Source organism: Microchirus variegatus (assembly GCF_963457635.1).
Source record: "Microchirus variegatus genome assembly, chromosome: 2".
In the NCBI taxonomy this organism is placed as follows: domain Eukaryota; kingdom Metazoa; phylum Chordata; class Actinopteri; order Pleuronectiformes; family Soleidae; genus Microchirus; species Microchirus variegatus.
The window spans coordinates 28,210,327-28,332,222 of record NC_139803.1 but is presented as its reverse complement, the minus strand read 5'-3'; the positions used below and the strand labels follow the sequence as shown (position 1 = coordinate 28,332,222).

At 41.7% G+C, this 121,896-nt stretch overlaps 5 protein-coding genes across 5 annotated transcripts; all 5 read right to left on the bottom strand.

Annotated features, from left to right (window-relative positions):
* Positions 1-2,697: 2,697 nt before the first annotated feature.
* Positions 2,698-21,271, bottom strand: gal3st4 (galactose-3-O-sulfotransferase 4; the record flags this gene model as incomplete). Its single annotated transcript, XM_083906053.1, has 4 exons — positions 2,698-3,666; positions 4,616-4,916; positions 6,531-6,647; positions 21,147-21,271. 4 exons carry the CDS (start codon positions 21,269-21,271, stop codon positions 2,698-2,700), a joined length of 1,512 nt encoding a protein of 503 aa, XP_083762179.1.
* Positions 21,272-21,309: 38 nt separating this feature from the next.
* Positions 21,310-30,556, bottom strand: LOC310944456 (trafficking protein particle complex subunit 14-like; the record flags this gene model as incomplete). Its single annotated transcript, XM_083910249.1, has 11 exons — positions 21,310-21,478; positions 22,258-22,439; positions 23,295-23,437; positions 24,011-24,183; positions 25,023-25,084; positions 25,262-25,409; positions 25,892-26,012; positions 26,853-26,939; positions 27,151-27,280; positions 28,347-28,430; positions 30,134-30,556. 11 exons carry the CDS (start codon positions 30,554-30,556, stop codon positions 21,310-21,312), a joined length of 1,722 nt encoding a protein of 573 aa, XP_083766375.1.
* A 3,584-nt stretch (positions 30,557-34,140) lies between these two features.
* zanl (zonadhesin, like) lies at positions 34,141-84,986 on the bottom strand (the record flags this gene model as incomplete). The annotated part of the gene is made up of 58 exons (XM_083906042.1): positions 34,141-34,244; positions 34,454-34,594; positions 34,843-34,962; positions 35,203-35,316; positions 35,585-35,698; positions 35,967-36,080; positions 36,276-36,389; positions 36,638-36,757; positions 36,998-37,111; positions 37,380-37,493; positions 37,684-37,797; positions 38,141-38,276; positions 38,376-38,578; positions 38,772-38,902; positions 38,999-39,160; positions 39,393-39,588; positions 39,773-39,902; positions 39,982-40,229; positions 40,332-40,476; positions 40,888-41,096; positions 41,190-41,461; positions 41,658-41,785; positions 41,875-42,033; positions 42,571-42,717; positions 42,830-42,927; positions 43,281-43,425; positions 43,555-43,763; positions 44,216-44,395; positions 44,480-44,574; positions 45,685-45,793; positions 45,949-46,126; positions 46,276-46,523; positions 71,460-71,604; positions 72,554-72,756; positions 72,878-73,047; positions 73,946-74,053; positions 74,556-74,699; positions 75,151-75,296; positions 75,688-75,812; positions 76,480-76,596; positions 76,697-76,835; positions 77,097-77,296; positions 77,779-77,920; positions 78,552-78,690; positions 79,148-79,276; positions 79,457-79,605; positions 79,995-80,239; positions 80,752-80,893; positions 81,025-81,218; positions 81,397-82,011; positions 82,122-82,200; positions 82,287-82,384; positions 82,711-82,878; positions 83,104-83,259; positions 83,343-83,427; positions 84,375-84,640; positions 84,745-84,894; positions 84,980-84,986. The coding sequence occupies 58 exons, from the start codon at positions 84,984-84,986 to the stop codon at positions 34,141-34,143; spliced, it is 9,072 nt and encodes a 3,023-aa protein (XP_083762168.1).
* Positions 84,987-96,241: 11,255 nt separating this feature from the next.
* On the bottom strand, positions 96,242-100,111 carry tmem179ba (transmembrane protein 179Ba; the record flags this gene model as incomplete). Its single annotated transcript, XM_083910661.1, has 5 exons — positions 96,242-96,682; positions 96,998-97,076; positions 97,453-97,590; positions 98,494-98,690; positions 100,013-100,111. 5 exons carry the CDS (start codon positions 100,109-100,111, stop codon positions 96,491-96,493), a joined length of 705 nt encoding a protein of 234 aa, XP_083766787.1. The 3' UTR covers positions 96,242-96,490.
* Positions 100,112-105,417: 5,306 nt separating this feature from the next.
* Positions 105,418-115,573, bottom strand: prox3 (prospero homeobox 3). The gene is made up of 7 exons (XM_083910140.1): positions 115,367-115,573; positions 113,153-113,219; positions 109,609-111,488; positions 109,394-109,495; positions 108,238-108,350; positions 107,840-107,945; positions 105,418-105,744 (listed from the first exon to the last, which is right to left on the bottom strand). Exons 3-7 carry the CDS (start codon positions 111,484-111,486, stop codon positions 105,571-105,573), a joined length of 2,373 nt encoding a protein of 790 aa, XP_083766266.1. The 5' UTR covers positions 111,487-111,488; positions 113,153-113,219; positions 115,367-115,573; the 3' UTR covers positions 105,418-105,570.
* Between the last annotated feature and the right edge of the window lie 6,323 nt (positions 115,574-121,896).

Here is a 121,896-nt window from a genome sequence, read left to right as displayed (position 1 = left end):
TCTAACTTGCACTGTATTCCTGTACAGTATGTTGCTACTGCCGGGTCCCTCGTCAAATTCCCAGATAATGTCCAAGTGAGAACTCACAGCAGGAAAGGTTGTGTATATTTACAGCAAACAGGTTCTGACTGTGTGAGAGTGTGAGTGAATGGTTGTTTGTCTCTATATGTGGCCCCGCCATGGACTGGCGAACTGTCCAGGGTGTACCCCGCCTATCAGCTGAGATAGGCACAGCACCGATGGATGGAGGTTCTGACTGTTTTTCGCTCCACAGCAGCGAGCACAAATTCTGCTTCCCTGCCACACCCCTGCTCTCCTACCGCATTTTGCAGGGGTCACATCATGCAAAGGCTGAACTTCCTCTGAGACTTTCAGAAACTTAACTTGTGAATGCTCTCTTTGTGTCTTGCATTGCACAAAGACTGCCCCCCCCCCCCCACTAGATGTGTCAAATGTCTATGTGTGAAACTCATAGTGTATTTATGTAGTTGGGTAGCTGTTGGGTCTGTTCTCAGATATCAGCCTCAGAGGATAAATACATGATAAATAAGAGGTGAATCGTCTTCAACTCAACTGAACTCAAGCAAGTCCACTCGCCTGCAACCAACTACTGAAGAGACAATGACTCAAGAGCAAAACCTGGGGCCTCATCTATGAAACTAGACAACATACTTGTTGTCACGCACACGATGGCATACACAAATGAATATCTTACTTAATGTAATCTTATGTTACACAGTGATGTAAATGGACACGCACAGCTGCTGAAGCGCGCACATACATCTCACCTAGAGAATTAAAAAGTGTTGAATATGGAGTTAAAGTACCAGGGTTCGATCTTTGCCAGAGCAGGTACTAAAAAAATGTACCAGGTACTATTGCTAAAAAAAAAAAAACTTGTCTTGTATTATTAAAAGATATTTCACAAGCTGAACAACAGAGTTATCAGCCAGTACTAACTGTACAAAATGTAACAGCCATAGGAAATTAGAGCTGTGTAGTGTGTACACACACTAACCCCAGTTTGTCCTCTAATTTAGAGCCACAGAGGCTTTTTAAACAAAGGGACTTTTTAAAACCATGGAAAAAAAAGAACTTGTCACAAAGACTCTTCAAAACATCTGAGTGACAAGAATGTCCATCCACTTCATTATATACAGTGTATCTGAGCGCAGTGGTGTAGTCTATGTGATATACTGTATATACCCAATACATAAACAGCATTGTTTGACGGGTGCAACTTTTTTTTGCAAATACAAGGTGGGGACGTCAGTTAATTTAATAAGAAAACTAGCTAAATATAATAAAATTGATGCGCACTGTTTTTGTAGGGAGTTGGGCTAGTGATCTGGCAACCCGTGCCACACTGAGTGCGTGTATCACTGTATTAATGCTAATGTAGCACTCATCTATAGCATTTTGCAATATGTAGCAAAATTAGCCAGAAGGGCTTTTTAACAGCCTGGCCCAAAAGCTACAGCCACTGAAGAGGACAATGTGTCTGCAGAAAAGATACTGCTGCAACTACACGATGCTAGCCTGATGCTAACGTCATTCCCAATGCTAATTTAAATGTACATTGGATATTTATTTTTGCCACAATGGGGGAATGATGTCTGTCAATGCAGAGAAGCAGAAGCTCATTCTTACTTTTTTACAGTATTTAAGTTTGGTGGATAGGGTTAGCTTGGTGCCGCCCTTCTCTATTGGTCAACCCACAGACACAGGATTAACTTTATCTCATGATCTTGCATTATACATGATTGAATTAGTGTGAAAATATGAAATAACTGAAAGCAACAGCAATGTAGACATATTTCGTACCCTTAGATATTACGACGTATAGGAGTCGGAGATCATGTATACATGGGTGAAATGCCAGACCGATTGCTGTCTGCAGACATGGATTGCAAGAGGAAAGACTAGGAGAGAACATTTCTTCATCTGTTTCTAGGAAGAGTGTGATCAGTTTGAAATTACCTTTAAATCTGAGGGAATATATTTTTCAATCAACACATAATTTACCTTAGTACAGTCTTTCCCAAACGTTTCACAGTCCCGTGCCCTTTCAGATAAGGGGTGAGCTCAGGTCAGCTCAGGGACTCTGTGGTTCTGCTCGAGAGGCACAAACTGGGATTATATGTAATCTTGCACTGAGAAATTTCACACATGGGCACTGAGGTCAACATGGAAGCCAGAACTCTTGAAAGTATTAACATTAAGACAAACTTAAACAGGCTTCTGTGTGTGTGTGTGTGTGTGTCTGTGTCTGTGTGTGTGTGTGTGTGCTGTCACATGACTGTGTGATAAACCTGTCAACAAAAGATCTGCTTCTTCTTTCGTCCTTTCACATTCCAGTGAGACAAAACACACAACTGCCAACTTAGCATCTTACTGCAGCCATGAGAGTATCCCAAGTTCTCAGAGGATATAGGTCAAGTCAACAAGGATTTCACTAAGAGCAGTGACATTTTATAAAAAAAAAAAAAGAAAAAAAAAAGAAAAAGGAAAAAAAGTGCAAAAGAGGATCTTTTTGTATTATTTTGTGTAAACCACACTCGGCTCAGTTTTCTAAATAATAGAACAGTAGGACGGAGACTCACCTTAAACAATCTCAACCTTCTCGTTATTTGATGGTTGTCAAAATCTAGTTGGTCTGAATTAAATGGCTTCCGTCCAAGTCTATCTCTCCTTCCTTTACTGTCCTCCACCCAACTTCTCTCCTGGTCCGCGTGAGTCTTTTCTTTTCCGAATTGAAGTCTGTTTTCCTTGCTGGACTGTCTGAGCCTGAGGGAACTGTTTAGCATCCAGCAAGTCTTTGTACTGGAGCTCCGGCATGATCATCCTAAGACAGGATGTTCTCGTGGCGTTGTCCAGCCCTGGCTGAAGCTCGTAGCCAAGAATCTTCACATGTGCGGTCTGGAATGGCCGAATGCTTTTGTCTCTGATCCGTTGTGCCTCCACGGGTTTACCGCCATCCCTGAGACAAACCCGGGCCAGATCTTCTCTCAGCATCCTGAGAAGAGCTACTTCTTGCTCCATTGCAGCGAGACCAAACCTGTGGATTTCATCCCAGAAGGTCTGGTTAAAGGCTTGGTATAAGTACCAGTCAAAGGCGTTCCACTGCTTCAGCTTATCACGCTGTTCGTCCGTTAGTGACTGACTTTCAGGTGTCTTCATTAATGAATGTCCTCCTGTAACTTTGACACCAGCCACTGCTGCAGCTTTGCTCACCCAGCTCCCACTCATCCCCCCAAACCCACTGGGCTTCTGCTGGCGAGCGTTGAGGCTAAAAGAGACAACAGCATCCAGTGGCCAGCAGAGAGCGTGTCTCAGCAGAATCATGGACTGGTCAAAATACTCGGACAACAGAACCAACTTGAAGGTCTGACGGATTATGTCCACACCATGCTGAGCGCGTTCCACAGAAAATGTTGCATTGTGATCCATGCCAAAGTCAAACCACAGCAGGTTATGGGTGAGGAAATTGTAGGTAATATTAGGGTCATAGAATTTCATCGGGTTATCGGCAAACTCTCCAAGGGTTTTGGCTTTGTGAAAGGCAGGTGCTACTGACTTGAAATAAGCAAAGGCAGACTCAGCCAGAGAGACCGGATTCCTGATGATAGAAAAATAAAACGTGTCTGCTGGCATCACCTTCTCCACCTATGAAACAGGAGAGGACAACATAAAAATGCACTCTTATGTACTAACCGTTAAAGTACTGATTTCACTTTCACTATCTGAATGAACAGTCTGCAAAACAAACTTCAGTTTCCAGTCAAAAAAAAGCAAGGTGAAGTGATGAGCACAATCTTAAGACATTGCAAACTTATGCAGGTGTAGATTTTATAAAATGAGAGGGCTGGCTGTCTTATGTGGGTTCAGTGCATCGAGTGTGCACTGCAGCACTGTGTCAGCAGTGTTGTAATGTAACAATGTACAAATACTTTGTTACTGTACTTAAGTACAACATTCAAGTATCTGTACTTTACTTTGTTATTTATATTGCGAGCAACTTTAACTCCACTAAATTTCCTAAATAAATTGTGTACTTTTACTGCACAAAATGTCCCCTAACTACCTTTGTTACTTGTTACAATCAGATAAAATCAGAAGAGTTGATAATTGTCTAATTATCTACAGTTTTGCGATTCACCCATTCACAAATCTTTCATGCCCATTCACATGCTGCAACATGGGTTTAAGTGTCTCCTTTCATTAGCTCCACACGCTGGGAACCCTGCATTACTTTCACTAGCTCTCATGCGATGGGATTTTGAATTATTCTAAAAATCATAACATTGAATATTCGAACGGCATTTTAGCTTAAAATGCCTGTCCCTTAATGATATATTGTATATCTAAACTATACTGAGAAACACAAACACATTCATTACTGCTTGTACTCAGTCTGAAAAAAGTGGTATCAGTGCAATCCAAATTCCCATCCCTTCAATTAACAGATGAACACATCTCTGTGATGCTTCTGAGTGAAGCCCTGGCTCTGCTCCAAACATGTTCTGGTTGGTCATATCAGGAATCTGTTAGCCAACTGCAAAAACAAAAAAAATCACAATAGTTTCTACTGCTCTCTCCCCTCTTCCCCACTCACCTCCGGCTTGTTGAATCTCATGTGATGAGCCATGATGTGGAACTCGACGACCCTGGGCCCCCGGTAACCTTTGACCATGGCGGCCTTGAAGGGCAGTGGATAGCCCAGCTGGTAGCGCACTGGCAGCGCAAAGTAGAGATTGCGCTCCTCTCCAACGCGGTAGAGCATGTTGAGCACAGTGCTGCTGGCTGTCTTGTGGGTCTTGAGGAACATGATGTGGGTGTGGGGCTGGCAAGAGCCCAGGGACGGCCCCTGAGCATCAGGAGATGAGAAAATGGAGTGAGCAGCTGGCTGGACACTGCTGGAGGACAGAGGGAGGAAAAGGAGACAGAGTTAACGTTACAACACTGTAGAGCAATCATTTGACCAAAAAGAAATTGATCAGTCAAACCTGGAAATGACGATGTTCTCGAATGTCTTGTTTTGTCCACAAACCAAAATGATTCAACTTCTAATGATTTCTTTGTTATGTGGAACAAAGAAACCAGAAAATATTCACATTTAAGAAGCTGATTTCTTTTATTCAGGGTTTTTATAAAATCTGAAATAGATTATAATTCTATAAAAAGATAAACAAAGCCTAAATACATAAATGAAAGATTGCTGAATTTGCAGATTGTCGGTTAGGTCAGGTTGGTTACAAATCCCTGACTTGTGCATCACTACCTCGAACCATCCCTTTAAGCCCTCATCCCTTCATAAAGTGTTGCTATAGACCTTATTTTCAGACTTTCAGTTTGGCATTTCTGATCACTAGTTATGTAGCTGTACACAGCACACATGACTTCAAGAAAAACAGGTGCTGTCAGGGGTTGCTATAAGATATGGTTTAAGTGAGAGGCTTTAATGAAACGGGAATTTCTCGATCATATGCCACAAATAAGACAGGAATGTGGATGTGAAGCGGCCTCATGACGTTTTCCTCCTCAGAGGAACAAGGAAAATCGGAAGCCTAAACTCCATGTGAGAGGCAGGAGGGAGTCAAAAAGTTTGAAGAACTCAAACCAGTTTAAAGAACTCCTGCTCCCAATGTCCCCTGAAAAGCAGAATTCACCCATCTCATTGGCCGCTTCTGCTGTACAAAATTCCTCTCTGGCTAAGTGTATATACGACTGCTCGACCTTAGCCTTAGGCTACTCAAAACACTGTCGTACATTATGCCAGCACTGTAGCTGCGCTGGAACGTTACACCAAAAAACAGAGAAGAAGACGTTGTAAACATTAGATATAATTAGGGATGCACCGATCTGCCTTTTTTCACTTCTGATCCGATGCCGATACCTGAATTTGGATATCTGCCGATACCGATACTATTCGGATATGGATGCGCTGTTTGCTTTAATATTATTATCATCATTATTGTTGATTTTATATAATTCTTTAATAAACTCCTTCATACAGGCACGCATCATATGTACGACTTTACAGACCCCTGGCTATTAACACAGCAAGTATGTTTACGATGCACTATAAGTCTGGGTCCACATACACTATAACTAGGTTCACAATGCCCTATCATCAACTTTAAGATAGCTGATTAGAGCTTAAATCAACAGTCAGACTTCGATGGGCAGGGGGACTGTGATTCAGGACTTTGAACTGTGGAGGGCAGCGTTTAGCCTCTTGGTGTACAGCCTTGGCTCCCCTCAAACACCAAACTGTCTGTGAGACAGTCCTTGTACCTGTCTCCCTTCCTAGCCTTTTGTTTCCTTGGTCGATGACTGCTTTGATTTTACTGTATGAAATGTGTCTTCTCCTCTGAGACAGTGCACTGTCTCACACTGTCTCAGACCTTCTCTGGAACAGTGGGCTTACCACTTTTCCCGGGATATCATCAAACACCACAACTTTGAACAAGGGCTATAAGAGATTTTCTTCAACACACACACACAAAAAACACAGAGAATGTATTCACCTCTTCTTGAAGATGACACCCAGTAGCTGGTCAGCAAACGCAATGGCCACGAAGAACAGCAGCGCCTTCCACATCCACCCTGGTCCGACATGACCATAAGTCAGACATCTTAATATCCTGGAGGTTGGGGGAAGAGAAGAGAGAAACGAAAGATAAATATAAAAAAAGCAACAATGATGAGGCCGTTTACTGCAGGTAGGTCTGGAAAAGCCTGGTGTTGTGGTGTGAAAATAACAACCTGACACAACAAAGAAGGTAGTGAACTTGAGGAAGCCAACAATTCAAAGGGTATTTGAGAGCTTACACCAGTGGCTTTCCGTTTATCTAGATACACAAAGAAAAACATGTACAAAAAAATCCTACGTCGGTATGATGGACAGCTCCATCATTACCTGACGTATCATCCATCCATCCATCCATTATCTACCGCTTTATCCTCCACCAGAGGGTCGCGGGGGGTGCTGTGCCTATCTCAGCAGACATTGGGTGGTAGGCGGGGTACACCCTGGACAGTTCACCAGTCCATCGCAGGGCCACATATAGAGACAAACAACCATTCACTCACACTCTCACACCTACGGTCAATTTAGAGCGACCAATTCACCTAATCCCCATATCGCATGTTTTTGGACTGTGGGAGGAAGCCGGAGAACCCGGAGAAAACCCACACACACGCGGGGAGAACATGCAAACTCCTTGCAGAAAGGCCCTTGTTCCGAAGTTGTCCCAAACGTGGCTCAAACCCAGGAACCCAGGTCTTCTTGCTGCAAAAGCAAGAGTGCTAAGCACTACACCAACCGTGGGCCCCCTGACGTATCAAACAAAGAAAACTATGGACGCGTGCCTTTGATTTGACATCAGATGCAACGGGACAATCGATATAGAGACGTTTGCGCACTGTGCCCCGGTCAGCCGCCTGCGCTTTAATGGTAGAAATGCGGCAATGCCTGCCCGACATAAATGATTAAAACAAAGTCCCAGCCGTTTCATGCAGCCATGCTATGATGACTCATCGTGCTTCTCCAATGTTCGCCCTTGTTTTGTTGACTCTGGATGCTGGAAGCTTGACTTTTTACTGTTATTAATACAGTTGATTAATTGGGATTGTCCTCGACATAACAAACTAGAAAAGCACTCCGCCAAAGCAGGTCAGCCCCCCCACAAAATAGCGAAAAAAATGGTGATAGCGTCAACGGATCACGGTCAAAATTGAATCACTTGTTCCTGGTCCCATTGCAGATGTTTCCTCCAGAAATTTCATCCAAATCCATCCGCAACTTTTTGAGTTATGTTGCTAACAGACAGACAAACAAACAAACAAACAAACTCTGGCAAAGTTATGTCTAATCATAACGTTGTATGGTCTACTTGCATGGCAGGTCAGTCACTGCCATGCAAGTAGAGGCCTGATGATGTGCTGTGACCACTAATCTGTCAAGTTTCACTGTCTGTAAAAAAAAACAATCAAATAAACTATTATTTATTCATTTGGATTTTATTGATTAATCGTTTTGGTCCATAAAATGTCAGAAAATGTAAAAAAAAAAAAAGTTGATCTTTTGTTTTTCAAACTTGAAACAACCCTTTGAAAGTGTGACAGAGCATTTAGGGCTAACACAATTACTCAACTAATTGATTATTAACCAACTATTTACAAAATTATTGATATTTGAAAATCGATTGATCAGTATGAGTGTTTTTTTTAAAGAACTAAGACAAGTTTTAAAGATTTAAGCTTCTTCAATGTGCATATTTTGTGGTTTCTTTCTTTGCTCCACACAACAACAAAATCATTAAAACTGAATCACTTTGGCTTGTGTGTAAAACATGACATTTCATAAGACATCCAAGTTACATTCCTGTTCGCATGTATCCAAGCCTGTCTAGGATCACCAATGCATAGAAATATTCTTTTGACGTTCCAGGTTGTGAATGACGATCAATGGGTTCAAACAGTAAGACAACGTAATCCAATATCACGTAGTGACCTGACGGTCAAAAAACCCAAACAATTACTCAAATGAATAGAGAAAAGAATTGTTTGTGAGTTGCAACCCTAGCCTCATAGGACCAGGTTTTGGTCCCCATGAGGACTACTGCTCCTGACAAGGTCAGTGTTCACACCTGAAAAGGTCCTAAAGAGGTAATAAATACAAGAACACACAGAAATTCTAACCCTAACATTAAAACCAAGTCTTCCATAAACATCCCTTTGAAAGTGTGACCATTCAAAATGTCCTCACTTCCTGTGGTTTATTATTATTTATAGTTTTTTGGTCCTAACAAAAATGTATGTGCAAGCACCCTCTCTTACACACACACACACACACACACATTATTGTACTTGCTGCATATTGAGAACCGGGTATAAGTGCTGTGACGACCAGCATTTCCACATTATAAATCAACACAATGACAAATATCTATTTCATGAATGACATCTATAAAGATCTACTGGGTGCAGTACTATAAGATGTCTGCAGAGCAAAAAGTGTGTGAAACACCAGGGCTGGAAAACGGGTTTTTGTGCCAAATTGAGGACCTCTGTTAAAATCAGAGTATAGCATGTTTACAACCTAAGGAAGTGATTTCAATGAAAACAAAGTGAGGACAGGCCAAAATGTCCTCACTTCGTAAAATCGACCTCACTTTGTTGTTTAAAAACCCTCACTGGTTGGTCCTCAGTATGCCACAAGTCCAAGAACACACACACACAAAGGTTTACCCAGCTATTCTTGTTAGGAAACAACTATTCATTTGGAGAGCCTAACCAACACCTTACAGCAGGGGTCTCAAACTCAAATGACCTGAGGGCCAATGTGCATCTATTGTGGTCAAGAGGGGGCCGGCCTAGAGAGCGAAAAGTGGGGGGAAAAAACAACTGTTCACAATATTGCATCATGATATCACATGTATACTTAATAATGCTATTTATGATGCAAAATGAATGTATTAATATCAAAAACAGACATTTATTTTAAATTACAAAAATAATAGTGTGGACAACCGTAATCAAGATTCGTACCAGGAGCCGTTTCGGCCACTGCCATTCTTGGCTCGGGCCCTAACAAGTGTATATATATGTGTAATTTAAAAATAATGGGATAATTATGACCAAATGTCTTATTTTTACTGTTATAATAAACATTGCTATATGTATGTATTATATATGCAGCTGTGCCTCAGCTCTACACTGTGTTTAAAAGACGGTGAGGTCGTGGGCCATGTTTTCATTATAACAGGATACTGAGAGTGTGTGTGTGTGTGGGGGGGGGGGTCGCATGTAATCGATAGGGGGGCCGCATGTGGCCCCCGGGCCGCCAGTTTGAGACCCCTGCCTTACAGGTTCTGCCGACTACTGGTCCTGAAAAACTTGTGTTTCTACCAGGCAGGTAAAAGAAAAATCAGGAACACACACACACACAGATGGACAGGCAGCAGCCAGCCAGTGTAGAGGAGGGAGCCTCTCTCCAGACCTCCACCCACACCTTCTCCTCTTTCTCTGCAGGATCACATCCCCAGCACCGCCCTTTATTCTCCACAATCACTGCATCCCTGTAGACCCCCTCCCCCCCCCCCGATTAAATATAGCCAAGCTAACAGTACCTGGCTGTCCGTCTGTAAAGCATGGCTGAATCCCGCGGTCGGCTTCGGTGTCGGTGTTGTTGTCGTGCAGCAGCAGCAGCAGTAGCGGAGAGCTTGGAGCATCTCGGAGGCTCCAGGCGCAGCTCCTCCCGCCGTCGATGCGCGGAGTAGAAGCTACAGATCAGGCCATGGAGCCGGAGCAGGCCCGCTCACAGACATGGATCCTGGCTCAGTGTGTGTGTGTGTGTGTGTGAGGGATGCTGCCGTCCGTCCCTCAACAAATCCTCTATGTGTGAGTGTGTATGCAACGTCTCCTCCTCCAGTGCTTCACCCGCTTATACCACTGTGTAGCCCGAGCGCACAGGAGAAAAAAAAATCTACAGCCACTTCCGGACACCTCCAAAATAAAACTTGACGGGGGGGAGCAGCCCCGAAAGATCATCATAACGTCAAAGAAGAAGAAAACATTTTTTTTCTTCATCTGATTAATCTAGACATTTCCATCAGAGAGAGGGACCGTTCCCTTTTTTTTTCTTCATTCGTGGCCCTAATACTCCATCGTAGAATTCTGTATTGGCCTGTATTTGATTATAAATAAAGCAAAAACAAGAAGAGCAAGAGATTGTTTACGTTTCATGTGGATAGTGCATCATGTATGTGTGATATGCATCACGTTTTTGATTGCCCTTTAAAAATTAATTGTAAGGGCAAAGTTTTTTCTATTGTGTTCACTTGTTATTAATCTATTCTTTGTACATTTAAAATCCCGACACATACAGACAACAGTGAGACACGATGAGAACAAAGAACATTTAAGGGGTGCACATGTTGTGCTTTTATTTTGAGGGTAAATTTTGTCGTGATTTCCTTTCAGACTTGGTTCACGTTTGCTGACTTGACAAATCAGATTTGCCAAATCTGACGTCACAATGATGCTGACAGAAAGGCATTCGGAGACGAGGCAGCCTGGTTCTTGCCTCCACCTCACCCCATCTGGCTACAGACAGACAGACAGACAGACAGACAGACAGATCAGTTGCATATCTTGAAATGAATATTATTTCACAACTGGCCTCCACAAGAGTATGGAGGAGGGATGTCGACATCATATTCATTAGATTGGTTTTCAGCAAACAGCAGATGAACAATGCCGGACTATTTGGATATGATATCCGTGTGTGATTTTTCTGCCATTTGTTGTGGTTTCAGTTCTATACACACTTGAGAACAAACGTTTACTGTGTATTAGATCTAAAACAATATCACCATGAGATGCCATCAAAACATCAAAACATAGATTCTATTTATCTATCCAGACCACGATTAACACAGGCATGTTGCTATGAAACCTTTCTAGCTGGTGATGTTCTTCAGAATGCCTTATTAATAATAATAACAATAATAATAATAATACATTTAATTTAAAAGCGCCTTTCAGGTCACTCAAGGACACTTTACAGACAGAATAAGTTAAAATGTGTAGTATTCATCCACATCCCTTTATAGGGACATGGCATGTGTGTCTCTCAACTGCTCCCAAATGGCACTGCAGGTTTCCCTCACAATTCTGGCCGTAGTTAAGATGCCAAGGCAAAAGCTGATGAAAAAAGTATTTTCTTTTCCCTGTCTCTTATATCGATAGGGACAATCTGACAATCTCCGGACGGTCTGCTGCGCTTCTAAGCTGCATAGCTGCAACGTGATAAACTCGGATAAACAGTGTCAGCTCTCGTGTGCGAATATGGGAAGCAGAGAGTGAAGTGAAATGCATGCAGGTTCCTGGTGTGTTAGAGAGCAGTGAGTTATTGAGCTGTTTTAACAGCTGCAGCAGGGTGAGCTTACTGAACAGCAGCAGCAGCAGAATCGGCGGCGGCCTGCAGAGGTGGAGAAACAAAAGGCAGAAGATTCTTCAACTTGTCATGATGTTAATATTTATGCTGGAATTCATTCAGCTCACAGTCAGGCGAGAGGGTGGGGTTGGTGGGAGTTTGACTGTTGGACATTTTCCCCCCTCCTACGTCACCTCTTTTGTAAATATTCGGTGAGGAGTACTGAGATCTTTGCCATGTTAAAAAAAAACACTCAATTTTCCATAAAGCAGAGTGATACCAAGAGTATAACTGCAGTTTTCACCTCTTTAGGGTTAAAATATTTATGAAACGAATCAATGTGAGAAAGTTAGAGGAGAAATAACGAGTTATGATCAGTGTTGGTATGGTACTGAGTGGTATGATCAGTAACTTTGTGACTCTACTCAAGTATCAAAATAAAGTGTATGTACTTTACTTTGTTATTTATATTTCTACCATCGCTTTTACTTTTTTCCAATACATATTCCTATCCATTAACTGTCGTCGTAACTCATTACTGCCAAATAAAATCAGAAGAACAGTTGGTAAATGGTCTGTATTTATATTACGCTTACAGTTTTATCCACACAGTGCTTTTTCCTATCACACACCTTTCATACACATTCACACTCTAGATTGCAGACGATGACCGTTCACACTGCCAGTTTGAGCCATTTTCCATTGAGTCGAATCCCTTAATTACCATATCGTCAAAAATGCCATCCTGCGTATCTATGAACTTGTGCCTGAAGCTTATAGACAGCGTTTCCGTGGGAAACTTATACAGACTTTGCGAGGGAAAAGTGTGTTTTGTTTGCCTGGTGGTGTGCAGCATGTAAGGCAGAGGGAACTGATTTTGCTCGAGGAATTTAAAAACTGCTTGCCTGAGCGTATTGTAGTGTATCTGAATGAGCAGAAAACCAAGACCTTGCATGCTCACCCACAAAACCCTGTTTGCGAAACAAGCATCCACAGATCTCCCTCGGAAGCCAGGTATTAAAGTAAACTTTAATAAGAGACATATTTTGGCTGCAGTATCACACGAATGAAAGGTTAACTATGTAGCTGGAAGGTAGATGTAGTTGATTGTGGCTGTTTGGTCTCAGTGTTGCTATTTACAGATAGAGTACATATTAGTTAACAGAGTTCAACAGACTCATCCTGACAAAGCAACATCTGTCTGACACAAAAAGGCGTTCAGATGCCCATGCTGCTTGTCTCCCTGCTGTACAGGACAAGAAAAAAAAAAAAAAAGAATGTAGTCACTCTGCTCAAACTGGTTTAGAGAGAATTAAAACTGCATTTGAAGATCACAGAAAAAGTGGTATTATAGGGGACGGTGCTCTATCCACTTCTATATGCAAAATACAAGCACTTAGCGCTCTCCTTGTCCCTCCTCTCAAGCCCTTTCTCTCCACGCCAAAAGAGTGACAATAAGTTGAAACTGTAAACCAGTGACATTGTAACCTCAGTTTACTGGCACTGTTCTAGCTTTGTATGTAAACCATCGATCAGGGTTATTTGGGTAGTTTCTGTTGTCTTAAAGATTTAAAAAAAGAGTAACCACAGTTGTTTGGCAATACATGGCTTCCCGATCTCCTCTCATGCAGGTGCAAGAACGCGCTCTCTGGTTGCTCGGCGGCTGAAGTCATTGCAGTGTGCACTGGTGCAACTTTTTTATCCAACACTAGTGTGCAGCAGGAGGCTCGTCCAGTTCTAAATTTAGATGTAAATCCTCTAATTGGTTAACCAGTGATTTTGTTAATACCAGCCTTTGAACTGGGGCCTATTCTCACTATCTTCCACATGTCTCAGTCTACCCGATTAGAAGAACAATAAAAACATAGGGCGTCATCAGTTCGGTTTGTTACAGTACAGTATGGCTTCAAACTGAGAACAGTACCTTGACCCAGAAGGTGGGGTGCAGGCTGCGCCCAATGGCCGCGTATTGTGACGTCGTACCGGTGTGACGAAAATGAACATATACCAATCGGGGACATCCAGCAGCCTTTTTTTTTTTCCTGTTTGGTTTGCGGCTGTTCATCTAGACTAGACTGTGGGTGAAACTGGACACTCGAAATTGACCGATGGAGTGAGTGAGAGAGTGGATGTTTGTCTCTGAGGTCGTGTGATGGACTGGTGACCTGTCCAGGGTGTACCCTGCCTTTTACCCTCTGTCAGCTGAGACTGGCACAGCTCCACCAACGACCCTTGTGTGGAGAAGAAAGTGGTAGAAGATGGATGAATGGATGGACTGCGGGTGTTGAGGAAACAACAGCTGTAAGGGAGTGACACATTTCTGTTGCCCCATCTGTCGTAGATGGAGCTGGGCTTGCTCCATCCTGACCACACCAGTCTACTCCAAGGGAACAGTGCCAAGACAATAAAGGTATAATTACACCTCCACCATCAAAAGGCACTCAGAAACTGGCAGGAAGAGGTCTGGCAGACCCAAAAGCCACAACATCAGAATCAGAAGACAAGTTTCTCAGAGTCAACAGCTTGCGTGATACAACCGCATAAGCAGAGGTGGAAAGTAACGAAATACATTCACTCAAGTTACTGTATTGAATGCTTTTTTTTGTGTATTTTGTGTAACTAACCCAAGTACAATTTAAAATCGGGATTTTGTATTTTACTTGAGTACGTATTGACTCAAGTATTGTACTTTGTTACTTTATAAATCCTATACGTTACTGAGTAAAAATACAAATTCAGGGGGAAAATATACACCAGAAGCAGACGAATGATGATGTGATTAGCACCAGCAGAACATAGAGGGCGCGCGCCAAAAGTGACGTAATATCCTGTGTCCCGTGAGCTCCAAAATAGTTTTGGATTTCTGACCCCTTGTCATATTTCTACCACCCTTACCCTTACAAGTAACTTTTACTTAAAGTACATTTAAAATGAACTACTTTTTACTTCTACTCGAGTAATATTTCATCAAAGTATTGGTGCTTTTACTTTAGTACAATATTTTAGTACTTTTGCCACCTCTGCGCATAAGTGATGATGATTGGCTGATGTAGAGTAAAATATCATTGTAAGCCAATCAGAGGCAGAGCTGGGCGGCTGTTGCTGACAGCACAGCCGCACACGCAATAACACGAGTAAGCGATCAGCAACAGGAATGGTGGGCTGAACTTGACAAACTGGCAACCAGGTACTATATGTTAGACTCACTTTGGCCCACTGCAACATTAAAAATAGTTGCGATTTGTGTACACTGTTTCTGTTAGTGATTTATTGTATTAAGCGTCCATTTCATTATAATATTCAGATTTATGATACATTTGAGCATTTATAACATTTCCAACACTGGTCTTGCCCATACCATGTAAAGTGCCTTGAAATAATGTATGTTATGAATCGGCATTATACAAATCCTGTACATCCTGTTCCCATTTCAAAGTAAAAGCAAATATCAGTTCCTTGAACTTTGAACGACGGCTTTGTCAAAAACCATACCTTAAAACCACAAATATCCACCACACAAGACCACACTGGAAGATATGAGGAGGGTTGAACAATAGATGTATAATAATCAGAGAAAAGTAACTTCACATGCTGTGATATTTGAAGAGAATCAATAGCAAAGATATATGGTAGCTCAGTGGTAGAGCGAGCTGTCTTCTGAAGGTTGTGGGTTAGATTCCCAGCTAATGGCTGTTGTTTCCCGGCAGCCTGTGAACGGGTATGAAAAGATGAAAAATGCGCTTTGAATGTGAGTGTGAATGAGTGATTTGCAAAACTTTGTAGTGTGGTCCCTGAGACTAGAATAACACTATATACAGTCAGTTTATATTAGATACAACTTAACCAACTGAACGTTTTAAGACATGATGATGTACCAGGACTTTGTATGAGGACATTTTTCCGTATCTGTACTTCTGTGGATTTTTAAATGACTCGCCCTGACCTACAGTATTTATCGACTGTAAAGTGGCCTCCTCCGGTGACCCAGTGGCCTGCAGGCTTATGTCAGCCCAGTCACGTTCGTTAATGCAGCAGGATCAGTCAAACAAGATTATGCCAAACTGTTGGAGTAGCCTGGACAATAAGCCACCATGGGCATGTGTTCTTGAGAATATAGCAGAGGGGTTTACATTATACTGAATACATTCAGGGATTCAAAGTAAAACATAGCTGTTGTAACACCGAACTTCTTTTTCTTTTTCTTTTTTTTTAACCAATAGCTTACTGCAGTATGTTGCTATAAAGTATACCATGCAAAAACATGTTCTGCCTTTAAAAGAATAGAGCTGCAATCATGGGGATCAAAAGCATTTGTAATGTGGGGTACACACACTAGTAGATGCCATTCAGGTATAAGTCATTAGACCCCTACTTATACTTACAGAGCAAAAACAATTGATCCAATATCTAATATTTTTTGCCATTGTAATTTATCTCTTGATTCATCATTACTATGATTTCTATGTATCTTTTGATCCATTGCTTATTGACTAATTTTGGTTATTTGGTTATTTTGTTTGGATTTTTGATTTTTCACATTTTATCAAAAATAATTACTTATTTATTTAATGGTGAGGTTCTCGCTAAGCCCCTCCAGCACTGACTCATTGTACTTAGTAATATATTATCTATTACATATATATATATATATATATATATATATATATATATATATTGCTTTTATGTGATATGCTCCTTGTTGTAATATTCTATTAAAGTGCAAACAACGAAAAAAAAAAGATTCATTAAGTTCTCATTCAAATAGCCCTTATGCATCAGCCTGTTATTAAACACACACATTTATGTCTCATCAAAGAGTGCATTTTACTTATACCTTCAAAAAGTAATGCGTTCATGACGTTTATACAGCTGAATAATATGCACCAAAAATAGATATTGATTTTGGATTTGCAGTTTGAAAGTGATTCAGCAGTATGTATAAGTGGCCCCATTAAAAAATAAACGAGTTTCCATAAAATTCTGAGACACGTCACATTTGCACAGCACCCTTCATCACTCACGTAAACAAGGAGCTCTCCTCTGACTCGCTCTCAGTCTCAAGCACCATAAACAAAGAGAAATGAGGCTACATATGAAAAGAAAACCTTATTCTAGCCTGTTCCAAATCTGATATGGGGCTATTCATATGAAGCAGCTGTAATTTCACACCCAGGCTGCGCATCAAAAGCGCGTGCGTTGAGCGACAAGTGCGTCTTCCCCAGTTGAGAAGCTGGATTAATATGAATTAACTAACATGAAAGAATTTCCCTTAAAATGCCAGTGTTATGGAAACTGAAATATTTATTTTTTTCTTTGAAAAAGTAAAAAAAAAAAACCGACATATATTAATCAAAACATGAATTTTATGCATATGTGCATATTCTTTCCTTGCAAACTAATTCATTTACAAACCAATTATGAACTCGTGAAGATACGTCATGTCATCAATTCCTTTGATTGAATCACGTCTTATACAAGTCATGGTCATTTTGAGATGAATGCAAAATAACTTACATTGTTGTGTACGTCATTGGTGGTCCTGGTCTTTGTGGATGGTGCAGCAGGTGCAGCAGGTGCAGCAGGTGCAGCAGGTGGCTGTGGTCCTGGAACAGCTCATTCATCTCATTCTCTATAGGAGCGCTCCGCCGCGTCCTTAACCCTGGTTATGTGAATGCCTCCTCCTTGTCTCCGACCTGTTCTCCCGGTAGCTCGGCTTACGAGGTGTTAATATTGACCACGCCCCATCTCCAAAAATCCCCCAATGACAATTATTCATTCATAAAATAAAAAAATCTTCATTCAATGTGATAAAATTGATAATGACCAGAGGCGATTCTAGAGTCTGTAGGGGCCCTAAGCAAATATTCCCAGGGGGCCCTTCCAACCAGTGTTCATCACCATTATGTTACAAATAATCTGACACCAACGAAAAATGTATGAGTTCAAAACATTTTTTTTCAAAATGAATGAAATAACCATGTAATTAAAAAGTATGTGAAAATATAAATGTAAAGAACAATAAAATACTGTAAATAGCTTTTTAAAAAAACCCTATATAAACTTAGATATGCATTACACTGTAAAGAACCCACATTATAAAACAATATAAATATATAGAACAATCGAATACTGTAAATAACAACATATAAATTAAGTAAAAAAAGATGCATTACACTGTAAATAATCCTCTTCATTTTCCAACTTGCAGTATGATAACTTCACACAGGTTAACGTGACGTGAGGCCCCTTTAGGGAGGTTTCCTACTGAGATGTCATTGCAAATCGCCATTGTTGTTTAAGGGGGACGGGGAGGTGGCGCCTCACTGCACATTTCAGTAAAAACAGCCCTCAGGCTCCGAGTGTCAGGGGCCCCCTATCAGCTCGGGGCCCCAAGCAGTTCCCTGCCTTGCCTGTTCACAAACTGCACCTCTGATAATGACAACGGTTATTAATGTTCTTCATTTTTAAATGCTCCTGAACCTGGTCTCTTTTCCACTCTTTTTAAATTTGATGTTTTGTTATGATTTGTCCATTCTGGGAGAGGGATCACTCATCTGTGGCTCTTCCTGAGGTTTCTGCCATTTTCTCCCTGTTTACAGTTTGTAATAATAACAATAATAATAACAATAATAATAATAATAATAGTAATAATAATGATATGACAGAGGGGCCCTATTAGACATAATTTAACCAGGGCCCCCTAAACCCTTGAATCCATCCGCGTGTGTGTTCATTCGTTTTTTTTAAATTACATATAATGGTGTTTTGGGAGCACTGAAGCGCTAGTTTTGCAAAACAGGTCCCAGAGTACGAAACTCTCAAAATGCCACTGGCGCGTTCATGTAGACATACAATACTTGACTTTGGGGGAAAGGATGACATCATGATCCCACCTCGCTCTTGAGCTTGAATTCACTGTTGCTAATCTTCGTTGTTGTTTGGAGGTTGTTTGGTCTTTTTGCTTTATGATAATGTTGATTATCTTTCTTAAGTCGCCCAGGATTTATTCATTCTGTCTCTGTGATTGCACACAGTGTAATACTAATAAATATTCAATAACAATTATTATATACACAGTACTGTGCAGCAATCTCAAGCCAACATTAGAGTTGTTGTTTTAGCAATGCTATAATGACAATAGAGGATCATTATTTATATTATTTGAATTATAGTTTAATATAAATGTAAAAAAAATTCTAAGTTAAAAATAACTTAGAATTAGTTCTAAGTTATTAGAACTAATTCTAATAACTTAGTCATTAGAATTAGTTAACTTAGTAATTAGAATTAGTTCTATAATAATCATTAGTTGCACCTCTATACACCATACCACATAATGAACTGTTTATACTGCAGCACAAGATTTAGAGTTTAACTCCAAATGGACAAATGGTCCTCACAGGTTTAAATGGCCACAGAACCTGTCCTCTAGTGCCACCCTCTGGACAAACCTGTTTACGTCTTCTGCTGACAACTTTTGTTGCGTGTCCAAGGAACTTCATGTCCACCATGATGTGCTGTCATTTTATTGTACGCAGATAAACAAACTTACATGCTTCTGTTACAGGGAATAAGTCAGCGACTTCCAGCAGATGTTTGTGAGACATCATTGAGCTCATCAAGAGCTACAGGGAAAACACTTTTGATGGGATCTTTTCCATGCCTAAGGATGTCCCACAATGGAACAGGGCTTTACATTTTTTTTACAATAATAGATTCGTAATATTACGAGAACAATAGATAATATCACTATCTAATGTATTATAATGTATACATGACGCTGCACAGAAAAACACGGGGCCGCTTGTTGTACCGAAACCAGGTTTTCCCCCCTAGATCGGTTCTAATAGACTTTTGCAAACACAGCAATCATACGCCGTTCTAGCACATTTTCTCACGCGTGTTCGTAATACATACTGTCCAAGGAGTAAGTCATTATATGCCACCAGAACACATCGTCTACTTTGGAGGTGTCTGACGCAGCAGCAGGGCATCATCATCATCATCATCATCACATTATGGCCTCATTTTCTCGGTGTAGCCTATAGTAGCTCACTCAAATGTTCATATACCGAACCAGAGAACAGCAATAAATGCCATTGCCCACTCTCACTGGTAGTAATCTATTTATATATGTATATATATATATATATTTATTTATATTTTTGTCACATTTAAGTTAATTTTAAGTAAATGTTCAGTCTCAGAGCGACTCAAAATTCACATTTCACTGTGTGTTACCGTGTAACATATACATGTGAAATAAAAAACCTTTTATCCTAGCACTAGAATGCAGTGTGAAAACCAATCAAACTAAGGCTAAGTGCAATAATGTAACATAATTGCTCTCTGAATCAGAGCAAAGTACAGCTATGAAAGCACCCTAAATCAGTCGAGCTTAAAGGTGCATTCCACTTGTGGTCAGGACTCAGAATTTCTGAGGTCAGGCGGCGTTTGTGTGTGATGGAAGCCCCCAGAAGTCGTATATCCCTCTTGGAAACTTGAAGCAAACTCACCAACTCCTGACATGAAATTATAATAAACACTGCTGCTATATTTTACCGTTTATAGCACTTCTGTCATATTTCACATTAAATTGGTTGTACACACAGTACTATTTAATTTGTAACTGCAGACATGTTACTTGCATTGTTAATAACTGGTATTGCTACAACCGTAGCTCTACTTAAACTGTGCATGGAAACATACGGAGTGTGAATAATCTGGAGCTTTTCCTGCCGTGTTCTGTCTCACAAGTTCCAGTGATTTCTACAGATATTTGTGTTCTCACAGAGCGGCCGCTTTTTTGAAAGGACCTTAAATGTTGGGACCCATAGTTTAACAGAAGAAATAGAACCAATTTAAATCACCCAGGTTCAATTTGTTACCTGACCTGATACAAGAAGCCACTCTGGGGTTTTCACATTGAAATGCCACAAGGATGTGAGCTGCCATTATTACTACTCAAAATAATAATAATAATAATAATAATAAACAATGAAAATAAAACCCTAAATCTCTGGAATGTATATCAACAAAACCACCCAGACTTTATAGAAAAATAACCCATAGAGTAAAATGAAATGTAAGACTTTTTTCTTAAAAGTACAAAAAGAAATCCAGTGAAATGATAAACCAGTGAAATGAAGACATCATCATTTGTGTCCTGCAGCATCCCTCCACCACCCGCCTCTCTCCTCACCATGTGATTCTCTTGCTCCTCGTTCCTTTAAGGCTCTGGCGGCTCGACAGACGCTCGACTGAGAGCCTCCTCTCCACGTCACCTGACAGGACAAACAGAGGGGAAGGATCAAATTTCGGACACATCACGGAGCGCTCGCGCTCATACTGTTAAAGCTGTTTTCTTACCTGCAGTGTGCCTCTTGGACTGGTTCCAGCACCAACACCTTGCACTCTCTCTTGGCTATTTTGTCCAGTGAAATGAGGGTGTGATCAGAGGGAGGGTAGAGGGATCTGCCCAGTGGAGATCCCATAGGAGGTGTGATGATACGATGCTCCATTACACTGCCTGACCTGGAACAAGCAGAGGTGGACATGATTGCCATGATCCTTGAACAATGACTCATGTGAATCACAAACTCGTTTGGGTGTGGATGAAGTCGGGTGGCACTAATATCACAACCTCACGATCTTCTACTGGAAGCTAACAGCAGTTAGCATTTGGAAAAGTGATCATTTGCAGGCTCTAGCAGGCACATTGCTGTCATATATAACATGTATCCACTGTTAGCCAAGAGCAGAAATTTTTTTGGACTTTGCGGACTTCCGGTTTTAGGATGCTGTTGCCCTCGCCAGCACTCTCGCGTGTTTTAAGGACAAAGCGGAGCTCCACGAGACAACAATTCCAGGGATTTAGCGTCTTGTGACCTCCCAAGGAGTGTGGAAGTCAACATCACGTTTTATCTCCTGTACTTAGACTGAGGAGGACCACAAAAACATGAGCGAGTCATCTTTTTTTACACTTTGCCGACTGATAGGGCCTCCAGAGTCCCAAATATAAGTATTAAAATGATTAAAAAGTTGATTTTGCATAATATGGGACATTTAAGCCAAAACAATGAACCCCACATAGCTCCTGATGGCTGGGCCGGCAGCGTTTGAATGGGTATGAAAGATGCACTTTTATTCAACTACGTATTCCTTTTAGGTACTTTTGTTTCTGGAACTAAATGGTGGAAACTTGCCTAGACAAAGGCACTGGCTGACTACAAGGTGTGAACCGAGGACATTTTTGTTGTTACCCGCTGTTCCACACACTTAACATAAAGCTAATGCACATGACTCCCTCATACCTGACGTGGTGTGATCTGGATGGCTGTTGGTGGGAGAAGCTCTGTGACCGACCAAGGCTCAGTTTCTCCTGCAGCTCCCTGGCAACAGGGCTGGATGATGGAGACTTCCTCAGAGGTGATGAAGGTGGAGGAGACGACATGGAGGCTGTGAACTGCAGCTTCAGTTTCATGTGCTGGCATAGCTGTGGAATTACAGTGGAGCAGAGGGACAGATTTGGTACAGTGAAATGCATTTTTGTATGCAGTCAATATCCTCCTGACCTGTGCTGGATGACGTGAGAGACCTGGTAGAATTATGCCAGAAAGCTTAGTTTTAGCTTGACTTATATATAGCTGTCCTGAAAGGGGACATCCCTGTCTGATGGGTTAGGGTTAGAACTGGGCTGCTAATTCTTCCACCAGGAAGCTGTAGACGGACCATTTGTTTGGACCATTATGCCGACTTCTCTAATCCGAAGAAAAAGGATGTCGGAACATATCCCATGGTGGTGAACATAGATATTATAAGTGCTCCTTCGAACCATTCATTAAGAAAAATATTGAGTTCCTGACATTAGATGAGGAATGACGGGATTATTGTTTGCAGATTTGAACTTTGCCCACCTCCCACCATTGATTAAGGGTCTGAAACTCTCCCTTACTCTGCCTCCAGAAGAGATCTTGCAAAAGTAATAATATGAACTGCATTGTTTTGTGGGAGACAGACACAGCTCAAGGATGATTAAATGATGATTAGTGGGAAAAGTAGTCGGACACTTTGATGGCTTCTGAAGGTTTTGTCTCGGAAAATGTTCAGTTGTGGTAATGCGTAGAGAGGTCTGACGGAGACCCTGCCACAGCAACACAGTCAGAGTCATAGTCTATTATCTTCATATGCTTCACTATCAGTATTATTAGACAGAGAGACTGGAGTAACCCAAAACAACTGCCAGACCCAAGCCCCAAAACAACAATCAAACAAAACTCCACTCAGAAAATAGAAAAGATGGGAAAACTCGCCCAAAACTTTCAGTCACTTCCTCTGATGTGCATAGTACCTCAAAGACTCCAGTGGTGAGGATCTGGAAGGCCACTGTAAAGGACAGAGTGGAGCCTTTCCTACACTGTCCCAAGTTGTTAAGGGGAGTCTGACACACCACTGCTGCCAACCGGGAGTCATGCTGATACCTACGACTCTGAGCTGAGGAGAGGAGAGGACCAATGGAGGGAAGAAAAGGAGATAACAAGGACAAAGAATGCAAATAAGTGTCAGCTTATTTTTTCCCTCTTTATCTATAAAATTCCTATCTGCTCCAAAAAAATGTTTCACCTTCAGTGAACACAATTTTAAGGGTTGTCTTTTTACAGCCAAACTAGATTGTACTTGTAAACAAGAATGAGGCATAAGTAAATGTTTGTCTTAATTTGAAGCACAAATATAACGTGCAAACAAACACGCACACGCACACGCACGCGCACACACACACTCACACAGGCGCGCACGCACACACACACCAAATAGTGATGTTGCTTCGCTTGTTAGTTAATCAACAGGAAGGGAGGTAGTGTTAATACTGTGTCTGGGTTTACCAATAGAAAACGGTGTGTATACCTGTGATCTACTTCTCTTCATCTTAACGGGGTATGCAGAGCGCACCATACAAACACACAATAAATCAAATGAATAGGAAAAGCAGACTTAAATTAATTACTATTGAAAAGATTCAAGTAGTCAGTGATGAGTGAGACATCTCACGTGGACTTTCCGCCTCACCTTCAGAATTCCAAATCAGACGGACACCAATAAAGTCCTGTAAGTTGTTCAGCAGAGTGTATTTAACCCAGACGTGTTGCAGGGGCCTGACGGCACTGGCACAGGAGGCTGTCATCACCAGCTGAGGACGATCCAAGCGGATGGTGGGCAGTGAATAGCAGCTAGAGATATACCTGGAGAGAGAAGGTGACTGAGTGCTAGTTTTTAAAACATCATTTACTAGGTAGAGATTTTGATTTCTCAAAAAGTGAAAGTAATTTTGCTTTGCCCTACATCGCTGCATATACATCCACACTGTTCTATTTTCATTTAAAAAGATGTAAAGTCTATTTCAGATATGCCTGCCACCCACATTAAAATTTTAGAGCCCACCCAAAAAGCAGAGACCGGTGGAAATGATGATGCAGTGAGTAGACAGCAGCTATCACAAGACTTCCACAACCACCTTTCCTCCAACTGGCAATTGTTTGGCTAAAATGTAGTAGCAATCTCTATATGAATAATAATATTTATATTGATAAAAAAAAATCAGATAGCTACGGAGCCCCGGACATAAATATGTATTAGTTCCCACAAAATAGGAAAAACATGCGCACAAAATAGTAATTTGTTCCCATGAAGTCGGTATAATGTGCGCACAAACTAATAATAATATCAGTCCTGGACAGATGGGTGAGCAAATTGAGCGCACCTCCTCTCAGGTCTCAGGTAGCGGCAGAAGGGCTAGAGCTTCACGATGGAAAGGTAAAACTTTGGTATGATTGAATTTTATTTTAGGCTGGGAATGAGCTACAAAGATATTCTGAAACACCTGGCATTTAAAATATTAGTTGTGAGAGATGTAAATTCTGCACATATTTGCTCTTGTCACGATTTATATTGCGTCACAATAGTTTGTCATCTTTAAAAAGTAAAACATGTTTAAACAAAAATATCTCTTTGTATAGTGTTACAGAGCTCAAAGCTGCAGCTAGTGTACATTTAAAAAGTTGAAGTGAAAATGAACAGTTACCTTGTGAGAGGACGTGCTGGTGCGTACCACTGCAACACAGCCACCAATGGGACTTCCAAACCCTGTCATTAATTGTAAGACGTGACTTCAGTGTGATTCAAATAATATTTTCCTTCTTTTTTTTAATTAAATAAAAAAGTACTTAAACCTTAAAGGAATTGATGGATTGAAGGAAAATTAAAATAAAATAAAAGACAACAAAATGACAGAAGCTGACAACCTCCAGCATGTCTTCTCACCTCACTGGAGTCCTCCTCTCCTTTGTCTTGTAGCTGCAGTTTAAACAGGAAGTTCTGCTCCTCCAGGGCACTGAGCATGCTTGGTAAACGTGATGATTTGTTGTCTATCCGGAAGAATGAAGCCATGGTGACCTCAGCTGACTGATGGCTTCAGAAACAAAGACAGGTTCATAAAGAAACTAAAAAAACAAACATGATCACGTCCTATTAATCCAGTTGTTACAAAATATGATGAATGACTGAAGAAAATGAGAAAGAGGTGGAAGACAACAATGGCAAAGATAAGCAACAGCAAATGCAAGCACAAGAGAGAGGTGGGATTATGACATCACTGTCATACACACAAACCAAACAAAGTGTGTTTCAGTACAGAAAGCTGATACAATAAAAAGCTTAAGATTCCCCTAGACCCTTTCCCTCTCTGTTCATCCTGCAATAATTATTATCAACAGGTTTATTGAATTAGGACAGTGTACATAAATCAACAGATCGACAAAAGCATCACTGTAAATATGCCAGAATTGGCACCATTGCAAATTACAGCTGTCGTCTCTGAAGAGTGCGCTCATGGACGGATTAAGGATTGGATTTATCTGAGACTGTACTATTATCAAGTGCAAGTGTACTTACCAGACATTGTCTACGATAAGCACTGAACCATCTGGCATCATGGGGAGGTAGGACGAGTTATAGTTCGGAAGGATCCTCACATCTCTGACACACACCACCTCGTGAGAGCTGCAGTTCACCACTGAGGAGAGGAAGAGGGACAACAGTTCTCTTCAGCTCTTTATTCAGTTATTTCAGTTCTGATGACAGTCTGGATGGGTTGATAAAGCATCATTCAAGCAGCTGTTCAATGATCCGTTATACTCCATTGATATAACAATAGGAAAAGCACATGAGATGTAAGCCATGTTTCCACAGAGTGGAATGGTTTGGTGAGTATATTTTTGTGCATTTCCATTAGGAACAGTGCCAAAATAACCAGCCCCAAACATTCCATTTTTGTACCCTTACTTTGGAGTACCAGAGTACAATGGTACGGTCAGGGTGTAGCTGGACTGGCTCCACCCGCGACAGCCAGAAAAACGTCACTGCCTTGCGATTAGTGTTTCTTCAGCGGCCACACTCTATTCTCATACAAAGCTTGACGTTTTGTTGAGACAAACAGCCACAAACTGAACAGGAAAAGAGCTGCTGGACGTCCCCCATTGTTGTCTGTTGTGACGCGTTTGACGTCATCCTTCGTTGGTGTAGTTCATCGCCCTACGTAATACTTAACTTGTTCTGTTCTCAGTCGAAAGTCAAAGACCAGAGTGCTACATTCAATGAATGGACGGACACAGACAATCAGGATTCTCTATTTTAGCTACCAAACTAGTCACAATAGTATGTATTGTTCATATGCTTCAATAGAAGGACTGTCAAATTATTAATTTTTTCATAGTTGCAAAAAGGTAATTGCGGTAAATTTCTATATTATATTTGCCATTCACAACAGTATCTTCATATGTATCGCTATATACATGTATATTTGTATAAAGATCTTTCCACCCAGCCCTAATCTGGGTGTATCCTGCAGGTGTACCTTTGAGAACAGTCAAGTGTTTTCCAGAGACAGTCAGCTGCTGACACTGGACACTGGGAGGTGGAAGAACATTCAGGGTGGTGTTGACTGTGAATGAGAAGAAGATACAAGAACACAACGGTTAAAATACATAACTGTTAAAGCCATGTCACTAGCACTGTGTTCAGTCGGTAACTGTGTTTCCATTAAACTGACTTTGTCAATGAATTCTATTGTGTTAAAATCCATTAACCTGTTAATGTTACGACAACAAACTATTCATAAGGCCAAGTGGCACTTATGTGTCGTGTTGTGATACCCTGAGCTTTGAAGGTCCTGAGGTCCTGTCTGAAGGTTTGTGTTGGTCTCCTGAGCTGCAGAAGAGTCAGGTAGCCATGTTCGCTCGCCTCCACTTTCTCTTCCTCCTGTGTCCACACAGTCACTATGACCTGACACCACAAACGAAACCGGCAGACAAACATATAACAGGATCCAACAGTTACAATGTGCTCCATTACAGTCAGGCTGTTATAGATTAGAATAAGGCCATGGTTTTCAAATTGTGGCACATGGACCTCCAGATCAGAACTAATGTTCTACACTACCTTTCAAAAGTTTGGGGTCACTTAGAAATTCTTATTTTTGAAGGAAAATCACTTTTTTTTCAATGAATATAACATTCAATGAATCGGAAATCCACTCTATACATTGTTAATGTGGTAAACGACTATTCTAGCTGCAAACGTCTGGTTTTTAATGGAATATGTACATAGGTGTATAGAGGCCCATTTCCAGTGTTCTAATGGTACATTGTGTTTGCTAATCATTAGAAAGCTATTGGATGATTAGAAAACCCTTGAAAACCCTTGTGCAATGATGTTAGCACAGCTGAAAACAGTTTTGCCGGTTCTTTGACGAAAGCAAAGTTTGAAGGGCAAAATTATTATTTTGAATAAAAATCATTATTTCTAATCTTGTCAATTGACTATATTTACTATTCATTTAGCAAAAAGTTTGATGAATAAAAGTGTAACTTTTAATGGAAAACACAAAAAATTGTACAGGTTAACCCAAACTTTTGAACGGTAGTGTAGCAGGGTATGTGATCGCTGTGGTGGCGTTGAGGAATTTTGTAGAGAATGAAACAAATAGTGACCGACTTTGCTCAGGCCATTTACATCACTGTATTTTAATGTTGGCGAAAATGGTATCATTAGTTTCAGTCCTAATATCAGTGGAAAGTTTCAGAGATGTCCTCGGGTCATCTGTCGTATAAAAAAGGGATGCTTTTGCCTTTGCTCATCTGATGAGAGGAGCTCAGCACCAAAAGCTGTCATCCTGAAAATGTCTGTGGATGAAACTCAACAATCCTGCCTACTGTGTCTTTAACAGATTACTGGAACCACACATTTATGTGCAACATTACCCAAACACAACAGTGACCATAGTAAAACACAACACAGTGATATGGTCCAACACTTTTTTGTTAGAATGCACATAAACTGTATGCCTGACCTTGGCTTTGAGTGTGTTGACTGGCAGCTTGTCCAAAGAGACTGTGAGACAGAAGATAACCTGGTCATCAGACACAGAGGCAGACTGTAGGACAACAAGAAAAGGACAAACTGTTTTTAACGTTAGCCCTTGGAGATAAGAAAATAATTATTTAGTCTCAACAGTATCCAATATAGGGCTAATGATTATTTGATTATTAATCAATGACTACATGAATAGCAAACTATTTTGAAAATCGATGAATAGATTTGCAAGTTTTCTCATTTTTCTGCTTCTTAAAAGGAAACATTTTCTTTGCTCCATTTGACAAAGAAATCCTTACAACTGATGACTTTTGTTTTATGGACAGTTTTTGAATCCAGCCCACTTCTCAGCAAGAGGTGAGGAGACCACGAGTGTCTTTCAAAGTGTCTTGAAGTGTCTGTCTCCTCTCCACCAGCAGTGGCAGCACTGGAAGACGCAGGTGAACCTGATGATGCAGTCTTATTAGGAAGATTTAAAAATTCTGAAACACCAGCTAATCTACCGTTACTTTTGGATCATCTCACTCCAGACCAAGTGTCTGAGTTAGAGGCATTTATAAAAGCATTCCCTGCCTTGTTTTCTGACACACCTACCCATGACTTCTGTAATTACATGACATTGATGTAGCCATGACATTGATTTTAGTAGTTAATAATTAATTTTCCCTGGGGATTTAACATGAATAAAAGTGGTTTGGGTGAGGGTACAACACTGCTGAATACCTTCATGCACAGCGTCCACTTAATGATACAATTAATTGCTAAATACTCTTGGTAACTTCGGCAGACACCATCTGTGAAACATCTCTGCATCTTTGGCTTACAGGAAATAGTCAGGGTGACTTATTAAAAACCAGGAAGAGACTGACTTTGCTCAGGTTTCTTATCAACTAAGTAACAAAGGTTAAATATAATTCCAGTGTATGTAGGCCAGTAATAGTCGTCACTGATAGTTGCGACTTTGTAGTTTAAAGGTTCGGTGTGTGACATACAAGAAGATTTCATGGCAGAAAAGTTCATGCATTTTCAATAAATACGTACACAGTAGAAATTTGTTAAAAATGTCATCAACTTAAGGCTACGTTTACGCTTGCACAGGTATTTTTGAGAGACTTCCCCTTTTGTGCTGTTCATTCCTATGAAGTAGCGTTAGTCCCATAATGCCTCTCAGCTATTTGATCAAGCCACCCGTGTTCCCTACTTGCTTGGCCTGTTCATGAACAGCCAAAGGCATGATGGAAGTAACACAGTAACAGCTGTTGTGACTTTTACGCTGTTATATTTAGTCTTTACTTATTTGTAATGTCTTGTGCATAATAATCGTAAATAGAGATAGTTTTTTGTTGTTGTCTCATTGATGTGCTTTTTACTCTGCTTTGTATTTTTGGTTTAAACAATTGTACAGTAATTTATAACGGTTTTTGGAAATGTGCCGAGGCGAGTAGTGCTACAGCTGGATCATGGAAAAGCACCATTAGAGAAATATGCATATAGTCTGGTCAGGAGGGGGTCAGTCAAGTGAAAACAAGAGCATATTTGTAACATTTCACAGAATTTCAATAAGAAAGTGTTTGTTTTAAGATGGCACAAGATATAGTTCACAATAAAACATATTTATGATGCAAAATGAATGTATTAAATAACAAATAACTTGATATTGATGTTTAGGGAAGTTCTCAGTTTGTTATTTTGTTACATTATTATTATTATTATTATTATTATACATTACACAATTCTCAGAACACCCTTGTTAATCCATCTTACCTTCACTGGTTCTGTCCCGTCCTGTCGTCCCTTAAAGGCCGAGCTATTTTGAATGAGAAGCGGGTCGCACTGCGTGAATGTCCGGTTGCTGGTTACAGACTCGCTGTCCCCGGGGTTCTCCTCGCTGCTGCTGCTGCAGCTCTGGAGGTCTGGCGGACACTCTTCGGCTCTCTGCTGGCGGCTCTCGGCGACACACACACTCGCCAGCGCTGACAGAGTACCCACCTGCTCCTTCCAGTGAACGTCTCGGCAGCTGTCGCGCTTGTCGGAAGCGTCCCGGAACCGCAGCACGAGCAGGAACTGGACGGTCTCCCCGAGGTAGACGTGCTTTCGCTGCGGAAGACTCGTGTACTTCGCCGGGTCCGAGAGACTCGATATTGGAGCGGCGGGGAAATACATGAAATACTCGCACGTTGATTCCATAGTCATTACAATAGCGATGTTTTCATACTTTCATCAAATAAAATAGACCGCGTGTCAGTGGCTGCGTCTACAGACGAGGTAAATTATATAGTCTCCCATTTAAATGTCGCTAATAGCATAATGAAGTCACGCTCTGGCGCTGGACATTCAAGTATCTCACCCACTTAACGCTTCACTTCCGGTACCGATAGCAACATTAACAGGACGGTTAATCGATCTCTGAATGGGACCTTTCACCAGACTTAACTAATCGACCCTCGAAGTTAAGAGCCTCCTTTTCGGGGTCGTATTGTTCCCCGACCACATACTTTTTTTTTTTTTTATCGTATTGGCATTTTTGTCCACACAGAAACAAGTGTGCTTTATGATAACTTTTGTCTTTCTTTATTTCCCATGTATTCACAGGCTTGGTACATTCTTTCTCCATTTCTGTGATTATATACATTTTAATGCGTGTAGGGTCTTCTGGTTTCATGGGGAACTTTTTCAAAATGGCAAAGAAAAAACTTTTCTTTCTGCTTTCATGTGGATATGGCCTTGTTCCTCAAATATCTTGCATAAGCAGGTGCCGATTATGTTGTGGTTCTCAGCACAGGGGGCGCATCATTACCTCAAACAACTACAATTTAAAAGACCTAAGCTGTCACTTTTAACAGGGATTCTACAGGGGCGCTAAGAGGTGCTCTGAGTTGAAAATTCAGTTCCAATTACAAATAGAACACACCAAAAGTCCCTCTATATTTACTGAAACTGAGACTTGTGTCTTATATCACCATTAGACAACTGAAAACTGTTCAAATGTCTTCGTTTGTCGCTTTGGTGTTTGAAATCCTCTGATTGGATTTACCTCAAAAGGACACAAACTTTCTGAAATGAGGAAGCACCAGACCAACAGCTCCTGTGTTTCAGTGAGCGAAAATTGCAGATTTTCTCTGTAGACTGCTGTGGGAAATGAGAGGTTTACACACTTCAGGTTCCAGTCAGAATTTCACAAAAAGCAGCCTTTAACATGTTAGACAATAAATGCCCTCATCACATTTTGTGTAAATCCTTGTCATGAAGCAAAATGTTTCTTCAAATCTGGAATCATTATGTAAACACCAGCTAAGTGTTCAGTTCCAGTATTTTTCTAACATTCTATAACTCCAATGTTGACGATGTTGGAAGTGTTCACCACTGTCATGTGTGTATATCAAAATACGATCCAAATGTGCGTTTTCATGTCAGTCTTTAGCACTGGACGTTTGGTTTGCTCAGTATGCTATACACATGTCTCTGAACTTCCAGTACGACTTTAATGGCAAAGTATTGATGATAATGTGTTTGTCCTCGAAAGCTTCAATTAAAGGACCTTTAAACCACACACGGGGTTTCACAACTTATTTAATCAACCAACACTCTACAGCCAATTCATTGCATACACAAAAGAAACATGGTCCTTTCAGCTGAGTATCTGTGTCTCTCTTGATCTCGAGGTACACCGACCTGACAGGCGTACCAGGCAAATGTGTTAACAAAAACAAACGCACAGTAAGTTCCCCCAAAACATTTAATTCCAAAAATACTTTAAATCACTTTACATTATTATATGGGTCACACACTTTCTCTGTTAATTTAACGTACACATCTGAGTAAAATTACATCGTCAAAAGCACAAACAATGAAAAAGTAACACATGGAAGAAAAAACAACAACAACTCCTTTTTCCTTCAGATTTTTTGGTTTTCTTTGGAGACCTGTTGATCGAGCTCCAGAGGAGACTGTGCATGTTCGCCTCAGTAGCAGGTGAGGACGTTCAGGCCAAGCAGTTGTTTTTTGTTTATTTCTTTATCACATATTACTCATTCTGACACTTCCTTGGTCATTTGAGTGCATGGAGTATGGAACGTCTGAAAGAGAAAAAAAAAGGATGGGCGTTAGCACTGAACAAATAATCATCAGGATGACTTCACACATGACAAAATCAGTTTTTTATTGTCTGCTTTTTATCCACACGGAACATCGCCAAACACCAGTAGTAATACAACAAAGCATGCAATCGACAGAGCACAACGTTAATGTCAATCAAAAATTCAAAGTTAAAATATTAATACAAAATAAAAGATAATATATTAAAAGGTCTAAAATGGCTGATATCTGTATTGGTACATATTCAAATTTGTGATATTGGTATCACACACGGAAAAACTGGTATTGTGCCCTCATGTGTGTGTAAATGATCATGAATTATAAACCTGTTCAGCCAGTTTAACACTTCGTACTGTTCATATATAACTGTGCGTATAATAGTGATTGTACTTACTTGTACTACTTGACTTCATGATGAGTTCTCTCTCTGCAGACTTCTTTTTTCTGTGGAGACAAAGAACCAATGTGAGAAACTCACAATTAGCCTTATTATTACTACTAATTAGGGTTCCAGCACGACTGTGCAATTATTAGTATTATTATATTTTTTATTCCGCCACATTAATCGCATTTTTGAGGGCGTGAACATACCCCAAAACTCACAGATTTTTGCAACCGCATCAATCGTGGTGAAAATGTACGTATTTGAAAGGTTCTGGGCATGGTTCCCCGTGTCCAAATTCACCCTGAACACCACAATTATCATACATGCACGATAATCGGTAGACATGTATAGAAAAAATTACATTATGACCATGATCCAAACCCAACAGGCCATTTTTGGGGCGTTTTTTTGGGGAATTTGCACCAAATTCTACAAAATCTATCTCGTATTACTATTCTTATCATTGTTGGCAGGTGCACATTGCACACGCAGGAAAGGGAGGAGGAGTGTTGTGTTAATGATTCAACTGCCGCGTCTGTATAACATAAATCTGTGACCTGGAATGAAACTGAAATTTTCTTCACCTGGTCTGCCGCCAAAACAGTTAAGAATACACACCACCCTATCCTCAAAAACTGCATGTATTGAAATACATAGTATAGCTAAGATAAGATAAGAGAGTCCTTTATACGTCCTGCAGTAGGTAAATTTTCAGCGTTACAGCAGCAAGACAGTAAAGATAAGGATAATAAATAATAATAACCATGCATTAACGAGAAAAGTACAATATAAAAAGATATTAACACTGAGACTATATATATAAAAAGTTACTGTAGGAAAAAAACGTAAAAATACAAGTTGTAAGAGAAAAAGAGCTAAAAAGTAGCGAGAGCTGCTGCAACACGGGAGGCATCGTGTTGAATACATCTACAGCAGGGGTCACCAACGTGGTGCCCGCGGGCACCTGGTAGCCCGCGGGCAGCCAATACGGTGCCCGCGGGCTCACTTCACTTCACCTCACTTGCATGTATCCTTATGATCTGTCAGTAAAATATCTTTGATATTGTTTATAAAAACTGGTAATCGTTAGGAGTAAGCACTGGAAGGAATGTGTATGCAGTTGAATGCATAATATTAATCATTTAAATGGTAAACAAACAAAAAAATATTATATGGTAGCCCTCCATATTATTTTTTACCCTTAAGGTAGCTCTCTGACTCAAAAAGGTTGGTGACCCCTGATCTACAGCTAGCATAGCATAGCATGTGGCATTGACAGCATGCAAGCAACTCACTTGGCCTTGCGTGTACAAACACATGCAACAGTGACGATGACGATGATGAGGATGACTGCGAGCGAGGACAGAACTGCGATCACGATGATCCACTTGGTTTCTGCAACGAAACACAATTCAATTACAAAAAACAATAACGTTGAACCTTAAATTTCACATGACAAAAAAATTATAAAACCTGAAGAATGCTAATGTAACACCAAGTCTGTTTCGTACTGTTTCTTGAGATTTTGATTATTTAATCTCTGACTGACTCTAATCTTTATGATTAGAGGGAGTGTAAAGTAAAGTGTGCCAGATGTGTCATACCCAGTCCTCCACCTCCCCCAGTCTTCTTTTCCTCACAGTGGGTTCCCTCGAAGCCTTCTGTACACTGACAGCTGTATGTTCTGTTCCTGTTATCGACACACGTTCCTCCGTTCACACACGGGTTACTGAGGCAGGGATTCGCTGCAACACAGCACAAACACATACACATTACTCAGGTTTCATTTTGAACCCATAACCTTAACACATCTGAGATACTGTATGTAACAGCAGTAATGGAGGTACCTTACTCTCACGCTACTTTGTGACACTAAAGAGTTACTTTGGTTGAGTTTCGGCAAAAATAACTACTCGGTTACACGTGGACAGCATATTATCGCAATAACTATTATACCACAGATAACATTGCAAAATCCCAACATATACTGTACCAATCTCTGTCTCGCAGTTGTTGCCCTCGAAGCCGTCCGCACACCGACAGCTGTATGTACTTTTGCTGCCCTTTACACACGTTCCCCCATTCTGACACGGGTTGTTGAAGCAGGGATCCACTGCAACACAACACAATCACTCAGATTTCACTTCAGCTTTCCTGACAATTGAATCGCTAATGCTGCGGTCACACAACACTCCATTCGCTGGAGTTGAATTGGCGAAAACTTCACCACTGAGTGGAATTTTAGCACTCTCTCTGAAAGACTTGAATGCTCAGAAAGTACACAAAAGTGATCCCGCAGCACAAAGCGAATATTCGCATTCCAGATGTTTGAGCAGGTCCAACGTCCCCTCACCTGTCTCGCAGTTGTTGCCCTCGAAGCCTCCTGCACACTGACAGCTGTATGTGCTGTTGCTGCCCTTTACACATGTTCCTCCATTCTGACACGGGTTTTTGAAGCAGGGATCCACTGCAACACAACACAATCATTCAGATTTCACTTCAGCTTTCCTGACAATTGAATCGCTAATGCTGCGGTCACACAGAACGCGGTGAGTCACACAACACTCCATTCGCTGGAGTTGAAATTGTTTTATTTTGGCGAAAATCTCACCACTGACTGGAATTTGGCACTTGAATGAAAGACGCGAATGCTCAGAAAGTACACAAAAGTGATCCCGCACCACAAAGGGAATATTGGCATTCCAGATGTTTGAGCAAGTCCAACGTCCCCTCACCTGTCTCACAGTTGGTGCCCTCGAAGCCTGCTTCACACTGACAGCTGTATGTGCTGTTGCTGCCCTTTACACATGTTCCTCCATTCTGACACGGGTTTTTGAAGCAGGGATCCACTGCAACACAACACAATCATTCAGATTTCACTTCAGCTTTCCTGACAATTGAATCGCTAATGCTGCGGTCACACAGAACGCGGTGAGTCACACAACACTCCATTCGCTGGAGTTGAAATTGTTTTATTTTGGCGAAAATCTCACCACTGACTGGAATTTGGCACTTGAATGAAAGACGCGAATGCTCAGAAAGTACACAAAAGTGATCCCGCACCACAAAGGGAATATTGGCATTCCAGATGTTTGAGCAAGTCCAACGTCCCCTCACCTGTCTCACAGTTGGTGCCCTCGAAGCCTGCTTCACACTGACAGCTGTATGTGCTGTTGCTGCCCTTTACACATGTTCCTCCATTCTGACACGGGTTGTTGAAGCAGGGATCCACTGCAACACAACGCAAACACGTCACTCAGCTTTCACTTCAGCTTTCCTGACAATTTAATCGCTAATGCTGCGGTCACACAGAACGCGGTGAGTCACACAACACTCCATTCGCGGAAGTTGAATTGGCGAAAACTTCACCAGCACGAAGTGAATATTGGCATTACAGATGTTTGAGCAGGTCCAACTTCCCCTCACCTGTCTCACAGTGGGTTCCCTCGAAGCCTTCTGTACACTGACAGCTGTATGTTCTGTTCCTGTTATCGACACACGTTCCTCCGTTCACACACGGGTTACTGAGGCAGGGATTCGCTGCAACACAGCACAAACACATACACATTACTCAGGTTTCATTTTGAACCCATAACCTTAACACATCTGAGATACTGTATGTAACAGCAGTAATGGAGGTACCTTACTCTCACGCTACTTTGTGACACTAAAGAGTTACTTTGGTTGAGTTTCGGCAAAAATAACTACTCGGTTACACGTGGACAGCATATTATCGCAATAACTATTATACCACAGATAACATTGCAAAATCCCAACATATACTGTACCAATCTCTGTCTCGCAGTTGTTGCCCTCGAAGCCGTCCGCACACCGACAGCTGTATGTACTTTTGCTGCCCTTTACACACGTTCCCCCATTCTGACACGGGTTGTTGAAGCAGGGATCCACTGCAACACAACACAATCACTCAGATTTCACTTCAGCTTTCCTGACAATTGAATCGCTAATGCTGCGGTCACACAACACTCCATTCGCTGGAGTTGAATTGGCGAAAACTTCACCACTGAGTGGAATTTTAGCACTCTCTCTGAAAGACTTGAATGCTCAGAAAGTACACAAAAGTGATCCCGCAGCACAAAGCGAATATTCGCATTCCAGATGTTTGAGCAGGTCCAACGTCCCCTCACCTGTCTCGCAGTTGTTGCCCTCGAAGCCTCCTGCACACTGACAGCTGTATGTGCTGTTGCTGCCCTTTACACATGTTCCTCCATTCTGACACGGGTTTTTGAAGCAGGGATCCACTGCAACACAACACAATCATTCAGATTTCACTTCAGCTTTCCTGACAATTGAATCGCTAATGCTGCGGTCACACAGAACGCGGTGAGTCACACAACACTCCATTCGCTGGAGTTGAAATTGTTTTATTTTGGCGAAAATCTCACCACTGACTGGAATTTGGCACTTGAATGAAAGACGCGAATGCTCAGAAAGTACACAAAAGTGATCCCGCACCACAAAGGGAATATTGGCATTCCAGATGTTTGAGCAAGTCCAACGTCCCCTCACCTGTCTCACAGTTGGTGCCCTCGAAGCCTGCTTCACACTGACAGCTGTATGTGCTGTTGCTGCCCTTTACACATGTTCCTCCATTCTGACACGGGTTTTTGAAGCAGGGATCCACTGCAACACAACACAATCATTCAGATTTCACTTCAGCTTTCCTGACAATTGAATCGCTAATGCTGCGGTCACACAGAACGCGGTGAGTCACACAACACTCCATTCGCGGAAGTTGAATTGGCGAAAACTTCACCAGCACGAAGTGAATATTGGCATTACAGATGTTTGAGCAGGTCCAACTTCCCCTCACCTGTCTCACAGTTGGTGCCCTCGAAGCCTTCTGCACACTGACAGCTGTATGTGCCGTTGCTGCCTTCGTTACATTTTCCTCCGTTCAGACATGGGTAACCGAGGCAGGGACTCACTGCAACACAACACAAACACATAACTCAGGTTTCATTTGTTCTTCCCTATGTTACACAACTCAGTAAAGTTTATATCCGATTCAGATTATGGATTGTGCAGCAATTTAACATTGTCCTCAGCAACCTTCATGTGCATTTTTGTCATATGGAAGATGGTAATAACTATAAGCAGGTAAAGTTATATCTGAATCCAGTTGATCAAAATGGCAACATTATACACACACACACACACACACACACACACACACACACACACACACACACACACACACACACACACACACACACACACACACACACACACACACACACACACACACACACACACACACACACACACACCTCTGAAACAGTCCCGTTTGAAGTCAAAGATGGAGCACACTTCACCACCCTGGCAGGCCTTGGGCTGGCACACAGTGCCAGTGGTGGTGCATTCACAGGCATTGGAACAGTCCTCCATCACAAACTTCTCCCCCAGCTGCAGGACAGAGGAAGATAAGAGAGAACGAAGGTCAGATGTCAGATCACATCATCACAGATACACACGTTACCACTGCTGAGTGATAAGGCTCCTCACAGGGTAGTATCTGTTGAGGTAGGTGCAGCCACACTGCGAGTATGGCACGCAGACGCCCTCACTCATGACAAAGCCAGGAGCACACTGGCAACCCTCGATACAGGCGGTTAATCCACACTCAGAGGGCGCTGCCAGGTTGGCACAGGAGGCGGGGCAAGGTGACATGCAGGTGGTGTAGACGCTGTTGGCACCACAGGAGAGGTCTGGAAGAGAGTGAGAGAGAAAATTGGATATGATAATCTGCAAAAAAAATCTGCCAGGGGTTTGTGATTGGCTCCCTTTTTTTTTTGGAGATTTTGAAGTTGGCCAATATGGCATCTTTGTCTGTGTGTCAGCAGAGCAAAATCAGGCTCTTGGTACTTGTGTAGGATTTGTGTGATAATACATGAAACTTACCACAGTCCAGCTGCTGCCTCCAGGATCCCAGTTTGACTCCAGCTTCCTGACAGGCTGTGGCATATGTTTCATAACTGGCACAACGTAGCACTGTACTGCCTTGCTCGGCACACAGGTCATACACACAGTCACTGAGAAAAACACACAATAAACAGAATGTCAAGCGACAACTCGGCACCTTGAAGGACACTTCTACACACTCCCCCAAAAACTCTACGGCTACTCACTCCTGGTAGGTTGTGGGTGGCAACACAGTGTGGCAGGCGGTGAACAGGCCATTGGGCTTGGATAGGGCTCCACACTGAGCCACACTGGTGTAATTATTGAGCTGAGACTGAGAACAGTCTGATGTCTCAAACCCTGAGTCTGGATCAGTCTCCACATCTCGCCTGAAGAAGAAAGGGAACAGAGTTTTCATACATTTGCTTTGTCTAAACTGACATGAAATCTCATTCTACAACTAGGCTTAAGGAGGTTCTTCAAATAGTACTATGAAATGATGCAGGATGCCAGTATGTAGGTATGTGTTTGTTTCTAAAATCAATAACGCAGACTAAGGAACAATCTTTTGTAATGACAGTGTCTGTTGTATGTAATGTATTTGTAAAAAACAAGTCCTACCTATGAACATGGGCTGCCAGTGGCAGGTCGTACATCTTAACACTCTGTCGGTCATTGACCCTCCAGCTGTCTCCAAAAGCGTTCACGCTCCTGACCAATGACCCATCTGGCCTCATATACTCATTTCTGGTGAGGCCATCATAGTTTCCACACAAGCCTCTGACAGAGTGCCTGTAGGTGCTGGGCAGTACGATTTCTGATAAGACAAATACAGGAAAAAGAGAAGGTCAACGAATGGATTGGAAGATTACATTAAAAAAAATAATAGTGTGGTTGTAGGAGGTTGTGACTGTGTGGAGACGGTGGAGACACAAGATTTAAGTGAGAGCAAGAGGTGACGTGTGATAGTGTGACAAGGATAGCGCTATCTTCTTCTTTACCTGCACGACTGTTGCCATCAAAGCGAACCGTGAGTCCAAAGGCAGTGGTGAGTTGCACATAGTTGGAGTTCATTGTAATGGTCAAGCCATCAACTGGACGAAGAGGCGGCGCAACACGCTCCCCATTTACCTACAGGAGAAACAGTATTTTATTTCACGGACAGGTAACAGTCCACAATAAACATAGCTCCATCGGACAAACTACTGACCAAGGCAATCTTCTTCTGCAGGAAACGGACATTGACACCATAAACATCAGTGTAAACCTCATCCAGCAATGACACCCTCCTGTTCAATCCACGCCTGACGTTCTTCCCTTTGATCACCAGGTTCGGCTGATTGGCAAAGAGGTTGTGTCCCTGAGTCAGGATGTAGGTGTACGGTCCTTGGAAGTGATGGGTGAAGGCATCAAATGTTCGGTAGTGAGGATCCCCTGAGATAGTGCACCTGTCAAACTCTAAAGAAGATAATAAAATGGATTAAGATTGAGAACTCTTCTTCAACATCTCTAAGCAGGTCACCTCAGTATGACATGTGTATCTCAGAGTGGCGGACTCACTTGTGGGTTTGCAGTAGAGTTCTCCATCTATGTCCAGAGAGCAAACTGAGTTTGCATTGCAGTTATGGCTCACACATGTGATCTTGCCTCCAGGTTTACAGGTGCATGAGTCGGCACATTTTCCTGTCAGCCACGAGTCCCCTACCTACAAACATTCACACACACACATAACAGTCAGACCAGGTTACTTTTGGAATAGTTAGTTCAACAGAAAGATATAGTTCCGTCTTTTTTGAAAGTGCGGCTCTCTTTCAATAAAAACATGTGTGCCAGCATGTATACAAGGACAACTCCTGTGTGCTGTGATTAAAGACAATACACCTCTAATAAATAACTACTATATATTACTTCTACAGTGGTTGGGCTTGGGGAACATAGCAACATGTTGTCATTTTAAGATTCATTTGTGAACACTATTGGATCCTGATTGCAATCTGGAAATCACACATTCTCTAATAACATCTGAAAATGATTGAACTTCATCTTCACGTGTAATGTTATTGTATGTTTATCGTGTAGTGAGCTACATGTATTCCACGATTAGGCTAGCACTCACATCATGATACTCTCCACCTGAGTCCACACAGCCACATCTGTCCAGGGCAACACAGTTGCTGTCACTGAGCACAAAGCCAGAGCTGCACTGGCAGCCCTCCACACAGGTGGTTGATGGGAGGTGGCAGGTGGTGGGGAAGAGGTCGGAGCAGGTTGGGGGGCATGGTGCGGTGCAGTCAGAGTAGTGACTGTTGGGAGGGCAGGGCAGTGCTGCAGGGAGGGAGGAGCGTTAAGATCAAACAGAAGAGTGTAAAACGATAACATTTTACACAAAACTGTTTGGATTGGATCTTCTTAACTTACGACAGAAGGTGGTGTTCCTCCAGCTGATGGTGACTCCGGCGCTCTGACAGGCCTGAGCGTATGCCTCCACGTTGTCACAGAGTGTCGCCTGCATGCCATTGTACTCGCACATGTCGTAGATGCAGTTACCCAGGAAAGCTTCAGGGGGCACTTTAGAGTGGCATGGCTTGAATCGGTCTGAGAGGATGGTGGCAGCGCACTGAGCCTCGAAGAGCTTCTCCTCCTCTACGGTGCAGTTGGGGTGGATGTCTGGGCGAGTGTCTGGCTGACAGCTAGAGAGGAGAGTTAGGGTTGAGTGGTGTTTTCAGACTCTGAGAAATTAAGTTTTAGCGTTAAGTTCAACGCTAGCCACTGCCCAGTACTAATGGTACTCAAATTGAAACAGGTAGAACAAGTCATATTTGTTTTTGTATGTGCGAATGTTGCACATTGGAAATTGAACCATGTGCATTGCTGTACTGCACTGACCCAGGATCACTGTCTCCCTCTGATTTCCAGCTGTTGCCCAGTTCAATCACATCCTTGGCGGGTTTCTTGTTGGGCATTAGGTTGTCATCAGTTTTATCGTGGTTGTAGTTTCCACACATGCCACAAAGCTGGAAAAGAGGGAGGAATGTGTAATCCAGTGAGAATAAACCACTACAGTTCAAATGTTCGGAACCCACTGTGTTTGACATCTGTGTACCTTGTTGAAGTATTCTCCAGCAACAGTTATCTGCACGTGATGGACACCATCAAATTTCACTTGCAGACCAAAGTTGGTGTCCAGCAGACTGTAGGATCCACTTGTTATCACCTTGGCCTCATCAGTGGTCATTGGGGTTCGCACCCGTCGTCCATTCAGCTGAGGTAAGACAGAGAGAACACAGCACAATCAGTCAGTCACTCTCACTTTCTGCAAACAATTCATCAGTAATTTAGTAATAACTAAAAGGAATACATGTACTTTTATAAGAAGCAAACGGCACCGGGCTTGTATTTAAACAGATACTGTGTCAATGTAAATACATGAATACATGTAATTGAATCAGTGATTAATGTGCCACGTCAATTCAAAACAAAAACAAAAAGTTAAATTAATATAACATATTAATAACAGTTAGTAAGATAACAATTAACGTATAACAAAGCAAGACATAAAAATACAATAAAAATGATATGGGGGTTGAAAGTTCTTTGATGAAGTCAGAATGACCTTGAATAAATGAACACATGGCCTTGAGAGCGATCAATAAAATAATGTAATGGCCAACCACTGTGGTGGTGAAGTTACTGATTATAGAGTATAAAAGTTGTGAATACGTGATGATATAAAAACATGGATAACTGTCTCTCTGTGATTAAAATTGATGATGTTTTCTGGGGAAAAAAAGGTCCTTACCAAAACTCTGCGACTCTTCTGTAGCTCAACCACAATATCACCCGGCAGGAAGACCTTGACGGAGCGAACGTAGGAGGCTTCGGGCTGACCGCGCTCCTCATTTTTACCCACGATCTTGAATGGAGTGACCCTGGTGGTGTTGCACACCTGGAGTGGTATTCACAGAAAAGGAATTTCGAACAGTATGTCTCGTACATCAAGAAAGATGCACAAAAGGCTCTCTACACAGCAGACAAACCAGGTCAAACTCATCACATACCTCAACCAGAGTGTAGGTGCAGGCGCCCATATATGTGTGCATCACACCATCAAAGGTGTAGTAGTGAGGATCTCCAGCCACATGACACACTCCGTTACCTGAGGAAAGTGCAAATTATGTATTCAGATCACATGCAAATCATGTGATATTTCAGACTGAAGTGTATGAGCCACTGACACACAATTCTACTGAATCTAAATCTACAGTATCTGAAAATGAAATTGTAGACACCAGTGTCCACATAAATGTCTTTAGCTCACAGAGAGTCACTGTTCTACTGCTGCCTCCTTTGGTAAAATTTGTGTCAAATACATATGTTAAACCTGAATGAAGGCTTTTGGACAGTAAAATCACTAGTTTTCTCTAGTTTCACTAGAGTGAGAGGTTTAGCCTTGGACACAAATGTTTCCAGTTGGAAAATAAGTGTAGTTGTAGTCATAACATGGTTTACCTGTAGAGTGACAGCCTAGTTCTCCCTCCACCACCTTACACTCCTGTGCAGGGCTGCACTTCCACGGCTCGCAGGTGATGTTGTGGTTTCCGTTACACTTACAGCCCTCTGAGCAGTCTTTCTCTGAGAACCAAGTGTCTCCTGTCTACACACACAAACACACACATTTATTTTGTGAATGGTTGTTTGCCTCTGCTGACCACCAGTTCCAGTTGTCACAGTTTTGTCCAATGCCTCTGGGTCATAATCAAAAAGCCCTGATCAGCACACTTACTGGTCTGTAATTTCCACCTTCATCAGTGCATCCACACTCACTGAGCGGGACACATTTGTCTCCACTGAGGATGAGCCCAGGATTACAGACACATCCCTCCACACAGGGCTGGTTACAGGAGCCACCGGAGCCTGCAGGGTTCTGGCAACTGGGCTGAGGACACGCATTGGTACATGGATTGTACTGACTGCCTGTGGGACACTTGATAGCTGGAGCAGGGGAGACATACAAACACAGTCAGACGTTTGAAGTAATTACAAAGTTGTCCAGAGGCTGCTGTGAGTGCAGCTTGGCCTGCATCCATGCTCTCTTTGTTCATCAGAAGAAGAAAACAGTGATGTTATATTGTGTTGACGTGACAATGGAGGACACACATAAACTAAACTGTCCACATGAGCAGCGAATCACGACACCAAAGTGTCTGGAAAAAAAGCGCGTGGAAGTTTTTCTGTTTCTACACCATAGATGGTAACATAATGACCGAGTCTGTGGACTCGGCTGTTAGGTTAGCTGTCCCAGCGGTCTTGCATGACCTCAACAGTCTGTCAACATTTGTACAAAGAATAGAGGACAAGGCTTCATTAAAGGACAAGCTAACATGTTCTAGCTCTTTGTCGTACACATGCACAGACACTGACACACATATCAGAGAGAGACTTACGACAGAAGGTGTTGTTTTTCCTCCAATCAATGGGGACTCCTGCTGCAGCACACAAATCAGCGTAGCTCTCTAAGGCCTGGCAAAGAGCCACAGCCTGACCTCCAGTTGCACACATGTCGTACACACAGTTTTCAAAGTATTGATTTGGGGGCACGACAGAGTGGCAAGGCTTGAAGATACCTGAGGGTGAGATCAAGTCAATGCACTGTACTAACAAGAAAAGCTGTGCAAAGCTTTAGTTGAGGATGTTTGTGTGTGTAATACCGTTAGGATCAGTGATCATGCCACAGCTGGTTGGTTTCTGGGCCTCCTCCTCCACAGTCTTGTCACACTCTTCATGTCCACCACCGTTGGTGCAGCTAGGAAGTGGAATATTCATTAGAAAACAAAACAAAAAAACATCACCTCATTCTTAAACTGTTACTCCTGCCGTTTCGTATTCAGAGAAGAGACTATGACGTTGTCTCTCTATTCTCAGTTTGGTGTGGATGGAATGACTTGGTCAGGGATCCAGGAACAAATGAGCTTCAGTCAATTGCGTTTACAATGTTATTATCTATACTTAGAGCAGCACTACTTCTTCAAGGTGTTCTGGTAAAGGGAGGGTGCTTTTTTAGGCCATGAAGTAAAGCGTCATTACTATTGTTACTGTATATTTGCTAATGTATTATGGGTTCCCTGTGGTATTGTATGAGGACAGTGACACAGTGGTGAGGGGTGTAGTTGAAGTGACAGATGGGTTCAAGGTGAAGCTGGGATTACATTTGGGATCAGATTTTAGCCCGATTTTGTGAGCAATGGTGAGAGACAAATTGACAGATGAGGTCAGACAGGAAACAATGTTGTTTACAGATGATATTGTAATCTGTACTGGGAGAAGGGAACAGGTGGAAGAGAGCCTGTAGAGGTGCAGGTTATGCACTAGAGAGAAGAGGAATGAAGGTTAGTGGTAACAAGAGCTGATGATGCTGAGAGTTTTGTTGGGAGTTACCAGGATTGACAGGATTAGAAATGAGCATATTCGAGGGATAGCTCAGGTTGAACGGTTTGGAAATAAAGAAAGACATGGTCACATGTAGAGGAGGGATAGTTATTATATTGGACAAAGTACATTGAAGATCAGGACAGCTGGTGTAACAGAAGAGGACACAAGGGAGAGGACAAGACGTGGGCCAATGATCTACTGTGGCGACGCCTAAAGGAAGAAGCTGAAGAAGTAAGAAGTATTCATAGCTCCCTGAGGATGAATAACTGAATCCTGGCTGACTCATACACTTGATTGACACTGTTGCACGTCTGTGAGCTGTTATTGTGTGCCGAGTTTGCATGTCTCTCGAGTGAACCTGCTACAGGTTTTCTTTGCATTTGGGGTAAAGAGTGCAATTCTTTCATCTGTGCATGAGCTGTCTATGTTTCAATGACAGTGGGAGGAGAAGTTAAGTGTAAATATCTTCTATGATGTGACTCACTCAGGCCGAGAATCAGGAACCTGCCAGCTGTCTCCCAACTCATTGGTGTTAGAGGCTGGTGTTTGGTCTGGTTTCAGGTTGTCGTCTTTTGGATTGTTATTGAAATTTCCTGCCAAGGCAACAAAAAAAGAAACTGTGTTTGGAGAAGAATTCTGATTGGACCTGATAGAATCATCTGCTATTGTTGTCTAAATCAGCTCTTGGTTGACAGTGACTGGAGTCATCACTGAAATGGGACAGTTATTAACTTGTAGCAGCTCTTACCACACATGCCACAGAGCAGGCCACTGTAGGAGGTCGGCAAGGTGACGTCAGCATGGTGGTTACCATCAAAACGCACCCTCAGGCCAAAGTCTGTCTCCAGGACGACAAACTTTCCACTGAAGTAAATTTGGACTCCTTTGACAGGACTCACAGGTGGGATGACCGCTGTTCCATTGACCTGTAGAACAGAGAGATGATTAATGTCATGTCTTTTTCAAGACTTTTCAGGAATTTATCAGTTTTGGGATCATCAAGTTCATCAGTGTTTCTATGGCAGTACACAGAAGCAGTGAGGAAAGTAGAGATGATTGAAGTCACATGACCTACCTGGACTTTGCGTCCCTTGCCGAGGATGACAGTCACACCGCTCACATTGATGACGACAGCTCTGACGTAGGAAACCTTCTTGTTACTTCCTCTGTGCTCGTTCTGGGTGTCCACAGTGAAGTACGGCAAGTCGGTGGAGACGTTGCAGGGTTTGGTCAAGGTGTAGGAGCAGGCTCCCATGTAGTGGTGGGTTACTTTGTCAAAGGTGTTGTAGTGAGGATCACCAGATACTGAGCAGATTCCATTTCCTGAACAAGAGATGGAAGAGATGAGCTCAGGTGTGTTCCAGTGTGATTTAAGGTCTGAAGCTACTCTATTCTTATACAGCTTCAGGTGCAGTGAACATTGAGCCAGGTTTACCTCTAGAGTAACAGCCTAGTTCTCCCTCCACCACCTTACACTCCTGTGTAGGGCTGCACTTTGATGGCTCACAGGTGATGTTGTGGTTTCCGTTACACTTACAGCGCTCTGAGCAGTCTTTCTCTGAGAACCAAATGTCTCCTGTCTGCACACACAAACACACAATGCTGAAACATATTGTCTTGCTGCATAATGAAAAAAGCCTAGAATCACCATGGTTGTTTGTCTCTGCTGACCAATTGTTCCAGTTGTCACAGTTGTGTCCAATGCCTCTGGGTCATAATCAAAAACCCCTGATGAGCACACTTACCGGTCTGTAATTTCCATCTTCATCAGTGCATCCACACTCACTGGGCAGGACACATTTGTCTCCACTGAGGATGAGCCCAGGATTACAGACACATCCCTCCACACAGGGCTGGTTACAGGAGCCACCGGAGCCACCAGGGTTCTGGCAACTGGGCTGAGGACACGCAGAGGTACATGGATTGTACTGACTGCCTGGTGGACACTTGATAGCTGGAGCAGGGGAGACATACAAACACTGTCAGAGGTCTGAAGTAATTACAAAGTTGTCCAGCAGAGGCTGCTGTGAGTGCAGGTTGGCCTGCATCCATGCTCTCTTTGTTCATCAGAAGAAGAAAACAGAGCTGTTATGTTATTTTCGAGGGACAATAGACTACACACACAAAGTTGTTTGGGTTCTTTATCATAGATGGTAAAGTAATGAATAAATCTGTGGACTCAGCTGTTAGGTTCACCGGCACAAACAGAAGGTGTTCTCCCAACATTTGTGCAAAGAATACAAGATCAATCTAAGGTTCTTAAAACTCAGATCTTCATTTCTATAACACAGCCCTTGTATTTAGTCAATCATGACATTTTTTCACTAACTTTGATGAGCTAAACTGTTCTAGCTCTTTTTTTCACACATGTACAGACACTGAAACACATAGCAGAGAGAGACTTACGACAGAAGGTGTTGTTTTTCCTCCAATCAATGGGGACTCCTGCTGCAGCACACAAATCAGCGTAGCTCTCTATGGCCTGACACAGAGACACATTCTGACCTCCAGTTGCACACACGTCGTACACACAGTTGTCAAAGTATTGATTCGGGGGCACGACAGAGTGGCAAGGCTTGAAGATACCTGAGGGTGAGATCAAGTCAATGCACTGTCCTAACAAGAAAAGCTGTGCAAAGCTTTAGTTGAGGATGTTTGTGTGTGTAATACCGTTAGGATCAGTGATCATGCCACAGCTGGTTGGTTTCTGGGCCTCCTCCTCCACAGTCTTGTCACACTCTTCATGTCCACCACCGTTGGTGCAGCTGGAGAAGAAGTGGATAGAAAACAATAAATAGTGGTTGAATGTATAATACCACCTCATTCTGAACACTTCTTCCTGCTGTTTCTCAGTCAGAGAAGAGACTATGTCCTCTTTACACCTGGCATTCAAATGTGTTTTCTGTGATAGGTTAGCAATCAGAGATTGATGTGGACACCAGAGATTCATGTTCATACCAGGTGTAAATGGATGTGATGAAGCTCTATCTGATCACTATCCGATCACAGAAAACACATCCTCATACCAGGTAAGAGGGCCTATGACGTTGTCTCTGTATTGGTGTTTGGTGGGGAAATGTGTTCGTTTAAAGATGCTTCACATATTTTTTCTCTGCTGCCACTGATTGTGGTCACTTGTCAAGAGCTTTAATCATTTAAGTTTACAATGTTGTAATCTGTTCTTAGAGCAGTGCTACGTCTTCAAGGTATCCCGGACTTTCATGGTCCAGGAGATGTTTTTTAGAGTGCACTGAGCTGGAGGACATGTGACAAATTTAAATGACAGTGGGAGGAGAAGTTGAGTGTAAATATCTTCTGTGATGTGACTCACTCAGGCCGAGAATCAGGAACCTGCCAGCTGTCTCCAAACTCATTGGTGTTAGCGGTTGGTGTTTGGTCTGGTTTCAGGTTGTCGTCTCTTGGATTGTTATTGAAATTTCCTGCCAAGGCAACAAATACAGAAACTGTGTTTGGAGAAGAATTCTGATTGGACCTGATAGAATCATCTGCTATTGTTGTCTAAATCGGGTCTTGGTTGCAAGTGACTGGAGCCATCCCTGAAATGGGACACAGTTATTAACTTGTAGCAGCTCTTACCACACATGCCACAGAGCAGGCCACTGTAGGAGGTCGGCAAGGTGACGTCAGCATGGTGGTTACCATCAAAACGCACCTTTAGGCCAAAGTCTGTCTCCAGGACGACAAACTTTCCACTTAAGTAGATTTGGACTCCTTTGACAGGACTCACAGGTGGGATGACTGCTGTTCCATTGACCTGTAGAACAGAGAGATGATTAATGTCATGTCTTTGTCAAGACTTTTCAGGAATTTATCAGTTTTGGGATCATTAAGTTCATCCGTGTTTCTATGGCAGAACACAGAATCAGTGAGGAAAGTAGAGATGACTGAAGTCACATGACCTACCTGAACTTTGCGTCCCTTGCCGAGGATGACAGTCACACCGCTCACATTGATGACTACAGCTCTGACGTAGGAAACCCTCTTGTTACTTCCTCTGTGCTCGTTCTGGGTGTCCACAGTGAAGTACGGCAAGTCGGTGGAGACGTTGCAGGGTTTGGTCAAGGTATAGGAGCAGGCTCCCATGTAGTGGTGGGTTACTTTGTCAAAGGTGTTGTAGTGAGGATCACCAGATACTGAGCAGATTCCATTTCCTGAATAAGAGATGGAAGAGATGAGCTCAGGTGTGTTCCAGTGTGATTTAAGGTCTGAAGTGACTCTATTCTTATACAGCTTCAGGTGCAGTGAATATCGAGCCAGGTTTACCTCTAGAGTAACAGCCTAGTTCTCCCTCCACCACCTTACACTCCTGTGTAGGGCTGCACTTTGATGGCTCACAGGTGATGTTGTGGTTTCCGTTACACTTACAGCGCTCTGAGCAGTCTTTCTCTGAGAACCAAATGTCTCCTGTCTGCACACACAAACACACAATGCTGAAACATATTGTCTTGCTGCATAATGAAAAAAGCCTAGAATCACCATGGTTGTTTGTCTCTGCTGACCAATTGTTCCAGTTGTCACAGTTTTGTCCAATGCCTCTGGGTCATAATCAAAAAGCCCTGATGAGCACACTTACCGGTCTGTAATTTCCATCTTCATCAGTGCATCCACACTCACTGGGCGAGACACATTTGTCTCCACTGAGGATGAGCCCAGGATTACAGACACATCCCTCCACACAGGGCTGGTTACAGGACCCACCGGAACCACCAGGGTTCTGGCAACTGGGCTGAGGACACGCATTGGTACATGGATTGTACTGACTGCCTGGTGGACACTTGATAGCTGGAGCAGGGGAGACAAACAAACACTGTCAGAGGTCTGAAGTAATTACAGTTATCCAGCAGAGGCTGCTGTGAGTGCAGGTTGGCCTGCATACATGCTCTCTTTGTTCATCAGAAGAAAAAAAGACAGAGCTGTTATGTTATTTTCGAGGGACAATTGACGACACACACAAAGTTGTTTGGGTTCTTTATCATAGATGGTAAAGTAATGAATAAATCTGTGGACTCAGCTGTTAGGTTCACCGGCACAAACAGAAGGTGTTCTCCCAACATTTGTGCAAAGAATCCAAGATCAATCCAATGTTCTTAAAACTCAGATCTTTCAAATGAAGATTTTTATAACACAGCCCTTGTATTTAGTCAATCATGACATTTCTTCACTAACTTTGATGAGCTAAACTGTTCTAGCTCTTTATTTCATACATGTACAGACACTGAAACACAAAGCAGAGAGAGACTTACGACATAAGGTGTTGTTTTTCCTCCAATCAATGGGGACTCCTGCTGCAGCACACAAATCAGCGTAGCTCTCTATGGCCTGGCACAGAGACACATTCTGACCTCCAGTTGCACACACGTCGTACACACAGTTGTCAAAGTATTGATTCGGGGGCACGACAGAGTGGCAAGGCTTGAAGATACCTGAAGGATAGATCAAGTCAATGCACTGTCCTAACAAGAAAAGCTGTGCAAAGCTGTAGTTGAGGATGTTTGTGTGTGTAATACCGTTAGGATCTGTGATCATGCCACAGCTGGTTGGTTTCTGGGCCTCCTCCTCCACAGTCTTGTCACACTCTTCATGTCCACCACCGTTGGTGCAGCTAGAGAGGAAGTGGATAGAAAACAATAAATAGTGGTTGAATGTATAATACCACCTCACTCTGAACACTTCCTCCTGCAGTTTCTCAGTCAGAAAAGAGACTATGTCCTCTTTACACCTGGCATTCAAATGTGTTTTCTGTGATAGGTTAGCAATCAGAGATTGATGTGGACACCAGAGACGCATGTTCATACCAGGTGTAAATGGATGTAATGAAGCTCTGTCTGATCACTATCCGATCACAGAAAACACATCCTCATACCAGGAAAGAGGGTCTATGATGTTGTCTCTGTATTAGAGTTTGGTGGGGAAATGTGTTCGTTTAAAGATGCTTCACATATTTTTTCTCTGCTGCCACTGATTGTGGTCACTTGTCAAGAGCTTTAATCATTTACGTTTACAATGTTGTAATCTGTTCTTAGAGCAGTGCTACGTCTTCAAGGTATCCCGGACTTTCATGGTCCAGGAGATGTTTTTTAGAGTGCACTGAGCTGGAGGACATGTGACAAATTTCAATGACAGTGGGAGGAGAAGTTGAGTGTAAATATCTTCTATGATGTGACTCACTCAGGCCGAGAATCAGGAACCTGCCAGCTGTCTCCCAACTCATTGGTGTTAGCGGCTGGTGTTTGGTCTGGTTTCAGGTTGTCGTCTCTTGGATTGTTATTGAAATTTCCTGCCAAGGCAACAAATACAGAAACTGTGTTTGTAGAAGAATTCTGATTGGACCTGATAGAATCATCTGCTATTGTTGTCTAAATCAGCTCTTGATTGACAGTGACTGGAGTAATCCCTGAAATGGGACACAGTTATTAACTTGTAGCAGCTCTTACCACACATGCCACAGAGCAGGCCACTGTAGGAGGTCGGCAAGGTGACGTCAGCATGGTGGTTACCATCAAAACGCACCTTCAGGCCAAAGTCTGTCTCCAGGACGACAAACTTTCCACTTAAGTAGATTTGGACTCCTTTGACAGGACTCACAGGTGGGATGATCGCTGTTCCGTTGACCTGTAGAACAGAGAGATGATTTATGTCATGTCTTTTTCAAGACTTTTCAGAAATTTATCAGTTTTGGGATCATTAAGTTCATCAGTGATTCTATGGCAGAACACAGAATCAGTGAGGAAAGTAGAGATGACTGAAGTCACATGACCTACCTGAACTTTGCGTCCCATGCCGAGGATGACAGTCACACCGCTCACATTGATGACTACAGCTCTGACGTAGGAAACCCTCTTGTTACTTCCTCTGTGTTCGTTCTGGGTGTCCACAGTGAAGTACGGCAAGTCGGTGGAGACGTTGCAGGGTTTGGTCAAGGTGTAGGAGCAGGCTCCCATGTAGTGGTGGGTTACTTTGTCAAAGGTGTTGTAGTGAGGATCACCAGATACTGAGCAGATTCCATTTCCTGAACAAGAGATGGAAGAGATGAGCTCAGGTGTGTTCCAGTGTGATTTAAGGTCTGAAGCTACTCTATTCTTATACAGCTTCAGGTGCAGTGAATATCGAGCCAGGTTTACCTCTAGAGTAACAGCCTAGTTCTCCCTCGACCACCTTACACTCCTGTGTAGGGCTGCACTTTGATGGCTCACAGGTGATGTTGTGGTTTCCGTTACACTTACAGCGCTCTGAGCAGTCTTTCTCTGAGAACCAAATGTCTCCTGTCTACACACACAAACACACACATGTTCAAACATTTTATCTTGCTGCATAATGAAAAAAGTCTAAAATCACCATGGTTGTTTGTCTCTGCTGACCAATTGTTCCAGTTGTCACAGTTGTGTCCAATGCCTCTGGGTCATAATCAAAAAGCCCTGATGAGCACACTTACCGGTCTGTAATTTCCATCTTCATCAGTGCATCCGCACTCACTGGGTGGGACACATTTGTCTCCACTGAGGATGAGCCCAGGATTACAGACACATCCCTCCACACAGGGCTGGTTACAGGAGCCACCGGAGCCACCAGGGTTCTGGCAACTGGGCTGAGGACACGCAGAGGTACATGGATTGTACTGACTGCCTGGTGGACACTTGATAGCTGGAGCAGGGGAGACAAACAAACACTGTGAGAGGTCTGAAGTAATTACAGTTATCCAGCAGAGGCTGCTGTGAGTGCAGGTTGGCCTGTATCCGTGCTCTCTTTGTTCATCAGAAGAAGAAAACAGTGCCGTTATGTTGTTTTGAAGTGACAATGGAGGACACACACAAAGTATTTTTGGTTCTACACCATAGATGGTAAAGTAATGAATAAATCTGTGGACTCAGCTGTTAGGTTCACCGGCATGAACAGAAGGGGTTCTCCCAACATTTGTGCAAAGAATCCAAGATCAATCCAAGGTTCTTAAAACTCAGATCTTTCAAATGAAGATTTTTATAACCCATCCCTTGTATTTAGTCAATTACGACATTTCTTCACTAACTTTGATGAGCTAAACTGTTCTAGCTCTTTGTTTTACACATGTACAGACACTGAAACACATAGCGGAGAGAGACTTACGACAGAAGGTGTTGTTTTTCCTCCAATCAATGGGGACTCCTGCTGCAGCACACAAATCAGCGTAGCTCTCTATGGCCTGGCACAGAGACACATTCTGACCTCCAGTTGCACACACGTCGTACACACAGTTGTCAAAGTATTGATTCGGGGGCACGACAGAGTGGCAAGGCTTGAAGATACCTGAAGGATAGATCAAGTCAATGCACTGTCCTAACAAGAAAAGCTGTGCAAAGCTTAGTTGAGGATGTTTGTGTGTGTAATACCATTAGGATCAGTGATCATGCCACAGCTGGTTGGTTTCTGGGCCTCCTCCTCCACAGTCTTGTCACACTCTTCATGTCCACCACCGTTGGTGCAGCTAGAGAGGAAGTGGATAGAAAACAATAAATAGTGGTTGAATGTATAATACCACCTTATTCTGAACACGTCCTCCTGCAGTGTCTGTCAGAGAAGAGACTATGGCCCCTTTACACCTGGCATTCAAATGTGTTTTCTGTGATAGGTTAGCAATCAGAGATTGATGTGGACACCAGAGATTCATGTTCATACCAGGTGTAAATGGATTTGATGAAGCTCTATCTGATCACTATCCGATCTTAGAAAACACATCCTCATACCAGGTAAGAGGGCCTATGATGTTGTCTCTGTATTGGTGTTTGGTGGGGAAATGTGTTCGTTTAAAGATGCTTCACATATTTTTTCTCTGCTGCCACTGATTGTGGTCACTTGTCAAGAGCTTAAATCATTTAAGTTTACAATGTTGTAATCTGTTCTTAGAGCAGTGCTACGTCTTCAAGGTATCCCGGACTTTCATGGTTCAGGAGACGTTTTTTAGAGTGCACTGAGCTGGAGGACATGTGACAAATTTCAATGACAGTGGGAGGAGAAGTTGAGTGTAAATATCTTCTATGATGTGACTCACTCAGGCCGAGAATCAGGAACCTGCCAGCTGTCTCCAAACTCATTGGTGTTAGCGGCTGGTGTTTGGTCTGGTTTCAGGTTGTCGTCTCTTGGATTGTTATTGAAATTTCCTGCCAAGACAACAAATACAGAAACTGTGTTTGGAGAAGAATTCTGATTGGACCTGACAGAATCATCTGCTATTGTTGTCTAAATCAGCTCTTGGTTGAAAGTGACTGGAGCCATCCCTGAAATGGGGCACAGTTATTAACTTGTAGCAGCTCTTACCACACATGCCACAGAGCAGGCCACTGTAGGAGGTCGGCAAGGTGACGTCAGCATAGTGGTTACCATCAAAACGCACCTTCAGGCCAAAGTCTGTCTCCAGGACGACAAACTTTCCACTTAAGTAGATTTGGACTCCTTTGACAGGACTCACAGGTGGGATGACTGCTGTTCCATTGACCTGTAGAACAGAGAGATGATTTATGTCATGTCTTTGTCAAGACTTTTCAGGAATTCTGAGATGACTGAAGTCACATGACCTACCTGAACTTTGCGTCCCTTGCCGAGGATGACAGTCACACCGCTCACATTGATGACTACAGCTCTGACGTAGGAAACCTTCTTGTTACTTCCTCTGCGCTCGTTCTGTGTGTCCACAGTGAAGTACGGCAAGTCGGTGGAGACGTTGCAGGGTTTGGTCAAGGTGTAGGAGCAGGCTCCCATGTAGTGGTGGGTTACTTTGTCAAAGGTGTTGTAGTGAGGATCACCACATACTGAGCAGACTCCATTTTCTGAATAAGAGATGGAAGAGATGAGCTCAGGTGTGTTCCAGTGTGATTTAAGGTCTGAAGCTACTCTATTCTTATACAGCTTCAGGTGCAGTGAACATTGAGCCAGGTTTACCTCTAGAGTAACAGCCTAGTTCTCCCTCCACCACCTTACACTCCTGTGTAGGGCTGCACTTTGTTGGCTCACAGGTTATGTTGTGGTTTCCGTTACACTTACAGCGCTCTGAGCAGTCTTTCTCTGAGAACCAAATGTCTCCTGTCTACACACACAAACACACACATGTTCAAACATTTTATCTTGCTGCATAATGAAAAACGTCTAGAATCACCATGGTTGTTTGTCTCTGCTGACCAATTGTTCCAGTTGTCACAGTTGTGTCTAATGCCTCTGGGTCATAATCAAAAAGCCCTGATGAGCACACTTACCGGCCTGTAATTTCCACCTTCATCAGTGCATCCACACTCACTGGGCGAGACACATTTGTCTCCACTGAGGATGAGCCCAGGATTACAGACACATCCCTCCACACAGGGCTGGTTACAGGAGCCACCGGAGCCACCAGGGTTCTGGCAACTGGGCTGAGGACACGCAGAGGTACATGGATTGTACTGACTGCCTGGTGGACACTTGATAGCTGGAGCAGGGGAGACAAACAAACACTGTGAGAGGTCTGAAGTAATAACAGTTATCCAGCAGAGGCTGCTGTGAGTGCAGGTTGGCCTGTATCCGTGCTCTCTTTGTTCATCAGAAGAAGAAAACAGTGCCGTTATGTTGTTTTTAAGTGACAATAGACGACACACACAAAGTTGTTTGGGTTCTTTATCATAGATGGTAAAGTAATTAATAAATCTGTGTACTCAGCTGTTAGGTTCACCGGCATGAACAGAAGGGGTTCTCCCAACATTTGTGCAAAGAATACAAGATCGATCCAAGGTTCTTAAAACAGATTTTTCAAATGAAGATTTTTATAACCCAGCCCTTATATTTAGTCAATCATGACATTTCTTCGCTTACTTTGATGAGCTAAACTGTTCTAGCTCTTTATTTCATACATGTACAGACACTGAAACACATAGCGTAGAGAGACTTACGACAGAAGGTGTTGTTTTTCCTCCAATCAATGGGGACTCCTGCTGCAGCACACAAATCAGCGTAGCTCTCTATGGCCTGGCACAGAGACACATTCTGACCTCCAGTTGCACACACGTCGTACACACAGTTGTCAAAGTATTGATTCGGGGGCACGACAGAGTGGCAAGGCTTGAAGATACCTGAGGGTGAGATCAAGTCAATGCACTGTCCTAACAAGAAAAGCTGTGCAGAGCTTTAGTTGAGGATGTTTGTGTGTGTAATACCGTTAGGATCTGTGATCATGCCACAGCTGGTTGGTTTCTGGGCCTCCTCCTCCACAGTCTTGTCACACTCTTCATGTCCACCACCGTTGGTGCAGCTAGAGAGGAAGTGGATAGAAAACAATAAATAGTGGTTGAATGTATAATACCACCTCATTCTGAACACGTCCTCCTGCAGTTTCTCAGTCAGAAAAGAGACTATGTCCTCTTTACACCTGGCATTTAAATGTGTTTTCTGTGATAGGTTAGCAATCAGAGATTGATGTGGACACCAGAGACGCATGTTCATACCAGGTGTAAATGGATGTGATGAAGCTCTATCTGATCACTATCCGATCACAGAAAACACATCCTCATACCAGGTAAGAGGGCCTATGATGTTGTCTCTGTATTGGTGTTTGGTGGGGAAATGTGTTCGTTTAAAGATGCTTCACATATTTTTTCTCTGCTGCCACTGATTGTGGTCACTTGTCAAAAGTTTTAATCATTTAAGTTTACAATGTTGTAATCTGTTCTTAGAGCAGTGCTACGTCTTCAAGGTATCCCGGACTTTCATGGTCCAGGAGATGTTTTTTAGAGTGCACTGAGCTGGAGGACATGTGACAAATTTCAATGACAGTGGGAGGAGAAGTTGAGTGTAAATGTCTTCTGTGATGTGACTCACTCAGGCCGAGAATCAGGAACCTGCCAGCTGTCTCCCAACTCATTGGTGTTAGCGGCTGGTGTTTGGTCTGGTTTCAGGTTGTCGTCTCTTGGATTGTTATTGAAATTTCCTGCCAACACAACAAATACAGAAACTGTGTTTGGAGAAGAATTCTGATTGGACTTGACAGAATCATCTGCTATTGTTGTCTAAATCAGCTCTTGGTTGACAGTGACTGGAGAAATCCCTGAAATGGGACACAGTTATTAACTTGTAGCAGCTCTTACCACACATGCCACAGAGCAGGCCACTGTAGGAGGTCGGCAAGGTGACGTCAGCATGGTGGTTACCATCAAAACGCACCTTCAGGCCAAAGTCTGTCTCCAGGACGACAAACTTTCCACTTAGGTAGATTTGGACTCCTTTGACAGGACTCACAGGTGGGATGACCGCTGTTCCATTGACCTGTAGAACAGAGAGATGATTAATGTCATGTCTTTTTCAAGACTTTCCAGGAATTTATACGTTTTGGGATCATTAAGTTCATCCGTGTTTCTATGGCAGTACACAAAATCAGTGAGGAAAGTAGAGATGACTGAAGTCACATGACCTACCTGAACTTTGCGTCCCTTGCCGAGGATGACAGTCACACCGCTCACATTGATGACGACAGCTCTGACGTAGGAAACCCTCTTGTTACTTCCTCTGTGCTCGTTCTGGGTGTCCACAGTGAAGTAAGGCAAGTCGGTGGAGACGTTGCAGGGTTTGGTCAAGGTGTAGGAGCAGGCTCCCATGTAGTGGTGGGTTACTTTGTCAAAGGTGTTGTAGTGAGGATCACCAGATACTGAGCAGATTCCATTTCCTGAACAAGAGATGGAAGAGATGAGCTCAGGTGTGTTCCAGTGTGATTTAAGGTCTGAAGCGACTCTATTCTTATACAGCTTCAGGTGCAGTGAACATTGAGCCAGGTTTACCTCTAGAGTAACAGCCTAGTTCTCCCTCCACCACCTTACACTCCTGTGTAGGGCTGCACTTTGATGGCTCACAGGTGATGTTGTGGTTTCCGTTACACTTACAGCGCTCTGAGCAGTCTTTCTCTGAGAACCAAATGTCTCCTGTCTACACACAAACACACACATGTTCAAACATTTTATCTTGCTGCATCATGAAAAAAGCCTAGAATCACCATGGTTGTTTGTCTCTGTTGACCAATTGTTCCAGTTGTCACAGTTTTGTCCAATGCCTCTGGGTCATAATCAAAAAGCCCTGATGAGCACACTTACCGGCCTGTAATTTCCATCTTCATCAGTGCATCCACACTCACTGGGCGAGACACATTTGTCTCCACTGAGGATGAGCCCAGGATTACAGACACATCCCTCCACACAGGGCTGGCTACAGGAGCCACCGGAGCCACCAGGGTTCTGGCAACTGGGCTGAGGACACGCATTGGTACATGGATTGTACTGACTGCCTGGTGGACACTTGATAGCTGGAGCAGGGGAGACATACAAACACTGTGAGAGGTCTGAAGTAATTACAGTTATCTAGCAGAGGCTGCTGTGAGTGCAGGTTGGCCTGCATCCATGCTCTCTTTGTTCATCAGAAGAAGAAAACAGAGCTGTTATGTTGTTTTTAAGTGACAATGGAGGACACACAAAGTATTTTTGGTTCTTTTAATAGATGTTAAAGTAATGAATAAATCTGTGGACTCAGCTGTTAGGTTCACCGGCATGAACAGAAGGGGTTCTCCCAACATTTGTGCAAAGAATCCAAGATCGATCTAAGGTTCTTAATACTCAGATCTTTCAAATGAAGATTTTTATAACCCAGCCCTTATATTTAGTCAATCATGACATTTTTTCACTAACTTTGATGAGCTAAACTGTTCTAGCTCTTTTTTTCACACATGTACAGACACTGAAACACATAGCAGAGAGAGACTTACAACAGAAGGTGTTGTTTTTCCTCCAATCAATGGGGACTCCTGCTGCAGCACACAAATCAGCGTAGCTCTCTATGGCCTGGCACAGAGACACATTCTGACCTCCAGTTGCACACACGTCGTACACACAGTTGTCAAAGTATTGATTCGGGGGCACGACAGAGTGGCAAGGCTTGAAGATACCTGAGGGTGAGATCAAGTCAATGCACTGTCCTAACAAGAAAAGCTGTGCAGAGCTTTAGTTGAGGATGTTTGTGTGTGTAATACCATTAGGATCTGTGATCATGCCACAGCTGGTTGGTTTCTGGGCCTCCTCCTCCACAGTCTTGTCACACTCTTCATGTCCACCACCGTTGGTGCAGCTAGAGAGGAAGTGGATAGAAAACAATAAATAGTGGTTGAATGTATAATACCACCTCACTCTGAACACTTCCTCCTGCAGTTTCTCAGTTAGAGAAGAGACTATGTCCTCTTTACACCTGGCATTCAAATGTGTTTTCTGTGATAGGTTAGCAATCAGAGATTGATGTGGACACCAGAGACGCATGTTCATACCAGGTGTAAATGGATGTGATGAAGCTCTATCTGATCACTATCGGATCACAGAAAACACATCCTCATACCAGGTAAGAGGGTCTATGATGTTGTCTCTGTATTGGTGTTTGGTGGGGAAATGTGTTCGTTTAAAGATGCTTCACATATTTTTTCTCTGCTGCCACTGATTGTGGTCACTTGTCAAGAGCTTAAATCATTTAAGTTTACAATGTTGTAATCTGTTCTTAGAGCAGTGCTACGTCTTCAAGGTATCCCGGACTTTCATGGTTCAGGAGACGTTTTTTAGAGTGCACTGAGCTGGAGGACATGTGACAAATTTCAATGACAGTGGGAGGAGAAGTTGAGTGTAAATATCTTCTATGATGTGACTCACTCAGGCCGAGAATCAGGAACCTGCCAGCTGTCTCCCAACTCATTGGTGTTAGCGGCTGGTGTTTGGTCTGGTTTCAGGTTGTCGTCTCTTGGATTGTTATTGAAATTTCCTGCCAAGGCAACAAATACAGAAACTGTGTTTGGAGAAGAATTCTGATTGGACCTGATAGAATCATCTGCTATTGTTGTCTAAATCGGGTCTTGGTTGCAAGTGACTGGAGTCATCACTGAAATGGGACACAGTTATTAACTTGTAGCAGCTCTTACCACACATGCCACAGAGGAGGCCACTGTAGGAGGTCGGCAAGGTGACGTCAGCATGGTGGTTACCATCAAAACGCACCTTCAGGCCAAAGTCTGTCTCCAGGACGACAAACTTTCCACTTAAGTAGATTTGGACTCCTTTGACAGGACTAACAGGTGGGATGACCGCTGTTCCATTGACCTGTAGAACAGAGAGATGATTAATGTCATGTCTATGTCAAGACTTTTCAGGAATTTATACGTTTTGGGATCATTAAGTTCATCGGTGTTTCTATGGCAGTACACAAAATCAGTGAGGAAAGTAGAGATGACTGAAGTCACATGACCTACCTGAACTTTGCGTCCCTTGCCGAGGATGACAGTCACACCGCTCACATTGATGACGACAGCTCTGACGTAGGAAACCCTCTTGTTACTTCCTCTGTGTTCGTTCTGGGTGTCCACAGTGAAGTAAGGCAAGTCGGTGGAGACGTTGCAGGGTTTGGTCAAGGTGTAGGAGCAGGCTCCCATGTAGTGGTGTGTTACTTTGTCAAAGGTGTTGTAGTGAGGATCACCAGATACTGAGCAGATTCCATTTCCTGAACAAGTGATGGAAGAGATGAGCTCAGGTGTGTTCCAGTGTGATTTAAGGTCTGAAGCTACTCTATTCTTATACAGCTTCTGGTGCAGTGAATATCGAGCCAAGTTTACCTCTAGAGTAACAGCCTAGTTCTCCCTCCACCACCTTACACTCCTGTGTAGGGCTGCACTTTGTTGGCTCACAGGTGATGTTGTGGTTTCCGTTACACTTACAGCGCTCTGAGCAGTCTTTCTCTGAGAACCAAATGTCTCCTGTCTACACACACAAACACACACATGTTCAAACATTTTTTCTTGCTGCATAATGAAAAAAGTCTAGAATCACCATGGTTGTTTGTCTCTGCTGACCAATTGTTCCAGTTGTCACAGTTGTGTCCAATGACTCTGGGTCATAATCAAAAACCCCTGATCAGCACACTTACCGGTCTGTAATTTCCATCTTCATCAGTGCATCCACACTCACTGGGCGGGACACATTTGTCTCCACTGAGGATGAGCCCAGGATTACAGACACATCCCTCCACACAGGGCTGGTTACAGGAGCCACCGGAGCCACCAGGGTTCTGGCAACTGGGCTGAGGACACGCAGAGGTACATGGATTGTACTGACTGCCTGGTGGACACTTGATAGCTGGAGCAGGGGAGACAAACAAACACTGTGAGAGGTCTGAAGTAATTACAGTTATCCAGCAGAGGCTGCTGTGAGTGCAGGTTGGCCTGCATCCATGCTCTCTTTGTTCATCAGAAGAAGAAAACAGAGTTGTTATGTTATTTTCAAGGGACAATAGACGACACACAGAAAGTTGTTTGGGTTCTTTATCATAGATGGTAAAGTAATGAATAAATCTGTGGACTCAGCTGTTAGGTTCACCGGCACAAACAGAAGGGGTTCTCCCAACATTTGTGCAAAGAATACAAGATCGATCCAAGGTTCTTAAAACTCAGATCTTTCAAATGAAGATTTCTATAACACAGCCCTTGTATTTAGTCAATTATGACATTTCTTCACTAACTTTGATGAGCTAAACTGTTCTAGCTCTTTGTTTTACACATGTACAGACACTGACACATAGCAGAGAGAGACTTACGACAGAAGGTGTTGTTTTTCCTCCAATCAATGGGGACTCCTGCTGCAGCACACAAATCAGCGTAGCTCTCTATGGCCTGGCACAGAGACACATTCTGACCTCCAGTTGCACACACGTCGTACACACAGTTGTCAAAGTATTGATTCGGGGGCACGACAGAGTGGCAAGGCTTGAAAATACCTAAGGGTGAGATCAAGTCAATGCACTGTCATAACAAGAAAAGCTGTGCAGAGCTTTAGTTGAGGATGTTTGTGTGTGTAATACCATTAGGATCTGTGATCATGCCACAGCTGGTTGGTTTCTGGGCCTCCTCCTCCACAGTCTTGTCACACTCTTCATGTCCACCACCGTTAGTGCAGCTGGAGAAGAAGTGGATAGAAAACAATAAATAGTGGTTGAATGTATAATACCACCTTATTCTGAACACTTCTTCCTGCTGTTTCTCAGTCAGAAAAGAGACTATGTCCTCTTTACACCTGGCATTCAAATGTGTTTTCTGTGATAGGTTAGCAATCAGAGATTGATGTGGACACCAGAGACGCTTGTTCATACCAGGTCAAAATGGATGTGATGAAGCTCTATCTGATCACTATCCGATCTTAGAAAACACATCCTCATGCCAGGTAAGAGGGTCTATGATGTTGTCTCTGTATTGGTGTTTGGTGGGGAAATGTGCTCGTTTAAAGATGCTTCACATATTTTTTCTCTGCTGCCACAAATTGTGGTCACTTGTCAAGAGTTTTAGTCATTTACGTTTACAATGTTGTAATCTGATCTTAGAGCAGTGCTACGTCTTCAAGGTATCCCGGACTTTCATGGTCCAGGAGATGTTTTTTAGAGTGCACTGAGCTGGAGGACATGTGACAAATTTCAATGACAGTGGGAGGAGAAGTTAAGTGTAAATATCTTCTATGATGTGACTCACTCAGGCCGAGAATCAGGAACCTGCCAGCTGTCTCCCAACTCATTGGTGTTAGCGGCTGGTGTTTGGTCTGGTTTCAGGTTGTCGTCTCTTGGATTGTTATTGAAATTTCCTGCCAAGGCAACAAATACAGAAACTGTGTTTGGAGAAGAATTCTGATTGAACCTGACAGAATCATCTGCTATTGTTGTCTAAATCAGCTCTTGGTTGACAGTGACTGGAGTCATCCCTGAAATGGGACACAGTTATTAACTTGTAGCAGCTCTTACCACACATGCCACAGAGCAGGCCACTGTAGGAGGTCGGCAAGGTGACGTCAGCATGGTGGTTACCATCAAAACGCACCTTCAGGCCAAAGTCTGTCTCCAGGACGACAAACTTTCCACTTAAGTAGATTTGGACTCCTTTGACAGGACTCACAGGTGGGATGACCGCTGTTCCATTGACCTGTAGAACAGAGAGATGATTAATGTCATGTCTATGTCAAGACTTTTCAGGAATTTATACGTTTTGGGATCATTAAGTTCATCGGTGTTTCTATGGCAGTACACAAAATCAGTGAGGAAAGTAGAGATGACTGAAGTCACATGACCTACCTGAACTTTGCGTCCCTTGCCGAGGATGACAGTCACACCGCTCACATTGATGACGACAGCTCTGACGTAGGAAACCCTCTTGTTACTTCCTCTGTGCTCGTTCTGGGTGTCCACAGTGAAGTAAGGCAAGTCGGTGGAGACGTTGCAGGGTTTGGTCAAGGTGTAGGAGCAGGCTCCCATGTAATGGTGGGTTACTTTGTCAAAGGTGTTGTAGTGAGGATCACCAGATACTGAGCAGATTCCATTTCCTGAACAAGAGATGGAAGAGATGAGCTCAGGTGTGTTCCAGTGTGATTTAAGGTCTGAAGTGACTCTATTCTTATACAGCTTCAGGTGCAGTGAACATTGAGCCAGGTTTACCTCTAGAGTAACAGCCTAGTTCTCCCTCCACCACCTTACACTCATGTGTAGGACTGCACTTTGATGGCTCGCAGGTGATGTTGTGGTTTCCGTTACACTTACAGCGCTCTGAGCAGTCTTTCTCTGAGAACCAAATGTCTCCTGTCTACACACACAAACACACACATGTTCAAACATTTTATCTTACGGCATAATGAAAAAAGTCTAGAATCACCATGGTTGTTTGTCTCTGCTGACCGACTGTTCCAGTTGTCACAGTTTTGTCCAATGCCTCTGGGTCCTAATCAAAAAGCCCTGATGAGCACACTTACCGGTCTGTAATTTCCATCTTCATCAGTGCATCCACACTCTCTGGGTGGGACACATTTGTCTCCACTGAGGATGAGCCCAGGATTACAGACACATCCCTCCACACAGGGCTGGTTACAGGAGCCACCGGAGCCACCAGGGTTCTGGCAACTGGGCTGAGGACACGCAGAGGTACATGGATTGTACTGACTGCCTGTGGGACACTTGATAGCTGGAGCAGGGGAGACAAACAAACACTGTGAGAGGTCTGAAGTAATTACAGTTATCCAGCAGAGGCTGCTGTGAGTGCAGGTTGGCCTGCATCCATGCTCTCTTTGTTCATCAGAAGAAGAAAACAGTGCCGTTATGTTGTTTTGAAGTGACAATGGAAGACACACACAAAGTATTTTTGGTTCTACACCATAGATGGTAAAGTAATGAATACATCTGTGGACTCAGCTGTTAGCTTCACTGGCACGAACAGAAGGTGTTCTCCCAACATTTGTCCAAAGAATCCAAGATCAATCCAAGGTTCTTAAAACTCAGATCTTTCAAATGAAGATTTTTATAACCCATCCCTTGTATTTAGTCAATTATGACATTTCTTCACTAACTTTGATGAGCTAAACTGTTCTAGCTCTTTGTTTTACACATGTACAGACACTGAAACACATAGCGGAGAGAGACTTACAACAGAAGGTGTTGTTTTTCCTCCAATCAATGGGGACTCCTGCTGCAGCACACAAATCAGCGTAGCTCTCTATGGCCTGGCACAGAGACACATTCTGACCTCCAGTTGCACACACGTCGTACACACAGTTGTCAAAGTATTGATTCGGGGGCACGACAGAGTGGCAAGGCTTGAAAATACCTAAGGGTGAGATCAAGTCAATGCACTGTCATAACAAGAAAAGCTGTGCAGAGCTTTAGTTGAGGATGTTTGTGTGTGTAATACCATTAGGATCAGTGATCATGCCACAGCTGGTTGGTTTCTGGGCCTCCTCCTCCACAGTCTTGTCACACTCTTCATGTCCACCACCGTTAGTGCAGCTGGAGAAGAAGTGGATAGAAAACAATAAATAGTGGTTGAATGTATAATACCACCTCATTCTGAACACTTCCTCCTGCAGTTTCTCAGTTAGAGAAGAGACTATGTCCTCTTTACACCTGGCATTCAAATGTGTTTTCTGTGATAGGTTAGCAATCAGAGATTGATGTGGACACCAGAGACGCATGTTCATACCAGGTGTAAATGGATTTGATGAAGCTCTATCTGATCACTATCCGATCACAGAAAACACATCCTCATACCAGGTAAGAGGGTCTATGACGTTGTCTCTGTATTGGTGTTTGGTGGGGAAATGTGTTCGTTTAAAGATGCTTCACATATTTTTTCTCTGCTGCCACTGATTGTGGTCACTTGTGAAGAGCTTAAATCATTTAAGTTTACAATGTTGTAATCTGTTCTTAGAGCAGTGCTATGACTTCAAGGTATCCCGGACTTTCATGGTCCAGGAGACGTTTTTTAGAGTGCACTGAGCTGGAGGACATGTGACAAATTTCAATGACAGTGGGAGGAGAAGTTGAGTGTAAATATCTTCTGTGATGTGACTCACTCAGGCCGAGAATCAGGAACCTGCCAGCTGTCTCCAAACTCATTGGTGTTAGCGGCTGGTGTTTGGTCTGGTTTTAGGTTGTCGTCTCTTGGATTGTTATTGAAATTTCCTGCCAAGACAACAAATACAGAAACTGTGTTTGGAGAAGAATTCTGATTGGACCTGACAGAACCATCTGCTATTGTTGTCTAAATCAGCTCTTGGTTGACAGTGACTGGAGTCATCCCTGAAATGGGGCACAGTTATTAACTTGTAGCAGCTCTTACCACACATGCCACAGAGCAGGCCACTGTAGGAGGTCGGCAAGGTGACGTCAGCATAGTGGTTACCATCAAAACGCACCTTCAGGCCAAAGTCTGTCTCCAGGACGACAAACTTTCCACTTAAGTAGATTTGGACTCCTTTGACAGGACTCACAGGTGGGATGACCGCTGTTCCATTGACCTGTAGAACAGAGAGATGATTTATGTCATGTCTTTGTCAAGACTTTTCAGGAATTCTGAGATGACTTGAGTCACATGACCTACCTGGACTTTGCGTCCCTTGCCGAGGATGACAGTCACACCGCTCACATTGATGACTACAGCTCTGACGTAGGAAACCTTCTTGTTACTTCCTCTGCGCTCGTTCTGGGTGTCCACAGTGAAGTACGGCAAGTCGGTGGAGATGTTGCAGGGTTTGGTCAAGGTGTAGGAGCAGGCTCCCATGTAGTGGTGTGTTACTTTGTCAAAGGTGTTGTAGTGAGGATCACCACATACTGAGCAGACTCCATTTTCTGAATAAGAGATGGAAGAGATGAGCTCAGGTGTGTTCCAGTGTGATTTAAGGTCTGAAGCTAATGTACTTTGTAGTTGCTTTGTAGAGACAAGTGCTACAAAAATCAACACTGGTTTCGAGGTTTCGCATTAGACACAAACTTCCGTTTTCAGGTGGACAAGGCAGTCTATTGGTCAGACAAAGCAGTGGACATAATGGCAGTTGTGGTTCTCAGGCTGGTTCTTGGTGCAGGGGTGTGTGCATAGTGTTGTCAGCTCAACTTTGTGTCAGTACAACCACATAGAACCAAATCAAAGTATTTCTTAAAGATGGAAAGTGATAAGATTATTCTTATACAACATCAGGTGCAGTGAACATCGAGCCAGGTTTACCTCGAGAGTGACAGCCTAGTTCTCCCTCCACCACCTTACACTCCTGTGTAGGGCTGCACTTCCATGGCTCGCAGGTGATGTTGTGGTTTCCGTTACACTTACAGCGCTCTGAGCAGTCTTTCTCTGAGAACCAAGTGTCTCCTGTCTGCACACACAGGCACACATGTTCAAACATTTGGTCTTGCTGCTTCATGAAATAAAACTAAAATCACCATGGTTGTTAGCCTCTACTATTTGAGGTGTTGCAATTTTGTTGACTTTAATGAAAATCAGTATTAATGAGGTAAAAAATGCCTTGACCTTTGGTCACCCAAATCTACTGTGAACATTTTGTCGATGAGTCCAAAGTGAATATTTTTCCAAATAATAAAGGATTCTTGAGAGACACTACACTGCAGATCTGACTGACAGGCAAATGGGGAATCTAGACAAGCAACAACAGAACATGATGGAGCTATCCATTAGCTTCCATTAGCTTGAGGGTTAGAGCAAAAGATGTCACGCCTCGTAATAGAGCTTAAGGACTTATAGACCCACTCATAAGAAGGTCATAAATCCTCATCCACATGGAAGGCGCAAGCAGAAGTAGATTCTGCCATCAACAGTCTCCAGCACTAGAGACTATCGCCAGTGCTCGGAACTTTCCAGACTGGTTGCACTGGCCTGGGCTAGGAGCTCTGCAACAGTTATGGTCCAAAGCCACAAAGAAGCAGTAGAAGAGCATGGCGGTGGAGGAAATCACTCAGGTGGACCGGGAGCAATTCTGGGACACAACTGTGAATATGTGCCTCTGCTGGTTAGACATCTGGGGAACACGCCAAAGAAGGCTCAGCTTCCCAAGAAAGGCTGCCTACAACACATTAATGTGCCCCGAGAATCTGTAGTGTATGCTGCACACTATGTGGGAGCAACAAGGCAAGCATCCAGCACATCCAGGATGCAAGGTAGCACTGACCCTGGGATGCTTCAGATGATATCATGATCAAGTCTTGGCCAAATTGGCCAAAGTCCTGGAGAGATGTTCAGTAACAGCAAACTGCTCACCAGAGATGTCAAGGCCTGCATTGACAGGATTTGCAACTTCAGGAATTACATCCCCAGCACCTGAGAAAAGAGGATTGCCTTCTTCTCACCTGCCAAAGGATGACATTTGTAGGTGGACCTCTGGTTTTCCCAATAGCAATTACAACTATCACTCTCCACTCAGACATTGTCCTTTGGTCCACAGTGGAGTAAAGGGGCCTGCTCATAGAACTTACCATCCCCCGGGAGGAAGGCATTTCAACATTGCATGGAAGGAAAGATCTGAGATACTTTGAGCTGGCTACAGAATGCCAAGAGGCTAGCTGGAAAACCAGGGTTTACCCCGTTGGATGCTAGGTATATATTGGAGAAACTATTGTCCAGCTGCTTCATGGTGCTGGACTGATGGGCTCACAGCTACAGAGAGTCGTGAAGATGCTGGGAGGGAGAGGAGGCAACAAGAAGTGAGCTTTTGGGTGTGGCTCCGCAGGAAGGATAGTAGTTGGGGGTCAACACCCTTGTGAAGGCAGCTGCAGTGTGGCAGGAAGATGTCCCCTACAAGCCCTTGCCCTTAGGCAGGGATATACAGTATACTGGGATGTGGCTGAAGACCCTGCAGCCGACCTAATGGCACTGGTAGAGGTGTGACAGACAGTGGCAAAGCAGGGACGAACATCTCACCTGTACAAGGTTTTCTCTTGAGGCATTCTTAAGACAACAAATTCACAAGCCATAAAACATTTCAGTAATGTCACTGTGACCTTGGCCTTTAGCCATTCATATCTAATCAGATTATTTTTGAGATCAAGTTAATATTTTTTGCCAAAATCTAAGGTTTTTTCACAATGTTCCTCACATATAACATTCACAGGGAAAAAAAACAAACATTTGAGCACACTTACCGGCCTGTAATTTCCATCTTCATCAGTGCACCCACACTCACTGAGCGGGACACATTTGTCTCCACTGAGGATGAGCCCAGGATTACAGACACATCCCTCCACACAGGGCTGGTTACAGGAGCCACCGGGGCCTGCAGGGTCCTGGCAACTGGGCTGAGGACACGCAGAGGTACATGGATTGTACTGACTGCCTGTGGGACACTTGATAGCTGCAGCAGGGGAGACACACAAACACTGTCAGACGTTTGAAGTTATTACAAAGTTGTCCAACAGAGGCTGCTGTGAGTGCAGCTTGGCCTGCATTCCATGCTCTCTTTGCTCGTCAGAAGAAGAAAACAATATGTTGATATGAAGTGACAATAGTGTACACAAACAAACTAAACTGTTCTCTTGAACAGAAAATCATAACACCAAAGCATCTGAACATCTGACTGAAACACATAGCGGAGAGAGACTTACGACAGAAGGTGTTGTTTTTCCTCCAAGCGATGGGGACTCCTGCTGCAGCACACAAATCAGCGTAGCTCTCTATGGCCTGGCACAGAGACACAACCTGACCTCCAGTTGCACACATGTCGTACACACAGTTGTCAAAGTATTGATTCGGGGGCACGACAGAGTGGCAAGGCTTGAAGATACCTGAGGGTGAGATCAAGTCAATGCACTGTCCTAACAAGAAAAGCTGTGCAGAGCTTTAGTTGAGGATGTTTGTGTGTGTAATACCGTTAGGATCGGTGATCATGCCACAGCTGGTTGGTTTCTGGGCCTCCTCCTCCACGGTCTTGTCACACTCTTCATGACCTCCTCCATTGGTGCAGCTGGAGAGGAAGTGGAATATTCATTAAAAAACAATAAATAGTGGTTGAATTTACAATACCACTTCATTCTAAATAAATCCTTCTGCTGATTATCAATCAGAGAAGAGACTACGATGTTGTCTCTCTGTTGTAGTTTGGTGGAGGTGTAAGAGTGTAATATCTTCTGGGATGTGACTCACTCAGGCCGCGGGTCAGGAACCTGCCAGCTGTCTCCCAACTCATTGGTGTTAGCGGCTGGTGTTTGGTCTGGTTTCAGGTTGTCGTCTCTTGGATTGTTATTGAAATTTCCTGCCAAGGCAACAAATACAGAAAATCAGTACAGGCTGTGTTTGGAGCAGAATTTTGATTGTTACCTGATAGAATCAGCTAATATTGTTGTCTAATGCTGTGTTTTTATCATGGTATGGTATTGTTTGGTTCTGTTAGGTTTAGAATGTTAAAGCCCTGAGTCAGGCTTGCGTTTGAGAACAGTGAGTCGTCAAATGAATGTTCGCTTTTCCATTGAAGAGCATTTTGTCGGTTTTGTTGATGTCCATGACGCAACTGGACAGGGACTGTCTGATACTCTCATGTAGCATCTAAAAAGATAAACATACGTAAACATCTCTGACTACTTTGGTCAATCTTGTGATGACGGAAGCAACATGCAGGGGGAAACAAAAAGGCGTGCAGAAGAGCGTGTTGGACACGGACATGGACGAGCTGAGGCGAGGCAAGTAGAGTAGAGTATCTTTTTCATGCCAAACAGTCTTCCTCTAACTGACTGAAGGTCAAATTCTTGTGTTTAAACAGTTAGAATTCCTATTTGGGTCTGTCCCTTTTTATTTATTAGCTGTGATTGAGTTCAGCAGTGTGAGGGGGGCCTCTAAAATCAACTCTGGGCGTTTGCCTCGACTTCCATGGGATATTTACACCAATTGCAAGTGAGTCACCCTGATTTTTTTCGTTGCCCAATGGAAGGGGTGCCAAAGAAAGGAACGGTTCTGGTTATTTTGGTACCATTCCTGAAACGCAAAGAAAATACGTACCGTACTGTACCAAACCAAACCGTTCCACTTTGTTGAAAGTGACTGTGACTGAGTATTGCCTGAAATGGAACCCAGTTAACTTGTAGCAGCTCTTACCACATATGCCACAGAGCAGGCCACTGTAGGAGGTCGGCACGGAGACATCAGCATGGTGGTTACCATCAAAACGCACCTTCAGGCCAAAGTCTGTCTCCAGGACGACAAACTTTCCACTTAAGTAGATGTTGACTCCTTTGACAGGACTCACAGGTGGGATGACCGCTGTCCCGTTGACCTGTAGAACAGAGAGGTGATTAATGTCATGTCTTTTTCAAAGTTTTGAGATCATTAAGTTCATCAGTGTTTCTATGGCAGTACACAGAAGCAGTGAGGAAAGTAGAGATGACTGAAATCACATGACCTACCTGGACTTTGCGTCCCTTGCCCAGGATGACAGTCACACCGCTCACATTGATGACTACAGCTCTGACGTAGGAAACCCTCTTGTTACTTCCTCTGTGCTCGTTCTGGGTGTCCACAGTGAAGTACGGCATATCGTCTGTGTTGTTGCAGAGTTTGGTCATGGTGTAGGAGCAGGCTCCCATGTAGTGGTGGGTTACTTTGTCAAAGGTGTTGTAGTGAGGATCACCAGATGCTGAGCAGATTCCATTTCCTGAAAAAAGAGAAGAGATGACACATAATTTAAGATCTGAAGCTACTGTATTTATCAAAGCAGGACAAGTGGTGCAAAAAAAACAGGCATGTCATCAAATGGAACATAAGCAGATCATGGATGCAGATCGTTTTGAAAAGAAATATAGTGCTGAAAACAGCACTAAGCTGTTATATATGTCTTTCAACTGAAGCACATCCTACTTTTGGAATAACTGCTCTAAGAATATGCATAATGTGCTTCAGTTCAGTTTTGGAGCAGGTGCAGTATGTGTTTTGTGTATATAACATACCCACAGGCCGGCATTCATATTCTCCGTTATGTAGCTGGCAACTCTCAGTGTTTGGTTTACAGCTGGTGTTGCGACACTGGATCTGACCTCCACTTTGACACACACACTTCTGCTCACACCCCTTTAAGTACCATTCATCATCCACCTGACAAACACACAAACAAGAAAACACGTGCATGTTGTAAATCATACAAAAACATCCAGCCTCCACAAACTTAGCATTGTTCAAGTCTGATTCATTCATAGCCCCTTAGTCTGATTATGAAAAATATTTACATTTTATATTTTTAAATATTCATCATTAATAAGGCTTCTAATGTTTAGTGCAGTCAACATTTATATATCCCCTCTTTGAGAAGAATTTCACATATTTAATACATTATTAAAATAATTATGAAGCTGCATTTTGTTTACTGTCACTGCCACTGTCACTAACCACTAACCACTGACTAACATTTAGGAGGGCTTGGTAGCAGAAATTGAGTAATAATAAAAACAATAAAAGACAATAAAATGTGAAATAAAAAGATAAAAAGATAAAAGCATAACATCACATGAAGTTATATGGTGAATATGGGTTTTGAGAATTGATATGAAAGAGTTATTAGCGTTATCTCATCAGGTCTATCCAAGGTCAAGGAACCTTGATTTTCCTTAGTCTTGAATTTGGGACAGACAATATAGCCTGACACGGGGATCTACGACTGTGAGCTGGAACAGATAATTTGCCTACTATATGTACTTTAGGAAAGGGTCTTGCTTTAAGGAGGCCACCGTCTTATGCCTGAACAGACAAACTACATGCCTTACATGTTTTGAGGGGGAAAACACACGACACAATCTATTATGTACAAATTTGTTCTTGTCATAATTCATATTGTGAATCGAGGCGTGATTGTTTACCATCTTTAAAAGGTGGGTCCCCATACCGAAAGTTTGGAAAACACTGAGCTCAACATGTTCTAAATGTATTGATCATACTGAGGAGGCATGCAGAGAAACCTCCTAAGCCATCGCATTAGTTTGCATCTGTTTTATATTTCATGATATAACATGAACCTTAAAGCAAGATAGGGTGGCTTGCTCCTACTCACTGGATGATAGGTCCCACTGTTGTCCACACAGCCACAGTCTTTCAGCAACACACACTTATCATTGCTGAGGATGAAACCTGGGTCACACTTGCATCCCTCTACACACACGTCCTCACAGCCAGGTGGTCCGCCAGTACCCAGACATGTCTCCGGACACGAGCTCACGCACAGGGAGTAGGAGCTATTCTGAGGACAGTCCAGGGCTGCATGGACAAATGCAGGTGAGGAGAGTCAAGACAAATGAAGTACGCATTAAGTAAATGAGCTTTTTCTGGTCCAACCACACTCAAACTAATGAATGAATGGGTTTCACTGAAGACTTACGGCAGAATTCTGGAGTCCTCCACTGATGGACTTTGGCTCCGGCATTCTGGCAGGCATCAGTATAGGCCTGCAGGTGGTCACACAGCACACGCTGAATTCCGTTGAACTGACACATGTCATAGACACAGCCTTGGAAGTATGTAATGGGATTGACCACATTGATACAGTCCCTGAAACAAAGAGGAAGAGTCACTGAGTCTCAGGCGGAGAAAACGAATGGTCCAACACTGTATGCAACGCAGGGCAGAACAGAAATACGCTAAATATCTCATATCATAACATCTCATAATCATAACCTTTTTCTTTGTGATGATTAAAAATCAAAACATTGGTTCATCAATAGAAACCACCTTTTCTGACCGGGAACTGAAGTTTGTAAAAAGCTTTCTCTCCCACACCTAGAAAATCTAAATGTTTAGCTCACAGACGCCGCAGCTTCTAGTCTGTCTTATTTGTTAAGTTTGGTCTCACTAGATAGATAGATAGATAGATAGATAGATAGATAGATAGATAGATAGATAGATAGATAGATAGATAGATAGATAGATAGATAGATAGATAGATAGATAGATAGATAGATAGATAGATAGATAGATAGAGACGCGTGTTTGAGTGTTTGTTGAGTGCCGTGTGTGTGTGGTTAAGTGTGGTTCAGAGTCCACTCTGGTTCATTGTTGTGTTCTTTTTCCAGGAACATAAAACTACAGCAACAATCTGAAATATGACACTGAGTCACCTAATCCTTGTAAAGATATCACAATCTGTCTGGTAGAATGGAAACACTTGTACAGGTATAAAACAGGTACACATGGAAATGTAGCATATGTGGCTAAAATCTGTTTTTCCTTGTGTGTGCACACAGACCATGGAACAGTAGCTCATACAATCACACTTCAAAACACCTGAAGGATGTACTGTTTGCACTTGTGTATATGCATATGTGTTTATGGTTTCGGAAAAGACCACAGGAAGTTTTCGTGATTTTATTGCACCTGGTGATGGTACCATCATGTGTAGATCCACTTAACTATAGAACATGATGTAGTCAATGCTTAGGAAGCGCCTCACCTGAATGGTCCAGCAGGGTCTTTGATTTTTCCACATTTCTCTGGTTTCACCACCTCAGCCTCAAGGTTCTCGTCACACTCTGGGTCAGGCTTGGTGCCTCCAACACATCTGATGTAGACAAAACGGTCACATTTGTTTCATAAACCGCCAGGTCATGCCCACACATTCAAATTTGAATTTATACAGCTTGTTGTAAATAAAGACACCTGTGATATTATACATGTGCCACGAAGGTAACATTTTTACCACAGACAATAATTTAACCAAAAGGGGTGGCCATTTTTTTGTCCTGTTGGCAAAACCGATTTAGCATAAACAGCAATGTCCCGTAAATGTGAATGATTCCACTTTTGACATATTAGATTTTCACAAAATAAGTTATTCATTGTGAAATTCGCAACTTAACCTGGTATATTTTGCTCTCACAATGTCCCAGAAATGAGACACAAATGGAAGCAAATGCATTTTGCCATTGGCAGAAATAGAATTTCTGTATCCCTGCATCTGTTCATGTATCTAATCTTGTGGAGCCTGATCACGTGCCGGAATTTCCAAGAAAGCTACAAAGAAATCCACAATTTCTCAGAAAGATGGGTGTGTGTAAACTTACTCATCATCCTCATCCTCTTCTGTCTTCCAGCTGTTCGCAAAGTCGTTAGAATTTCCTACCAGGGTGCCATCTGGTTTGGTGAAATCATTATTTGGATTCCCATCATAGTCACCACAGAGTCCACACATCTGGTCATAGTAGGTGCTGAGGGGAGAAGATGCAGAGAGCATGGATTAAGAGAAGAAGGCTCACGTCCTAAGAAGACTTAGTGGGGCAAATACGGTTAGGCCCTTTAATAGATTTTTCAAAACAAATGGACAGAAGGTTGAAATCTCTATTTATAAATAGCAGTCAGGGCATCATCGATGAAATCTGCTCTATATAATTTAAGTATTAGAAAGGATTAGAGGATTTATTAAAAAGAACTGATCTGTTAGACCTTTCAACTCTATCCTACACAGCAGACAAACCGATTTCTTAAGCACTTTTCATGAAATGTACCATATACAATTTATGAGTCTGAACCATATCTTCACTGCATTTGAATAAATTAATCAACAACTATTTCCTGTTGGGAAATGCTGTATAAAGAGGGAAATGAACAAGCGGACATAAGATATTGTACACCTATAACACCTGATTGTCAAACACCGACCTGGGAACTGTGATCTTGGCATAGTGGCTTCCGTCCCACCGCACCTGGAGGCCAAAGGGAGTCTGCACAGTGACATACTGTCCAGCAAGACTGATGGACATATGACGCGAGGGAGAGTTAGGGAGGGCCACCCTACGTCCATTCACCTGGTGGAAGGAAACAGGAGGGATATTAAAATATAGGCTATATGTACAGTTTCTTGTTTTTACTGTACTGCTCCATTTTTTTTAAAAAACATGACACATCATAGAAGAGAAAACACAGGGTTAAAACAATGAGCACAGGGATTTAATCCTCTGCCTGAGACTTGTTTGATCTGCGGAAGGATCAACAAGAATAGGATGTGTAGGAATAGTGTGGCCAGATTTCTGGGATTATGGAATAAAGACATAAAGGTCAAAGAACAAGGATAACGTCAAATGAAAAGGTGGCGACAATGAGGGGCGAGCTTTAAATTGTAATTTCACTGAAGAATATAATATATAAAGAGAGTGCTATAGCTGGTCTGTGCGTGTATTTGGTCTAAATGTTACTAACCAGTGTCCTTCTGGCCTTCATAAGTGTTACAGTGATTCCATCCACAGTGACGTAGAGTTTCCTCAGGTAGGACAGATCTGGCATTCCTCTCTCCTCATTCTTCCCCTCCACTGAGAACCAAGGACCTGCACAACACCATTAATGTTAGTTAATTTGTCTGAGCTTCAAAATCCACTTATCCCTCTGACACATGCAATCAAGTTGGCAGAATCAGATAAGATATTAACAGAATGGTATAATACTAAGTAATATTATGGTAATATCATTATAATTCTATAGTAATAATCACAATGTGTGGGACGGGGTGGAGGCTACGACATCTCCTTCATTCCTATCAGTCAGTACTGTACACACTAGTGCCCTTGGTAAATCACCTGCAGAGTCTGAAGCCTGTCAAGTGACCTGTTGGACAGTTACGCGATTAACAGAGAGATGTTCCTTGCATTTATACACTCTTAGAAATAAGGATTCCAAAAGGGTCCTTCTACAAGGGCTGAGGTTCTACCTGGAACCATTTGCTTCTGAAAACCCCTTTCCTAAATAAAGGGTTTTAAAAGGGTTCTTGGTAACACTAAGGTTCCAAAAAGGGTTCTCCTATGAGGAGGAGTATGGTTCTACTTAGCACTAGTGTAGATAGATTATATACTAAAACAAACATTCTTTGGGGAAATACTTCGAAAAAACCCCAATAAGTGTTTCCCATTGGACCATTAAATGCACTTGTGCTTTAGGGAGTCAAAAAAAGCAATAGCTCTGTTTTTTCAGATGCAGGAAGTCAACACCTGTTCTCACCTGTGGTGTTCCTGCAGGTTCTGGCCAGTGTGTAGGTACATGTTCCCATGAAACTAAAGAACTTCTTGTCAAATGTGTTGTAGTGAGGGTCTCCAGAGATCACACAGTCTTGAGAACCTGTGAGAGTGTGACAAAAAAAAAAAAAAAAAAAGATAAACAACAACCTCAACAACACATTACACAACTCAGTCTCAGTGTGCTTTCATGTTCAACTTACCAGTGGGATAGCAGCCCAGCTCTCCATTCTGAAGTTTACATTCTTGCATGGCAGGACAATCATGGGCCTTACAGGTAACCGAGGGTGCGTTACACTTACACTTCAGCTTACAGTCGTCCAAATAGAACTCCTCCCCAGGCTGAGACACACACACACACGGTAACAGAAGGAAGCATAAACTGAATTACAATGATAGGAAGTGTTTTAACTAGTTGGACAATAAAACGTGTCTGAGCTCAGAACAGACTCAGTAAAAACGCAACAATCAAATATTTTGTCCGGTAAACCTGCCTATTGTGCTATAAACACAGATACTTACTGTTACCTTTAAATAGTTTGTATTTTAAGAGGCAAGCACAGACATAGTCCTCATACACACATTCTTCCCTGTTTTGTGTACCTCATAATATTGGCCGTTGATATTGTATTGGCAGCCACATGTGGACTTTTTGACACATTTGCCTGCACTCAGGATGTAGCCAGCGTCACACACACAGCCCTCAGAACAGGGTCCACCACAGGAGGCAGGTTTCCCAGAACACGTCTCCTGACATGGGTCAGCACATGGCTCATAGTGGCTGTTGGGGTGGCACCCCCAGGCTGTGAGGAGGATGGAGAGATTGTTCACGCTGTGCTAAATATTCGCCATGCACAAATTAACGGATACATTTTTCTGTATGTATAAGGAAGAAAAGTACTGACACCTGATGACATACTGTATAACCTGCACTTTCTGTGTGCAGCTCTAGTGCTGCCATCTGCAGGTACACCAGTTCATCACAAAGGCATCATACATACAGTTACACTAAAAGTACCATTTGCATGATACTGCTGACGTATGCAAGTGTTGAATACAAAAAATTCTTCTATGATTGAATTATTGAATAATTACTGTCACTTTAAAAGATTATGCTGATATAGAATGCTGATTACATTTCTAATGACTCAGTCAGTTACAGTGTACTTCTGTGCCTTGCAATTTAACAAGAAACCTTGCTGACCCAAGAGAAGCAGCTTCCCAGGTTACCCTATTTTAGCCTCCCTACATCCCTTCATCCTCCATTCATTCACCCAACACTCACGGCAGAAGGTTTCATTCCTCCACGGTCCGATGGTGACCCCACGGTCCTGGCACTCGTTCACGTAGGCTTCAATGGCTTCACACAGAATGGACTTGGCTCCGTCCAGCTCACACAGGTCAAAGACACAGTCCCTGAAGTAACTCTGCAGACACACAGAACACAAACAGGTTCAGGGATACAAAACATTCCCCACTGAGCAGGTTGTAAATATAGAACAAAAACTATCCTATTTTTTTCTTTTTCGCTTTGCACTGTCTCTTTAAAAACTGTACTTTTTACTTCTTAAAAGTCCCTGTACACAACACTGGCACTTCTTAAGTTACTATTTTGAGCAACCTGTACTATTATTTGCATACTGGCACTTCTCAAAAGATGCCATTACCCAATTAACGTTAAATGTCCAATTCATTATTATGGCCTAGAATAATAATTTCCAAAGCTGCACTATATCACGTCTTTTCGTGAGAAAATGGACTGTGTGCCTGTAAAGCAATAAACAATATCTCTCCTGACTTTACATACTAACCGCCTTGCCAAATTTGAATGATTATAAAAAAAAAAGAGACATGTGTTTCACTTCTGCAAACGTACTGAGCTACTCACTGAAGTTGGGACCAAGAATATAAATGCAAATGCACTGTTATTAAATTTCTAGACTCGACTAAATGAAGAATGTGAGGACTTCTGCCACTTCTGATAATTTCTCTGAAGTCTTGCAGCAGCTTGTCTACTGTATGTATTTTGTTGTGTAATGTTGCGTAATGTGAAGTTACATTGGGGTTGACTTTGGGGTGGCACACAGCAAAGGGACCATTTGTGTCCAGCATGATCCCACAGTATCCAGAGCTTTCATACAACGCCTGCTCTTTTTCATCACACCCAGGGACGGTGGCGTTGGGTTTCTTATTACACCTGTTTGAGAGACAGTCAGAGAGTTTGGGTCAAGCAACACTATCAGACCTGACTGAGGGAGCATGTGTGTATACAACAGCAGAGCAGGGGCAGGGACAAGGGCAAGAAGCGTTTATCCCATCAAACTGCTGAAAGACCAGGTTTTTTGCGCAGTAGAACTCACTTCTGAGACTTTTTTTCTGGGTACTTTACAAGTACAATGTTGCTCTGTTTGTCTTGATGGGAATGTTAATAGGTGAGAAGAGGTTTAAACATTGCTTTATTGCTAAACACAAAAGCTAAAGTTTAAAGTCTCACCTCAACCTTTGCTGGCATGTAGGCATAAAAAACATGATAGTGGTGATGATTTAGTAAATGATAAATGTACAATTACAAGGACACAGGATTTCAACCAGAGGCTAGTCACATCACATTAGTTAAAATATTTAAATAAAGCCAATATACTGTCAATACTCACTCTGGGTCAGTGTTCCAGCTGTGTCCAAAGTCATTGGCATTGTTGGTCAGTGATCCATCTGGTTTACGGAAGTCATCTCTGGAATTTTCATCATAATCACCACACAGGCCGCACAGCAAGTTCTTATAGCTGCAGGTGACAAGAAAATCAACAGGATGATGATGTGTGGACATCAGAACAACAGTTCACTTTGCACTTCATCTTGTTAACTCCAAAAGAGTGTGTCGTACAGGAAATGTTGTAGGATTCTGGTGAAGAATGTATGTAAAGACAGACTCTCCACTAAATCTCTGTTCAGTCTTCACTTACTCTTTAATCACTTTGATGTCCATGTAATGGTTTCCATCATAGCGAACAGTCACACCAAAGCTCATGGACACGGTGTAGTACTTTCCCGACTTGAAGAGAGAAACACTAGGGGGCAAAGTCAATGGTAGGTTCACTTTCGTCCCATTTACCTGTATGGGTAAAAGCAGGGGAGCATAATATTAATGGTATGGCGATGACTTGAATTGAATTGATATTGAATGACTGGGAAAAGTTAATTCTTTTTATTGGTGCCTTCTATTGGGACTGGTGAAATTGTCTTCATAATTCCTATGGTTAAGTCGTGAGGACACCATTGCAAGGCGAGGACATGTTTTTTTACAATAAATGAAGACATGCAAGTACATTTCTGAGCTCTTTACAACTAAAATGACAACACTATCTTACCAGTCACTCCCACTCAGAAATGTCCTACTTCACAGGGGGAGTGGCACCATATTTCCACTACACTGTTATTACTATCCAAAAATGTGCGTTTTCAACATTTCAACATCAACCTTGTTAGTTCTGCAACTCTTACCTGAACAGTGCCACCTTTGAGAATGGAGATCTTTGTTGCCTGTACATATACATGTACTGCCTTTACATAGGAGATGGTGGGTTGGTTGTAGCGGTTTTCATTGTCAGCGTGGACCTCGAAGTTTGGCATAACCGTCCTGTTGCAAGTTTTAGACATCATATAGCTGCAGTTGCCCATGAAGTTGTATCTGTGTTTGTCGAAGGTGGTGTAGTGGGGATCACCAGACGCTATACAAGTGGATGCGTCTAAAAGAATAACAAATGAAATATTGTAGTTATTACTGGTCTGACTAGCGATATACCATAATAAACACATCATGTCTCTTATCCGATGGTCAGTTTGGAGCAGGACAGATATTGTAATTCTTGCTGAGGAGCAGCTTTAATCAATAATTTTGCCAATCTGATGAGGTTCCACTATGTCCTGTACTCATGGACCCTGTAGTGACTATGGCCCCATTAATATCCAATCTCAGTGATCCAATTGCATGTGGACAGAGTTAAGTATTACTGTTTAGTTCAGCAGGGGTACAAATGGAGAAGAATAAGATTCTGGCTTGGGCGATTTGTAAGTAAAAAGTGGCATGCCGACTCCTGGTCTAAGGAGCACCGCCTAGTCCAAGTCTTATATTTCTGCAAGGATATTTAGAGATCATTGCATGTGCATAGAGAATATTGCATGTGTTCAAAGTAGATCATTTCAAAATACAAGAAACACTACAAATGGAATTCCTTGACAAGTTACCAGACAATATTACCTTTAGGATAACAGCCCGCAACACCATTAACAAGACGACACTCTTCAGTAGGGCTACAGGAGTTGTCAACACATTCCAATGTGTAGTTCCCTACACAGCGACACAGTTTTGAGCAGCCATCTCCAAATACGATCTCTCCAGGCTGAAAAAGAAATGGATGAATGATCAATACTAATAAGGTGTACTATGTGTCACCACAGGTACATTTCTGTATTGCCATTACAGCTATTTTTAACATGTATATTTAAGATAAAATCATCCAGGATATCAAACCTGATAGTAGTTATTGTCGTCATCAAGACAGCCACATTTTTCCAGTGGCACACAGCGCTCTCCTTTAAAGACGAAACCTGGTTTGCAGAAGCAGCCACTGATACAGGGGCCAGTACAGTTGGTGGAGGGAATTTCACAGGAAGGTTTACAAGCTGGACCACATTCTTTATACTCTGCATCAGGAGGGCATGGTTCTGTATGGGAGTAACAAAAGGAATGGTTTGATGAAAATAACAAAAGGTTTTCAAACAATTTGGGAAATTTTGGAAAACACTACAAAGAATATGTCATACTTGGTGTTGGCGTTGTAGGTCTTGGTGTTGTTGCTGGTGTTGTATGCACAGGAGTTGTTGGTTTTGGTGTAGTCATTACTGGAGTTGGTGTAGTCTGCACTGGAGTTGTTGGTGTAGTTATTCCTGGAGTTGGTTTTGGTGTAGTCTGCACTGGAGTCGTTGGTTTTGGTGTAGTCTGCACCGGAGTTGTTGGTTTTGGTGTAGTTATTACTGGAGTTGGTGAAGTCTGGACTGGTGTTGTTGGTTTTGGTGTAGTCTGCACTGGAGTTGTTGGTTTTGGTGTAGTTATTACTGGAGTTGGTGAAGTCTGGACGGGTGTTGTTGGTTTTGGTGTAGTCTGCACTGGTGTTGTTGGTTTTGGTGTAGTCTGCACTGGTGTTGTTGGTTTTGGTGTAGTCTGCACTGGTGTTGTTGGTTTTGGTGTAGTCTGCACCGGGGTTGTTGGTGTAGTTATTACTGGAGTTGGTGTTGGTGAAGTCTGGACTGGTGTTGTTGGTTTTGGCGTAGTCTGCACTGGAGTTGTTGGTTTTGGCGTAGTCTGCACTGGAGTTGTTGGTGTAGTTATTACTGGAGTTGGTGTTGGTGTAGTCTGCACTGGTGTTGTTGGTTTTGGCGTAGTCTGCACTGGAGTTGTTGGATTTGGTGTTGGCGTAGTTAGTATTGGACTTGTTATTGGTGGTTGAGGAGTTGTTGGCTGAGCTGTAAGTGAAGAACAAATAATCCCCCATGAAAAATCTGTCATGAGCAGGTATGTGTTATTAGTGAGGCAAAGACGATATGAATTCCCTGTGATTCGTTTCTTACCTTTGCAGGACATGATACACACAGCATCAACAGCAATATCTGTCTTAGCAGTTTCTCCAAAGGTTCCAACAATCACAAACTGACAGACACATAAACACACATAGGTAAGTTGATGCAGACTTTTATGCACAAACATATGGAAACAAAGAAAACTCTGTTATTAACCTGAATAGCAGCAGTTCCCAGGTAGCGGACTTCTGCAGCCTTCCAGCCTTTACCCTGATTACCCTGGACAGTGAAAAGAGTAGGTCCAGTATTTCCACCTGTTTAACATAAGAATAAATACATTTTTTAATTTTCATTCATTTTCTGTCCATATGAAGGTTGCAAATCCCAGCTGTTACAGGTCTAACAGCAGGCTACACCCTGGACAGGTCCCCAGTTCAACATAGGGCCAACATACAGAGACGAACAGTTGAAATGTTGAAAACCCACTTGCACACAGGCGAGAACATACAAACTCCACACTTATTGTGTAAGGCAGCAATGCATCAATCTTTGTGTCTTTCCATCTATTACAAAAAATTTTAGACATATGAAAAGTGCTTTACAAATAAAATTTATTATTATTATTATTATTATTATTTACCTGTGTGAATGGTGTGGACACTGATCTGCATGCGGCTGCTGGTGCCGTACAGGTAGTAGTAGAAGATGAGGTCCAGACAGCCTGAGGTGGGGGCAACTTGAGGACTTCTGATCTGAGAACTAGCTCCATGGACTACACTAACTGAATCCATCAGCAGGTATTGCCCAACTACATATTGAACGAGAAGGCCAGAAATGTTGGGGTTAGTTAAGAAAGTTTAAGAGAGCTTCATTATTTATTGCCACACATTTAACTTGGTTTTTAACAAAACTATTACCTGGAAATTACAGTACCTTACTTAAAAGCATGGGTGGCAGAACATTCTCCCTCTCCAAACATACCTTTCCAGCAGACCTCCAAAGAGTAAAAATAAGAAGAAAAAGGTACACTCACATCCAGGTTTGGAGTAGTCATCGTCTGGGCCTGTGTCTTCAGTATCTGTTGGTCCATTCCATGTCTCAAAGCCGAAGAAATTTGGGTCGTTATTGACATTGTGAATTTGCCACCCACACAGCTCTCCATCGTCAAAATTGCAGCTGACAACACATGCTGTGGACAAAAGAACACATCAGATATAGACATAATTGTGTGTATGTGTGTGTGTGTGTGTGTGTGTGTGTGTGTGAACTCACAGGGACATGCTCCTTCAGTGATGACAATGTTGTCCAAAGCTGAGTCGCAGGAAGCAATGCGGCCTCTCTGTGCCTCAAATACAATCTGCACACAAACACAGAGACACAGAGGTTTCAGATTGATGTAGAAATATAAACATTTTAGGAATGCACATGTGAACTTTGTTACAATAACATTTCTTTGTGGCCAGTATGGAGCGGAGGAGAGACTACAGGAAGCAACAATTGTGGTTTCCTCCTTTTGGGGATTTGAAGAAATACGATTTGCGTCACTTAACAAAAGGCTGGCTCACCTAAGCTTCAGTGAATACTATATATTTTGTATTGCTTTTTCTCACCAGTAGCTGTTTCGAACAGGAAACTAAAGTTTGTGTTGCTCTGTAAACCGCTCACTTTCCATGCACCGAGGTCCATAGATAAAATTGACGATTTTACATCAAAAAAAGGCAGGAATTTCTGATCAACTGCTGAACTTACCATAAGTAAGTTTAAATGTTTAATTGTATGACTTTAAGGTTTGAATGGATTGGATTTATTTAAGTGATACAAACATATCAAAAGAGCCAACAGTAGATTAAGAGTTCCTGTGTCCTTCACAAGCAAAAATGGATGATTTATCAACAGACTTTGGTGCTGGGGGAGTAAACTTTTCACAAAGGCATACAATCGTCAGCGGGGTGGGGGATTGTACCGGTTCCGTGGTATGTTTCTATATGTACTTATTACTGTATCAAGAACTTTTGTTCTGTTTATTATGTAAAACTCAATAAACAGATGTTTAAAAAAAAAACAAAAAAAACAAAGGCATACAGTCATCAGTTTTCAGCCAGGAGAGGCTGTCTACAGTGATATCACAATTTTTAGACACAGTATACACCTAAGCAGGCACATTGACCAGGTTTTAGATGTAATTGCTGTTTTTCCAGGTGTCATTTCATTGTCTGGACAGTTACCTTCCAGACTACCTTTATTTTCTGAATAGTACTAGTAATACTTATTATCCCCACATCTCCAGTGACACTCGACACTAACCTTGACACTCTCAGTGCTGGTTTTGGGCACTGTGATGGAGCCCTTCAGCCAGGTTGGACTCTGCATTCCAGTCTTCTTCCACACCTCTTGCTCCACATTGGCTCTCTTGACCAGAACCCTTAAGTTGTTTTGCGAATCCAAGCCATACATGTTGTATCGGAACTGGACGCAGATCTGAGTGGCTGATGATGTGATGGGCGGGCTGAGCAGACGAGCTTTCTGATTGTTTTCAATCTTGGCACAGTCATGGTAGATGTAGAATCCCTCTGCATACACAAGTTCTCTGTCTTAGTCTCATCCAGAAAATTAATTTTAATCACAAAAGTACAGAAATTAGATATTTGTCATAAACCATGAATTCAGGACTGACTTCCATCAGGGTAGTCTCCACTCGGTCCAGTGCCTTCTGTTGGGGTTGGACCTTTAAGTCGGGTCCAGTCACTGTTGTCTGCACTGTCCTGGACGAAATTGCAGAATGGTGCACTGTCCTGGTTAAAGTCGCAGGAGGTCAGCACGGCGGCTGGAGAGACGCAGACACAAAACAGACAAGTTGGTATAATAATGTGTCAATGTCTTCTTGTTCTCCTCCCTCATTATTTGCTCACTCGACATGTGTATGATTACTTTGTTATATTAAATATTTGTCCTGCATAAAACAGTGGTTTAGTGGATTGAATTGTATGTTAAAATAGGGCTGGACAATAAGGAAAAAAAATGTTAATCACAATATAATTTTTTTATATAATTCAATAGATAAGGGAGGACAACATAATTCCTGTCAATTTGTACAATCTAAATTTCAAATTAAAGGTACTGCAGGGAACAATCAGTGTGATTCCAATTATTACAAAAGAAACACGATACAGCTGAGACCTGAAAGCCCTCTCTTGTTTTTGTATGCTTAGTAACCCTGCCTTGAATTGAGGTGTGAAAGTTATTGTCCAGTACAAATGGTGTGTTTGCTCTGTGGTAGACCACGGACTGGGAGTGTAATCATCTCTTTCATCAAGTTAAAGGGATAGTTTGGGATTTTGCAAGATAATGACACATAGTCAGTCACGTTTCCAGTTAAATCAACTGTGCTTGTCCCAGTATGCAAGCGCTAGTGGAGAATTGATTTAGTGAATAGAGTGTCAAACTTAATTCCACTAGGTTGTCCCATTTCAGCTTGTTAGTATTACATCACAGGCCAAAACAACTGTTGTTAGCATGTTGAGTGCCATTCTGTGTCTTTCTACCATCTATTAATGTCAAAATATTGAATTCTTTAACCTTAGTGCTCACACAACTCCAACATTTTCATGTGTTATGATTCATTTTAAATTGCATTTTAACAAAAACAAGAGTATCGATAATTGTGCAAAAGTCATAAAATATACTTCTACTTTATTTTTGTTGATAAAAAAAACGAGCCAAGCAAACTTTGAACTGTAACGTATTTCCAAATTTCACAAATTTAATCAGATTTAATATTTAAAATAATAATAATAATAATAGTAATAGGGTTTTGGGGAAAAAACACAATCAAGCAATCCACCACTGTATTCAATTATTAACTGTTTTCGTTTTCACAAGGTGTACCATATGACAAGACCGACAGGAGGTGGAAAAATATTTCTGATTCTCGTTTCACATCACAATAGACATGGTCCCGATATACACAGGAGAAAAGACTGGTTACCGACATTTGCTTCATGTGCTGGACCCCCACTACAAGCTACCAGGCCAAAAACATTTCAGCGAGTTGTCTTCGTAAAAATCGTAATTGTATTTTGTCGGGTTTTGAGAGAAAATGGGGATTTTATTTTTGGGCCAAACCGAACAGCCCTACTTCAAACATGCCGATAAATATATATGTTTTGACCCCATGACATGAGGAGATGGCGGAAGGTGCGACAGTGTTGTGTGAAAGTGTGTGTTGGCTGTAAATTGTAAAGATAAAGAGCTGTAAAGAGTAAAGACTATATTTCTCTCAAGGACAGTAAATAACATGCGACAGTTCTCAACACTCATGTGCATGAGCATGTGGCCTGTACTTTAACTGTTCAACTTATGTACTGTTGTGTGTCGGATCATGTACTAAAAAGACACACGGACTTGTTCTGAATGTAATGAAAATCACCTACCGTCTTGAACTGCTGTGTTCTGTAGGCTGGAAAAGATAAAAAAATAAACAAATTAAAAACAAAGATAAAGGTTTAGGTATGATAAAAGACTTTATCAACTAATTTCCAGGTACAATAAAATCCAAGGTGTCTGAAGGTTATCCAAGGTGACAAGGTTGTCAAATGTGTTGTTGTTGCCTTAAGAAACACCTCTATAAGGCATGCATGTAAGAATTTAAATATTTTATATTCAACCCCTTTCTCTCCTTCCTCTAATCTAAATAAATAAATAAATAAATAAATAATAATAATAATAATAATAATAAAAGTAATGCAAATTATAATTTTTTTTAGAAATGTGCAAATATGAGGGTCTATACTGAGTTGACATTTTATGTAATTGTTAAAGCTGAACAAATAGCCCCCCTTTGTGTTGTAGTTCTATAACATTTAATTGTCAATCAAGAAAAGCAAGGGTTCAATTAATGCTGTTGAACTGTAAACTGTAAAATTCATCAGAAATCACAAAAATTTGAGATGTGGATGCGGATTTTCAAAAATTCTAAGGCGAGCCCATAACTTAAATATTTCATGTAATTACATTTTTCACATTTTATTTATAATATTAATAACAATAATAATAATATTTAATTATAGATTTATTGACAGGACTCACCTGAGCTGGACCTGGCTTGTTGTGCAGTCGCACATCCATAATAGCAAAATAAGATATTGTAATGTATCCATTGCTAACAGTTAGTTAGCAGGAAAAAGAGACAGCAAGGATAGCGACGGGTCCGATACAGCTTTATATAGAGGCCTGCGCTCAGATGGGTCAGGGGAGTGTTTTGTGGAAACCCAGGTGTATGTGTTGGGTGGGTGGTGCGGTGATGCTGAATTGCTGTTACCTGATGTTGCAAAATGTGTAAATAAGTAACAGTGCGTGATACGGCCAGGGTGTGTGTTCTCTTTGGGTGTGGCAGTTAGGAGAATTTCTGAGCATAAGTGTATGTATGTGTGTGTGTGTGCGCGTGTGTGCGCTTTCTGACCTCTCAGAAGTTCACAGGGTGGGTGGAGATGCCCATCAAACACTAACACAAATAAGTACTTGTACTGTGAGACATAATAAATCTTATGGTGTAATAAACAGAATACTTTGATCAAGCAGACACACCTTTTCAGCATTTACTGTATATTCACGTGTGGGAAAAGGGATTGGCGTGAGCAAAATCAAAACCAACCAACTAAAAGACAAACATGTACATTGGTACTGCTCTGGACCTTAGAATAACACAACTGATGTGGCAACCCAAATCTGGCAACCAGCGTCTTGTGTGGAAACCGCTCACTCTCCTGCACCAAAGTCCATCGAGCAAATCCGTGTTTTTAGCTCAGAGGGTCTACTGCTGCTGGACAAAGGACATAAATAAACTTCACAAACGTCACAAAATAACACATTTGAACTCAGTAAAAGAGGCAGCAGTGGATCAACAACTCCTGTGTCCCTTGATGTAAAACCATTAATTTTCTCTCTGGACTTTGGTGCAGGAGAGTAAGTTGTGTACTAAGCAACATAAACGTTATATTCCAGTCAGAAAAGACTGTCTAATGGTGATGTCATTTGGTAAACATTCCTTAAATATTGTAGACTTTCACAGTACTTAATTTGGTGAGACTAAAATCTGTTTTTCCTGACTTTAAACCCCCTGAACTAACCCTTTAAAAGCACTAAATATTATCTATATCTTTCTGGAAATGAATCTTGATACTGTGATGAACATTTAATTATGATCTTTTGGCTAGTTGGCAAAGTGCCTCCTAAAACAAACTGACATGCCAGTGATTTGGAAAAAGAACAAAAGTGTAAATGACAGCCGGGCTCAGATTATAACAAGAATATACAAAAATATCTTCTGCATTAAGATGTGAACATTATTTATAAAGTAATTTAGCCACAGATTATTCAACTTCTTCATTTGTTAATGACAGCTGCTGTGATGTCACAGACACACAGACAGGTAAGCTTCGACGTTATACAGATACTTAACTTATATTTTAGATGCAAACTTAACCTAGTTAGTATAGAAATAGCGCTACGACACGATGATAAGCAGGGTTTTCCGTACAACCCAATATCCTGCTACATTGTCTACCTCATATCATCCATCCAGCTTCTTTTTTAGGTCTAAACTAAAGTATCTTCATCCCAGTTGGAAATGCTTAGTATAATAGCTGCATTACTGCTGATGCCAAACAAGGTCCGGGTAAAAAACTACACTAGTACCAATTAGTTGACATTATGTCAGTCAATTTCAAAACAATGCCATTCTGGCAGGAAGAAACGCTGCTTCAAACCCAACATATGTACCTGGCAACATATACCAGGGAATTGGGCATTCAACTCTTGTCTTATAGTCTGATTAAAGTCTCTTAAAGATGAAGATGGTAGACAGCTGCTGTGCCCCAGGAAACCAAAAGGAAAAAAAGTCGCCAAGCGACTACTTACTAAATGTAATATCTTGTTCTGCTTTTATTGTGATGTCTAAGTGTTGACAGTCTGTCGTAAGATGAGGTTCCAGTTAATCGGAAAGTTGAAGATGTTGGGATATTGCAAATCTGGAAAAATGTCCAGACTTGCAAATATCTCGACAAGATCCAGATATTGTCCAGGGTATAACACGCAATCTGGGATTGTTCCGGCTCCTCATGTGACCCTCAGAAAAGGGAAAGCCGTAAGGATAATAATAACTTATAATGAACCGATCCACACAGCTACCATGTTGGGCAGAAATCTGCTCATGTGCCATCTCTTACTGGCTGGTATAATCTACTTTCTAGAGTGGCAGCATATTTGTGTCTTCTGTCTGTGCCTGTCATCTTAAATTTAACATAAATGTATTATTATTATTGTTTTATTGTATGGCTGTTACTTTTACCCATGTTTTATGTCTTCTAAAGGTTGTTTAAATAAAGTTGGATTGGATAAATATCAATTGCAAAAAAAGAACGACTGATTGATAAGTAGCACGTTACTTTGATTTCGAACCATTCGCTACCTCATCACTGACAACAGGCTTTTTAATTCAGAAATCAAATTCAAATTTGGCCAAACCAAGATCCGTCACTTTCAACACCCACCCATGTACAGTACTGTCATTCTTCTTGTTTGTCTTAGTTTAGGTTTACTGTAAACCATCATCAACGTCTTCCTCCTCCACCTTTATCATCTGATACTGACCTGTGTGACTAAGGTGTTTTAGTGGTTTAGATAAAGGTGTTGCTATGACCACTGTATCTGGGTGTGACTGGTATGAGGTGGAGGGAAGGAAAATTTCATAACCATACATTTCGTGTTTACAATATAGATGATTTTGCAGATAGGTGGAGGGACCTCCTATGAGAAGCGATTTTTAGGGTGAGAACTTCAGGGCTAAAGTTAGTCTGTGAGGTTAAATTTGACTTTATATGGTGGAAGTTAAACAGTTTTGTCAGTCACATTATTGAGTCAAATATCAAGGTGATTTGGAAAAGCCATGTGATATCCATACGGAAATCATTAATAATAGAGTAATGTAGAGTAGATGGTGATAATTTGTCATCCCTTGTGTCGTCAACACAATTGTCCTGTAAGACAGTGATCAAATGGACGCAAGGTATTTGGTGCCACACACATTGCCTCTGGCAGGGCTGGCCTGAACTTTCATGGGGTCCAAAGCAAAATTAGTAATTAGTTTATTAATTGGAGTGAACCTTTTTCAATGGCAGTTATAAAGCAGTAAATTACATGATACTGGGGGAATTCTGCACAGTTGTAGCTTTGTAGCTTTGTTGGCTTTAATCTTCAATGATAGTAATCTCAGAAGAATGGTCTTCTGTTGATTTTCACTTAGTATTCAAAATGGCACAATACTAAAGCTAGGTTTATGCTCGCCATAGTGTGGCGGGCGCGAGACAAAAATGGCGTGATCGGCTTGTCGTACCGAGCGTATCAGCTCCAAAAACTGTCGCATCGCTTGGTCGTTCAAAAAAACTCCTCATTTTCAACATGGACGCCTTCAATTCAATTCAATTAAATTTTATTTGTATAGCGCCAAACTATAACATACATTATCTCAAGGCGCTGTACATAGACAACATCATGCAGAGCAGAGAAACAATTCACACAATGAGCAAGCACTAGCCATCGAGAATTCAACCTGCAACCCTCTGGCTATAATGAATAATAATAAAATCAACAGCAAAATGTACGAATGGCAGCTTTAAAAATCTGGGGATTGATTAAATAAATTGAGCCAAGACAAAGTTTGTATATGAACAAACAGAACATGTGGATATTACTGAGGTCACAGAAAACAGGCCATGTGTAAATCCTCATTTAAACCATAGGGATGTAGGGTTTTGGGGTAAAAAGGTGGATCTGCATCAGCACTGGGACAAAAGCTGCATGCCACAAAATAAGATAAAGACATGCAATGAAAGTGGACTTTGGATGGAATAAAGCCGACTGCACATGGAAAATCTGGTTGCTACAGTAATCACAATATGACAACAGCGTCTTTTAAGACTGTTACAAAGGTGATGTTTCTAAGAATATAAAATCTAGACTAGACAAGAACATGAGGACAGTCATTTAACCCTCAACAATGAACGCTTCCTAAAAACTGATACATTTTTTCCACTCAGTACCAAAAATGTCCCTTTCACAAATGTACATGTGCTGATATTTACAAATCTTAGTAAATCCCACTGGTCTTCCATTTACTATGACACTCAAAGTATTCAAATATACCTTGTGGTTGCAGAGATATACTCATTTCATTATGAGTGTGCAATTTTCGAGCAGCAATCTACAAAATATGCTTAGGGCTTAAAGGGTTAAAAAAAGATAATCTCCGTGAACAAGAAATCCTCCCAAATCTTGTTTGACACTATCGGCTCCAACTACCCCACAAAAAGGTGTTCCAAAGCAGACAATGCCAAGAAGTGTATGAGAGAGGTGAGAGAGATGTAGAGTCCATTTTCTCCACCTGCCCTTCGGAGTGTTGTTGTTAAGTTGGATGGTCATGGGGACAATATCAGTCTGTCTGCTGAGAGTTGTTTAGGGTGTTTGTCATTGTCCATGATGGTCAGCACCACCGTTCCAGAGAGACAGTCCTTCAGCTTGATGAACTGTGGTCTCTCAGTCTTAGAGGCTGGATAGTGTTGAAGGCACTGGAGATGAGGTAGATGATCACTTCCTTGGTGCCTTCACCTGACAGGCAAACTGGTGTGGGTTCTGTGCGTAATGGACCTGGGGTCTGAGAAGGTGGAGTAGCAGTTGATCCATGGTCTTCATCACGTGGGATTTTAAAGTTTCTAGTCTGTAATCATCTAGCTCTCTGGGATGTGGCCTCTTAAGACCCTGTCTCTCCCCTGTCAGAGACTCAGATTAAAAACATGATGAAGAGGTTCTCCCAGTAATTTTGTTTTTGAGGAAGAATGATTTTTCTTTATATTGTGTTGTATCGGGAATTCTTTGTTAATGTTACAGTAAACTATGAGCCAAGTTTCCCATGTTTTACGTCAGAACCTTCAAAACTCATTAACACTGTTACTGTTTAACCACAGGGAGATTCTCTCAGTCGCCCTCTTATAACCTTTGGCCATGCATTAGGGTTTAAATCAGATGACTAACAGTTCAATGGTGTTATATCAAAAGCAACTGAGAACTCTAGAAACTACAGGTGCACCACAGGCTCTGTGGAAGTCTTTCATATATTTGCATTAACAAAACAATGTTGAAAGGTTCTCTGCCTGATTTTAAAGTGGTCTAGACTCTAGTCAGCTGATTGCTGAGGTTCAGGTCAGCACAGCAGTTGTTTCCTGGGTACTTTCATAACTTTGAATGTTGGGAAATACCTTGTAAACTTGTAAACAAGCTTCTTTTTTACGATGGAACTATCAGGGTTCCCCATGTCATATTCTGCTGCCCTCAGGATCAGTGATCGATTACTGTGAGAGGCTGAAGTGGATTCAGATGTGGAGCCAGATTAGTCTATTTAATCATTGCAAGAAACATCCTTCAGTGTCGCAATGTCACAGGAGAAGGAGACTACCGATCACTGCATCACATATCTATTCAATCAAGGCCTGACACAGGCTGAAATAGCTTTATGCCTTGCTATAACAGATAACGTACACATTAGTGTGCGTCATCTCAGAAGCTATCAAATCGCAAAGTTCTGAGTTTATCAGACATATACGACACGTTCGTGAATGACACAACACTATTTCAGTCCAGTGACTGTGCTCCAGTCATCGAGGAAGTACTGAACAAATATTTTTAATTAACTGATTCCAGTGATTTAATTACACTGAAAAAAACTGCTTTACAAGTCACTAGTCGCACGTTTATGTGTGTCGCATGTAAAAAGAACGCGCCGCAGTTTCTTGCAGCCGTGCAGTGATGACTCCTATCGAGTTTCATTTCATTCATCCATCCATTATCCACAACTTTATCCTCCACCAGAGGGTCGTGGGGGGTGATGTGCCTATCTCAGCTGACATAGGGCGATAGGCGGGGTACACACTGGACAGTTCCCCAGTCAACCGCACGGCCACGTATAGAGAAAATCAACCATTCACTCATACTCTCAGTCAATTTAGAGTGACCAATTCACCTAATCCCCAAATCTGCATGTTTCAATCATTTCAATCATTATCTCTCAAATTAATTATCACGGGAAAATGGAGGAAAAATATGTCATTATCAGGAGAAAACGGAGGAAAATTATCTTTTTATCAAGGGAAAACGGAGGAAATAACATTTTCTTACAATGAGTTTGACTTGTGCCCCAGACAGAACCATTGTACTGGCTGCAGACTTATCAGCCAGGAGCAACCTTTCAGTCATGGTTGAGCAGCATCAGGGACGTCTCAATACTGCCCCCTGCAGCCAGCAATCAGGATCCTTGTTTTTGCCCTCAGGTCCAATTCAGGGAAAGCAATGACACCTTTCAGTTACACAGTAATGCTTTGAAGTTACGTAACAAGATAAATTCAAACGTGCACGTGTGTCAGGTCCATAAAGATACTGAGAGGAAAGGAAACTCCTCCAGAGAACAGCCATCTACATTTGTTATCATTATGGCCAAGTACAAACATTGTCCTGTGGGCGGTGGCTGCAAGACCCTTTTGAAAACTCATGACAAAAAATAACTGGGAATCACCTCAATTCTTTAGGACCAGAATCCTGAGATTAGAGTCAGTGTATGAGCCAAAGTCAGTATGTCAGCCCTTATGATTTATTAATACTGATCCTATCTCACTTATACTGAATGCCCTGGCATCTCACCATCATAGATTCATCATCACAGAATGGAAACAAAGGAAGACACACTGTCCATGATGGTTTGAATTTTGGTGACTCTGTTGTGACTCTAAATATGTTTAATTCTGTTGTTTAATTTTGTAACATTGCTATGGTGAGTGACATCTAAGCCAGGTCTCCCTCAATAAAAAGAGAAACCTGCTGGTTAAATAAAGGTGACACGTCCTGACATGCACACATTGTTCACACCCACACATTCATAACTGACTAATGCTGATGTTATCTTTTTATGATTTGAAACAAGTCACCATGCGCAAATCAAATCAGTCCAAAGGCCATTTTTTATGGATTCATTTTACTTGTTTGTGTTGGCATTTTGATCTTTTTTCAAAATATCTTTTGGACTGCTTTGAATAAAACTTTTTTTTATTTATTTTTTTTAACTACAATAAATAAATATGCTGATTTCAGTGAGCAAATGCTTTTGATTTGGCTAATTTTAGGCTGAGTTTAGTTAATGATATTATATTATATCATATTAGATTGAATTTAATTGATGATGGACACTTCAACCCCATACATGGGGAAAGTAAAGCTTTCAACATTTGTAAATTAGTAAATCTGTTCGTATCAAAGCCATATCTCATGAATATGTATATTAGTAACGCGATACTTATAGTACCGTCACGCGCTGCGATGGCCGAGTGGTTAAGGCGTTGGACTTGAAATCCAATGGGATCTTCCCGCGCAGGTTCGAACCCTGCTCGCAGCGTTTTGATTTGCTGACGCAAATTATGCGTCAGCACCGGAAGTCATCTTTATTCTTTCCTTTTAGTAAGCGCGATAAAGAAGTCGTAAAGAAGTGCTCACACTATCAATTGCAAAATGTTGGTGTAGACTGACACACTTGTATTTAACTCATTTGCAACAAACCAATTTTTGACAACGCTTTCCATCATAACACCAGCCCGGAGAAACTGCGGTCAAGCCGGGCTGTCTCTCGTTTTCGCGTTGACAAGCTACTGAGCCGTTATTGCCAACTTTATATCAAATACGTTTGCGAGTTGACTGCAGCGTGTGGAAACCTGCGTTTTTCAAAATAATACAGGTATTAAATGTGTAAATGTGTGATATTGAGCCAGCAGGTGGAATAACCTGGAACACCTCTTAATTTATATATATATATAAAAAAATAAAAGTTCAATATCGACGTTTTACACGCTAGCCGTAAGCTAGCCAACGCGCTGTCTTGCCCGGCTTGACTACGCGAAATTGAGAAACGGCTGGCTTGACCGCAGTACAGAGAAGGTGCTGCATCACCTCTTTTTGTTTTGGGTTTTATTATTTTTTGTTTTTTATTATTTTTAAACTTGTTCACTTACCACTCGGTTATGTGAACGAGCCATCCGCGTTCTCCACTGAAGTGGCTCGACGCGCGCATGACCAGCGAAAGGCATGATGGGAGTACGCTACTAACGTGCGCAAAACCAACGATACTGAATGTAAACTGAAAATTATAATGGCGTCATTAAAGGAATATTAATTTACATTTATGTAAATCAATATTAATCTGTGTTCCTGAAGATTTCATTGGTGGTAAAAAAAAAAGAAAAAAAGAAAGGCCAAAAATAATGAAAAAAAAGTTGTTTTACGTGATTAGTCACTTTATTAATGGTGAGACAAAGTTGTCAACATCAGTGTTTCACCAGAAACTAAACATTTCAAGTTTGCAAATTATTATCACTTTGGTCCATTTTCATTTGTAAATTTATACACATTTGTTCATCTGGAACACAGTGTGTGTGTGTGACTGGAATAAAATAAATGACAGTGACCAGATTATTTTCAATGTCCTTGTATTTATCTTTTTCTTTACATAAAAGGCAGATTCAAGATTCTGCACAGTCCTTAGAAAGAAAAACAAAGCGATACAAAGCGGAAAATAGTCCCAAAATAAACAGCATTTAAAAAAAAAAAAAAAAAAAAGTTCAAGATAAGGAAAAAAGATTATTAAAGATGAAGTAAAAATGTAAATATAGGATTAGGTTACTTAATCAGACTAATCAGAGTTTTCATGGAAAGCAAATACAAAGAAAGAAAATGCAGTTTGCAGCTGTACATGACTACGGTGTCGGGCTGAAACAATAATCTATTACTAAATGAATCGTCGTCAACTATATTGATAATCAGTTTATCTGTTTCTCATTATTAAGATAAGATTTCTGATTGTTTTAGCTTCTTAAATGTCAATATTTTCTTGTTTCTTTGCTCCATATAACAAAGGCCTTTTGTGTAAATGTATTTCATAAATAAAACTACATTGAAAATAATCTGGTCACTGTCATTTATTTTCTGCCAGTCAAGCTTGTGTGAACTAAAAATCAAATTCAAAAAGAATTATAAAAAACTAAAACAAACTGCTGCGATGTACTGGCGAACAGTTCAGGGTGCAACCCGCCTATCACCCTTTGTCAGCTGGGATTGGCACAGCACAACCTGCGACCCTCCTGTGGAGGATAAAGTGATAGGAAAAGATAGATGGATGGATGGATGGATGGAAAACAAACTGACTGTTGAAATCTCAAATCTCACGGCTTCACAACAGAAGTTCATTTTGCAACCCAAGTTAAAGTAAAGTCAATATCGATAACCTCTCGTATTCAAACTTTCCATGTGATTGCAACTCCTGCGACCCCGTGTCCTCACTGTGGCCCTGTAGGACCGCGGAAAAACGGCTCAGTCTCTGCAGCCGTCACACCAGGATCACCAAAAAGGCCGCCGGCTGGCCCTCCGTACCCTGCCGCGATCACCTTTGTCAGTGGACTCTGGTGCCGCTGAATGACAACCAGAACCCCAATGATGAGCCAGAAGAAGAGGTTGACCCACACCGCTGTCTGAGAGGGAGACACAAGCAAGGTATTTGTTCAATGTGTGCTTTAAAAATGATTTAGTATTTAAGAAAACACTTTTGAAACTAATTCTTGTGAATATAATGAAATATTTTCCATTTAATACACTTTGGCTATTTCTTGCCAATTAAATCTAAATCAAATCAATGAAAACTGGGTTATTTCTGCTTGCATGAAAATGTGGCACTGAAAAACAAAATATATTTGTTTACCATAGCAAGCAATCAAATCGGACTGTTTATGTTGACTAGCATAAAACTGGTTGTATAAAGATAAAACACAGGTGAAAGAAATGCTGACCTCAGCTTTGTGCAGACTGTTGTAGAACCGCCCTCCGTCCAGTGGACTTACCCAGTTTCTGGTCTGGGCATCTTCACATCTTCACAAACAAAAACAGATTATATAATAGAGAATTGATGTTAGAATGTGCCCACACATTGGTTGACATCAAATTCAAGGACTTTTCAATTAATTCCTTCAAATTCGAGGACTGAATGTGCCGTCACATCTTAAGATGGGAGGGCAACTTCGCCCATGGTGTCCACTTTTATTGATTTTAGTAATTATGACTCCAGATTTGTTCTGCATAAGCCTAGTCTACGTACATCAAGCAACACAGGGATCGTCTCTTCATTTTTGCTTGGAACCACATGAAAAATAAGATAAAAATGTAGCCGCAAAGCATCCAGTGGGAACCAGGCCTAAGTTTGCAAGTGAGATGTTTTGGTTTGTGTGTGTGTGTGTGTGCGCTTCACCTGGTAACATTGGGAACGGCGCTCGTGATGGAGTTACAGAGTGAGTCACGTCCAATCTTCAGCATGCAGCCTGTGATGAGCAGGAAGAACAAGAAGATGCCGCACACGGCCACAATCAGGTTCATCCACACACGCTCCCTGTGGGGGGGAAACCAAATGAGGAAATGATATCATGGCACCACATTACGCTGTTTTTTTTTACCACGTTTTCCTATATTTCTAACCCTGCAGTTATACGTCATGATAAACCTTGTCTGTAAACCTGTGTTAACCTTGTTTTACAATGAATAAACCATTATAGTAAAACAATACATCTCTGCATTTAAGAAATATAACATACCTTATTATCATATATTTTTACTTTTTAAATCCACACAGCAATGCAATAATCTTCCTCATACCACTGTACTTTTCAGCCAATACATGTACACACTATAGTAATGATGGCTGGTTTAGCAATACCGAAGATGTAGTTCAATTATCTAGTTCATAATGCCGCCATGAGTGTCAAGTGGTGGAGAGTGTTATTTGGTCTGTAGCGACCCCTAGCGATCTTTTTGTGTATTGCTACCAAGTTGTAGTTACTGGATATTTCCAGCCAGGGTGCTTCTTGCTTGTGCTGTTAAACAGAATATATATATATATATATACACACATATTGTGAACACTGATTGTGGGACTGAAGTGAAGAATTTGAAACTGGGTCCGCTGTCCCAGGACATTTCAGTTTGACACCCCGATCTACTGTACAGTATCTTGAACTTAAAAGAGAAGCTTTGAGATGCATTCAGGAAACCTTGTAAATGTCATCACTTTTGTAAACAAACATGAAGTCCACCGACTAAATGCTTGATGCTGCCGCCACCTTGTTGTGATAGATTTACCACAAATTAGGTCGTCATCGGAGTATACAATCATTGATTTAAAAAAAAAAAAAAAAAGTGTTTTATATCTTTCTAATATACAGTGTACAGTCACAGTGAATAATTGAATACTCACGCCCATCCCTAGTAAATATAATACAACAAATACAGCAGTCACCTTCTCACTTCCCTATCGATGCAGAGCGTGTACACCCAGTACAGAGAGAGGGAGAAGCACACCACGGCCACCATGACCGATATGGCTGACACAAAGTAGCACAGAGACGGGGAGGTGGATGACTGGACTCCAATGAGGTTCGCTGTAGCATTGTAGCTAACAAGACCGTACAGCATACACTGACCTCCGAAATTACCCTGGAAGGAAGGAAGGAAGGAAGGAAGGAAAGGAAGGCAGGCATGATTATGGCTTCCATTAATAATTATTTTCATAATCAATTTATCTGTGGAGCAAAGAAACCAGAACATTTGACAACTTTTTTTTTACTGAAAATCATTGTGCTTGTTTAATTATTATTATTATTATTATTATTATTAATAATTTATTTTTTAAACCCATTCAAACTGATTATTTATTTCAGATTGTTGAAAATCGATCATAGTTTGAATTTTATCTCTGCTATAGCTCTCAAATTTCCTCCAATCCATTTCATGTGGCCCGCCACTCAATGTTATACATTACATAATTTTATACAAACAGTTTTTTGCATCATTTTGATGGGTCTTACGTTTTTATATTTGTTTGTTTGGTCTAGGACCATTGGTTTTATGTCGTGATCTATGATGATCTAATTTTATATGTATTTGACACTGAGTGTCTACATGGTGTCATGACTGATATATCCATCATTTGTTTGCAATGTATCACACTAAGACCTCATTATAAAATTTAAATGATTATATGAACAATATGAACGTAACAATAACCAGTAGATGCTTAAATCTAGTGTTTTTCACCACCGAATAAGGTTGCATGTCTGATGGTCTAAGGTTTAAGATGGACACACGTCTAGTGCTTAATGATTACTAATAAAGGGCTAGTATGCTACTTATGTTAGTAAGGGTTAGGGTAGGTAACCCTAACCCTATTCTAATATTCGAAAAGGGTGTACCTAATAAAGTGGCCAGTGAGTGCATATTCCTGCCTGACATCTTGCTTTGACCCTGCAGTCTCCCAACAACTCACAGTGGAAGCACAATAATTGGAAAACAGGATTTGTGCCAGGACACATGACTGTTGTTAGGGCGCGAGCACAGTCGCATTTATGGTCTTTTCCTCACGTGCTTGAGCAGTTCCTGTGGTGAGGAGTTGTCCTTTTTTTCCCTGAATAAAAGATCATCATATAATGTTTGAATCTATTTATAAACCAAAACGGATAAAAACAGTGATGGGGAGAAACCTGTGGTTTCCCGAAGAAGGGGATTCACCTCAGAGTAAAAGTGAAAGCGCCTGTCTTTACGTGCTGTGTTATTGTCGCACTTTGAAAAGGTAAAAACCAAAAGATATAAAAGAACGTACACATATTAAACTTGACGTTAAATGTCATTTTGGCTGTTTCGTAAACTTTAAACACTTTTCAGGCTAAGATGCGCGCTCTGAAACAGAGTCATACCCGGAAGAGGATGAAGATTTGTCTTTTAAAAGTATCATAATTACGTATTGAAGTGAACAAAGTTACCTGGACGATGGTGACAGAAGCGGCGGCAACAATCCCACACACGAAACAGCTGGCGTACAGACACAGCTCCACCAGCAGCAGCCCAGTCAACGCCATCATCCAGCCTGCCGGCGTCTGTCTGCATCACACACCCACACACACACACCATCAAACTAATGACTTCCGGGTACACTTTTCAAAATAAAAGCTACAAAGCCAGCTAGACGACAGACGTCTCCGCATGATGTTTTACTAAGTTATTCGATTTTCATTGTAGAGTTGCTTCAATATTTAATGATAGCATAGTATAATATAACAAATACTTATTATTATTTTATAATACCATTTTTTAAGTTATTCTCATGGTTAAAATAAATTCATTGTTTTATTTATTTTGTTTACTTTTTGGAGGCTGGCACCATTATTTAACTTGTAGTATTGTTACATTTTGAAAACCATTATTTCTTTAATATTTTTCTCTATTTCTTTCTTATTGTTACCATTTAAGATTAAAGCCAATAAAAGGGTAAGACCATATAACAGGCAGCAACAACAGCTACAACTGTGCAGAAAACAATAGCAATTGACAGACAGCACTTGGCATCAATTAACAAGACCACATTTACATAGTCAGTAGGTCCTATTTTTGTCTGTCTGTCATTGTTTCGACATTGTTTTTTATCTTTTATTATTATTATTATTATTATTATTATTATTATTATTATTATTAATGAGTCTAGAACAGGTAAATACGAAATTATTATGAAACATATGCATCAAATTAGTTTTTTCAGCTTGTTAATTTTACAGCTTTGGGTAACATGGCACTTGTCAAAAGTTCAAATATGGATGGAAACATATTTATTTATTACTACTAGAAATATAATGTAGTTGATGATTCACAATTATAACTGTTTCTCGGGGCTTTGTTTGCTTAAATATCTAAAGGCAGACACTGGTTGTGTAGGACACTTACCAAGCATTCTATCAATCCATGCTACCTATAAAAATCAGCTATTTTGTAGTTCTATCTCTCATTTTCACACCCATATATTCTGCACCTTCTTGGTGTAGTCGGTAGCCCTTCAGTACGCCAAAGACGCTTCAGTAGCATGAATTAAAAGTCAGAATTTTGGTTATATTATATGGTAACGTCATAGGATACCACCACTAGTCACTCTTTTATCACTGTAAGTGCAAGTGGAAAACCACACGGTAGCATTTTTAGCTAATAAGCAGCCAAATCTGACAGAACACCGGCAGCCATTTTGAAAAACTATTTTGTAGTTTCCTTTTCTTACGGAAGGTAACGGAATATATTCTGTTTGAGGACGTAGTCATTTTGCGGTGTAGGGAAACAGACAATGGTTTCCACCGCTTTTTTGCATTTTAAAGAGGAAACGTGTACTCGACTCACCTGCCTTCTCTGCGCGATATGACAAATGCCGGGTTTTAATTTGAAGGTGTGACCACCTGATTTCCAGTTATAACTTGACAGTGTTTTGCTTCCTTCGCTTAAACTCGACTGGCGAGAAGCTCCAACTAACAACAAACTGTGTCCTCCAAAAAAAGCTGTACCTCATGTGTCTGTCACGCTGATAAATGTGTACAAAATTGTACGTTTTGTCACAGTGACGGGTCAGTAAATGTGGACACTGGTTGAAACGGAGGGCGATTTTCTCTGGAACAGATTCTGATAACAACCCAGAAAGTTCAACTAAAGAAGCCATGAGAAGCAGCAAAGAGATGCCCACGCATATCTGCAAACTGCACTGTGTGTGCGTTCGCGCGCGCGTGCGTGTGTGTGTGTGTTAGCTGCCTGCAACTGGTAGCCATCCATAGATTCTCACAGTTGAACCAAACCTTGTGATTTATGTCATAAAACCATGCTATTTCACATGTAGTCCAACTTTCAGCTCTGTTGAATTCACTTCTGCAGTGGAAGTACCAAAGCCACTGGGTGCATGTGACATTATTTCAGTTCCTGCATTTACTGTGCAGTCCCGTTCAGATTAGACATTATTAGACATTATGATACTCAGTCATAATAATCAGATACTCTCTCAAAATTATGACTTACCATCTCATCATTTGAAAATTGTATCATTTTAGTATGGAAGCCCATTTCCGCCAGTGTAAAAAAAAAAAAAAAGATCCTATCTCAAAATAATAAGATAGTATCTCGAAATAATGAGATACTATTTTAAAATAATGAGATAGTATCTCAATATATTGACTTTGTATCTCAAAATAATGACTTAGTATCTCAATATATTGACTTAGTATCTCAAAATAATGACTTAGTATCTCAATATATTGACTTTGTATCTCAAAATAATGACTTAGGATCTCAATATATTGACTTTGTATCTCAAAATAATGACTTAGTATCTCAAAGATAGTATCTCATTATTTTGAGATAGTATCTAAATTTTTTGAGATACTATCATTATTTTGAGATACAAAGTCAATATATTGAGATACTATCTCATTATTTTGAGATGCTAAGTCAATATATCAAGGTTTTATCTCATTATTTTGAGATGCTAAGTCAATATTGAGGTATAAAGTCAATATATTGAGATAGTATCTCATTATTTTGAGATACTAAGTCAATATATTGAGATACTAAGTCAAAATATTGAGATACTATCTCATTATTTTGAGATAATGAGATAGTTTGGTCACAACCTTTATAGAACATCTCCTTTTTGGTTCCCAGAACGTTTTGCAGAACCTTATTTTCTCACAACCTTTAGATAATGTTCTTTTTTTGGTTCCCAGAACGTTGCTTTCTCACAACCTTCTTACAACCTTTAGAGAAAGTTCTCTTTTTGTTCCCAAAAATTCCTCCTGGAGCTATATTTAGCATGTATGGAAATCTGTGTTGCGGTGCATTCTCCCCACCAGCAGCTGTAACTGATGTGGCTAAAATAAGCCACTTTGTTCAACTTCAGCTGAAACAACAGGAGCAGCAATGGAAATGAACGGGTTATAAAGTTTCAATACTCAGTGATTGAATTACTGTATTATAGTTTATATTTCCATGCATTGGGAACACTGCGCATTGTATTCTAAATCAAAACATGAAGAAAAATGTAATTACTATCAGAAAATTATCATGGCAAAAAAAAAATAATTGCTGCATTTTTCTTAACAAACTCAAATATTTACTGTATAAACTGAAACATATTCAGGATTTAGCATTCCCGTGAATCACTAAACTAATATTTAATTATAATCACTGTTTCTGGATCTGTGTTGCAAACAACTTCCTGCACCTGTGAACAGATTTTGCCTCAGAAACAGCATTTTTGATTGGGTTGGTCACTCCCTAACTTTAATTGTGTTGGTCTGGATTCAAGATGCTGCTCACTTACTGGTGTGTTTGGGGGTCATCGTGTTGTTAAAACACTCATTTTAAGGGCATTTCCTCTTCAGCATGAGGCAGCATGACCTCATCAAGTATTTTGATATATGCAAACTGATCCATGATCCCTGGTATGCAATAAATAGGCCTGATACTATAGTAAGAGAAACATCCCAATATCATGATCATGCTTCATTGTCTTCAGAGTTTACAGTGGCTTGAATTCAGTCTGTATCTAACTTTGGAACAGTTATCCAATTATTTTATGAAAAAAAGTCCACTTATCGTAATATTTACATGACAGATCTTTCATTTGAAATTTGATCACTAATAATTTTTCCCCTCTCTATTTAAAGGTGCATTATGTAATAAATCTAAAGCAACTGGCCATAAAATCCTCCTAATATGTCACAGAGACTCAGAGAGGGACTAATGTTCATATAACAAACTGAACTCACCACCAACAACAGTGCAGCCAAAATATTCTCATTAAAAAAAAGATTTTGCAGACTACAAATCATGTTTATGTTTTGAAATCATGTTTTGGCATGTGGCGCCACCTACCGCCGTCTACCAATCATTGCAGTCAGGAGAGTTTCAGCTGCCAACAAAACCATGGGTTGCCAGTTACGTCTGAGCTACAATGGCGGGGAACACAAAACCTAAAAGACCTCGGTATTTTGAATTTTAATGTAGTAACAGTTTTTGGCCACATTCTTACATATGGCGCCTTTAATCTATTAGCTTGCTTTGTTCTGAATTCAGTTACCGTCAACTTGTTTTTTTTAGTTTCAGCAGTTTCTGTGATTGAGTTTGACACTTCTGCTTTAGAAGTTCGGATTTGCACATAGTGAAACTGTGTATGTGTGTGTGCGCGTGCACGTTGCCTCAGGTGCTTCGACTTTGCCCCACGCTGAGCCTCTCACAAAGCGATCATCCAAGCATTAGCATCTGTGACAATGAGTGTAGATGTGTGTGTGTGTGTGCTTCTGTGGTAGTGTTGTTAGATTAAAAGATTAACTTGTGATGGCATTAGTATTGGCAACCAGGAGCTGAACGTGTGTGTGTGCACGTCTGTAGGCTGTGAGGACATTTTGAGGGTTCAGACTTGATTTTAGAATTGGGTTTAGTTAAGTGACACACAAGAAAAGGTGTGTGTTCTTATATTTGTTACCTTTTTTGTACCTAAGGTTAGGGATAAGGCCTTGGGTAGGCTGACCAAATGAATGAAATCAACACGTGCGTGCGTGCGTGCGTGCGTGTGAACCCAGCCATAACAACACAAGTCTGGTATCACTTTAATCAACTGTTCAATTCAAACACCAAAGTTCACCAAAGTCTCGAGTGAGGCAAAGATATACATTAAAGATGTACATGTACTGTATGTACAATATAAAAGAGATGCATGATAAGAGGGCGACAATACAAAATTGCAATAGAGCAAACATGCGTTGGAAAACACATCACGTACACTTTACACATGGGCTTGATTCCACAGAGCTGCAGTAAAACTGGAAACAAATACTGAGGAAAATCAGTGCAAAAAAGTAATCACATTAAAGTATTTTTTTTGCCATTACAGTACGCCAACGAAACATACATTTTTTACCATTTTAAGTTTAATTGACAATTTACAATTAGATTACATTGTGTCATAATGTACAAAAGCTTTATAATAAGGTCATATAAAACGGAAATTGATACACAAGCAGAGAATAATAATAATAATAATAATAATAATAATAATAAAAGCCACTGAATGAAACCACTGAGGTGGTAGCTCTACGAAACAAGGATAATGTAATTAACCAAAATGGGTAAATGCAAAAAACATAATAAAATTTTTTTTTGGTGCACACTAACACACCCAGCATCATCCGAGTGAAAAATGATGATGAAGGAAATGTGGAAACTAAACTGAGAAACCTTTTCCACAACGTTTCTATCAAAAGCTGTGATTTCGACAATTCAGCTGATGGGTGAAGAATGTTTGGAGAGGGAACTGCTCCTCTGTCCATTCATTCATTCAGAATCAATGGTATGTTCACATTCTCTGATTAATGCAATCACAAGACTGTCACTGAATTTGCCCATTATCCTCCATGTACACTGCCCCTCATATACAATTAAACAAATTAAATGATTGTTTTTCTTTTGTAACTACGAATACATAAAGAGTTCTCCCCCCCGTTTTTTTTTTCTTCACTCATCAGCCAACAGGACAACCGGGCAGTCTGAAGGCATCTGGTACAGGACTGTCCAGTTTACAGATGATTTTGTAGATCCCTTTCTTCCAGCAGGGGTCGCTGTCTCTCCCAGTCCAAATGGCTGCATAAAACTCCCTCAGGGCAATTTCTGACACTTCAATAAACCTGTCTGGCACCTGCGTTTGAAAGACAGAGTTAAGAGTGACAAATGTCAACACGGCAGTATAATTATTATCATACTATTTGCTCAAACTGGATATACATAAAATGCACTTTAATGTGTATGATATTCTACTCTTATTCAAGGATGTTTTCATGTTTCTGTTATAAGGCCAATCTATCAGTCCAGTTACATGAATATCCTCAGCTTTCTAAATCTTGTTCTTGTTCCTTTACTCTCATTGAGATGACTACCACACTCGCATCGCATCACGGCCGGTTAGCTCAGTTGGTTAGAGCGTGGTGCTAATAACGCCAAGGTCGCGGGTTCGATCCCCGTACGGGCCACACTCCTTTTCACACGCAAGCACCCTGTGATTTTAACAACGCAGTCACATAAAACCCTTTTCCCAACAGCCATTTTATGTTGTGTTTTAGCAGAAAAAACACACGTGCAGCAAAACCAATGACACGGTTTACTTCATGGAAGTCAGGACAGTGATACTGTAAACCAAATGCACAGTAAAATGAGGAAGCTAACTGAAGCTCAGGCGTCATTATCCTGTTGATTTACACGTTTACACCTGTGATTTTACTACTGTGACCTGTCAAAATGGCTGTTGAGCCAAAGGGACCCGACAGAAAAGTGGAACTAGCCACTGAAACCAAGCCCTTCACCATGCTAACACAGTTAGCATATCATATTCACTCACACACTATGTAACCTTGGTCTGACTTCCACTAAATGTAACATATGAAGGTCCCCTGTCCATTAAAAGGAACAACAATATTTTCTTCTTTTTCAAATTAGTGCACACTTAAAAATACAAACAATCAGTACAAGTTGTACAAAACACAAAGCAAAACAAGCCAATCAGAGATGGCAGACTTCACTCCACTCACACGACAAGCCTCTGGTGGCCTCTGCTGGTCATATTGGCAAGTGCAAGTGCAAGTGCGGAAGCACAAACAAAATAACAAACAACAAAATGAACTTTCCAGGACCAATTCCCTCACATTCAAGGACAGAAGAGGGGAGGACAACTTGTAAGAGCATCCCCCATCGCATCCACTTTGATTGATTTGAACATAAAACATGCATTTTATTTTCTATGAATAAGCTCTGTTACGTTAGAATAGGTTCCTGTTTCTCATCTTAGCTTCAATTCTATCATAACTGCTAATATCACAATGCCGATCTGTCAAGAGTTAATCTATGGTAAACCCCTGAGGACGTCACAGGCCTGATAAAAGTGGTTTGGGGGCCAGATCTGGCCCCAGGGCCTTATGTTGCCCTTGTGCATTTGACTATGATTTTAACATTTTAATTGTTTGTGTGGCATTAATGGAGACTGTGTGTGTGTCTGGACTGAGAAGCCGTAAAATTAATTGCCCATTTGGGATCAATAAAGTAGTCTCAATGTGAAACATCACACTTTCACAGCAAGGTGAGGTACTGAGGCACCAATCACTGGGCATGATAAAGCCCACACCAAAGGGCAACATAAGGCGCTGGGGCCAGATCCGGCCCACAAATGCAAATTTTCCAAGCAAGCTGAGCCGATACCAAAATGTGACGCCAACAGACTGCCGGCCACTGAGTCGTGTGCAACGTCCGACCCAGGAATCACAATGCTGAACTGTAGATTAAAGTTAAAAAAAAGACTTAAAAATCCTGAAAGGATGCATTCATATCCAACATTTACCAATTACATTTTTTAAATCTCAATATTTAACAGAGGAGTCTGGTGTATTTAGCGACAGCACTGCACACAGATGGTGAGCCTAATCACAAACCGTTCAGACGTACTTCAGTTCAGTGATTGCGTCAGATGGAGTCTGCGCTCCGGTCATGCAGCGAGTACTAAGCGATTTGGTAAACAAATCTTTTTAATGAACCGATGACCGAAAAGAACTGCTTTGCCCGTCACTAGTTGTGTGTTTGTGGCGTGAATGAAATGACGTCGTTCATGCAGCTGTGCTACGATGACCCTACACATACTGGAGAGGTACAGTTCAGTAATGGAAAACAAGAGTACCATGATAGCCCAACCGTGGACTACATTAAGTTATAAAGCTGAAAGTGGTGACTGTACACACACACACACACACCTGGTAGATGTTACTTTTATTGTAGTGCATGTTTAGTATGCGGTAGAGCTCTGTGTCACGGCCCACTCTCAGCTGACTCTCTCTGCCAAGACGAGGAGCACCATCTCTGTGACACACACAAAATAATTAAAATTAAGCTATTACAAAATGTATTTCATCACATATTTCTTTTATAACTATTCATAATTAATGTGAAAGCACAATTTATGTTTTAAAACTAGAACAGTACCAGTTATTAAAATGGCCTAATAATGATTTTCTTTCTACAGATTGCCAGAAATGCAGGGTAACATGCCAAGGTAAAAAATCAGTATCAATGTCTGACTCTACAAAAAAACAATAGTATTTATTACTAATGTTTTTGTTTTTTTTTACAGCAAATGCCAGTTCAAACCGACCGGGTGAGAGCCTCACGGACAGCCTGCCGTGCGAAGCGCTCCATCTGGATGTAGAAGAACTCCCTGAAGTTGCTGAACCATTTAATCATCTGGGAGGTCACGCAGCGGTTAAACTAGACAGTGAATGGGAAAAGAGCAGGAGGAGAAAAAGAAGTGAGCGGGTCAGGGCTGCAGAGACAGCAGGAGTGGTGCTTGATCAGACAGAAACGGATTCATGCATCGACAGAGGCGCCCATTTAACTACAGATGCTTAAATATCACCTTGTAATATTGAACAAAAAATGGGGATGAAAAAGACACTTTGAAATGTGATTGGATGAAAAAAAAAATCCCTTTTAGAAACATCTGAATCAGAATTAGCTGAGATAAACTTGTATCTGTAGTACATATTTTGAAGGCTACAATATCTGTATAATTTTTATGATTAAAATATGGTATATTGCATTTCTGTTTTGGGTTTGTAATATGTGGAATATGCAATATCGTTTTTTTAATCGCATTTTACAATAACTCCATCGTCACTATGATTTGTTAAATTGCCATATTTACACTACTACTACTTTGCCTTTGTATTTATTTTTTAAATTAAGGCAGTATTGCAATCTCAGTATTTGCAATAAAATACAATACCAACTGTATGATTTCTGACTAAAATGTTCAGCAACCATTACCGCCATGACATTTGACTTCTACTTTTAAAGCTTATCAGCAAAATTCACTTAACTGTTAGGGGAACTAATACAAAAATGGTGTGTTTTTTCCATCAACTGTACTAACTTGAGTTTATACACACATGTAACACATAGTTTCAGTGACCTGTTACAGTATTTACCTATATTAAGCATAAATATATACATACATACATACATACATACACACACATATACACACAAGTAATGTATTAAATATATATATATATATTTATTTCAAAATTTTAAATTCAATGTTATATGAGTGTGTAGAAATCAGAGACCTGTTACAGTATTACTTATATACCTATATTTTAAATTTAATTATGGAATATTATTGAAAATGGTCAAGCCATAGCCTCCCCTTCATGTGATGTACAGGAGGAAATAGTTGATATACGTTAAGTAAAAGCATAGCTTTGAATAAAAATGGCACCACACACACACACACAAACACACACACACACCTTGACATCAGGGAAGAAGGTCTTGAGCGTGTTGGAGCTGGGGTAACGTGCGTAGAAGAACATGAGCTTGGCTTTCTTCAGGTGACACGGGGACAAGCCTTCCTGGATGTAAACATGAGGCCAGTCAAGGAGATACACGTGTACACGTTACTTACACAAACACACTCTTTCTAACTGAGGACACTCAGTCGCAAGAAGCATGAAGCCCCGACAACTCTCGAAAAGGATATTCCCCCAGCCGTCAGGTAGAGCTCTCCTCCGTCCATCCCTCCGCCTCCTCTCATGCCCCCATCTCCTCTCACCCCTCTCTCCCGGCCACCGAGGGCGTGGCGGGCGAGGGAGGGGTCCAGGTGACCCAGCAGCGGGAGTGGTGGGAAGGAGGGGTGAGAGGACGGGTGAGAGGAGAACTCCAGGAAGGGGTCAGAGCTCAGGAAGTCCTTGCGGGGCGGCGGCAGGTGAGAGAGCTGCGGGTGGTGCAGAGCGCGGGAGAAGAGCTGCTGCATGGAGTAGTGCAGCAGCGGGAGAGGGAGAGGGGGTGGGGGAGGTGGAGGCACGGGGAAGGACGAGGAGGAGGCAGAGGAGGAGGACGAGGAGGGGTGGGAGCTGGAGGAGGAGGAAGGGTCTTTGTGTTGTGTCGCCGGGGGTAAGAGGGAAGGGTGGGAGAGAGGAGGGGGAGGAGGGCGGGGAAGAGAAGGGTGATGCATGGAGAGGCTGGGGTGAGAGGAATTCATGTGAGAAGAGAGAGGCGGGCCGAGGAGTGGGTGAGCCTTCCGTGGGTCAGGTGACCTTTGAGCAGCCAGTGGCGTCGCCAGGTCTGATGCATCGGCGCGATGCGACTGTCCTGGAGCCACCATGCTGCCGTTCCTCATCTTTCGGAGCTGCTTCTCTCTCTCTCTGTCCTGCCCTGCCATCTTCTCCTCCTTACCCCTCGTCTTCTCCTTTCCTCGTCCACTTGCCACAAGTCCAGTCCACTCTCCCTTCTCCCTTCCGCCATCGTCAGATGGGAGGAAAGCGATGGCGGCAGGAGGAGAAGACGGAGCCAGATCTTCCGTCTCTGTGTAAAGGCGGAGAACTCGGTCGATGACTCGGGCCACGGCGCTGCCCAGCTCCAGCTTCAGAGCCTGGGCAAATTTCTGCCCGCCCTCCTCGCCCTCCTCTTGAATCCCTCCATCCCAGTCACCTCTGACCAGTCCTCCACAATCCAGCCACAACCCCGCCCCCTCCATTAGGCCCTCCACATGCAGTCCTCCTCCTCTTCCACTCTCCATCCTCTCCTCTCTCTCTTTCTGCCTCTCTTCTCTCCGTTTGTGGGTGTGGAAGTTATCGAAAGGGGAAACGGAGAGAAAGGAAAAGGATTCCTTTTCAATCTCTCCGTCATCAATGTCCTCATCATCGTACATCCCTTCAGTAATGTCTGCCTCTTCCATCATCCCCATGTCTCCGTCTCCCCCCTCTGTTGCTCCTCTGTTTCCACCTCTGTGCCGTCTTTTCTTCTCCTCTTCCTCTGCCAGGTGCTTCTCCCCAAAAGCCCTCCAGACTTTCTCCTGCAGGACCTGCAGTCTCTCTCTTGCCTCCTCCAGCTGCTCTTTCAGCTCTTCCCTCTCTCGCCTTCTCCCCTCCCTACCTCCCTCGCGCCTCACCCCTCCCTCCTCAGCCTGTCCGTTTCTCTGCCTGCTCTCCAGTTTCATCTTCTTCACTTTCAGGATGTCTTGACTCCACTCTGCAGCGAGGGCACTGTGCCTCTTCTTCACCTCCAAAAAGCTCTCCTCTCCCTCCAGGCCTCCCTCCTCTCCTCCATCACTCCCTTGCTCCACTTGTCCGTCCTTTTCCCCTCCACCTTCCTCCAGATTCCCCTCCTCCAGGTGCCTGTGTGTGCCTGGGCTTGTGCCGAGTTGTCCTCCGATTCTCCGGGAAGCTCCACCCGGCTGGTGGAGGTGATGAATGAGGGGAAAGCCCGGAGGCCTGAAGGCAGGAGGAGGGCGACCTGCACTGGGCTCGGGATGAACTACAGAGAGATCTGAAGAGCTCAGAGCGGGAGCAAACGCGTGGATCTGTGGAGCAGAGTCACTGAAAAGATCTGGGGGGGAATCCATCACTGGGGAGAGAGACACAAAAAGGACATTGTCGCTGAAGTTTAGGTTGTTTTGCATTTTTATACCACAATATTATATTCAAGTCCTCTCCGTTTTTAATTTTTATTTACATGTATTTTATATTACAACTTCAGAAATGTGTATAACACTATTACAAGAGAATAACATGACCTCCTTTAATAGTTGTGCTTTTATTTTTTGTAATTATCATTTATGCCTGATAATATTTTTGTGAGTGCGTGTTAATATTACTATAGTATAAATATATATGTTATTTTTGTATATGTGGAATTACACTGCACTGGAGTATGACTGTATATATGTTTGCATGCATATAATTTTTTTTATTTTAGTTTAAAAATATGAGGGAATAATAATGCATTTTCACAAACTTGGCTAAAGCTGCAGTATGTAACTTTTGTTGTAGACGTCATTACCAGATTTGTTCTGCGCATGTGCGAATTGTGACAAACTACCTGCAGAAACTATTCATGGCAGGTTCGGCGATTTTGAATAAAGTAATGTTACATTATTGTAATTGATTTGTAAATACATATCCAACACTTTCTTTTTCAACGTTATTCTTACAACATAGACGTTTTTATGGCATCTTTTTATTTTATTAGTTATCCTAATGAGGCAAATTAATGTCATCTTTCATTTTGTAGTTATTCTTGTAAAATAAAACTTCAAGATTCAAGTTGTATTGAAAAAGCTCACCTACATTTTGTTCACCATTGTTTTGGGGGGAATTCATAATGGGAAATAATATAATGTTGCCATTTTTCACTAAGCCTATTTACATTTTTTCAGTCCTTAATTATAACATTTACTTTTATCAGCTGCGGCTTGTCAAAATTAATAAAAAATGCTTTTATAAAGAGATGAGAGCAGGTTTGAGTTTAGCTTATTAAAGGCAGTAATGGCACTACTCGCCTCAACTCATTTCAACTACTCCGACCTTCAAATTATACAACCATGTTCCATCATAATAATAAGTATATTTGGAGCAATATTTCACATAATTTTCAAAATAAAAGTGTATAAATGGAATCATACAATAAGAAAAAAAGTATTAATCTGTAAAAATAATCTGTACATTTAGAAAAGACAAATACAGAAATACCTTATTATAACTTGACATTAACCGCACTTTTCCATTATACAGTTCTAGCACTGCTCAGATCAACTCCAAGCGCCCATACTAAAATGTGATGTCAGCCACTGATTGGCATAGAGTGTCGTCACTGGAAGAGCATGACGTCCAACACAAGAATCAAACTGAACAGTGCTGGATTGTAGATCGGTTAAAAACACTTAAAAAATTTGCAGTCCAACATGTGCCTGATACCAAACCAAGCAGAGTCAAGTCGAGTTGAGCCGAGTCGTGCTAGAACTGTATCGCAGAAATGCGTCATAAACGGCAGAGTGTATGAAATTAAGTTTGAGACCTCTGATCTACAGAGACCATTTAAAAAAGAAAACCTTGGAACAAATTCAGGTCTCTCACGGCACATATGTGTTACTATTACTTTGGATGATTCATCAACCTTGGAGTGTATGTGCTTACAATTTCTTTGCTGTGAAACCAATACTGTCATGTTTCATGTGCCGTGAGCTTATTGTGATATCGATAAATGCATATCATCCTTGGACTTCTGCTTACCTGCACAGCAAAACCAAACGGTCCACTGTATTTCAATGAGAAGGAGCCGCGATGTCCTCGCATAGAGCTGGGAAAACACAAGCATACATTGTGAGAGCAGAGAAAAGTTGAGGACGGTGGCCTTTCACCGTGAGAGTGAGGACAGAGGAAAAGGAAAACAAGAAAGAAGGTATATTATATGTAGAGCTCAGCAGACAGGGGACAAGGCTATATGCTGGTGGTGCAGTAGGTTAACATGTGGCCCGTGATCTTTGTCAGACATCTCATTTTTCCTGTTTTATCTCTGGAGCGTGCTGTCGAAACAGGCTCCATCATCGTACAAATGCATGCAACAAAATGGAGGGAAGTTGGTTTGAATGAGATGTGGACGGATCTCGGCGCGGAATGAAAATGAGAGACCGTTTTATTTTACTGGCAGATTTAGGTACTTGAAATACTGACAGCATGTTTTTCAGCGTCGTTGTGTAAGGCTCGCGAGTAAAAATACATGATACGATTGTATCGAGATCAAAAACACGCACTAACCCATTCCCCCCTTTTCTTTGTTTTTTTTCAGTACGTAACCTCCTTTTCCCTCTGGACGCCGCTTTCCACTCTTTTCCTTCCTCTCTATTCCTCTCTCATCCCCTCTCTCTGTTATCAGTTCAGGCAGCTTGTTAAGCACTGTTTGATCAGAGTATTTACCATCACACACACACAGACACAGACACACACACACACACACACACACACACACACACACACACACACACACACTGAAATAGGCTTGAGGGAGGGCTAACAATGGTCAATGGTCCTTGGTGAGTGAAATGGAGTGAGAGCAGCAGCATGTAGGTTTGTGTGTGTGTTTGTGTGAGAGAGAGTGTGTGTGTGTGCACACATGGTAGAGTGCGAGTTAACAGTAGTCCTACTTAGCTTTGATAACACCCCTAATCCACTTCAGATGGACACACTGTCACTGATGTAAGGGTGGATAGAGAGAGAAAGAGGGAGGGACGCACTAAAAAAAAAAAAAGTGAAAACACACACAGTCTTGGTTTTCGATGACTTAAGAGGACAATTACATTTCCTGGTTAGGGCTAACCCTAACCTTAGCCTTACCCAAATCCTCACAATACTACATGTCTTTACCTTAAAATGGAATAATGTATGATAGATAGATAGATAGATAGATAGATAGATAGATAGATAGATAGATAGATAGATAGATAGATAGATAGATAGATAGATAGATAGATAGATAGACAGTGTGTGGATGCCTGGTGCAACATGAAGAGAATAATCCTCCTATAAATAGCTAAATATCAATTATTCAAATGCCCTCTCCTCTCTCTCTCCCTCTCCCTTTACTATAACACAGACCAGATGGTGAGGCAGCCAATGTGCTTATATCAGGGACAGATTAGCTTTTCAAAGCCAGTGGAAAGCTGCACAAAAAAAAAAAACACACAAACACTGAACTGACTGAGCAATGAAAACGAAAGCTGTGACAAGCTCTGGATTAGACTTAGGCTGAAGAGTGATGATGGAGCTGGCGCTGCATGAGGCAAATTATACACACACACACACACACACACACACACACACACACACACACACACACACACACACACACACACACACACACACACACACACACACATATATATAAACTTCCTGGTATTAAATATTGTAAATCTGTGGATTATATTTGGAAATTTTAATCTGGGGTTATTTGTTTGACACATGTTACTAACACGCAGAGTGAAAGTGGACAAAATACAGCCATGCAGACAGATGATCTATCTATCTATCTATCTATCTATCTATCTATCTATCTATCTATCTATCTATCTATCTATCTATCTATCTATCTGAATAAATAAATCAATAACTATCTCAATAAATAAATAAATAAACAATGTTTTAATATAGTTTATGAGCTTGTGAGTGAAGTCTCCGCGTGGCAGGATGCGTCTGCCGATTCCGCCAACACGCGAGAGGAATTCACTTCTGCTGTTCACGCGCACGAGCTGTCACTGTCACACACTGTGTGTGTGCGCGTGTGCGCGTGCATGCGTGTGTGTGCGTGCGTGTGTATGTGTGTCCTGTGACTTTAATTGGCAGCGGTGGACTCCGTGTCGCAGCGAGGCAGACAGACAAATAAACACCGAACGGAGCAGAAGAGAACGCACTGAAAACAAACTTTACAAACACAAGTGTCTCTGGACTCACAGGTGTTCACCAGCTCCGGTGTTGTCTCTCTCGAGGCTCCTGCGCGCTCTGCTCTGCTCTGCCTCGGGTCTGTCGACTGTCTGCAGCTGGCCCGGGAGATGAGAGAGCGGAACCACGGAGCCCTTCTGTTCCGTTCCGTTCCGTTCCGTTCGCCTCTCCTCTCTGTTTACTCTTTGTTCCGCAACTCTCACCTTCAGCCTCCTCCTCCTCTCACCAGTTGTGTCACTGCTGTGCAGGTGTTTTTTTTCTTCTCCTCCCTCGACAAAACCCCGTGTCAAACCATGTTCTTCAACAACCACCGCTGCTGCTGCTGCTGCTGCCGGTGTGGAGTGGAGTGGAGTGGGCGGGTTTGAGCTGTGTCCACTTGACGGTCCGGTCCCTCCCATGTTGGCATGACCCCCCCACTCACACTCATTAGCAAACAGCTAGTTTAATGAAGACACTCATACATACAGTGCATAACCAGGGTCGGCCCAAGCCTTTATGGAGCCCTAACCTGAATTTGATTGTGGGGGGATTATTTACACAAATGTAATTTTTACGGCGGAGAGTAAAAAAGTGTTTGCTGGTCGTTAGCCTGCCGTCTGTGGCTAGCGTTAGCTGTGTGACTAATTCAGCCGGTTAGCTAACTGTCAACAGCTGACTGTGTAGAAAAATAGTTGGTTGTGGAAGAGAGCGGTCTTGTTCTATATTTATTTCTAACTTTATTTACATGTATTTATTTATTTACTGTTCTTAAAACTTCTTAATAAAAACGGAAACTGAGAAGTGTAGACTTTGTTTTACAACTGAAAAACATTTTAAAAGTACCGTTAGCTACCGGTACCAAATTCCATATACCGATACCGGTATTGTATCGGTTAAATTACGAACGGTTCCCAACCCTAGCCCCTATTAGGCCCTGTGCTGGACTGGTGACCTGTCCAGGGTCTACACCTTTCTCCCTATGTCAGCTGAAATTGGCACCAGCACTCCCTGTGACCCTCATGTGAAGGATAAAGTGGTACACGATGAGTGAGTTAACCTAAACCCAATGCTACCCCGAATCCTAATCCCAGGTCTTAACCCCCATAAACCCTTTAAGGTCGCAAGGACCAAACAGAATGAGCCCACTTTCCAGCTTTTTGGTCCTATACACACACACAAACACACAGTCTGGTTGGACTTCAGAGGACATTTAATTGACTTTCCTGTAAACATACCCTAACCATACCTACTATAATGGCCTAACCCTCACCATAACCTAACTCGTTACCTTAGAATTTAATAATTTATACTACAGGGACATGAAGTCCCCCATAATGTGACTGTGTAAAGAGATACAGGCCCCCACAACATGAGTAATAACTGGAACACACACAGACACAGGTTTGTGCAGCTATTTTTGTTAGAATGCTGCATTGACTTTCATTCTTTTGACAAAGTTTTGTTCTCCGTGAAGACTACAAAAGTCCTGACAAGGTCAGTGTTTATGCGACAAAAGGACCCAAAGAGCTTTATAGTGCAGATTATAGCAGTTACCATCATCTTTCATCATCGTCGTCATCGTCATCATCATCAAGGCAACAGTTAGTTTCAGATATGGAGACGTGCTCAGTCACCACAGACTCACACACAGGTGTGCAGACAGATGTGTAGACTACAGCTGCTTCTGTGACCAGTGAGACTCCGGTGGTTTCAGCCTCATGTTCTCACCTTCTGTAGAGCCTCATATGTTTGTGGCTGACAGACAGGTGGTCATTCATTAACAGTTTTATCTGCCATCGCAGGAATTCTCAACACAAACACGGAGCATAAAAACAAATAGAGAAAACCACAGTGAGTGCCCTCACACAGTCTCACACTCTCGGTCTATTCTTCTCTACTTATGTGTTAATACTCATTTCTATGGAAGCGTGTCACAAGATCAGTGTCACATGTGATAAGATTATGTTAAGACAATCTATAAGTTTCATGTTATAATTATTTTTACGTGTTTTATAAGAACAATAATCTATCTCATATGGTTTTCACAGTGTAGAGTGGTTTGTTGTCATAACTATATACAATGCTTATTGTTCTTCAATATACGTAATACACAATAAACAATCACATGATATATTATATATATTATTCTAACAACAAACTGATGTGAAACGTAGATATTTTTTTAAAGAATTAAATCACCATCTTATAATGTGAAATAACAACAAACAATAACAATAAAGCATCATGTTAAGTTAAGCGTATATTGCTTTAATGATAAAGTATCACATTTTTACAGGAACACTCAGTTAACAGCTGTTTAAAAGATTTTTTTTTTTTGCAAGTCTCAGTTAAATTATTGATTTACACAGAGAGGAGAACAAAGCTTGACCTTGAGAAAGACATTGTGACCTGTTGCAGGGACAGTGTTTCCATCCCTCAGAATATTCTTATTATTATTGAGGATCCCTACTTTTTGGGGTAGTGCATCACCTGAGTGTCCTCTCCATTCCATTCCACTCCACTCGCTCTCTCTTTTGTCTCATCTCACATCTGCGGTTTTTTTCTGTATTTCTGTAAAAAAAAATGGTTGGGCACTGACTGAAAGGTCGCAGTTGTTATGGAAACGAGGCTGGTAACAAAAGCTGGACACGCGGGTGCTGTGGGAGAGAAGGGGAGGAGGGGGGTGAGAAAAAAAAGGTGAGAGAGAGAGAGAGATGAGTCTGAATAAACATAAACATGCAGGCAGGGAATGAGAGAAAGTGATGGAGAAATAAAAACATGCAGCAGCAGCAGCAGCAGCAGGAGGAGGAGGGCAAAGAGATGGCGAGGTCATGAAATGATGGCTCCATCTGCAATAATAAATAACAAAAGATAATACCAGCCCCTTTTTTTTCGGGGAGGACAGTGGCGCCACAAAGGTGTGGCTTTGTGTGTGTGTGTGAGAGAATGCAATTGATGGATAATACATGGATCTGCTGCACAAGCCGCAGAGAGAATACTAAAATGCTCAAAGTGTTCACAGAAAAGCCCACAAAAAAGCCTAAAATGGTGAGTGTGTGTGTGTGTGTGTGTGTGTGTGTGTGTGTGTGTGTGTGTGTGTGTGTGTGTGCAAATGCGGGAATGTCATCTCTCAGAGGGCTTGTATTATGTTAACCACTTAGACCAACATCAAACACTCACTCTCTCACTCATGAACACACACACACACACACACACACACACACACACACACACACACACACACACACACACACACACACACACACACACACACACACACACACACACACACACACACACACACACACACACACACACACACACACACACACACACACACACACTCTCTCTCTCTCTCACACACACACAGTCTGGTTTCCATGACTTCAAAGAACATTACACTCGTTTACGTGCATATTTTAATCGAGCTAAAGCCATGGTCCGACTAAGACTAAGGCAATCTGTCATCTTGTTGAGAAAAGCGATTTATTGACCGTGTATGTCTGACTCTGCCTCTGTAGGGGGCACTGTATCTCTCTATAAGATAGTGTTTATTGAATCAGTTTCCTGTTGACCTTTTACGTCACAGAAAAATAACTATTCTAATGACGTGTTCACACCGGACGCGAATTGTCGAATTGCTGCGTGGCAATCGCTTCTATCGCGCCGCAGAATCGTTTTGTACGTTTTGTGTCTCGATGGATGCGATTGAATACATACATTGAATGATACACTTAAGTATTCGCCACAGGATGAGACACTATGGTTCACCGCTGAGTTTACAACAATTTCAGCCTTCACATTCTGCATTGGCTAAATATGTAACCCATTTAGCCCACTAATCTTTCCCCTTTTCCTTCGTACGGGGCAGGACCAAAAAAAAAAAAACTCAAAAAATGTGGTACTCTCTTAGAAATAAGGGTTCCAAAAGGGTCCCTTTTCCCGAAGAAAGGGGTTTTCTAGTGTTCTTGGTAACACTAATGGTTCCAGTAAGAACCATTTTGATCCAGAGAACCCTTTAAAACCCCTTTCCTGAATAAAGGGTTTTAAAAGGGTTCTTGGTGGAACCCTCCAAAAGGGCTCCAGGTGTAACCTCTATAAAAAGGTTCTACCTGTAGCCAAAAAGGGTTCTCTCTATGAGGACAAGCCGAATAACCGTATATGGTTCTACTTAGCACTTAGCACTTTTATTTCGAAGAGTGTAGTTGAGTAATCAGACTATGAATCACATTATCCAGGACTAAGACTAGCTTGGTTTTTGTCGGACTAAAGTGTTTATCTGACACTAAGAAAACCAAATTATTGTCTTAGTCCGACTAAAATCTTACTTTTAACATGCACGTAAATGCAATAGCTTTCCATAACTAAATAAATAGCAAAAAGTTAAAGTAGTAAATAGTTATCCATAATTGTTACTGGCTTAACCCTAACCTCACATACAACATTTTTCCACCTTACACTCTTAGAAATAAAAGTGCTAAGTAGAACCATATAAGGCTCTTAGTGTTACCAAGAACCCTTTATTCAGGAAAGGGGTTTTAAAAGGTTCTCTGGATCAAAATGGTTCTTACTTGGAACCATTAGTGTTACCAAGAACCCTTGAAAAACAAATGGTTGCAGGTAGAACCTCAGACCTTGTAGAAAACACTTTTGGAACCCTTATTTCTAAGAGTGTATAATGTCATAATCCTCATACTGTGCAAACAGATTTAGGTCCCCCACAACATGAGTAATCCCTCGAAAACACACACTTCAGTCGTCAAAGCATTAAGGTGCCAGCCATTTAAATAGGACATCCCACAGTGAACAGTGAGAGACAGGGGTGAGAAAAAAGGGATAGAGTAGAGTGAAAAGTGAAGAAACGAGAAAAAAAGAGAGAGCGAGGACAGGAGGGGGTGAGGACAGATAGATAGGAAAGGATCAATAAGTGGCATAAAGTGTATGTTCATTGATTTACTCTACACCAGGGGTCACCAACGTGGTGCCCGCGGGCACCTGGTAGCCCGCAGGCAGCCAATACAGTGCCCGCGGGCTCACTTCACTTCACCTCACTTGCATGTATCCGTATGATCGCTCAGTAAAATATCTTTGATATTGTTTATAAAAACTGGTAATCGTTAGGAGTAAGCACTGGAATGAATGTGTATGCAGTTGAATGCATAATATTAATCATTTAAATGGTAAACAAACAAAAAAATGTTAATGTGGTAGCCCTCCATATTATTTTTTACCCTTAGGGTAGCTCTCATCTCAAAAAGGTTGGTGACCCCTGCTCTACACACACACACAGAGTGAGAATGATGGGGGCAGAAAGAGAGGCACAGTGTCTGTGTGAAATACAGAGCAACACACACTCAGAGTAAGTGAGGATAAGTAAAGCACAATCCTGAGAAAACCACACCCAACACAGGTCAGAGGTTAGTGTGTGTGTGTTAAAGCTCCCATAGACCGGAAGTTCCAATTCACGCTGTGTTTTTGGTGTGTATCTGCGCCATTACCTGGTTTATGAGGCCCTAAAGTTTCGAAACAAACAGTTCAGCCACTGTTGAGAACACTGGGTTTTATAGTGTTCTCGGGCTCTGCAAACGCTCTGAAAAAGCCTAGGAATCGTGACGTAAGGATCACTAGTCCGGGCACATCCGGTTGCGTACATTGTACCGCAGAAGAAGAAGAACATCCTTTGTGGAGGTGTTTCACTTGCGACAGTGTCTTCTGACTCTGGGTCAGAAAAGGGACTACGGCCAATTTTAGCCATTTCCAGGACCAGTTCACCTCAGGACTAAATGTGGTGACACAGCTTAAGATAGGAGGGCAACTTGTGTTCTTGTTTTCCCTTGAAATCCACAAACTTTCAAGGATTTCAACAAGAACCCTGACTCACCTTCAGCATTTTATCATCCTTCAGTACATTGTTAGGTCTTAGGAGTTAGTCGCTAGTGGACATGGTGAAGCAGTTATACTTTAGATAACAACTCCAACAGTGTAATCCTCTCATCTCGCTAATCTACATTTACAGTTATCCCTGATTTAAATCAAGTATCTGGATTAGATTATACATATCGCTATACTTAAGGAATTTATATTGTATCTTATTATATTAATTTTTTTCCTCTATGTGAAAAATAAACACATATAATACAGTAATTACAATTACCTGGATATTAATTTGGAAATTATATGTATTTTTTACCACACTATTACCATCATTATTACCATAAACCTACCGACTACACAATTATGACCATACTATTACCACACTGTACTGTAATGTAGAGTATTACCAGAATAACTTCTTTATTACCAGGCTTATACTTAGTGATTTCTCTAAAAAGATATACAACTATATTGCTACTGTATTGTAATGTAACATTTTACCATTATGGTAATTTTATTTCATGTTTAAAGGAGAATGTGTCGGTGATCAGATGTTTCTCACATTTTGATAAGGATTTCTGACTTTCATGGTTTCATTGTTTTGCATTTTAAAAAAAACAAACAAAAAAAACCTTATCACCTCATAATCAGCATGTGTCATGACAGGCAGAAACAAACTGGACGGGGAC

What these genes read in the sequence shown, in the direction of transcription:
- prox3 (XM_083910140.1), bottom strand. Translation starts at nt 111,486, where the DNA reads ATGGATTCCCCCCCAGATCTTTTCAGTGACTCTGCTCCACAGATCCAC. An exon ending in CCTTCTTCCCTGATGTCAAG is followed by an intron (nt 108,351 to 109,393) that starts GTGTGTGTGTGT and finishes TTCACTGTCTAG; the next exon opens with TTTAACCGCTGCGTGACCTC. An exon ending in ATAAAAGTAACATCTACCAG is followed by an intron (nt 105,745 to 107,839) that starts GTGTGTGTGTGT and finishes TTTCAAACGCAG; the next exon opens with GTGCCAGACAGGTTTATTGA.